Below are 144,179 nucleotides of genomic sequence, written 5' to 3'. Positions count from 1 at the left end.
CACCCAGGTATCTGGGGTTAGGGAGCAATCCTATGCCTGGGGATGTGGGGGTGAGGCCAGACCGGGTTCTAGATCCCCAGTGGCAGACAGGGAAGGGCAGGAAGCCAGGGATGGGGTCTGCCAGACTGTGCCTGGGTGTAATGGGGTTCCCCCAGAAGCCAGCGCCTGTGTGGGGGTGCTTGGTTTATCTTAGTGTTGGATGAAACAAATAGTCCCGTTCATTCACTCACTCATTTTTAGTCTAAATATAAGGTCAATATAACAGTAAAAAAGGAGATCCACTCTATAAAAATAGGTTTCTGAATTTTAGGTGGAAGTTTTTATGGACCAAGAACTTGCTGAAAGAGAGTTAGGTGTGCAAATGTATGCATATATATTTGTGTATATATAAATTCTTAAACTATCTACTATATATATCAGCCGTTTCCCCCAGGTGATGTTTTAAATTGGACTCACTGTGCATTTATATTTCAGTATGTTTGTGTGCTTACATTTTGGAAGAAGAGAAATTGCTGCACACTGCCTGAGCCCTACATGAGATGGGAACATTTTCTCCCACGTAAGACCGAGTCCAACTGCTCCATCCCAAGACATTTTCAAATTACTCTGATATAGTTTCCATATTACTATTTCCCCCAGCTGCAGAACAACAGGTAAGCGTTGGGTGGTGACAGAATGGAGCTGCTCAGAGTCTGAAAGCACCTCAGTTTAATCGGAATGACATTGCTTTTATAACATCTCGACATCCAGCACTTGCTGTCACGTGGCTTAGAGATCCCTGGTGTCTGGGGACTGTGAAACCTGAACTATGAACCATGGAAGGAAAATCATTGCCCAGAATATGATAGACCAAGGGTGCTTGGTTCTCCAGATGGCATTATGGTGCTGAATATCATCTCACAAGAGAGCCATTGCATCACTGACGGCCAGAGGTGCTAGATTCCGAAGGGAGAGTTGAATCTCGGGAATTTTAATTATCTTTAGAACTCATTTCTATACAGTTGCACCTCAGAAGTCAAACGCTTTGCGAGTCAAACATTTTGGCTCCCGAACGCCACAAACCCAGAAGTCAGTGTTCCGATTTGCAAACGTTCTTTGGAACCTGAACGTCTGATGGGGCTTCCACGGCTTCCAATTGGCTGCAGGAGCTTCCTGCAGCCAATCAGAAGCTGCACTTTGGCTTCCGAACATTTTGGAAGTCAAATGGACTTCCAGAACGGATTCCATTTGACTTCCAAGGTACGACTGTACTTTGTTCCTCTTTACTCATCCCTCTCATTAATGGGATGGTGGTTTTTTATTCACTAACATCATGTAAAAATCTTACCAGAAGTGACAACAGAAACATATGCAAATACTCCAGACTTCAGTCTGGAATTATAATGTGCTAGTGTGCAATGTTTTGATCTGAGATGTTTTACTTCTAAAATCTTCATTTTTATTTTGATAGATTTACAAAATATTTTGTTTGAGGTTGGAGGAAAAGTAGACATTCAGAGAATTTGGAGATGGAGAACATCAAACCGTGCTGAAACTGCATGTCCAGATCAAGAAATAATTGCTATATTATCAAAGTTCCTTTTAACAAACTGGTAGTATTAAAAATTAGCAAGGTACAGAAAGTCAGTCTCCTCCATTAACCAGCTCCAGTGCTTTTATGACTTCCCATACCCACAGAGACGATTGAAGGCAAAAGGTTTAATCCATTTTCTGCTAGATTTTTCAATTTCCCTTTTGATTGAGCAACACTCATTTTAACTGTGATGCTGTGGAGCAGGTGATGCTGTGGAGCTGGTTATCAGTTTACTTTTGTGATTTCAATGACCAATGCAATCTCTGGATAAACATAACCACTACGCTAGTTCTTTGCATCATTGCAACTGTTTTGAGTCCCTAGGTGACTCACTCAAATCTATTTCTAGTTGGGAGGCCGGGAAAACCAGATGAGGAAAATGCCTACTGTTCTTGGTCAAATCCAGGACATATTTAAATAGGATCAGCTGAAATTACTCACCTCACTTTGTATTTGTTTTCATGTTAAAAAGCACCTTCCATTGTCAGCTATTTTGGGCACTTGTTTCTAACACACTCATAGTCTTCTGAAGTTGCACAAGGCCCATGCTTTTCTTTTTGCCCTCACAGTGCTCATTCTCATTGATCCATGCAGTGATTTATCCCTTTGGTGCCAGTGATGTGTCAGCAGCAGGATGGGGCGGCAGTGGCGGGGGGGGGGGGCGTGTTTCAAGATTTGACATTTGCAAGTTGTTTACCAAAGAAGAAGAAAATTCTTCTCCTGCCTAAAACTAATGGTGATCTAGACTCCTGGGACCAGATGCCCTCCAATGCATGAACAAGCTGTGGTATCTGAAGAAGTGTGCATGCACATGAAAGCTTATACACAGAACAAACTTAATTGGTTTCTAAGGTGTTACTGGACAATTTCTTATTTATTTTGACTGTGTCAGACCAATACGGCTACATACCTGAAGTTGTGGCCAGTATTGGTATGCTTAGATTGTTTTGAAGATTGTTTTGAAGCTGAGCAACCACAATGGGACAAACCTTCTAAAAAACATCTCTTTCCACGTGTCCAAAGGCTTATTCACACTTCCTCTTGAACTGCTTCTTCTTTAGTGCTCAGTCAGAGCAAACGGCAGTTTGAGTTTTTCCAGATTGCTCTTGGCTTCCATTTAGAGCTAAAGAACAGGTTTTCCCCAGGCTAGGAAAGGAGCAGGCCAAGGGGGAAAGGATGGGGACTAGCAGAGTTAGTTTGGCCTTCCTCTCTCTGGCTCTGGCTCGGCCTCCTGCTTGGGCTCCCTGCCTTCATCCCTCCCAGTGCCAATGGGCACCAGCCTCCAGTGCTGATGGGGAGAGCAGAAGAACAGAGCACATCTGGTGCTGGCAGCAAAGGAGGTAACTGATGACAGGAGAAAGACTATCACCTTTTAATTCCATGGATTTTTGCCAAGCCTTTCTCTTTTTTTCTTTAAAACATAAAGTAGCTCCACTGTATTATCCCTGCATTGTGATCTTTTGTCATCATTTCTGAGACTTCTTATAGTAATTTCAGTAAGCAGTATTCCTGTGATCACTGAGAGCTGTTTTCAGCATGGCTGAAAATAATAACATTTTCCCTGGTTAATTTTGAGAACAGTACATGTGAAAAGGATCTAGGAGTCTTGGTTGACCACAAACTTGACATGAGCCAACAGTGTGACGCAGCAGCTAAAAAAGCCAATGCAATTCTGGGCTGCATCAATAGGAGTATAGCATCTAGATCAAGGGAAGTAATAGTGCCACTGTATTCTGCTCTGGTCAGACCTCACCTGGAGTACTGTGTCCAGTTCTGGGCACCACAGTTCAAGAAGGACACTGACAAACTGGAACGTGTCCAGAGGAGGGCAACCAAAATGGTCAAAGGCCTGGAAACAATGCCTTATGAGGAACGGCTAAGGGAGCTGGGCATGTTTAGCCTGGAGAAGAGGAGGTTAAGGGGTGATATGATAGCCATGTTCAAATATATAAAAGGATGTCACATAGAGGAGGGAGAAAGGTTGTTTTCTGCTGCTCCAGAGAAGCGGACACGGAGCAATGGTTCCAAACTACAAGAAAGAAGATTCCACCTAAACATTAGGAAGAACTTCCTGACAGCTGTTCGACAGTGGAATTTGCTGCCAAGGAGTGTGGTGGAGTCTCCTTCTTTGGAGGTCTTTAAACAGAGGCTTGACAACCATATGTCAGGAGTGCTCTGATGGTGTTTCCTGCTTGGCAGGGGGTTGGACTCGATGGCCCTTGTGGTCTCTTCCAACTCTATGATTCTATGATTCTAATTTTGAAACAGACAACAAGGCTTTACTCTGCGGATTTTCTTGTATGTTTTCTCAGTCTTAGGGGTAGGGAATATTTTATGTTTGTTATTTGTTTTCCTAAGTCTTCCAAGCATTGTTAGATAGTTTGTCTAATAATAAAGAAATATTTTACATAAGAAGAGCCTGCAGGATCAGGCCAATGGCCCATCTAGTACAGCATCCTGTTCTCACAGAAGCCAACCAGATGGCTATAGGAACTTCAGAAGCAGGATCCAAGCACAAGAGCACACTGCCCCACCTGTGGTTTTCAGCAACTGGTCTTGAGAAGCATGCTGTTTATGACTGTGGAGACAGAACATAGCTATTGTGGCTAGTCGCCATTGATAACTTTATTCTCCATGAATTTGTCTAATTCAGGGCAGACAAAAGAGAGGATTTCTTCGTATAGCACACTTGCTCCTACAGGGAGCAGTGATGGCCACCAACTTGGAGGGCTTTCAAAGAGGATTAGACACATTCACAGAGGAGGTTATCAATGGCTATTAGGCTCTGTGATGGTCCTCTGCTGCCACCTTCATATGTGCTTCTGAATACCAGCTGCTGGAAACTGCAGGAGGGGAGAGTGCTGCTGTGGTCTGTTCCTGTTTGTGAGTTCCCATTGGGTGATCTTGGGGGCCAGACAACTCCTGATGCTGAGGCTCCTCCCCCCCCTTGATTTACGGTATCCCTAAAGGACTGAGGACTTTTGGCATGTCAAGAAGTCAATGTCCACTTTTGTACAAACAGGTTTTTGCTTGTGATGGAAAACACTGAAGCAGGTTCCAGGTGGCCATGGAATCCAAATGAGGGTGTGTTGATTTCATGTAGGTAGTGAATGAAAAATTGAAACTAATAGGCATCATTTGTTTCATACGTTACTAGTAAAGAAATCAATGTCAGAGTAACAAATGATTTCAGAATATCATGTATTCTTTCATTTTCATTTAGTCAGCTTTGATTTCACTTATTATCTAGAATATGTAAGATGAAAGGATGGGTTGGGGGACCGTTTCAGTTATATCTATTTTATGTCTAAGACTTTGACACCAATTACTGCTCACAAAGTGGGAAACAAAAGAAAATCAATGGGATTTTTCAGGCCCTAGGGACTAGGGAGGTGTTTTTGAAAAGCTGTAAAGCTGCAATGTTTGTCTAACCATCTATGAGGGGTTTTTGTTTGGTTGTTTGGTTGTGTTGCATTGTGTTGCCTTGGGCAATATAAAGCAACTAACAAATTTAATAAATAATAGTAATAATAACCAAGCTTTGGGAAGCTTTGTAGCCCAATGTAAGGCAGAAACAAATCCTATTAGAGTTCATTCTCCATCCCTGTTTCCCTTGACTTATTTATCTTATGGTGGGATTTTGGAGAGTAAAAGATTTCTTCTCAAAATGTCATGGACTAGTTGGAGGCAGAGGAGTGGTGGGAGGCACCAGCTGGGGAACTCCCAGGGGAAGAAGGCTCAGAGCCCAGGGATAGGTAGTAGGACAACAATGAGTGGTCAGAGGGACAGGAGGGAGCTGACTGGGAGAAGGAGATGTCAGAAGCTGAAGAGATAAGAGGACTTAGTAAGCATGAGGACTCTGTGGCGGAGAGAAGGTCAGAAACAGAGTCAGAAGCTGAAAGCAGGAAAGGAGGGGAGGCCAAGAAGCAGAGATGGGTGTGGATGGTGAAGAGGCATGGGGTTTCCCCCTCCTGCAGTGACCAGCTCCCCACCCCACGCCATCTCCCAGATCACAAAGAGGTATGAAGTGTTAAGTATAATTGTTTTAATTCACACTGAAATGTATTGCTGATAGAATTTAACTGGAAGATTCCACTGGAGCTAAATTAAGAGCGAAAAGTGCTCTCTGCACTGCCTTGATGGGTTGATAAATAACTGTTGTTGTTTTCAGGTAGCTCTGACATGGTGTTCTAACCTTACATCACATGAGAGGTATTGAATTGCAAATTTGCCATCTGGGAAGGGTAATGGCTGAGTTCTTTATTCTCAGACACTGGTAGCGGAAGGTTGTAACTGACTCTCCAGGAGCTGCATTTCCTAAGCCAGGATGCAGGCTGGAAGGCAGGCAGTAGGGAGAGACAGGCCTCTGCTTCTAGGTCAGTGGAAGTTATTTCATACTTTGTAAGATGCTGAGTCTACGTCTTGGACTGGTACAAGTCTTATGGAATGGTATCATTTGATGTTTAAGTTCTGTTTTGAAGAAAGTAAAGTTCTGAACAATCTAATAGGTCTGGATGATGCTTCATTTCAAAATAAGTCAGTTTTTATGCATCCAGTTGTTTCAAACTGCGCAATATTAATATCTGCAATATAAAGAGGGCAGAGAAATGACAGACAAGATGAAGAAGCCTCAGAGTGCTTGAGAAGGAACTGGGAGGAGAGGGGACCTTCAGTCCTCGCATCGGCCTCATAGGGGCAAGTTGCACCAGGATGAGTTGCTGTTCTCACTAGGCCTGGCCTCCTGGGCTGCCTTGTTTCCTTGAATAAAGAGTCAGCATCACTGAAACCATGTGAGTTATGGCTGACCTGATTCTGGCACCTGCCCTGTCACAAATGGGTGCTCAGGGCACATTGCAACAGTTTAATTGTCTGGGGCATCTAGGAGGAAGAGCAGACCACGAAATAAGCCTCCATTACGTAAAAGTGTCAGAAGAAGCAGGCAAGAAAACACCAGGCACCTGCTCCACTCAGACTGTCCTTCTCACCGCCTCCCCTTGCCAACTTGCCACGCAGGGATTCTGTGATGACATGTGGCCGATGCAGGCCAACAAATGGGCCCAGCACCTTCATAGCCCAGTGCCTTCTAATTATGTGGATATGGGGAATAAGGTTTGATTCTTATCAGCTTAAAAAGTAGATGTGGAGCCCTGACAAATCCTAAATCTAACCTAAATCTTTTAAGGAATGTGTGACGCAGGAAGAGAGCCGACTGGAACAAAACATACCAAGCCAAAAATGTTCATGGGAAAAGAAATAGCCAAGTACAGTGGTACCTCGGGTTAAGTACTTAATTCGTTCCGGAGGTCCGTTCTTAACCTGAAACTGTGCTTAACCTGAAGCACCAGCTAATGGGGCCTCCTGCTGCTGCTGTGCCACCGGAACACGGTTTCTGTTGTCATCCTGAAGCATCCTCTTAACCCGAGGTACTATTTCTGGGTTAGCGGAGTCTGTAACCTGAAGCGTATGTAACCTGAAGTGTATGTAACCCGAGGTGCCACTGTAATAATAATAATAATAATAATAATAATAATAATAATACATATTTGATTAATCCCTGTACACAGTGTACCTATGTATTTATTTGCTGTAATAAAATAAGTTTTCAGCAGTACCTTTTTTTTTTTAAAGAAACCCTGTGATGTTATTCTGGGATTATAGCAAAACTTTTGCCTTTAATTCAACTGTCCATTTTTGTCTTCCACATCTGGGTGAAGTACTGTATGGACTATCATTAGGGTTTCATATGCCATCATAATCTTTCTGTATGTGCTGCGTGGTCTTGAGGAGACATCAAACAATGTATTCTAGCTAGGTGATCAGGAAGTATCTTTTCTCCTCTTTGAGAGGATAAAAATAACATAGATAAAAGGAGCATCTTCTTTAGAAGGCAGAATTCAAGTAATTTCAGGTGGAAGTCCAAAAAAAAAAGAAAAGTGTATTGTTGAAATGATGAATCACCTCAGAAGCATAATCTATTTATCTGCATGTTTTGTGATTCCTTTGAAGCCTTGTATCTTAGGAAATAATATATATTAGAGTCCTTTGAAATAAGCTCACTTTTCCTTTGTGATCATTTTACTGATTCTCTCTTCCTAGCAGACACATATTGCCTCCCCTCCCCCACTTTATACCTGTAGCTCTACTTTGACTGTGTATAACACGGGATAAACTTCTGTGCGGTAAGGGTGACCTAGTTTTCAGGGCCAAACTAGACAGCATGTTGTGATCCATTGAGTGGATCTCCTAAGGTCTTTAGCGCTATTTTTCTATGAGTTATGTGAAAGGGGCATCCAGGGATTATGAGGAGCAGGAGCTGCACAGCTCACCCCAAGCATCGGACTTCAGGCACCAGACATCTCAGGGTGGAGGCAGAAGCATCTCTGATTCCAGGGACAGGGTGACCATCACAGCCCCACTCTCAGCAATCACACAGTGCCCCCCCACCTTCCCAAAAAGCTTAAGTTATACCATCATGGCTGATTTTTTTCTAATAAACAGAGCAAAGAAAGGAAGTGAGGAATGATAATTTAAGGAAAGAAGAGGGTTAACATTATGTCTGAACCATTTCCTGATCAAAATAGACCCTAGTGACTGCTAATAGCCTCACAGTATATATCTATATTGTATTATATTTTACCGCAAGTGATTAATGGTGGTGGGGATTTTGTTTCAGAAAAAGATGCAACGATTGGTCCTCTTACTCTAAGCATCACAGTCCTGATCCAGTCAGATCTTCCACGTGGCTGAACTGTTCATGTGAACAGTTGTACAGACAAAGGCTTGCATGCAGTCAGAGTTCCAGAAAACCCAAAAACTTTTGCCTGTAGTGCGTACGTACAAAGGCTCTACTCACCATTTGCACGTTCCTCTGTGCATGAGTAATAGCTTCTGAACAGGGCTGTTGCACTAGCCACTCATCGATCTCCACATAGTATCTAATTTTTGTCCTTAATAAATAGTAAATCTGTATGAGGGGCACTACTCTTGACCTGCTGATGGATATTTCAGATGTCTGAATGACTATCTCTTAAAAAAATAAAAATCCCTCCACACTGCTGTCACATGGAAGATGGAACAAGCTTGTTTTCTCCTACTCTGGAGGGTAGAATTCAAACCCGTGGTTTTAAGTTGCAAGAAAGGAGATTCTGACTAAACATACAAAAAATAAATAAATCTCACAGTAAAAGCTGTTTGACAGTGGAATGGACTCCCTCGAAAGGTATGGAGTCTCTTTCATGGGAGTTTTTAACACAGAGGTTGGATGGCCATCTGTCGGGAATGCTTTAGCTGAGATTCCTGCATTGCAGAGGGTTAGACTAGAGGACCCTTGGGGTCCCTTCCAACTCTACAATTCTCTAATTCTATGAATCCTGCAGATCAGAGAATCAAACCTTACTTTATGTGATGATATGGTTTGCAAAAACAGTTCCAAACATCCTTCTTTTAGGGAAACCAAATACATTAAATGTAGACTTCAACATACTGGCATATAAACATATGCCATATGTGCCTTAATAAACAATAAACAAAACCATGTGAAACTTCTACTACTCCTATTAATTCTTTCAGATATTTAAGTAAGTAATGAAAGAGGGCTGTATTCAAAGCAGTGTTTACTCACAGTCCCAGGATTTTCAGTTGTGCGACAGGAACTCCCTCTGAGCATCTGCTAAATCTGTCCCAGGGGTTTCCCCAATCCTCTGGAGGGCATGGGATGCACACAGGGGGAGGTGTGTATGTGTGTGAGTGTGCATGAAATGTTGGTTGTGTGAAAACCTTGCCCTTTCATGACATTTCAGCTGGATACTGCCTAGTGTGTTGGTCAGCACAAAGCCTCACTAAGACTTATTACTTCAACATGCTTCTTATTTGTATTTCATAGAACCATAGAAACAGAGTTGCAAAGTTGGAAGGGTTGGTGATCCCGTTGGTCATCTAGTCCAACCCCCTGCAGTGCAATTAGATCATACATGACAGATGGTCATCCAACCTCTGCTTAAAAACCTCCAAGGAAACCTGATCTGGACACTCGGCTTCTGTTGATGCAGCCTAGAATAGCATTAGCTTTTTTTTTTGCTGCTGCATCACACTGTGGACTCATATTAAGCTTATGGTCTACTAAGACCCCTAGACCCTTTTCACAACTGGCAAGCTGGGGTCTCCCATCTTCTCTTTGTGCAGCTGGTTATTCTTGCCTAAGTGTAGAACCTGACATTTGTTCCTGTGGAAATTCATTTTGCTGGTTTGGGCCCAGTTCTCCAATCTTATAATCACTGGTCTTGTGTTTGTTTTCTGCAAGGACAAACACATATGTTAGACTTGTAGCATGAACATTTATTCATTTCCTTTGACCACATGTACTCCATGCATTTGGAAACATCTTTGAGCAGACTATTTATTTATTTATTTGAAACATTGGTATCCTACCTTTGTATCTTGCTGCACATTCTCGTCTTAATGAGAAATTTTGCTCCTGTTAATTTAGTAGTAGTTAGATAGATCACTATAGTCCTGTAGAGGCATGAGGTTACTCAAACAATACCAGAGGCAATTGTTGCACCCTAGAAAAACTTTCAGAAGTTGAGCCTATCCATTGCATGTCATGGAATAAATCTGAAGATCTTATGATGTTCTGAAAGGTGTTACCTGTCCACGCTCTTATATGTGTGTCCCTGGGGGGCAACACTTTTATATCCGACATTACTAATTCTTATTGAATAGCTTGTTTCTGCTAACTTATTTATGTGATTTACCATTTACTTCTGAAAACCTTCCTCTCTGGGATTTCCTTGAACTGAAATTTCAGAGGAACATATTTATTGGGCTGATTAAAGACCTATCCTTGCAACCTTCTGAGAGCTGATGGAGCCGGTTGGCATCCCTGTGGCAAATTTCACACCTCCCAGGCAGATCATCTAGGAGAATTTACTGCATGAGTTGGGACCATTGATGTGGATTGAAGGTACTGAGACTCACTGTTTGAAGTCCCCAGCATAGGAAATAAATTTTACCAAACAATTCATCCAGTGAGTGGGAGTAAGAACTATAGGGATGCTAACTGCCATAGTGAATCTAATGCCTCACTCAGCACTTCAGATGTTTTGTTGGCATCCACCTGTCTCGAAAGACAAAGAGGTGCACCTGCAGGGGCAAAGTCCAACTGCTGGAGAATCACAGCAACTGCTCTGGCTGCAGAGACCGATAACACAGGTCTCTGCTGCCTCCCATACTGTTTTTGCTGTGTTAGCAGCACCAAAATGACCTCCCCAGGGTACAAGCCTGGGCAGTGCATATGGAAGGCCTGGGCTGCCCAGATGACAATACCTCTTGGCCTCACTGAGGTGGCCCAAAGGAAAGCAGAGCAAGACGTTTGGCACCAGTTTGGCTGCAGGAGTTGCCGGAAGGAGGCATAAAAGGTATCATCCAACTATCTCAGCGACTCTGCTCTGGATTTGTGGAGGGTTTACTCCTCAGCCTTTTCTTCTCCTGAAGTGACAAGCTGGTTATATGCAAATTGGTAGGATTAGACCATGCCAAACTTCTGGGCACTCAGTACAGCATCAACATAGACTTGAGGGTTGGGGACTGGTTTGCCGTCACCTACAGAAATTCTGTCTTCCTCTCTAGGACTCCTGGGTGACCATCTTGAATGTGTTTGGGCTCTCAGGGCAAACTGTGCCTGTCAGAGCTGGCAGAGCTGGCCTCAGATTTGGTGTTGATATTTCACTAATGACGTGCCTAAATTTATCCCATTTTTTTTCTTCCATTCTCCATCAACTAATGAGGAAAGAAATTAAGTACAAATATTAGTTAAAGGGGGAGAAAACTTTGGTGAAATTCTCATGTGGGGGGGGGCTACAGGGTTTTTTCTTTCTAACTATCAGGCCATGCTCACCTTATTTATGAGGAGATTGAGAGTTTCATGAGTGTCCTTGGTTTCGTTCTTCAAATCTGCAGCCTTCCTAGATGCCTGTGCTTCAGGGAAAGCCAGGATAATAATAATAATTTATTTGTATCCTGCCATCCCCAGCTGAGGCCAGGCTCAGAGCAGCTAACATCATAAGTGGCTACCATCATAAGACCTAATAACTGTGGGATGTAATCCACTAAGCAGTCAAATACAACATTCCTTGTTTTGCTAGAGTGGGCATGCAAGGGAGTGTTTGGTCCAGCCAGCTGAAACTTCCTGTTCCTCCTGGGCTGGAGCATCCTTCCTTGCATGTGACTAGTGGGTGGGCATGACCTTTCTAGACCTGGTAAAATGGCAAGGAGTGCTGCCACTCTCTCTCTTTTCCATCTTCCTTTCGTCCTGCGAACTTCCTGATTCACCTGGACTGGAGGTTGTCTCCCATATGGGGTAAACCTGTTTGTACATGTTTGTAAGTTTCAGCCTAAAGCCTGCCTTCAGGGATCACACTGTGCTCTGCCTGATCATGAGTAAACTTTCTTTTTATTGCTTATGTGGTGTCTTTATTCTTTTAGGAGGGATTCAAGGGGTCTTACCAGGAAAATATTAGAAAATATCTCAATCTGAACAAGCTGGATTGAATTGCTTATTGTTTTAAGAAACTCACATGTGTTTGCAACCAGAGTTCTGCTGTGTAAGAAGGGGAATGCACTCTGCTAAGTGAAGAAACTTGCTAGCACAAATTAGGAAGGATATTAATAAACAATATATCCTCTCCTGCCACCCTGAACATTCCCACAATAACAACTATTTCCATGGGCCTTTTCCAGAACAAAAAAACGTGGTCAGCCAGGGAGGTTGCAGAGTGCTGGAAACAAAAACACAAGCCCCATCCCCAGACACCTTTCAGCTGTGAGGGAATCTCAAAACTTCACACAGAAATGTTGAAATGCCCTGAGAAGGGCAACCACCCCAAGCCAGATCTTTTGTGTGCCTCCTCCTGCCATTGCTAGCTACTGATATCAACAGCTATTTAAATTAGAGTCACAGATTGACTTGCCTGGAGGTAAGCACTGCAAAAATTGGAGAAGTGGTGAATTTCAAAGAATGTTTTGGTTCATGTGCTGTTACAGGGACAGCTGCTTTATGTAACTTCACCTTCAGATATGACCTTAATCAAGTTCTCACCCCCCACAACTGCCCCTGGACCGTTCATAAAATCTAGGCAGAGTTTACCCTTTGACATTTAGGAGCAGCCCTCCTGAAATTACAAATTCCCATGGCTTAATAGACTTCGGCTGTTCTGCAATAAATCAGCTCAGAAGTAGGCTGACTAGGATGGGGCCTCCTCTGCTCTTCCAGTCATCTTCAGTGGCTCTGTGTTTGGCTGCAGGCAATGAACTGCGGAGAGCATACACACCTCTCATCCTACCTGCAGTGCTGTCTTTACTAAGCCTCAAAGCAAACAGTTATCTGGCTCTTATTGTGTGCCCAGTCGCAGAGACCCCCGTCCTGGTGCACCTGAATCTAGAAGCGAAGGTGAAATGAATGGACACAACAACTGTCTGCGATTTGAAAGGCCACAACTTTATTGATTTCAGAAGTAGGTAAACTTTGGCATAGGCATTGGGAATGTATCCCTCTCAGCCCCTTGCTGGGGGTCTGAGGCATGACAGGGTCTATTTGGGAAGGTGGGTTTACACAGATGGCCCGCCCAAATGCTGACAGAAGCTCTATGGTCTGCTAGCCCTGCACAACTTACTCTTTAGACAGAGACTTCCCTCCAGACCACTCTAACAGGGTACCCTGTTGTTTCCACTGCAAGAGAAAAAGGGGTGAGAGGTGAGTCACCACTTCACCCGCACTCCGAAAGGATTCCACTCAAGGCCTAAATCATCAGAGTTGTGACAATTGCTACGGGGAGGCAAAACCTTCAGAGCAGGGAAAATTCCTTTCCGGCCCTGAATACGGCAACCGTCAAAAGACCACAGCAAAGCCCTCTAAGCTGAAAAGGAAAGGGCTAGAGCAATGAAAAATTGGCAAAGAAGGGGGGCAGTGAGGGTGATGCTCCCGGCCGACTGAGCTGCAGTGTGCAGCCTGCTTCAGCCAGGTCCGCTCCCCAAGTTATGCCCCCCAATTCTCTGCAGATTGGCTCAATTGAATAGTTGTGTTTGGCGGTAATCTGAGAGCCTCCACAATGGCGAAGGGGATGTGGCAACAGACCAAACATGGCACAGCACAGGAGGGCGATCAGGGAGGTACCAGGCTGGGCCATGACCACCGCTCACCACTCATATGTTAAGTGGCCAACCTTGACTAGCTGGAAAAAGAAAACTTGCAGCAATGTCATTCAGGGGGCTGTGGTCATGTGCCGTGTGCATGCTGTGTATACACACCACGGGGCATTCTGACATCACTTGCACATGCCACATGACATGCTGATGGCATGTGCACACAGCTGCCACCAAATTTTGAGGGGACCCAGCGTTGCTGAGATGCAGCGACGTATGTAATTTTAGTAACTGTCTGCCTATTCCATAGTTTCAGGTACCCATTTTAAATATCTAGCTGGGTTCTAACCAGAAGAGGTGCTCTTATTTGCCCCATTTTCAATAGACTCTATAGACTCCTGCCCAGAAGTGGGTCCCTTGGTTTAGCTAAGCAAGTATAACAAGTATAACAAGTATAACATTTGACATTTACAGATATAAAAGTCCTCTCCACATACTTCCTTCCACCCATGTTAGAGATGTGACTATATCTATTCTTGCTTTAAATAAGAACTTTTACATGCAGTTTATGAACTGTGTTTCCTCCAAAGTAATTATTCTGAAACCTGCAGAAGTTTCTGTCACTTTGAGCCTCTGGAAATGAAATCTTCTCCACCCAGAAGGGAGGGAATTTTCCTTTGCAAGAGGCATTTGATTTATATGAGAAGTACATGGGCAGGGATTAATTCAGTTTTCATCAAAAATTCATCAAAGGGGTGGCAACTCTACATAATCTTTTTCCTTACGATACAGATCTGTCCATTTCATTAGCATTTTTAAAAAAATTAAATGGTGGTTGCTTTCTATTTATGCTGCTCAAAGTCAAGACAGGCAAAATTTATACATCTCCACAGTAAGTGCTGAAAATTGCTTCCAGTCTGAATCAAGCAGGAGTCCTTGTTTCCATGCATACGCAATCTGAGTAACTGCATGTGATGAGATGCTCAGGGCCACTTGCCACATGATGATTTAATGACAAGAGAGTGTTCCTCCCATTGACTCTGACATGGCAAAAGATGTAGGATCTGACCAACTGACCAAAATAAGGGTGTATACACCATGGTTTTCATGAGACCATATAAAAAGTAAAAGTATGGTGCTAGATGAAGAATTGAAGAATTGAAGAAAGAAAGAAAGAAAGAAAGAAAGAAAGAAAGAAAGAAAGAACGTTTCTACTCTTTATGGCAATACACAGATGTAACCCTTGAGTCAAAGTCTTGGGGTCCTTCTTTTGCTCTGTTTTAATTTGAGCCCTTAGCCAGAAACCTCAATTTGGATGTCTGTGTATTCCCCACCCCATTAACAAGCAGCAACAATAGAATAAACGGGCCTGTGGGATGTAATCCACTAGAGCAATCAAATACAACATTCCTTGTTTTGCTAGAGTGGACATGCAAGGGGATGTTTGGTCCAGCCAGTTGAAACTTCCTGTTCCTCCTGGGCTGGAGCATCCTTCCTTGCATGTGACTAGTGGGTGTGCATGACCTTCCCAGACTTGGTAAAAGGCCAAAGCATGCTGCCCACTCTCTCTCTTTTCCATCTTCCTTTCGTCCTGTGAACTTCCTGATTCACCTGGACTGGACTGCTGGCTGCCAGCCAAGCAGTCCCCCAGGTTGTCTCCCATATGGGCTAAGCCTGTTTGTGGGATCACACTGTGCTCTGCCTGATCGTGAGTAAACTTTCTTTTTATTGCTTATGAAGAAGGTTGTGGTGTCTTTATTCTTTTAGGAGGGATTCAAGGAGTCTTACCAGGAAAATATTAGAACACATTTCAATTGTGACAAGCCAGATTGAATTGCTTATTGTCTTAAGAAACTCACACAAGTCTGCAACCAGAGTTTTGTTGTGCATGAGAAGTGGAATGTAAACTCTGCCACATAAGGAACTTGTTAGGGCAAGTTAGGAAGGGTATTAATAAACAATATATCCTCTCCTACCACCCTGAACATTCCCACACGGCCCGCGAAGAGAATTCCTTAGTTCAAAGCTCCCCCCCTTTCTCCCTGCACCTTTTGATCCCTGGCCATCCAGGGTCACGTTGATAAGGCAGCCAGCAGGTAGCAGTAGCAAAGGGTCTCCTATAAGTCATTTAGCCACCACCCACGAAGCCCAAAGGAACCTACGCAAAGCAATGGGGCTCCTGAGATTGAGCAATCGTTCTTCCTCTTGGGGACTCAGCAAGCAAGAAAGAGCCCAATAGTACCTGCTTAAACATGAGATGATGCACAACTCAGGAGGAGGAGGCAAGTCTGGCATTTATGATGATTAGACCTGCCCAGGACTGTCCCTTGCGACAACATGCTGGCTCTAGTCTTCTGCATGAATGCTAAAGATACAATCCATATTAAATTATATCTTTAGCATGAATTACATCTTTAGCATTTATACATAAGACTAGAGAAAATCTGCAAGTCTAATTATTTGATTATATTTGAACAACTACTATGCTATGTTTACTTTTGTTTTATCCTATGGGTAGGCAAACTAAGCTCCGGAGGCCATCTCCAGCCCAATCACCTTCTCAATCGGGCCCACGGACGGTCCAGGAATCAGCTTGTTTTTACATGAGTAGAATGTGTGCTTTTATTTAAAATGCATCTCTGGGTTATTTGTGGGGCATAGGAATTCATTCATTTTCCCCCTCCAAAACATAGTCTGGCCCCCCACAAGGTCTGAGGGACAGTGGACCGGCCCCCTGCTGAAAAATTTTGCTGACCCCTGGTTTAACCTCATGTTCAACTTTGCAGCTTTAAGATCAGTTCTGCAAAAAGCTGTGAGAATTCAGAGTTTATAATTTAAAACATAACTTACTAAAGATTGACATACCCCAAACCCTAATAATAATAATAATAATAATAATAATAACAACAACATTTTATTTATATCCCGCCCTCCCCAGCTGAAGCTGGGCTCAGAGCGGCTAACAACAATAAAAGTAACACAGCATTCTAAAATCAATTCATTTTAAAATCAATTCAAAATCAAATTAAATTGATGGCTACCATTGGGCTAGAGTTCTGTGAATATTACCAAAAGGAGGGGGTCAAACTATGCCTTGGCCAAAGGCCTGGTGGAACAGCTCTGCCTTGCAGGCCCTGCGGAAAGATGTCAAGTCCTACAGGGCCCTAGTCTCTTGTGACAGAGCGTTCCACCAGATCGGAGCCACAGCCAAAAAAGCCCTGGCTCTGGTTGATGCCAGCCTAACCTCTCTGTGGCCTGGGACCTCCAAGATGTTTTTGTTTGAAGACCGTAAGGTCCTCCGTGGGACATACCAGGAGAGGCGGTCCTGTAGGTACGAGGGTCCTAGGCCGTATAGGGCTTTAAAGATCAAAACCAGCACCTTAAACCTGACCCTGTACTCCACCAGGAGCCAGTGCAGCTGGTAAAGCACTGGATGAATGTGATCCCATGGCGAGGACCCCGTAAGGAGCCTCGCCGTGGCATTCTGCACTCGCTGGAGTTTCTGGGTCAGTCTCAAGGGCAGCCCCACGTACAGTGAGTTACAATAATCAACTCTGGAGGTGACCGTCGCATGGATCACTGTGGCTAGGTCAAGGCGAGAGAGGTAAGGAGCCAACTGCTTAGCTTGGCAGAGATGAAAAAATGCCGCCTTTGTTATAGCTGCAATCTGCGCCTCCATGGAAAGGGAGGTGTCGACGATTACACCCAAACTCTTAACGGACGGTGCTGGCACTAATTGCGCCCCCGCAAGAGATGGGAGTTGCCCCCTCCCCCAATCCCATATTGTCCCAACCCAGCCAAAGGACCTCTGTCTTCGAAGGATTTAACTTCAGCTTGCTCCCATGTAACCATCCAGCCACAGCTTCCAAACATCTGATCAGTGTGTCTGGGGCTGAGTCAGGATGGCCATCCAGCAACAGATAGAGTTGGGTATCATCAGCATACTGATGGCAGCCCTACCCAAAGCTGGGCGAGGAGGCGCATAAAAATGTTGAAAAGCATAGGGGAGAGTATCGCACCCACACACCAAGGAGTGCTGCGATGACAGTCCCCCCCCCCAATTGCCACCCTCTGTACCCGACCAGAGAGAAACGAGCGCAGCCATTGAAAGACTGTGCCTGGTTCCCCACGTCGGTGAGGTGGTGGTCCAGGAGTTCGTGATCAAACCATGTTGAAGGCTGCTGACAGGTCTAAAAGAATCAGCAGCCCCGCCCCGCTTCAATCCAGCTGCCTGCGGAGATCGTCTGTTAGCCATCTCGGTCCCATGACCAGAGCGGAAGCTGGATTGGAATGGATCCAGAGCAGATGTTTCATCGAGAAACCCACCAAGTTGTTCAGCAACCGCTCTCTCAGTCACCTTACCCAGGAATGGAAGATTTGAAACCAGGTGGTAATTGGATAGATCTAAAGGATCTAATGATGTTTTCTTTAAGAGCGGGTGCACCACTGCCTCCTTCAATTTCCCTGGGAATGTCCCAGTGCCTCAGCCTCAAGAGGAAGAGGCTGAGGTTTGAAAGATCAAGGGAAAGTGAGGGTGTGTTGTGGTGAACTGGCAGTAGCTGAGATACTGGAACATGCATACACGCTTCTTACACAAGATGTGTAAGAAAATTACACACTTTGTGGGGAAATACATTTAGAAATATGCATATGAGATAAAATACATATTTAAATATATATTTGTGGTAAAATACTATTTAAATATAAATTTTCAAATGGATTTTAAAAAAAGAATTCAGATTAATGTGGACATGGGATGGAAAAATAATTATGAATGAAACTGGCATAGAATGGAAGCAGATTACTATCCACATCTGTGCTACACCTGTTTTCCCAGCACAGAAGCTCTTTCACTCCACTCCCTGTCATTCTGAGACATATATTGCCCAGAAATAAACCAGAGCTTCCATATTTTTTTTATTTTTAGATTAAAGACACACTTTGCTCATACACTCAAAAAGGTACTTCATTTTCTAAAAATGAATGTGCTACCAAGAATTGCTATTTTTACTTCAATCCATACCCATGATAAGCGGGGCAGGATACTTCAGAGAATGGCAGAAAACAATATCTAAATTTATATGGCAGCGGAAGAAACCAAGAATAAAATATAAGTTACTGATAGACTCTAAATAAAGAGGTGGATTTTCCCTGCCAGATTTGAAGTTATATTATGAGGTGTCCTGCCTTTGCTGGCTGCGGGATTAGATTTTGCTAAAAAAACACATATTTATTAGATTTGGGAGGTCATGATAACAGGCTTGGGTGGCATGCATATTTGTGGCATGGTAAAAGAAAAGCACACAAAGGCCTCCTGAACCACTTGGTAAGAAAATCAATCTACGAGGTATGGGATAGATTCAAAAACCTACTAGAGCGCAGAACACCATGGTGGCTCTCTCCATTGGAAGCAATTTCAGTTAAAAAATGAAATATGAGAGGGGACTGGGCCACTTATAAAGATTTGTTAATAGAGGCAGAAGACCAACTAAAATTGAGAAGATTTGAAGATATAAGAGAATTATTAACAGATAGGTTACAGTATCATCAATTCAATAATGTTTTTAAGGTAGACAAAAAAAGGTTTTGATACAGTGAGGTCAAGGTTCGAAATAGATCTGTTGGAAAACAATGTGAAAGTGCTATCAAATGTACAAATTACTTTTGGTATAGCATACAAAAGACGAAAAAGTCAAGGCAGTGATGATACACTGGGCTAGAGATTTTGGATATAATATCCAACTTTCATCCTGGAAAAAATTATGGAAAGAGGAAATAAAATTTATTGCATGCTGTTTGTTGAAAGAAAACTATATGAAAATGATGTATCGTTGGTATCTAACACCAAGTAAAATTGCAAAAATGTACAAAACAAGTTCAAACCTGTGTTGGAAATGCAAAGGGATGGAAGGTACTTCTTACCATATGTGGTGGGCATGTTCAGTGGTAAAAGCTTTCTGGGAAATGATATAAATGAATTAAAGAAAATGTTTGAAAACACATTTGTTAAAATACCAGAAGCTTTTTTGTTTGGTACAACAGATGAAGAGATACCATAAGAGGATAAAAGACTTTTTTATGTATGCAAAGACAGCAGCAAGAATGCTACTAGCCCAGAGGAAGGAGAAGTACCAACAAGAGAAGAATGGCAGACAAAACTGATGGAGTATGCAGAGATGGTGAAATTGACAGGGAAGATCCAAAACCAGGAAGATCAAGTATTTTTAAAAGACTGGAGTAAATTTATAATTTATTTAAAAGACTACTGTAAACAGTTAAAATAATTGGCAGGGATGTAATGACACTTGCAATGTGAAACTATGGTAACTATGGATATATAACAGATGGATAATGGTAAAAGATGCAGAAAACTTTATCTTAAATATGGAACCTGTGGAGTGAGGGAAGGAGGTTTGAGGGTTCAAAAGAACCTTTTATTGTAAGGTTTGAAATGGTTGAATTTAAAATGTATAAAATTATGTAAAACTAATAAAAATGTTACATATAGCTTACATTCTATGTCTGACATAAGGTCAGTTTAGTGGAAGGACAGGTGTAAATAAAAATGAATAAAGTTAAATGGTGCACAATAAAACTGAGTGACATTTTCTAAATGTTTTTAGAAAACTACATTTTCTAAATCAGTTCCCAAAACCACGGGAAACATTGAAGTTTATGCGATGATGTAACACTGTAATATGTGTGTAATTAGATGGCTGACCATTAGAAGTTTTTGACTGTAACTTCTGGATGACCAAGATCAGACCTAATAAATAACTAGGTGTGCTTTTCCTGGAACTCTAGATTTCCCCATGCAGTTATATTTTAGAAAGGGCCCCTCTAACAATATTTCAAGTAGTCTAATCCCTGGAAAACTCTGTCACATCTTCTTACTGAGTGTGTCAATTGGTAGCTCTAGATGTGTGAAGAAAAGACTATTCATAATTACACAAAAGTGTATTTGATTGTAAAAAGGACTTTCTATACCCCAAAAGTAACTTTTGAAATGCTTTGAACGCCTGATACCTTCACATTTCTCAACTCTGGAATCCCTGTTTATGAAACTTCGTAGCAAAACCCATTTCACTTCCAAAAAGTATTTTCTTTTTCACAAAGTACCATCATGGGATAGAATCATCTCTCTGCTATAGTCTCTGACAAAACCGCAGTTGCACATAGAGTTTTGCTATAGTATAGCCAATCATTTCAGCAGAATTACTACTGAAAAGAGGGGGAGAGCAAAAAGCCACAAAATATGAAAAAGGCAGCCCATTTCAGAGTCTAAAAACAACACTGAATTTCCTGCTGTGTGTAATGTATAAGATCGCAACATACGCTAACACCGTTGCAGCTGAAACTACAAGCCTTCTATGCAGTTCCCCCCTCTTTAATTTTACGCGTTTTGCTGGAGAAATGTTAACAGCACCATGATGGGCTCTAAATGAAAGCACTACGTTATAGTGATATGTACTCGCAATAAGACCCAATACCAAAGCTCCATTGGCCTGTGATTCGCTGCTGTAATGGGAGCTTTCTCCTACTGGCAATAAAGGACAGTGCTCTGATGAATCATTGCTGTTTTAGCTTTCTAATTTGATCACAGCTTCATGCTATATAAGCCCTTTTAGGTTAGCTAGCTTGTAGGATCGAGAAACAGAAAGGATATTGATTATTGTACTGTGTTTTCAAAGTCAAAGGAATATTCATGGCGGTGCTTGAATCTTTAATCCTTCCTGAGACTAGAATTGTCACCCAAATCTCATTTTAAGTAAAATTTGAAGTGAATTTTGAGGTTCTTCCTCAGAAAACCCATCAGACAATTTTCTAAGCAAGCAAAAATAAATCCAGGAAGACTAGCAGAGCTTGTCAAGTCTAGCTGCAGTAGTCATTCTTCCTACAGTGAAAGTGAGAGGAAAACAGACTGCACAACTTAATACTGCAGGTTGGGGATGCCCTTTCTGAATACATTAAAATGTTTCTGCCCAGGGCTGGCCCAAGACATTTTGGCACTTGAGGCCACCCACAAAATGGCACACACACGTCCCCTCCAGGGAAGAAGGAGTGAGTGAAGATCTACACCAGGAACAAGGGGGGAATAAAGATCAACATCGGGATCGGCTGCCCCTGGGAATCCTGCTACCTGAGACGGTCACCTCAAAGCGCCAAGTGGGTGGGCCAGCCTTGGTTTCTGCATATAGAAAACCAGCACAAAAGGCTGGCCTAAAACTTACTTCCTCAGTATGCTAGTTTTCTGTCTGAAGGCCTTTTTGTACCTAAGTGTTTTCTCTTACCTGTAGCCTAGAATTGGTTCTGACTGCCACTTCCTCCCCTCTCCCCATCACATTCCCATATGTATCAGATTCGACCTGCTATCAAATGCAGTACTGTGAAGTCTGGACTCCTGATTTGTTTGTTTGTTTTTGTTTGGTTGGTTTACTTTAAATTACCCTTTTATTTTTGGAGATGTAAAGGAAAACATGGCTCTGGTCTTCTATTCAACATCTTAGTAAAATCAAACAAGCCTGTGTCCACCTTTTAGAGCCAATGTGTGAAAGGCATTAGACTGACTGACAAGAAACTTCCCTCCCTGTCAATTACACCAATAATTTTTCTCCAGTTGGCTATTTTATTTTTTTCTGGATTATATAAGAGGTCTGTCAAAGAGGCTCACAACCCTTAATGTAATGCCAGGGAGGTCCTGGGGTTGCAACCTACCAGAAGCAGCTTTATGCAGGGGACCTTTCTTTGTTGGAGAATGTTGCATGATTATATTAATACAAACCAGTAATAATCGGATTTGTTCTCATGGTTATGTGTACATAAATGAATGAAATGGAACTGCAGTGTAAGGTTTTCAAATTGAAAGAGAGAGCAAAGCCTATTGGAATTTCAGTTACTCTGCTAAAGAACGCTACTCGCTTTCTGCAACCAGCCCGGCTTACAATGGGGAACATAGCTCCCCAGTCCTCTTCATGTTTTTGTTCCCTTACCTGAGACAGGAGCAGATGGTGCTGCGTAGTCTCAGGTTAATCACTGTGTGAGAGACCTGGGCTGGATGCCAGCTCCTCTTCACAATCCACAGTGAGAACAAGAGAAGCTGAACCTTACATAAGATTCACAAGCCAAGTCTTTGCATTTTAAGCAGACATGTGTTAGGACATTGAAAATTTGCCTGTTATCAGAATTCGGACTAAGCTGCTCACATGGCAGCCTGCCATGTCTCTCTCCTCTGGTGGGCCTATCAGTTCCTACGGAATTTAAACTTGCATGAGGAACACAATGTCTCCCATTGTAAAGCAATTGTTCTAATCCTGTAACAAGTCTTCAGAGGAACTGACAGTATTCTTCGCCTCAGCTTCATTCTATTGTCTTAGGAAACTCTATTCACAAGTCCTGGGCAATGCAACACTCAGGATACCTGTTCTTCCATGTATCCACAGCTTCATTAGCCCCGTTGAGGCATTCTGAGAGCAGGTCTTGATGGGACAAATTTGACAGGTGGGCAGAGCCACTCATTTGACATCACTATGATGTCACATGATGCTGCACTTGGAAGCACCAAGTGATGAGACTTCATAGGACACCATGGTGCTGTCTGAAAGCCTTTTTGCAAAACAGCCCCATGCTGCTCTTTACACCTCCAAAAAGCAGAGATTCATACAGTGGCTCACGGTTGTTATAGATGCTTCTAAGTTCAGACCAAGACTTACTCAATATTCAGAAAGATTTTCTGATTTAACAATTTCCCACAATTTTTATTATGCACTTGCCTGTAAGATTTTCTGATTTAACAGTTTCCCACAATTTTTATTATGCACTTGTCTGTCAGCCAGTAAAATAATAAATACCTCAAGAATGCTAAACCATGAAAAAAGATGGCGTGAATTTGTCTACTAGATGCCATGAGTTCAATATGACAATATCTCATGCTATTTCTCCTTCACCCAAGAGACCACTTTTAAGTTTATTTAAAGTGAATATTCACACTTGCTGGCTGCCCTACAGTGTTTTGAGAAAAACACACATCCTGCTGACAGGGCCATGTTCACAACTCATTAGGTCCTAGACATGGAAGCCATGCGTGGGAGCCTTTCTTGGGAGCAGCTTCAGGATGTTTGCCTTGAATAAGAAACACCAGCCAAATTACGGGCTGCATTTACTGCAACATTTTGTGGTACTTACGACAGAAAATGCAACCCTATTTCCTCCTGTAACTTGTCGTAACTGGAATACATACAACAGTAAAATTATTTAAAAGGCAGGGAAACACATGCAGGTGGTAAGTTGCATGTCTGAATGAGCCAGTCTTTTTAAAAAAAAATAAAAAAATTTATTAACTGGCCAATCACATCAAATTAAATCAGATCACATAGATTCCAAATTACAAAGCCAAATTTTTAAATTTTGTTGGGGGAACCCATACTTCAAGATCCAAAGGGGGATTCAGATCATCTTCTTATTACTGCGTTAATATCCAAATCAGTCCCAATCAGTCCAAACAAAATTCATAATTCTATCCAGTCTTATCTTGGTGTTTCCACATCATATCTTGTTCATATAATTTCTATTTTTCCTTTACGATCTCTTCTGTTAGTCTCCTTAAGCCGATAAGCAAAATAATAATCCTGTGTGGATTTCCCATTCCTCCACTAAGTCCAGATGGTTTCCATATATCTCCTTCGTAGATAACATCACTCTTTCCATCATAAATTTGGCATTTTTCGCTCTTGAGTCCCACTGAGACGTATGTAAACAACTCTATTTCTCTCTTTCTCCTCCCAGACCCAAGAGCTCCAACAATGCCTCCCAAAATGGTGACGGCATTTTTAACTGCGTCATTCCAAAACTCTTAGCTTTCCAGCTTCGTCTTGAAACATTGCTTTGGTTCGAAAGTTTATCTCCACACAGCCTTAAATCCACAGCTTAAGTCCTTAGTTCCTGACTCATTTGGGGAGGGGATTCTTGTTAAATCACATAATGAAGGGCAGGTTGTTGTTTTTTCCCCTCCCCCCTCAAGTCATACCGTATCTTGACGTATCTTCTCATATTTTATTCTTGTCTTGTTATCAGAGATCTCTTCTGTCAGCAGTCTTTACTCCCCTTTTTCCTTGAAGCATGTGCAATTTATCTCGTCCAAATTGTTTCTTTTGAAGATGCTTGCAACTAGAAGCGCGAATCAGGGACGGTGTCGAGGAGTGCCGAAATCCCACAGGAGGGCTTTGTGCCTAGTGCCCCCACCCCCACAAATTCGGGGGTGGTATAGGGCACAGCAGGCAAGGGCCGTCCCCCCCACCATCCTGGGGGGGGGGTTAAGGAGGCTAATTACCCCCATCATAGCCTCCAAATTACCTCGTGTGGGTCGGAGAGATGTTATTGTCAGCCATCTTCCGATGCGCCACCTAGTGGCCCCCCTGAATGAGCCAATGTCATCTGTTGTCACCAGACCTCAGAGACAAGGCTTTTCAACACGGCCACTTCATACAATTTTCTGCTTCCAGGCATCAAGGGTGGAGAAATCAGATGAAAATGAACCAATGTTATTTTGCATGCTATAATATGGATTCAAATTAAAATTTAAATAGTAATGCTTGCTTCCCTCTGTTATTTCTCTTTGTTAAAACTTTTAAAACAAACCAACTCTCTATCCCCCATCTTTTCCTACTTTCCCACCATGCCCCACTCTCGGTGTCCTTCCCTTCTAGCTCCCATGCCATGGTCACTGCTGTTGTGCAATCCACTGTCTCTTTTGCTCTTCGACCTGGCCCTGACTTCATGCAAATCCAGGTTTGTGATTTGGCACTACAAATCCTTCAGTGGGGATTTGGGCGATAACAGCTTTACATTTGTTTATTTGTGGGGGGAAATAGTTGGTTATTACTATTATTATTTTGAAAATAGGAAACAGTGATGTTTCACCAATATCCCACTGGACTTGAAAATTTAAACTTATGAAAATTTGGCAAAGAACTAAGTAAATTTATATTGCTCACGTGTACAGAAAAAGCTCTTACAGTGCTGCAATGCACAAACTTGGTTATAAAGACAAATAGCCGTCAGACATTCTGAATTTGTCAGTGAAAGGGGTATCACACTGCTTGAGCTGGCCACACCCACTCATGTTGTGTGGAAAGATCTGAAGGGGAATTGTAAGCAGGTTCAGCTGGAAGAATTGCAACCAGTCAGCACCTGAAGACTAGACTGACCATTTGCTATAATGACCAAGTGAGACATCTGCAGCTAATGGACCTAACTTACTTAGTTGCAGAGGACATTTTGTTTACACGTAATATAACAGGCAGAAATCAGTATGCCACTTCACAATGGAAGGCGAACTACTTTTATTGGGGGGGTAAATAAATACAGTGGTACCTCTGGTTACGTACTTAATTCATTCCGGAGGTCCATTCTTAATCTGAAACTGTTCTTAACATGAGGTGTGCTTTCTCTAATGGGGCCTCCCGCTGCTGCCATGCCGCCACTGCACGATTTCTGTTCTCATCCTGAAGCAAAGTTCTTAACCAGAGGTACTATTTCTGGGTTAGCGGAGTCTGTAAACTGAAGCGTATGTAACCCAAGGTACCACTGTATCAGTAACTTTAAAGAGGAATCAGCTTCCCTGAAGGGGAATATTTGTAAACTGAGCAATCCTAGTCATATCTATACTAAAACCAGACATTTCAGAGCATGTTGTGTGTATTTTTATAAGAGGTCATGCCAGCTGTAGTCATTAATCCTGTATTCAGCCCTCAGCCGTGTCTTTGCTTCAGGGATCTGGGAAGGGATGCTTTGATGAACTCTTGAAGGACCATGCCTGAGGCCAGTTTCCATTTCTCAAGGACCAAGTGAATTCACATGACACTTAATCAGCACAGAGAAATTTCCGGTTGAACAAGGGGCCTTAGGCTAATTTTGTGATGTTTCCGCATACACAAAATAGATCAGGTGATGTCTTTATCCTACTGACCTATGCCTGAAAGCTTCCTTGTAAAGGATAAAGAAACTTAAAAAATGTACTCTGGGAGCTTATTCTTGTGTATAAGTTCAGAGTCACGTTGTTAATTTGCTCCATTTGCAGTGCTGGGAAGGTGGTACCTTCTCACACAGAGAGATGGTGAACTTCTAGCTAAATGGCAAACTCAATTGGTTTGGTCTGTGGACCCAAGATCACCTTTGAGCCTGCCCGCCTTCCTTAAGGCAAGGGGTGGGGGAGAACTTGATTTAATAGCAAACTTCCTATGAAAATTTAGCCCTCTCCAAAATAAACAAGGAAAAAAGGTAAAGGTAAAGGACCCCTGGATGGTTAAGTCCAATCAAAGGCGACTGTGGGCACTCATCTCATTTTCAGGCTGAGGGAGCCGGCATTTGTCCACAGACAACTTTGCGGGTCATGTGGCCAGCAAGACTAAACCGCTTCTGGCGCAACGGGACACCGTGACGGAAACCAGAGCACACAGAAATGCTGTTTACCTTCCAGCTTCAGCGGTACCTATTTATCTGCTTGCACTGGTGTGCTTTCAAATTATTAGGTTGGTAAGCCCCCCCTCCATATTATTACCATGCGTAATTATGTATTTAAAATATTTTTATCTCATCATACTACATACATTGGGATCATACGATATACATTGGGATAACTATATTATGGGAGTTCTAAGTGGTACCAGCACTCCCCCCCCCAAAAAAAATATGTTACTGTAACAACTTCACGGTGAGTACAGGCACCTTTTTCTCTTTTTAAAAAAACAAAAGCACTGACTATATTATTATGCACAAACTCCCTCTCAGACTTTTTCTCTCTCCTCCCCCCACTGGACCCACCCTCTACCTGTGCAGTTTTGAGGAAGAGGATGAGCTCAAAAACGTGAAAAGAAGGCATCTGGCTTGAAGTCCAAACAGGACCGGGGACACTTTTCTCCCCCCCCAAAAAGGACCATCACATTTTTCTAGGGATGAATGGCAACCGTACTCTGTGCACTTCTCAGCCACCATTTCATAAAGTTGTAGTAAATGAGAGACTGTTTTGTTTTATATTTTGCTCCAATTTTCAAGTGCATTTCATTGATTACTAATTGATTCAGAAACCACTTCGCAGTTGAACCCAGTGTCATTTTCCTAAGGAATCATGGTCACGAGGGAGCGTCTACACTCCTGTATACTTCTTTAAGGCCTCCTGTCAACAATAGTCCTTTTACGCTCCTGCCCTTGCCCAGGAGGACACAGAACCAGAAGTTGGGTTCTTTTTATGCACAGCTGTGTAACAAATTAATTTTTGGATTGCAGATATTCCTGAGGGCTTGCCATGCTTGTGGCAGGAGGACTTACCCTCCTGGCTTTTGTCACAAGGCGTTCTCTCGCCACAGGTGAATAGAAGCAGTGACATGCAGGCTGTTGACAAATCTGTCCTGTTTCCATCTGCCGTTGCTTTGCAGTGCCACCTTGCTGCTCTGCTGCTCTGGGCTTCAGTCACAGACCTGATCTCAGCAAAGCGTAACTTTCCCAGAGAAAATGTAATTTTAAGCCAGCTTGTTGATGGGAAGACACAGCAGGGAGGCTAAGCAAGGAATCCAAATGCAGGAGCAATGTTCCCCAGTATTCTTCTGTTTTCCTGGCTAGTTCAGGAGTCTGGTTACCAAATAAAAGCTCTCTGTGCTGGTGATGGTAATAAGGGTAATAAGGGTAGAGAACCCTTAAATATTTGCTATGAAGCAAAAAGAACAGCCTTGAATGTGTCTGGTTCAGACAACACTTTCCATCTCTTCCACACAGTGGTGCTGCCACATATGTGAGGCACCTGGGCAGGGGACCATCTGGAGGCCCCTCACACCAGCTTTGCTCCCTGCCCCACTGCCCTACCTGCAGTCACTCCAGGGTCCTGTGACACCTTCAAAACTAACATAAAGTTTTGCCCATGAAGAAGGCATGCCCAAAACAGTGACTCACAAAGAAACACAGGGAACCTGGAGGCCTAGGGGCTGCCAACTTGGACTGGGGAGAGCCAGGTTCAAATAAGCACTCACCCATGAGGCTCCCTTTGAGCCAAACTGATGATAGCATCCAACAGGATTGCATTTGAATAATGCCTGAGGAGGGCTATTGTCCGACCTCTGACAACAGCAGTTTTCTATATGTCAACAGTCAGCAAATAAATTACATGTATCAGGACACTGTTCCGGATTGTGTGTGTGTGTGTGTTTGTGTGTTTGTGTTGGGGGCATTACTTATTAAGAGCTTGCTGTGGCCATTTTCTTGTTTTAGCAACTATAGGCAATCCTCCATTTACGCACGTTCAATATGTGCGTCTAGGCGCATACACGCATCCCGCCAAATATGGGAGTGAATTTTGAAATTGCACCAAGACTGGTGTCATTTGAGGGCAATGTGCTGTGCACTACACAAATTAAATGAGAATGAAAACACACAGTAAACTGTGGCACAGACAAGCTCTTAGATAGAAGTGATCCTTTGTGTCCCAACAATCCTGAAGTACATTTGGATGTGTCCCGGCTGTGCCTCTGCTCTGGAACTCTGTCCCAAAGGAGGCAGGACTCTCGTCCCTCTTTTAACAGCCTCCAAGAAATCAAAACCTTGCTTTTTAAAACAGCTGTTTTTATTGTTTCATTGTAAACAGCTGTTTTATTACATTATTTTTAATCTGCTGAACAACTCATGCCATTGTTTTTACTATTTAACTTGCTAATGTTTTTTTAAAAAATTGATTGAAAAAAAATGTTGAACTACGTTTGTATTCTGTTAGCTGTCCTGAGTGTTTTATGCAGAAAGGTGAGGTATAAATGTTTGGAATTCAATACATACATACATTATTCGTGTTCCAAATAACTTGTGCAGGTGAAATGTTCTGGCCCCACTAAATGACACCCTCTTAACTGGCCCCATTGTGCCAAAGGACTGCAGTGACTGTCAATGCGTTGCAATTCAGCCCCCTTGCAATATGATTAATATGTGTTAAAGTGTGTGTCCAAAATCTTGTACTAATCTCTCTGTGTTTGGCCTCTGATCTCGAGTGTGTATAATCTGGCTCCACCTCTTGGAAGGGTGATGCAGATGACCAGTCCACCCCAGAATTAGAAAACTGACCCCATGGCCACCGAGATCTGCTCTCCCTTTAGGTCTTCCAGGGACTGACAAACAGCACCTTCCCATTTCATAAAAAGCATTTGTGGTGAATTGAGGAAAATTTCAATGGCATCATGATGGTTGTTACCTAAAAAGTGCTAGAATTTGGCATGGTTGGCAGCATTTATTAAAAAAAAAAAACAACTTCTACAGAGAAGAGAAATGATATACTGTTTTCACCTCTTTTGCCTTTTTGCTGCTTCATATGAGTGTGCAATATAATTTAACTTTCTGATTTTTTTTAAAAAGGCAACTGTTAAAATGCTAAGAATATTTATTGTTCTCATACATTGGCTATAAAAGTCCCAGTAACTTGAGGCAACTTACAGAATGAGAATAGAAAAACAGCAGCCAGAGACTTTCACTGAACTGAGCATCCACAGTACAGTTACCAGAGGCATCCCAAAGGCAGCTGGGGAGGGGGTCATTCCTAAGCCCACATAGCACAGAACTAGCACAGGGTTGTAAAGCAGTGGCAGACAAAAGGACTAGATGCAAAGGGAACCAGGACTCCTGCTTCTTTAAGGACATATTCGGCAGCTGCCAAAATGTCATGTAGGGGGCAGAAAAGCTGTCTCAGTTGAATTTTTTATTTTTCACAACTATTAGGGTCCAGGGGTGTATGGGTGTTAGAGGAGGGGTGGTACCTCTGGTGGGGGGCACATTGTGCTCCTTCTGGGGTAGTTTGTCCACCTTTAGTCCCCACCTGCACTCAGCCCCCACCTGTGACTCCTAGAAACTGTTAGCAGGCGACAGCAGCCGCTCTCCGGGAAATGGCTTCAACTGGCCAATTAAACTAGGTGAGGAGAGCTGATGGATCTCAAACCTTCTGTGAGTGAGGGACTTTCCCTGCTTGTGAAGACAGGCTCTGGCAGATTGAGCAGAAGAGACTAAGAGTGGGTCCAAAGGTCAAGAAGGCGGCTTCTGCACATGCTGCCAAGGGACATGAGGGGCAAATGAGGCTTGTCAACCTGAGAAGGGAATCCATCTAGGAGAAGGAAAATGCTGATCCTAAACTACCACTGCCTTGCAAGACATCTTTGGGAAAAGAAAAGGCTAAGGAGTAAGCCCAACACAAATCTGGAGTGCAATCCCTAAGAGGGTTGGATGGCACCTTGTACAACTCCTTCGGGCAACTCCTGCAGCCAAGCTGAAGCCAAACATCTTGCTCTCCTTCCTTTGGACCTCATCAGTGAGTCTGAGAGTGGACTCTTCTAGTCTGGGCACACGGCCCAGGCTTGCGCCCTGGGGAGGTCACTTGGGTGCTGCTAGCATAGCGGTTTCACTTCACCCCTGGAGGTGCACTCCAAACAGATGCCAACAACATTAGGGTCAAACTATTTGTGCAGTGAGAGGCAAATAAATTGTCCATTTGTTTCCCTTGCAGCTCTCCCAGATGAAAGGAATGCTCCTTTCAGGTCACTTGACTCCCCCAATCCTATCTATCAATTGAATTCATATCCCGCCTTGATTCCTGAAGGAGTCTCCACCCCAAGATGTTTTTCAACCAGCCAAAGAAAGATAGGAATTCCCAGTATCTTTTCCTCTAAGCGCAAGAAAGCAACTTGTTTAGAGGGTGGTTTTTATTGAAAAAACTCCACACGGGATAAAGGTTATGTGTCACTTCCCTTGACTGCTAAGGTTATATTACATTTTTTAAATGACAGGAGAAACATTATATACCTCCTGGGTATATGAAGAGGTGCACCATGGATACAGCTCACATACCCGTCATACTGTACGTGGCAACACCGCCTGCCCCCTTTGAGTCTGTATTGCCCCAAAGAGAAGCATTATGTGGCTCTTGCGCTGCATTTGACTTGGTGCAGACCTGCTCTTTTGGGAAAAGGTCAAACTGCCTCCCCCTCTTTCTATACATGCTTCTGATTCTGCAGTTCTGATTCTGATTTGCATTGACAACCAGAAACACAAAGGCAATGGATTCTAGTTATTATGGATCAATGTATCTGGAGTAAAAATTGATGTAACGCACCTCAGAATTACGTAAATCCAGGATGGCTTTCAGGAGCAGAGCCAATGACTTATTGTTTCCTGCTTTCACTGAGGCCTGATGGTGATTTTACTTTCTTGTGCTTTGTCCTTTAGATGTGGGGTGTATGGGGGATGTATGAAAATAAGTTCATCATTAGCATTAAAAGAAGAAGGAAGGGGTTGGCTACAGTAACAAACACGAGTAATTGATATTTTAAAAATACTGTTTTAGAAAGGCATCCGGAAAGATCAGAGCTTTTAAAGGATTTATTTAATCTGTGAAATATTACTTCCCTTCCAGTGTGCTAGAATGAATACTTGTCTCTGTTCAGTAAGACAGCTATAAGTATTTCACTGCTGGCAAAGATTTGTAAACTTTATTTACAAATCCCTCAGGAGGTGGTGGACTCTCTTTCCTTGGAGGTTTTTAAGCAGAGGTTGGAAGACCATCTGTCCTGGATGCTTTAGCTGAGATTCCTGCATTGCAGGGGTTGGACTAGATGGCCCCTGGATCCCTTCCAACTCTACAATTTTACAGTTCTATAATCCTATTGAGTGGAGCATGTACAAAATACAGCTCAGATACCCACATTCACCAAGGCTTATTGAGGATCATGCATATTGGCTGAGGAACATACAAAATGCAGCTGAGATGAGCATATTTGCCTAGGCTTGTTGGAGATTATGCATAGAGACTGGGAAATGTGCACATTTCATGAGTATGCATTCTGCATGAGGCCTGGAGAATGTGCACAATGGCTGGTTGTTATGCACATTAACCACTCAAATTAAATTACCTTTAACATGTATAAAAAGGTAAAGAGACCCCAGACCACTAGGTCCAGTCATGACTGATTCTGGGATTGCGGCCCTCATCTCACTTTACTGGCCGCGGGAGCCGTCGTACAGCTTCTGGGTCATGTGGCCACTTCTGGTGAACCAGAGCAGCACACGGAAACGCCGTTTAGCTTCCCACCAGAACAGTACCTATTTATCTACTTGCACTTGACATGCTTTCAAACTGCTAGGTTGGCAGGAGCAGGGACCGAGCAACGGGAGCTCACCCCGTTGTGGGGATTTGAACCACCGGCCTTCTGATCGGCAAGTCCTAAGCTCTGTGGTTTAACCCACAGCGCCACCCGCATCCCCAAACATGTATATGAATGTGTTATTATTATTACTTATTAAATTTGTATACCGCCCTTCACCCGAAGATCTCAGGGTGGTTCACAGCATAAAAATAAAAGTTAAAAACACAAATAAATGTAGAATGATGGTGGTGATTTTATGTCAATCCATATAAATGGGCACTTAAATTCAAACTTGACTGGTTTTCAGAGGTGTGTCTCAGAGATAATTACTTCCACCAGATGAATATTCATAGGATAGAAGTATTGCCTTGGGGACATTTGGCTATTTTAACACATAGCTAGTGTAATATATTCAACTGTTTCAGTCCTTTAGGAAGGAAAACTAGACTTATCCAAACTTCTGAGTCAACACCACCTCTCCCCTCCCCCTCCCCCCGCTCTAGAGATGAACAACTATGTTAAAAGAGAAGCATATAAAACAAGCATCCCAATTAAAGAAACTTAATCAAATGGACATCTCCAGTACTCACACAACAAATATGGGATTTATCTCTAGCTTGATAGGTAGACGTCTGTTAATTTCCTCTCTGTGCCACAATATTATGTAAATCGGTTGCTACAAAAATAATTATATTCTATGCAGGGAGTCTGGGGAATTATTATTTTTTTCTCAGCTATGGTGTGAATTTCATAACATGTAGCATATATTTTATTGCAAACCATTTTGCAGTTCATTTATTATGGGACCAACTTTTAAACGTTTGATATGGCGCTAACACAACATGTGGTTGTCTTGTTTCCTGGCATGTTCCATGCGGTATCCTTCTGCCCTGCATGTTTCATCCCAATTCTTTCTTGTGAGCTTCAGTGGAGCATTTTTGATTACTATCGGTTTGGACAACCCTGTCAAAGGCCAGTCAATGACAATGCATATCAGAACAGCCAGAAGTTTACAACATGTAATAAAAACTGAGCTAAAGACAAGCCAGCCATCCTCTTGTGGTCTGAGGAGGCCTCTAGGCAACCAGTGATTTGTAGGCTCCATTACATCCCAAATGTTCTTTGCATCTAGCCCTTGGCAGCGTGTCAAGGACAAGGCTTCATCCATCTTCAGAGATCACTCTTGAAATGTCATGCCCTCTGCTCCCTTCTAGTGACTCATTTTTTCCCCATGTTGTCAGGGCCTGTTGATGAAAACTGACGATGGTCAAGGCCCTGTGACAAGCGAAGCATCCCAATACATGGAGGAAATTATTTTGTGCAGTCGATACTCACAAAACTCTGTGTGGCTGATGGATGAGCCTCATGCTCAGCAAACAAATGCTCTTACCCCCAAAGAGTTAAAAAAGTAAAGCCAGGAAGACAACACCTACGCATCTGAGAGCACCATTTGCCAGTGCTGAAGTTAACATTCACCAGGTTCAATTTTCACCTCAAAGTAGTTGTTTGGGCAGCTGAAAGCCCTCCCCACAAAGACCTTAGTCCTCCCTTTTCACTGGCGGTTTGCCATGATTTGTGGTGAACATGTTCCCTTTTTGCTGCTGATTTGTCTGGCATTTCACCCTTTTTCATTCCTCTTCAAGCGACTCTTGTTTCCCTGACGGGACTCAAGGTGGCTTAAAAATGAAAACAAAAACTGCTAAAAAACCACAGAAAAATCAGTCATGAGATTATTTCCCCAGACTGGGCAACTGGCCACTCAACCAACTGTGGAGATATTATGGGAGGCTGGAACTGCCACCACTTGGGTAGCCATGTGCCTCAGTGCTGCCTCCACAGCAGCCTCTCGGCAAGAAGGAGACAAAGCTAGTTTCCTCCTGCCCTCATTCCCAATGTCAATCTTCATTGCCTCCTTGCTCCAGATGTATATCTTCACTCACCGCTCCTTCCCTGGTGAGGGATGAGGTGCCATTTTGTGGTTTGCCTCAGGTACCAAAATGTCTTGGGCTGGCCTTTAGGATCTTTTGGCTTGGTGAGGACTGGTGTTCCCAGACCTAGTAACAAAGATTGCTTTGCCACATTTTAGTTCTGGAATCATTTTGGTTTCCCCCTTTATTCTTTATGCTACCTTGTGCTGATTTCATGAGGTTTTGCTGGTCTTGTACTGCTGATATGCATCTGTATTGATTGTTTTAGTTGTGAATTGTGATTGACTTAACTTTTTAAAAAACTGTGAATTGCCCAAAGGTCTCTGTTGATTGGATGGTATATGAATGCCATAAATAAATAAATAAATAAATAAATAAATAAATAAATAAATGAGGCATGGAATGCCCTCTCCCCCCCCCAGATAGTTTTACTTGAATAAAGTTTCAAGTTTGTGTGATTAAGCTCCCTTTTTAATGTCCTACATATTGTCTATCTTACTTTTTTGTTCAAACATGCTCATGAAGTTCCCTGTCAGGAAGTCTGCACAGCAGAGTGAGTGCTGGACAGGATGCGACACACGGCTAATGGCGTCATTCAGCTTGGTAGCACACAAGTTGGCAAAAGTTTTCATTTGCAGAGACCTTATTTTCATTTTCAGGGACTGCCACACTCATTCAATTTATTGCATTAAAGAAAACCAGGTGAATGAAAGCATTCCATGCAACAGACAGTCATCTCACCTTACCTCATGGGCAAGCTAGTCCTGGGGCAGAGGCTGCAATCCTGTATGCCTTTATCCAAGAGTAAGCTCAGCTGAACAAAGTCAGACTTCCTTCTGAGGAGACATGGACAGGATTGCACTGGAAGTGGCATTTAAAGGTGGTGCACTGAGCATTTCTGGGAATGTATCCTGTTTTGTTTTTGTTTGTTTTTTAAAAAAGAATTTTTATTAAAGATTTTCATGGTTCAGAAAAAAATGTGCATTGTCTTTTTTCAAGTTGTATAGCCCTTTTTATATGTGATGTGAGACATTATACAGAATAAGGTGGGGAAGAAGAAGAGTGGGAGAGAGAAGGGGCAGAGGGGGTTGGGGTGGTGATATTTAGTCTGTTTGTGGGGTTTTATGCCAGTGTCACTTGAGTAGGTTCTCTATTTCATAAGTATATACGTCATACTGGAGTGAAGGTGTCCTCTTCTATTTATCCCTGTGTCCATTTCAATCTATTGGTTAATTTTTCTAATTTTCTGTTTCCCATACTATTTGATACCATTGGTCCATGTTTACTCCTGACAAGTGTCTGACTATGATGCTTCTGGCTGCTGATAGTAGGTGAGTTATAAGCTCTTTATAGTGTGTGGGGATGTTATTATCTTGGAAGATGTTCTGTAGGGCCTGTCCTGGGGTGACTTCTAGTACCTGTTTAGTTATTATGCTTATTTCCTGTAGGACTATTGTCCAGAAGGGTTGAATTTGGGGGCATTCCACCACATGTGGTGGTACGTGCCTGTGGAACTGCAGCCTCTCCAGCATTTCAGTGAGGTTCCTGGGCATATCAGCGCTAGTTTCCATGGTGTTAGATACCATCTGTAAGTGAATTTCAAAGTGAGTTCTTTTCTTTTGGCTGATATGGATTTAAAGGGAGGTTTAGACCACATTCTAATCCATTGGGTGGGGTTAATTTCATTGTTTTTGTCATCGTCCCATTGTATTTTGATTTTGTCAAGGGGGGTTGTGGGGTTTTGAAGCAGTATTTTGTAGATTGTGGACACCATTCTCTCGCCATGTCCCTTTGCCATTAGAAGATTTTCGAAGGTGGTCAATGGTCTAGTGGCTGCTGATTTTCCCATTGGATTATTTAAGAAGGCATGTAGCTGGTGGTGTGTTAGCCAGGGTATTTAGATGTCCCCTAGTTTGTCTTGTATTTCTTGTGTCGTTATGGGTTTGCTATTTTTGTAGAAGGCTTGCCAGGGTTTTGGCTACCCCTTCTTAATCTGCTCCTGCCAAGCTAGCAGTTCAAATAATAATAATAATAATAATAATAATAATAATAATAATAATAATAATAATAATAAATAATTTTAATTTATACCCCGCCCTCCCCACTCAGGGCGGCTAACCCCAAATATAAATTACAATAAAATGTAATAGAAAACAAAAACAGGAACAAACAAACAGTTAATTAAAATAAAGCTTAAAATGCAGCCTCATTTTAGTAGTAGCCCATAAATCAAGACCATAAAGGGAGGAAACATCAGATATTCACCCAAGCCAGCTATCTATGCTGGTCCTACATGGGCCAGAAAAAGGGCAAGGGAAAATGTATATACCAAATCCCATATAAGGGGTCAGAGTGAGTCTAAGCGAAGGCCAGGCGGAACAGCTCCATCTTGCAGGCCCTGCGGAAAGATGTCAAATCCTGCAGGACCCTAGTCTCTTGTGACAGAGCGTTCCACCAAGTTGGGGCCAGTACTGAAAAGGCCCCGGCCCTAGTTGCGACCAATCTAACCACCTTGTGACCTGGGACCTCCAAAATGTTGTCATTTGTGGACCTTAAGGTCCTCCGCAGGGCATAGCAGGAGAGGCAGTCCCGTAGGTACGTGGGTCCTAGGCCGCATAGGGCTTTAAAGGTCAAAACCAGCACCTTAAACCTGACCCTGTACCCCACCAGGAGCCAGTGCAGCTGGTAAATGTGATCCCGTGGCGAGGACCCCGTAAGGAGCCTTGCCGTGGCATTCTGACCCACTGGAGTTTCTGGGTCAGCTTCAAGGGCAGCCCCGCGTAGAGCGAGTTACAATAATCAAGCCAGGAAGTGACCATCACATGGATCACTGTGGCCAGATCATGGCAAGAAAGGTAAAGGACCAACTGCTTAATACAGCAGAAATGGCTGTGGCTGCAACCTGCACCTCCATAGAAAGCATCCCAGTGCAAGTAGATAAATAGGTACTGCTCCGGCGGGAAGGTAAACACCGTTTCTGTGCACTGCTCTGGTTTCAGTGTTCCGTTGCACCAGAAGCGGTTTAGTCCTGCTGGCCACATGTCCCAGAAAGCCATCTGTTGACAAATGCTAGCTCCCTCGGCCTGTAAAGTGAGATGAGTGCCACAACCCCAGAGTCGTCTGTGACTGGACTTAGCTGACAGCGGTCCTTTACCTTTTTCTTAATCTGCACTCAAAGTCTGCACAAAGCCATTTCCGACCTGGGAGGATAGGGGGTTGCGGGCAGAAATCCCTCCCACATCACGCTCGCGGGGGCTCTCCCTTGCCCCCGCGCGAACAGGGAATCCCCGGGCATGTCGACAGCCCGGCCCGCCAATCGGCGGACCGGGTGGGCGTGGCCTGGCCTATTTAAGGCCAGGCACGCTCGGGGACCGCCCTCTTTGCCCCCTTTTCCAGCTGAGCGGGTTTTTCCAGCCCACCCACCCTTAGGTTTAGCTAGACTTGACCTTGCTATGGACTTCGGTTGGTCGCCACATGGGGCCTGGTAGGAATTTTTTCCAATTCGGCCCACTTCGAGCCTTTTGGTTTTTCGCCTACCTCGTAGCAAATGTCACAACTTACTCGGATTGGCGGTTAGGCATTGGCAGGGGTCAATTGTTATGCAAATGAAGGGGGGAAGGAAGCGCCATCACCTTCCCCAGGAGGAAAGGGTAGTCCGGTAGAGGACTCCGGGGGGCGTTGCCTTGTCCGAAACCTAGGGAGGTAAGGGCCTCCGGCACGCCCCAGAGCGGTGACACCCGTGGGATCCTAGTTGGCGTACTTCAACAGGACCCCCACGGTTTGTGGACAACCCTTCCCGGTGCCCATGCCGGGTAGTCGTTAGGAGCCAATGCCTAAGGCCAATACCTTCCAATTCTGTAATCAATAAAGTTGTGGCCTTTTACGCCCATTAACCTTAAATACTGTGTCCTGTGTCTTCATTTCGCATGGGGGAGGAGTCTTGACACGCAACAACTATACACACACGCACACACACATAACCTGATCTCAGGATCTCAGAGACCCTATTGATCTATCTGCTGCCTCATGCCTGGAGACAAGATTCTGTTCTGACCATGCATCTGTGCATTTCAAGTATGGCAGGCGCATGAAAACAATGTGAAGAATCAATTGCACTAATGCAGGGCAGTGCACACAAGGCAATGGCTATTAAGCAGCCATTTCACTTTTAATATGTTTTTTAATCCTTTGTATAAAGATTGAATGCAGTGCAATAAAACATCACTAACAAAGGGGGATTTAAAATGTCTGGCTCTGAAGCGCCCTCTCCGATTGCATGGAGCCTGGACAGCCCTGTGGTTTTCTTCGGAGCTGAGGGCGATGAAACAATCGCTGAGACGGCTAGAGCGTCGGTGGCAGAAAACTCATTCCGAATCTGACCGGACACAGGTTAGAGCTCAACGTCGAGCCTACCAAGTGGCGATAGCGATGGCGATGAAGACTTTCTTCACCGCCTCTATTGCATCTGCAGAAAATAGTAGCAGGAGACTCTTTCAGGTGGTCCGCAATCTAACGGAACCACCTTTACCACCGGGGCCTTGTAAAGACCCCAAGATCTCCTGCAATGATTTTGCAAAGTTTTTTGCAGATAAAATCACTCATATTCGGAAGGAGCTAGACACCACCGTGGGAGCAGGGCTGGGGCGGGAGAGTGCTGGAGCCCTGTCTGGTCAAGTTGCATGGAATCAATTTCAATCCATTACCCCCGAAGATGTGGACAGGCTGCTTGGACGCGTGAAACCAACCACCTGTCTCCTTGATCCTTGCCCATCCTGGCTAATAAAAGCAAGCCGGGAAGGGCTGGGCGATGGGCTCTGCGGGGTGGTGAATGCTTCCCTCTGTGAGGGAACATTCCCAGATCCGCTGAAAGAGGTGGTCATTAAACCGCTTCTTAAAAAACCATCTTTAGACCCGGCCAGTATGGCCAACTATCGCCCAGTCTCAAATCTTCCATTCTTGGGCAAGGTGATTGAGCGAGTGGTTGCTGAACAACTCCAGGCACGCCTGGAGGATGTGGACCATTTGGATCCCTTCCAATCGGGATTCAGGCCTCATCATGGGACTGAAACTGCCTTGGTCGCGCTGGTTGATGATCTCCGGCGGGCTAGGGACAAAGGTGATAGCTGTTTCCTAGTTCTGCTGGATCTCTCAGCGGCCTTTGATACAATCGACCATAACATCCTTCTGGACCGTCTAGAGGGGCTGGGAGCTGGGGGCACTGTTATACAGTGGTTTCGCTCCTTCCTCCTGGGCCGTGTTCAGAAAGTGGTGGTGGGGGATGAGTGTTCAGACCCCTGGACCCTCACTTGTGGGGTGCCTCAGGGTCCCGTCCTCTCCACCATGCTTTTTAACATCTATATGAAGCCGCTGGAAGAGATCATCAGGGGGTTTGGACTGGGTGTCCATCAATATGCAGATGATACCCAGCTCTACCTCTCTTTCAAATCAGAACCAGTGAAGGCGGTGAACGTCCTGTGTGAGTGCCTGGAGGCAGTTGGAGGATGGATGGCGGCTAATGGATTGAGGTGGAATCCTGACAAGACAGAAGTACTGTTTTTGGGGGACAGGGGGCGGGCTGGTATGGAGGACTCCCTGGTCCTGAATGGGGTAACTGTGCCCCTGAAGGACCAGGTGCGCAGCCTGGGAGTCATTTTGGACTCACAGCTGTCCATGGAGGCGTAGGTCATTTCTGTATCCAGGGCAGCTGTCTACCAACTCCACCTGGTACGCAGGATGAGACTGTATTTGCCCGCACACTGTCTCGCCAGAGTGGTGCATGCTCTAGTTATCTCCCGCTTGGACTACTGCAATGCGCTCTACGTGGGGCTACCTTTGAAGGTGACCCGGAACCTACAATTAATCCAGAATGCGGCAGCTAGACTGGTGACTGGGGGCGGCCGCCGAGTCCACATAACACCGGTCTTGAAAGACCTACATTGGCTCCCAGTACATTTCCGAGCACAATTCAAAGTGTTGGTGTTGACCTTTAAAGCCCTAAACGGCCTCGGCCCAGTATACCTGAAGGAGCGTCTCCACCCCCATCGTTCTGCCCGGACGCTGAAATCCAGCGCAGAGGGCCTTCTGGCGGTTCCCTCATTGTGAGAAGCAAAGCTTCAGGGAGCCAGGCAGAGGGCCTTCTCGGTAGTGGCACCCACCCTGTGGAACGCCCTCCCATCAGATGTCAAAGCGATAAACAACTACCTGACATTCAGAAGACATCTTAAGGCAGGGAAGTTTTTAATGTGTGATTTTACTGTATTTTTTGTTTCTCTGGAAGCCGCCCAGAGTGGCTGGGGAAACCCAGCCAGATGGGCGGGGTACAAATAATAAATTATTATTATTATTATTATTATTATTATTATTATTATTATTATTATTATTATTATTGCTTCTGCTGCTCATGGTTGTTGTTGTTGTTTTTAAAAATTGAAACCTTAGTCATTGCCATCAATTAGAGTTTAGACATTAACAGCAGTGGCTGTATGCTAATACAGACAAGGCTCAGCCCTTTTTAATGAAAAGGTTGTTTTCTTTTTAGAATTCATCATTCAGCCTTTACATTTATTCCGGATGTGTGTATCTTACTGAATATTTCTGCACTCAGGGTAGAAAGCATAGACTGCTTTTCAAAATTGTATGTGGTACAGTCCATTTTAATGCTGCCTTGTCCAAAACCATCATCATCATCATTATCATCATCAACTTTGCTCTTAGCCACACTCCTGTAAGACCCAGATTCTACCCAGGGCCAGAAAGTTTCCTCAGGAACAATTGCATCAATGGCCCCATGAGTCTCACCATTCCATAGGGACCCCAGGGCCTCAACAAGATCAGTTGCTCTTCACTGCAAAATCCCCCAGAGCAGTCAGGAATCCATCCATCTCTTGGGGCAGAGCATCTTAACTGGTCCTCCAGCCTTGCAAGGGAGAAGCGTTGCTGCAACTTCAAACCTCACCAGGAAGTGGTCTGACCAGGCTCCACACACACCCACACCCCAGGCCATCCTCCTCCCCACATGGATTGAAGGCTCAAGCAAAGGTGTGTCCTGTTGGGTGTGTTGAATCAACTACCATTTGAGACAGGCCCATGGCTAGCAAGAAAACCAAGAACTTCCAAAAATAGTAGGGGGAGACTGCATAGAAAAATGCGTATAAGAGGAGAAATCCATAATCAAAAGTTGATGATTTTTTTAAAAAAAAATGCAAACAGGAAATGTGTGGAACTGAATTTAAGATTGGAATAGTGAGAAATAGAGAGAAATGAAATTGACAGATTATCCCAGGGAAAGCCCTCGTCACACAAACCCCTCTACACACACACACAGATACAGCCTCTGGCCCAAGGTGCCACCACAACTGAGAGCCACCACTGTTCTATCACAAGGATCCCAGAGAGGAGGAGGCTGGGCAGTCTGGTATTGGCCAAGGTCTAAGGACTTCCCATTCAATCTTATGGGGCAGAGTAAACCTGCTGCAATATGATACTACTAGGGCAGAATTACTGTATTTTTGACAGGGTCTCTTCCTCTCTCTCTCTCTCTCAACATTAATGTAAGGAATAAGTGAAAAGAAATTGCCTGTGGGGAAAAAGAGGCTGATGAGAGAATTTAGAAGCAATTTTTGAGGACGAATGGAACAGGGATTTCAGTCTTACTCTGACTGCATAGTCTGTGTGTATATATCCAAGTTTCACAAGAAGCAAATAAATTAGCAAAAAATGGGGCAGGGAGGGAGGTGGGGAGAAAGCAACTCAGTACGGCCCAGTCCAGGGATCATTCTAGTATTGTAAAAGCCATCATAGAAAAGGTAGGTTTTCCGCTTGCGCCTGAGACAGAACTGTATGTGTGGCAGCCAACCTTCCGGAGGGGAAGCATTATAGAGCTGGGATGGAGAAGAAGGTTAGTTGGGGGGTGATGGACCCCCAGCTTTCCTTAAAGTGGACATTACCAGTGGGGCCTCCCCCAGGCAGCTGCTTTGTCCAACAGAATAACACCACAGAAGATTAGGAAGGTCACTCATTCAATTATAAAATGAACCTGTAAAGCATAGTAATGATTACTTTTTTAAAAATGTTGTATACACAGTCTGCATTTGCAAACTGAAGATAAAGCCATATGTCAGCATTTGCCTTAATATGCCCCTCAAGGCAGTCTACCTAAGACATTACAAAACATTTCCAAATATACACCCACCCATTATATTTTCAGCAATTACCTGTGCACAGTAGTAGGTAGCTATTTATATAACTTGCCTTTTTCATGCTGAACATATTTTGGTATACAAATTAACGCTTATTGTGCTAGTTTTTAGAGGACTGTCTAGAGGGGTTGGGAGCTGGGGGCACTGTTATACAGTGGTTCTGCTCCTTCCTCCTGGGCCGTGTCCAGAAAGGGGGGGGGGTGAGTGTTCAGACCCCTGGGCTCTCACTTGTGGGGTGTCTCAGGGTTCCATCCTCTCCCCCATGCTTTTTAATAGCTATATGAAGCAACTGGGAAAGCAGCTGTTCATCAGTATGATGATACCCAGCTCTTCCTCTCTTTTAAATTGGAACCAGTGAAGGCAGTGAATGTCCTGTGTGAGTGTCTGGAGGTGGTTGGAGGATGGATTGAGGTTGAATCCTGACAAGACAGAAGTAATGTTTTTGGGGGACAGAAGGTGGGTGGATGTGGGGGACTCCCTGGTCCTGAATGGGGTAACTGTGCCCCTGAAGGACCAGGTATGCAGCCTGGGAGTCATTTTGGACTCACAGCTGTCCATGGAGGCACAAGCCAATTCTGCGTCCAGGGCAGCTGTTTATCAGCTCTCATTCTCTCTCATTCACTTTGCATGCCAGTACATAACTGAGGCACTGCTATTCCAGTCTAAGAAATATATCTTAATTATTGTTCACACTGTCCAAGCACCTGTTTCTGTGACCTTTGACTAATGCTTATGGAACCTGCCCAGTGGCTGAAGCTCATTGTGATGGCCTGGGAATCTGATTCAGAATCTCAACCTGAGGAGTCCCAGCCTGCACAGGAGTCCCCGCCTCCAGGGCCGGCTGAGCCGGGACAGGGGCTTGAATCTGAAGGGCTTGCACCTGTGCCGGATCCTCAGGAGCAGACACCAGATGTATCCATTCTGGCTCCGGAGGTGATTGAGGGCCCATTGCCTGCAGGTGCGCCTCTCCCAGCCCTGTCAGGGGAAGGTGAAGCTGCAGCTGCCCCTGGGTCCAATAACCCTCCAGCCTCTCCTGAGCTGCAGAGGCTCAGGGCAGAGAGGCGGAGGGAACTAAGTTCTCTGAGGAGGAGTGCTCGCCTTAAGGCCAGGAGAGGCGGGTCACCTGGGGGCCAGGACCGCCCCTGGCCTCAGGAAATAAAGGCCAGTCAGCCCAGTCCCAGGTTGCGGGAACAACGTCATTGGAAACCTGTTTCTGCCAGCACCCAGATCTGTTCTTCCAGAGTTCCCGACCATGCCCGGCTTCTTGCTTTGGACCCCGCTTTGCCCTTGCTGGACAGTCTCCAGACCCTCGACCCAGGACCGGACTCTGACCTCGCCTCACAGTAACCTCCCCCCGGGACCAGCACACTCATTGAAAATTGCTACCTCATTCCTGGCTGCTTGATGAATCTGTTCATCCTTTCTAAGGCTCAACAGTCATGAAGCAGGTGCAGAAAGAACAGCATAGTTCTCTTCACAACGCCACCCCCATCAACACTGCCACCTCTGCCCCAAGTCAACGTTTTCATCACTTTCCAAATCAAGGAGACTTTTCTGTTTGCAAAGGCTCTCCGTCTCCTGGCTGATTCCTTCATTGGTCTACTCCCTCCCACTATTTCCCAGTATGGGACACTCCCCCCGCTCAAAGCTTCCACATGCCCATAAGACCCACCGGCATTTTGTGTCCTTGGTATACCCCATTTTGTGGGAGATTTGCAGTGAAACTGAACAATGCTAGTTAGCATATGAAGGGGTTAAGGAGCACAGAGTTCTAATTGCTCAGTGTGGTCACGTCCCCTTGTCTCCTAAGAGGACGGAAGCCAAATATATAATAATGATATATAATGATTATATGCTTTTTATTAGTTTTCTTACCTAACAAACGCACATTGGAAATCAACAGAAATAACAAAATAATAACAACAGAAAAAAACACCCATCCATCCATAAATCCCTAAATTACAAAAGAACTTATGCCACCATGTTCTTAATTCCCAATTCTTAATTCCCAATAGACTTCCATCTTCCTCAAAGCAGGTCCATCTTATCTATTTGTTAAACTGCTTCTTTAATCATTTCATCATTTCTTCTGTTATCTGAATACTTATAATCCATATTGTAATTGCGAAAATTAATCAAAGCATGTCCAGGTTTTAATCTGAGGGCACTGTTTTTTAAAACATTTTTTCCAGCTGTTTCCTAGTTCTGCTGGATCTCTCAGCGGCCTTTGTTACAATCTTTTTTTTTAATTTTTAAAATAATATTTATTACTTTTCCAACAATTTAAACAAAACAAAATAAACAATACAATACAATACAAAAACACTACATAACATAACATAAAAACACTACATAACACTAACACATTAAACTAACAAAACAAAATAAAAACAATTTAAAACACACCATACAATTTCAATATCTTATCTTTCATTCACTTATTTCAGCGACCTCCTCACACCTCCCTTTTTGTATTCCACTTCTGTTAATTGTTTCAGCAATTCCTTTCCATCTTCCTCTGTTTTCTATCCTATAATTATCTTAACATTTCTAACCTTATTTTTTCCTTTAATACTCTAATAATCTATTTATACTTAGTTCCTTATAGCATTTCTACTAAAGCCATATAACTTCATTTCCACATTTTTCTAACATTCATTAATTTTACAGTATTTCTGTAAATAGTCTTTAAACTTTTTCCAGTCTTCTTCCACCGACTCTTCCCCTGGTCTCGGATTCTGCCAGTCATTTCCGCCAGTTCCATATAGTCCATCAACTTCATCTGCCATTCTTCCCGGGTGGGTAGATCTTGTGTCTTCCAATACTTCGCGATAAGTATTCTTGCTGCTGTTGTCAGCGGCGTAGCGTGGGTTGTCAGCACCCGGGGCAAGGCAAGTAATTTGCGCCCCCTAACCCGGGGCAAGGCAAGTAATTTGCGCCCCCTAACCCGGGGCAAGGCAAGTAATTTGTGCCCCCTAACCCGGGGCAAGGCAAGTAATTTGCGCCCCCTAACCTGCCGCCGCCGCCAGCTTCTTCTTGCTGCTGCCTGGTCTGGTCTGGTGTGGTTCTCTCCCGCGCTCAGCGCTGCGTTGGGCGACCGCTGCACTGTCCCTCCCCCAGATAGTCCCTCGCTCTCTCTCCGCACCGCACGCCTGGCACCCACCCCCTCCACAGTGGGCGGCGACCCAGCGGCTCGGATCGGATTTGCACAGCCAGCACTGCAGTGAGAGAGTGAGTGAGCCAGGTAGGGGCAGAGAGCTGCGAGTGCGAGCGCGCAGTGGCGTAGCGTAGGTTTTCTGAGCTTGCACAGAGTGCTTTTCCTCCCTATGGGCAGAGCCAGCTTGCTCCTAAATACCTGAGCTCTATAGTTAGAGACTCACCATTACCCCAGTTGGCTTGGCCGCCAATTTCTCTTACTATAGAATTTGGGGCTGGTGGTGGAGGAAATCATTATTCTTCCCCCTTGCTACCCCCCCCCCCAAAGCATAAGAGAAGGACTCCCAAAAAGGTGAAGCGGGACTTCACCCCAGGGTATCTCGGAAGCCCTCGAGGCAGCGACGCTTCCACCCCCTAGAAACAGCAGGGAGGGAGAGCGCTCTTGTGCCCCGGTCCTGCTTTGAGTGCTTCTCATTGATGCGTCTGCTTGGCCACTCTAGATGGGCCCTTGTGGCCTTGATCCAGTAGCCGGGTCCTTCTTTGGAAAGAGCGAGCGCCTCCTAAGCATGTGCAGAGTGCCTCCCTCCGCCCCCGCCACGCGGAGCTCAGCCTGCGCGTGGGCAGGCCCTTTTCGTCACGCGTGCTTGGCAATCCCCGGCACCTCTCCTCTCCTCTCTCTCTCCCTGGAGAAATGAAGCAGTGACCCGACAAAGAGTAGCGAAGGATGGGTGTGTTTCGTCCCTGATCCGGATGAGATCAAGGCGCCGGCAACGGGAAGGAGGCGGGGGAGAAGCAGGAGCAGGCCAGCCAGGGCTGCTCCAGACCCCCCCCCCCCGATCTCTCCCATCGCCGCTGGAGGGGTCATGGAGGCACTGAGCCCGGGAGGCGTGTAGCCAGCCAGGGCGCACCTACCCAACCTCGCCGCGCCCAGGCGCGCTGCACTCTCCAGCTTCCTCCCGGCCGGGCCAGCAGCTCCACCTCTTCCTTTGCCTCTTTGAGGCGCTTAATTCCCAGCAAGCGATTAGCAGGCTCGGATCAGATCATGCGGCAGGCGGCGCCTCCACCTCCTCCTCCTCCCGGCTTTGTTGCTGCTGCTGCGTGGCTCTTTTCCCTCCACCAATGGCGCTGCGCCTTGGAGAGGTTCCCGCTTCCTCGAGGGGGGCCGGCCAAACGAAGACGACGACCCCCCACCCCAACCAAGCCTCGATTGCTTGTCCCTTCCCTCTGGACTCGCGCCCCCCCCCCAGATGCTGCGGCCGGTGCGGCCGGCACCCCTGGCACCCCCCACGCTACGCCACTGGCTGTTGTTGCATACATAAAAAAAGTTCTATCCTTCTTTGACACCAATTGGCCGACCATGCCCAGGAGAAAGGCCTCTGGTTTCTTCAGGAAGGTATATTTAAATACCTTTTTCATTTCATTATAAATCATCTCCCAGGATATCTTAATCCTTGGGCATGTCCACCAATGGTGAAAGAATGTACCTTCAGTCTCATTACATTTCCAACATTTATTATCGGGCAAATGGTAAATTTTTGCAAGCTTGACTGGTGTCATGTACCACCTATAAATCATTTTCATTAAATTTTCTCTTAGGGCATTACATGCCGTAAATTTCATACCTGTGGTCCATAACTGTTCCCAGTCAGCCATCATTATGTTATGTCCAACATCTTGTGCCCATTTGATCATAGCTGATTTTACCGTTTCATCCTGAGTGTTCCATTTCAACAGCAAGTTATACATTCTTGACAAATTCTTAATTTTTGAATCTAACAATTCTGTTTCCAATTTTGATTTCTCCACCTGGAAGCCAACTTTTTTGTCCAAATTGTATGCCTCCATTATTTGATAATAATGGAGCCAATCTCGCACTTTATTTTTCAATTTTTCAAAGCTCTGCAGTTTTATTCTGTCTCCGTCTTGTTCCAAAATTTCCCAATATTTCGGCCATTTGGCCTCCATATTGAGTTTTTACTGTGCCTTCGCTTCCATTGGTGACAACCATCTTGGGGTTTTCTTTTCTAACAAATCCTTATATCTTATCCAAACATTAAACATTGACCACAAACTTGACATGAGCCAACAGTGTGACGCGGCAGCTAAAAAAGCCAATGCAATTCTGGGCTGCATCAATAGGAGTATAGCATCTAGATCAAGGGAAGTAATAGTGCCACTGTATTCTGCTCTGGTCAGACCTCACCTGGAGTACTGTATCCAGTTCTGGGCACCACAGTTCAAGAAGGACACTGACAAACTGGAACGTGTCCAGAGGAGGGCAACCAAAATGGTCAAAGGCCTGGAAACGATGCCTTACGAGGAATGGCTAAGGGAGCTGGGCATGTTTAGCCTGGAGAAGAGGAGGTTAAGGGGTGATATGATAGCCATGTTCAAATATATAAAAGGATGTCACATAGAGGAGGGAGAAAGGTTGTTTTCTGCTGCTCCAGAGAAGCGGACACGGAGCAATGGATCCAAACTACAAGAAAGAAGATTCCACCTAAACATTAGGAAGAACTTCCTGACAGTAAGAGCTGTTCGACAGTGGAATTTGCTGCCAAGGAGTGTGGTGGAGTCTCCTTCTTTGGAGGTCTTAAAGCAGAGGCTTGACAACCATATGTCAGGAGTGCTCTGATGGTGTTTCCTGCTTGTCAGGGGGTTGGACTCGATGGCCCTTGTGGTCTCTTCCAACTCTATGATTCTATGATTCTAAACAATGCTTTTCTAACAATATGATTTTTGAATGCTTTATCTGCCTTTACCTTATCGTACCACAGATATGCATGCCAACCAAATGCATTATTGAAACCTTCTAAATCCAGCACGTCAGTGTTTTCAAGAAGCAACCATTCTCTCAGCCAGCAAAAAGCAGCTGATTCATAATAAAGTTTAAGGTCTGGCAGGGCAAATCCACCTCTTTCTTTAGCATCAGTTAATATCTTAAATTTTATTCGAGGCTTCTTCCCCTGCCAAACAAATCAGGAAATATCTTTCTGCCACTTCTTGAAACAATCCATCTTATCCAAAATTTGCAATGTTTGAAACAAAAACAAGATCCTTGGCAACTCATTCATTTTTATCACAGCAATTCGGCCTAACAATGATAACTTCAAATTTGTCCATATTTCTAAATTCTTTTTCACTTCGATCCAACATTTTTCATAATTATCCTTAAATAAATTCATATTTTTGGCAGTCATGTTAACCCCTAAGTATTTCACTTTCTTTACCAATGTTAGTCCTGTCTCCTCCTGAAACTTCTCTCTCTCATTCACAGTTAGGTTTTTCTCTAAAACTTTAGTTTTCATCTTATTCAACTTAAAACCTGCTACCTGTCCAAATTCTTGAATCAATTCCAGTACCCTTTTAGTACTAGATTCTGGCTCCTGTAAAGTCAATACTAAGTCATCAGCAAATGCTTTCAGTTTGTACTGTTTAGCTCCCACTTGTATACCTTTAATCTCTTGGTCTTTTCTAATCATGTTTAACAAAACCTCAAGGACCGATATAATAATAATAATAATAATAATAATAATAATAATAATAATAATAATTTATTATTTATACCCCGCCCATCTGGCTGGGCCTCCCCAGCCACTCTGGGCGGCTTCCATAAAAACCAAAAATACAATAAAATATCACACGTTAAAAACTTCCCTGAACAGGGCTGCCTTTAGACGTCTTCTGAATGTCAGGTAGTTGTTTATCGCTTTGACATCTGCTGGAAGGGCGTTCCACAGGGCGGGCGCCACTACCGAGAAGGCCCTCTGCCTGGTTCCCTGTAGCTTTGCTTCTCGCAATGAGGGAACCGCTAGAAGGCCCTTGGCGCTGGACCTCAGCGTCCGGGCAGAATGATGGGGGTGGAGACGCTCCTTCAGGTATACTGGACCGAGGCCGTTTAGGGCTTTAAAGGTCAGCACCAACACTTTGAATTGTGCTCGGAAACGTACTGGGAGCCAATGTAGGTCTTTCAAGACTGGTGTTATATGGTCTCGGCGGCCGCCCCCAGTCACCAGTCTAGCTGCCGCATTCTGGATTAGTTGTAGTTTCCGAGTCACCTTCAAAGGTAGCCCCACGTAGAGTGCATTGCAGTAGTCCAAGCGGGAGATAACCAGAGCATGCACCACTCTGGCGAGACAGTCCGCAGGCAGATAGGGTCTCAGCCTACGTACCAGATGGAGCTGGTAAACAGCTGCCCTGGACACAGATTTGACCTGTGCCTCCATGGACAGCTGTGAGTCCAAAATGACTCCCAGGCTGCGCACCTGGTCCTTCAGGGGCACAGTTACCCCATTCAGGACCAGGGAATCCTCCACACCTGCCCGCCTCCTGTCCCCCAAAAACAGTACTTCTGTCTTGTCAGGATTCAACCTTAATCTGTTAGCCGCCATCCATCCTCCAACCGCTTCCAGACACTCACACAGGACCTTCACCGCCCTCACTGGTTCTGATTTAAAAGAGAGGTAGAGCTGGGTATCATCTGCATACTGATGAACACCCAGCCCAAACCTCCTGATGATCTCTCCCAGCGGCTGCATGTAAATGTTGAAAAGCATGGGGGAGAGGACAGAACCCTGAGACACCCCACAAGTGAGAGCCCAGGGGTCTGAACACTCATCCCCCCCACCACTTTCTGAACACGGCCCAGGAGGAAGGAGCGGAACCACTGTATGACAGTGCCTCCAGCTCCCAGCCCCTGAAGACGGTCCAGAAGGATGTTATGGTCGATGGTATCAAACGCCGCTGAGAGATCCAGCAGAACTAGGAAACAGCTCTCACCTTTGTCCCTAGCCCGCCGGAGATCATCAACCAGTGCGACCAAGGCAGTTTCAGTCCCATGATGAGGCCTGAATCCTGACTGGAAGGGATCCAAATGGTCCGCTTCTTCCAGGCGTGCCTGGAGTTGTTCGGCAACCGCTCGCTCAATCACCTTGCCCAAGAATGGAAGATTTGAGACGGGGCGATAGTTGGCCATCGTGGCCGCATCTAAAGATGGTTTTTTAAGAAGCGGTTTAATAACCGCCTCTTTCAGCGGGTCTGGGAAGGCTCCCTCACGGAGGGAAGCATTCACCACCCCACGAAGCCCATCGCCCAGTCCTTCCCGGCTAGCTTTTATAAGCCAGGATGGGCAAGGATCCAGGAGACAGGTGGTTGGTTTCACTCGTCCAAGCAGCCTATCCACATCCTCGGAGGTAACAGATTGGAATTGATCCCACTCAACTTGACTAGACAGAACTCTAGCACTCTCCCGCCCCGGCCCTGCTCCCACGGTGGAGTCTACTTCTTCCCGAATCTGAGCGATTTTATCTGCAAAAAACTTTGCAAAATCATTGCAGGAGAACATGTGGCCCGTACTGGGCCCCGATGTTGCAGGTGGTTCCGCTAAATTGTGAACCACCTGAAAAAGTCTCCTGCTGCTGTTTTCTGCAGATGCAATAGAGGCGGCGAAGAATTTCTTCTTCGCCATCGCTATCGCCACTTGGTAGGCTCGACCTTGAGCTCTAACCTGTGTCCGGTCAGATTCGGAATGAGTTATCCGCCACCGGCGCTCTAGCCGTCTCAACAATTGTTTCATTGCCTTCAGATCCATGGAAAACCACGGGGCTGTCCGGGCTCCATGCAATCGGAGATATAAAGAGCAATGGAGAAATTGGGCAGCCTTGTCGTGTCCCTTTCTCAATCTTAAACTCTTCTGTCACTACATTGTTCACAATTAATTTTGCCTTTTGTTCTGAATAAATTGCACCTATACCATTTTCAAAACCTTGACCTACCCCCATCCCCTGTAGATTCTTCTTCATAAAACTCCAAGAAATATTGTCAAAGGCTTTCTCTGCATCCACAAATATCAAAACTGCCTTAGTATTGATATTCACTTGTAGTTTTTCTAGAATATTAATTATATTCCTCATGTTATCAGACAAATGTCTGCCCGGGAGAAAGCCCGCTTGGTCTTTATGAATTTCTTCTACTAACAACTTTTTTAATCTTTTAGCCAGAATGTCTGCAAAGATTTTATAATCCACATTAAGCAGCGATATGGGGCAGTAATTTTTGAGCTGTGTCTTTTCAGTCTCTGTTTTCGGTATAAGTGTAATGTAAGCTTCCTTCCACGACTCTGGTGCCCTTCTCCCTTCCAATATTTCATTACAGACTTCCTTCAATGGTTGTATTATCCATTCTTTCAAAGATCTGTAATATCTTGAAGTCAAACCATCTGGTGCTGGAGATTTACCTAATTGCATGTTCTGGATGGCCCCTTCCACCTCTTGATCCGTTATTTTGTAATTCAACATTAGCTGTTTTTCCTGAGAGATTTTGTGTAGTCCATTTATTTTCAAAAATCGATCAATATCCATTTCTTTCTGCTTCTCCTGTGTATAAAGTTGTTTAAAGCACCTCTGAAAACACTTCCTAATCTCTATTGGGTTCTGTATATTCTTTCCTTCCACTTCCAAATTCGTGATGGTATTAAGTTTCTGTCTTTTTTTCATTTGCCAGGTCAACAGTTTTCCACACTTATTTGCCGATTCAAATGACTTTTGCCTCATCTGTTTAATCTTCCATTCTATTTCCTGATTCATTAACTTCATATATTGTACTTGATATAACTTTATCTCTTTCAGGATCTCCTGTGACTTTGGTTTTGCTCTCAGTTTCTTCTCTCCTTCCTTTATTTTCCCCAGGATCTTATCCTTTTTTTCATTCTGAATTCTCTTCTTAATTGCATTCTGTTGTATTAAGAATCCTCTCATAACTGCTTTACTTGCGCCCCAAATTACTCTTTTTTCCACTATAGTATTCATATTTATCTTGAAATAGTCTCTTAGAGTTTTTTGGGCCTCCTTGGTCACCTCTTCATTCCTAAACAAAGTATCGTTCATCCTCCATCTAAAGGAACCAATTGGCGTCAATTTCATTTTCATCTTCACAGCATTATGGTCAGAACAGGTTTTGGGGCAGATCTCCACTTTGCTGATCTTCGGAGCCATTCCCCTGGTTACCCAGATTTGGTCAATTCTTGTCCATGTCATTTTAGCCTCAGAGAAGAAAGTTCCCTCTCTTGCCAGAGGGTTCTTCATTCTCCAAATGTCAACTAAGTCCATATTTTCAGTCATGTCAAAAAAGGTTTTTGGTAGTCTACCATCTTTGGTGACTACCTGTCTCTGTGCTTTGTCCATATTTGTAGACACCACTCCATTCATGTCTCCAATCAAGATCATATTATAGTCCATATAATCCATCAGAGTCTCATGTAGCTTCTTAAAAAACTCCGATTTTCCTTCATTTGGTGCATAAATACCTACGATCAAAAATTTCTCTCCTTGTGACTGAATTTCAATTGCAACAAATCTTCCTTGGTCATCTTTAAATATGAATTTTGGTGATAGGCTCTGCTTTGCATAAAGAACCGCTCCTCTTTTTTTGACTTTATCTGATGAAATAAATTCTTGGCCCAGTCTTTTATTACTCAATATCTTCCTGTGTAGCCTTATCACATGTGTTTCTTGCAAACAAATCAAGTCCAAATGTTCTTTTTTCAATAAATGAAAGGCTCTCCGCCTTTTTTCTGGGGAATTTAGTCCATTAACATTCCAGCTTGAGACCTGCAACGACATCGTGTAATTACGCTGATTTTCCTTCAACTGCACCAAATGCTTGCTCCTCTTCTGTTGGTGGTGGTGATGAAACGTTCACTGGGAGATCCAATCCAAAAGATAATGCTGATATGTCCAATATTGCTCTGTCTGAACTTCTGAACTTCTGAAAGCGTAAATAAACTGGTTTGCCCCGGTTCTTGCAAATCTATTTTCATATATAGATAAGACAACTGAAATCCCTAAAGATTGGGGACTGGCTATAATTGTTCCTATATTTAAAAAGGGCAACCCCTCTGACCCAGCTAATTATAGACCAATTAGTCTTCTGAATGTGATCTGTAAACTTTATACAAAACATCTATGTTTAAAAATTATGTGAATGGTTAGATCATAATGACTTGCTAGAAATTGAACAAGCAGGGTTTACATCTGGACGTTCTACCATAGATCACTGCTTAGTGTTAGATTATTTTGTCTATAAGTATGTGAAACATTGGAAAAAGTCATTGTATGCGGCCTTTGTGGACCTAAAGGCAGCATTTGATTCTGTATCCAGGGGTAGGCTCTGGGCCAAATTGGCCAATATGGGTATTAACAGAAGGTTATTACTTCTGATGATTAAGCTTCATGAGAATAATACCCTCCAGATAAGACTCGCACAGGACGGCAGACTCTCTAGAGAAATCCCAGTCCAAAGGGGAGTTAGACAAGGATGCCTATTAGCCCCATTTTTATTTAACATCTATTTAACTCCCTGGTCACATGTTGCCGTGAAATCGAAACCCCCCCCCCCCCGTGTTCTCTAACGGCAGAAAAGTACCAGTTTTAATGTATGCGGATGACGCTGTTCTTCTCTCTCAAACCAAAGTGGGCCTGAAACGTGCCTTAGGAAAGTTTAGTGACCAATGTAACACTGAACTGTTAACAATTAACTTTGCCAAAACCAAAATTGTACATTTTAACCGCTCCTTCAGGAAAGATAATTGGAGCGTAAAGGGAAACGCCATTGAACAGACTAAGACCTTCCAATACTTAGGCATTACTTTCTCTTATAATGCCAAACTGTCAACACACCTGACCACATCAGCTATATCAGCAGGAAGAAGTGCAAATGCCATCCTTAGATTATTCAGAAGGAAAGGAGCTGGCTTCCTCCCGATGGCCCTAAAAGTTTTTCAGGCAAAATCTTTAGCCCAACTCCTGTATGGCTCTCAAATTAGCCCCTCTGCCAACCTTAAGACCCTTGAAACAGTACAATCAAAATTCTTAAGATCATTATTTGCTACCCCAAAGTGTACACCTAATGCAGTCTTAAGACAAGAGGCAGGACTGCCCAGAGTGGAATTAAAAGTCTGGGAGCAAGCAATCCTCTGGCTGAAAATCCATTACAATCCTAAGGGACTGTTACCTTGCTTCCTGGCCGCAGCTCCCTATCCTCCTTGGCTTATGCAAATAACTAATAAGATCAAACAAATTGGCCTAAACCCTGAAAATCTTTTTATTGAAACTCCGAACAAGGCAAAAGCAATTGTCACTCAGAGACTTTACGATGTCGAATTACAACAAGAAGTCGCCCTACTCCCGGAGACGTATAGATGCTTAAAAGCTTGGCCTGATTTTGCAGCTGCCCCTTACTTAACTAACATCACTAACGAAGCTTATAGATGGGCTTTCTCTAGAGCCCGCTTTGAGACAATGCCCTCAGCAGTGCTGTACGGCAAATTCACGCGGGTACCAATGCATGCGTGTCTCTGCCCCTGTATGTCTAATAAGGTAGAAACTGTCACACACATCCTTCTATTTTGCGAATTTTATAGTGAAGAACGAGTTCAACTTATTTTGCCGCTTTTATCAAAATTTATACCCCTACAACATTATTTGGAATCCTCCCCCGAAATTCTACGAAAATACCTTCTGGAAGATTCCTCAAGCTCAATATCATATGAGGTGGCCAAATTTTGCACTCTAGCAATCAGGAAGCGTAAATCTCTTCTGTTGAATGGCACACTGCAAAGTTCCCTTGTGTAATCTTTTTTTTCCCCCTTTCTGATGTTGTTGTTGATCTCTTTTTGTTTGATCTTGTGGTGTTTAGTGTTACTGGCTTTTGCCGCAATAAAACTTGAACTTGCTCTGTTTGGTGATTTTCTATCCGATGCTCTTTGCTCTAGTCCTCTGTCTGGTGATCTTCTATCTGATGCTCTTGGCTCTTCTCCAAGTCCCTTCTGCAGATCTTCTTCGTATTTATACAAAAACTTTAGTTTATCTTCTACTGATCTTATTTTTATTTTCCTTCCTTTGAAACTGAATCATAGAATCATAGAATCACAGAGTTGGAAGAGACCACAAGGGCCATCGAGTCCAACCCCCTGCCAAGCAGGAAACACCATCAGAGAACTCCTGACATATGGTTGTCAAGCCTCTGCTTAAAGACCTCCAAAGAAGGAGACTCCACCACACTCCTTGGCAGCAAATTCCACTGTCGAACAGCTCTTACTGTCAGGAAGTTCTTCCTAATGTTTAGGTGGAATCTTCTTTCTTGTAGTTTGGATCCATTGCTCCGTGTCCGCTTCTCTGGAGCAGCAGAAAACAACCTTTCTCCCTCCTCTATGTGACATCCTTTTATATATTTGAACATGGCTATCATATCACCCCTTAACCTCCTCTTCTCCAGGCTAAACATGCCCAGCTCCCTTAGCCGTTCCTCATAAGGCATCGTTTCCAGGCCTTTGACCATTTTGGTTGCCCTCCTCTGGACACGTTCCAGTTTGTCAGTGTCCTTCTTGAACTGTGGTGCCCAGAACTGGACACAGTACTCCAGGTGAGGTCTGACCAGAGCAGAATACAGTGGCACTATTACTTCCCTTGATCTAGATGCTATACTCCTATTGATGCAGCCCAGAATTGCATTGGCTTTTTAAGCTGTTGGCTCATGTCAAGTTTGTGGTCAACCAAGACTCCTAGATCCTTTTCACATGTACTGCTCTCAAGCCAGGTGTCACCCATCTTGTATTTGTGTCTCTCATTTTTTTTGCCCAAGTGCAATACTTTACATTTCTCCCTGTTAAAATTCATCTTGTTTGTTTTGGCCCAGTTCTCTAATCTGTCAAGGTCGTTTTGAAGTGTGATCCTGTCCTCTGGGGTGTTAGCCACCCCTCCCAGTTTGGTGTCATCTGCAGATTTGATCAGGATGCCCTTGAGTCCATCATCCAAGTCTTTGATAAAGATGTTGAATAAGACCGGGCCCAAGACAGAACCCTGTGGCACCCCACTAGTCACTCTACTCCAGGACGAAGAAGAATCATTGATGAGCACCCTTTGGGTTCTGTCAGTCAGCCAGTTACAAATCCACTGAGTGGTAGCATAGTCAAGACCGCATTTTACCAGCTTCTTTACAAGAATATCATGGGGCACCTTGTCAAATGCCTTGCTGAAATCAAGGTAGGCTACATCCACTGCGTTCCTTCATCTACCAGGCTTGTAATTCTGTCAAAAAACGAGATCAGGTTAGTCTGACATGACTTATTTTTCAGAAATCCATGCTGACTATTGGTGATCACAGCATTCCTTTCTAGGTGCTCACAGACTGTTTGCTTAATGATCTGCTCCAGAATCTTCCCTGGTATTGATGTCAGACTGACTGGGCGGTAATTATTTGGGTCCTCTCTTTTCCCCTTGTTGAAAATAGGGACAACATTTGCCCTCCTCCAGTCTGCCGGGACTTCGCCTGTTCTCCAGGAATTCTCAAAGATGACTGCCAGTGGTTCTGAGATCACATCTGCCAGTTCTTTTAATACTCTTGGATGCAGTTCATCTGGCCCTGGAGACTTGAATACATCTAGACTAGCCAAGTATTCTTGTACTATCTCCTTAGTTATTCTGGGCTGTGTTTCCTCTGCTGAATCATTTGCTCCAAATTCTTCAGGTCGGGCATTGTTTTCTTTATCGGAGAAGACTGAGGCAAAGAAGGCATTGAGGAGTTCAGCCCTTTCTGTGTCCCCTGTTTGCATTTCACCATCTTCTCCTCTGAGTGACCCCACTGTTTCTTTGTTCTTCTGCTTGGCAGGGGGTTGGACTTGATGGCCCTTGTGGTCTCTTCCAACTCTATGATTCTATGATTCTATGATTCCTTTTGCTACGAACATACCCATAAAAGCCTTTTTTGTTGCTTTTAACCTCTCTAGCAAGCCTGAGTTCATTCTGTGCTTTAGCTTTTCTGACTTTGTGTCTACACGTGCTGGCTATTTGTTTGAATTCCTCTTTGGTGGTTTCCCCCCTTTTCCATTTTTTGTACACATCCTTTTTAAATCTTAACTCAGTTAAAAGTTCTTTAGATAGCCACCCTGGCTTCTTTAGGCACCTTCCATGTTTCCGTCTCATTGGTATTGCCTGAAGTTGTGCTTTTACTATCTCCCTCTTAACAAACTCCCAGCCATCTTGAACTTCCTTTCCTTTTAGTATTACTGTCCATGGGATCTCACCCAGCACTTCCCTAAGTTTTATGAAGTCGGCTTTCTTAAAGTCAAGAAATTGAGTCCTAGTATGCTTGGCTGCTCCTTTCCGCTGTATAGTAAACTTCAGAAGAGCATGATCACTCGCGCCTAATGATCCTTCCACTTCTACCCCACTAACCAGGTCATCAACATTGGTTAGGACCAGATCTAAAATGGCTGTTCCTCTTGTTGCTTCTCCCACTTTCTGGACAATGAAGTTGTCTGCAAGGCCAGTGAGGAATCTGTTTGACCTTATGCTCTTGGCTGAGTTTGACATCCAACAAATATCCGGGTAATTGAAGTCCCCCATTACTACTATCTCCCTTCCTTTTGCATGCTTGGCCATCTGTTCCAGGAAGGCATCATCTATGTCCTCCGTTTGGCTTGGGGATCTATAGTAAACTCCCACAATGAGGTCACTGTTCTTCTTCTCTTCCTTAATTTTGACCCAAATGCTCTCACTTTGGCTTTGAGGTTCTAAATCTTGGATCTCTTCACAGGTATACACATCCCTGACATATAACGCCACTCCTCCTCCTTTCTTGTCTGGTCTGTTTCTCTGAAATAGATTGTATCCCTCCATTATTACATTCCAATCGTGGGACTTATCCCACCAGGTTTCAGTGATGCCTATTATGTCATATTGAGTTTGCTGTACCAAGAGCTCAAGCTCATCTCTTTTATTTCCCATGCTTTGCGCATTAGTGTACAGACATTGAAGTCCATTAATCATTCCCCCGTGTCTCTTATTTACGGATTTTTTCCTCCCACCACTAGGTCTGCGTGCTAGAAGGGAGAGAGAGAGAACAAAAAGGAAGGGAGAGAGAGAGAGAGAGGAGGAAGGGAGAGGTAGAAAGAGAGAAGGAAGGGAAAGCGAGAGAAAAAGAGAGAGAAAAGTAAGGGAGATAGATAGATAGATAGATAGATAGATAGATAGAGAGAGAGAGATGGAAGAGAGAGAGAGGGAGAGGGAGAGGTGGAAGTGAGAGTAAGAGAGAGAAAAGGAAGGAAGACAAGATCAGGTACAGTCATACCTCGGGTTGAAGTAGCTTCAGGTTAAGTATTTTCGGGTTGTGCTCCGCGGCGACCCGGATGTAACGGAGCGTGTTACTTCCGGTTTTCACCACTTGTGCATGCGCAGATGCTCAAAATGACATCACGTGCATACATGGAAATGGCAAAATGCGACTCACGCATGTGTTTACTTCAGGATGTGAACAGGGCTCCAGAACGGATCCCGTTCGTATCCAGAGGTACCACTGTAGTTTGGCATCAGTTTCCATAGGGGAATTTCATTTTTTTAAAAAAAATAATATTTATTAAAGTTTCAAGAAAGTTACAAAAATAAGAAAAGAAAAGAAAAAAGAAAAAAAGGAACAAAAAATACAAAATACAGAAAAGTAAAAACAATTAAAAACAAGTCAATCTTTCCATGTCTTGTCTTTCATTTACTTGTTTCCCTGACCTCCTCACACCTCCCTTTTCATTTAGTTATTTCAGCAAATCCTTTCCATTTTTGCTTTTATCTTAATAATTTATCTTAATATATTGTAACTTTACATTCTCACCTGTTAACAATCCATTTTCACATACTCCTTTGTAACATTACTGCTAAAACCACATAACTTCATTCCAGCATCCTTCTAACATTCCTTAATTTTACAATATTTCTGTAAATAGTCTTTAAATTTCTTCCAATCTTCTTCTACCGACTCTTCTCCCTAGTCTCGGATTCTGCCAGTCATTTCCGCCAGTTCCATATAGTCCATCACCTTCATCTGCCATTCTTCCAGGGTGGGTAGATCTTGTGTCTTCCAATATTTTGCGATGAGTATTCTTGCTGCTGTTGTGGCATACATAAAAAAAGTTCTATCCTTCTTTGACACCAATTGGCCGACCATGCCCAGCAGAAAGGCCTCTGGTTTCTTCTGAAAGGTATATTTAAATACCTTTTTAATTTTATTATAGATCATCTCCCAGAAAGCCTTAATCCTTGGGCACGTCCACCAAAGGTGAAAGAATGTACCTTCAGTCTCTTTACATTTCCAGCATTTATTATCAGGCAAATGATATATTTTTGGAAGCTTGACTGGTGTCATGTACCACCTGTATATCATTTTCATAATATTCTCTCTTAAGGCATTACATGCCGTGAACTTCATACCTGTAGTCCATAACTGTTCCCAGTCAGCCAGCATAATGTTGTGTCCCACATCTTGTGCCCATTTAATCATAGCAGATTTCACCGTTTCATCCTGAGTGTACCATTTCAACAGCAAGTTATACATTCTTGACAGAATCTTAGTTTTGGGATCTAACAGTTCTGTTTCCAATTTTGATTTTTCCACCTGGAAGCCAATTTTCTTGTCCAAATTGTATGCCTCCATTATTTGATAATAATGAAGCCAATCTCGCACTTTATTTCTTAATTTTTCAAAGCTCTGCAATTTTAATTTGTCTCCCTCTTGTTCTAAAATTTCCCAATATTTCGGCCATTTGGCCATAGGGGAATTTCATAAGCATCCTAAATTTCACAAACAGTACCTTCCGTGCATAAGATTATCCAGAAAAGGCTTTCTTGTTTCACTTTATGTCTGTTTGTAAACCAAAATAGGTTGTAACCCAAGGCGGGCTTTCGCCAATGGGGCCTACCAAAAAAATTTGTTCGTAATAATAATAAAAAAGGGCTGTAATCCAAAAAAAGTTCACAAACCGGGACACACACTTCTGTGTTTGACATGTTTGTAATCCAAAATGTATGCAAACCAGACTGTTCGCAAACCAATGTACCAGTGTAATGTATTTTTGTGGTTTTTTATATTGTAAACTGCCCTTTGATCCTCAGAAGGATAGTATAGACATTTAATCCTGCTGCTTTCTCCACAACCCCATCCAGAACTCTAGATTCTGTGAATGCTTAACATGTGGAGATGAAGGAGGATTATACCTGTTGGCTTCCAAATTTAGATTGGCTCTGTAGCTGGGGATCCTTTACTTGGACATGCAAATTTATCTCTGCTTGATCAGGCAGGCAGCTTTCTTCCAGGGAGAATTGCATTAAGAGAGAGAGCACGCACGCGGACGTGGACGTGCCCAAAGATTAAGGCTTTCTGGGGGAATGATCTATAATGAAATGAAAAAGGTATTTAAATATACCTTTCTGAAGAAACCAGAGGCCTTTCTCCTGGGCATGGTCGGCCAATTGGTGCCAAAGAAGGATAGAACTTTCTTTATGTATGCTACAACAGCAGCAAGAATACTCATCGCAAAGTATTGGAAGACACAAGATTTACCCACCCTGGAAGAATGGCAGATGAAAGTGATAGACTATATGGAACTGGCGGAAATGACTGGCAGAATCCGAGACCAGGGAGAAGAGTCGGTGGAAGAAGATTGGAAGAAATTTAAAGACTATTTGCAGAAACATTGTAAAATTAATGAATGTTAAAATGATGTTGGATTGAAATTATGCGGCCTTAGCAACAAGGTTAACAAGAATATGTAAAAAATAGATTGATATTGGATGAAAATATAAAGTTATAAAATGTTGAGATATAGAATTAAGATAAAAAGAAAGAGGGTAAGGATTTGCTGAATTAATCATGTGAACGGGAATACAAAAAAGGGAGGTGTGAGGAGGTCGGGGAAATAAGTAAACAAAATTTAAGATATGAAAAGATTGATTTGTTTTTAACTATTTTCTATTTATTTTTTCTGTACTTTGTATTTTTTCTTTCTTTTTTTCTTTTTTCTTTTTTATTATGTAACTTTTTTCTTTTTGTAAAACCTTAATAAAAATTTTATTAAAAAAAAAAGAGACAGTCATGAGTCTCTGAAGAGCTATGAGGAAGCCATGCTGTTGGAGATGCAACATGGCTGGGCAGATGGCTCCAGGACCAGGCAGCTTGAGCTGCCCATTACTCATCAAATGACTTTGTGGATGACTCTGCTGCATTGGAAGCCTTCTGCTCGCAGATGAGTTTACAGAGTTTATAGAGCTTATTCACAAACAATGCCTGGATGTTTGGTTGGCCTCAAAACAACATTTGGCAAAGTAATAATAATAAAAAATCCTGTGCTATCATGATTCCCTCCCTCTGTAGTTACCAGAAGACCCTGGGGCCAGCAAGCTTATGCTGTGAATGTGGATTATTCTCTCTTCTCCACGATTTCTTACTATATAATGAGCACATTGGAGTGTTGCCATCCGATTCCTCTTTTCCTGCCTCTCATCAAGCAGGGCATTCTATCAGTTGGTGGCAGGGAAGGGCAAGCAAAACTGCTGTGGTTGGGAATGGGATGGTTTTTCTTTTCTTTTCTGGCTCTTCCATGCATGTTTCCCTGGAGGTGGGTGAGGTGAGGTGACCTCCTACTTCTCTCACCCTCTGCTGCTTTTCCCGGCCGACTCTGACACCTCCCAGGGCAAGGCCTAGCCTGAGTGGTGGTGGAAGAGAAGACCAAGATGATGTTGAAGCCCAGGAGGCGGTGGCAACCCTGTTCATCTCTTTCCTGCCTTCCCAGCCTTCCCATCTCTCCAAGTAAGAGCACTCTGTTAACATAAAGCCCCCTGTCCCCCCAAAACAGTACTTCTGTCTTGTCAGGATTCAACCTCAATCCATTAGCCGCCATCCATCCTCCAACCGCCTCCAGGCACTCACACAGGACCTTCATCGCCTTCACTGGTTCTGATCTGAAAGAGAGGTAGAGCTGGGTATCATCCGCATATTGATGTACACCCAGTCCAAACCCCCTGATGATATCTCCCAGCGGCTTCATATAGATGTTAAAAAGCATGGGGGAGAGGACGGAACCCTGAGGCACCCCACAAGTGAGAGCCCAGGGGTCTGAACACTCATCCCCCACCACCACCTTCTGAACATGGCCCAGGAGGAAGAAGCGAAACCACTGTATAACAGTGCCCCCAGCTCCCAGCCCCTCTAGACGGTCCAGAAGGATGTTATGGTCAATTGTATCAAAGGCCGACACTTCCGGGTTGGTGCCTCTGGCAATGGCGCAATTCCTCTGATCGGGAGGAATTTGCCCCGTGGGAATTTGTGTCTGGCCGCCACGGCGAAGGCGGAGACCCACAAAAAATCACAGGTGGGTGAAGCCTGTGAGCGTGGGATTCGGCGGGCACCTTTTGCGCCTCCCCTACTCGTGGGGAAACCCGGTTTCGGGGGTCTGGAGCGACGTGGGGTGAGCGGCGCGGTGCTTCAAATCGTCTGCTTCTTCCACGGAGCTAAGCCGCATAGCTGTTGCCGGAGAGCGCTGGCTTTTTCTTGTGGACAATTTGATTTCAAAGTAATTACCCGTGAGTAGAGCTGAAGCGGGAGAATTGGATTTTTAAACGTCTAATTTGGTATCGTAACGGGGAGGTTCAAAACAGGAAGTCCGCCTTCCCCTTTTGTAAATAGATTGAAGCAATGAGGCTGCAAGCTGAAGTCTTGGAAAGCCTATTGTAAAAGACCAAATTTCCATTGGTAAAGAACATTAAACCCCCCCTTGGAGGCAGGAGAAGAGGGGGGGAAGTTGTGGATTGAGTATGAGGAGAGAGCGAAGAGAGAAAAAATAACGCCGCTCTGACTCTGGAAACGGGCTGCTAGCAGGATTGATGTTTCTTGGAATGTTCATTGACAGCGTTTAGAACGTTCATTGACAGCTAGCTAAATAACAGAAATACATTGTTTCTACTGTCTCCGGTTGCTTTTAAAAGAAGTAAAAGTAACTGAAAATTGAAACTAACTTTGGATTGTTTGAAACTGTGTTTAAAAGAGGACATTATTGACTAATATTAATAGAAACTGTTTCCCCCTAGTGGAAGCCTTTGAAACTGGTTGCTTTACAAGAGCTGGGCTAGGGGAATTTCCAGCTGCAAGATAAAGAACTGTGAGACTCTGGGACTGACCTTGAATTTTCTGTGTTATGGCAAATGGAAAGGAAAAAACAGACCAGTCAACTGCTGGAAAAAAATTAAGGTCTGTGAGGACTTGGCAGGAATCCAGGAGAGGCTCAACATCAGGCCCCCCTGCCTCTTCTGCTGCTGCTTCTTTACCAGCTCACTCAAAATCAAGAGGAATGTCGACAGAAGAGGCCTTAGCAGTTGCATTAAATAAGATAAATGATTCACTGGAACAGCTTAAGAAAGTGGATGCTGCAACTACTAAAATTGATTTAAATACAGAAAGTATAAATAATCTGGGACAAAAGGTAAATACCAATACAGAAACTATTCAGAAATTGATACAGGAATCTACTCTGATATGGCAGATTGTGGAGGAAGCTAGGGAAAAAGCCGTTGCTGCTGAATGTAAAGTAACACAACTGGAGAAAGAGAGACTCCCAGCCCCACAGAGGCAACTTGATGAGCATAAGTTGACGCTTGCTATGATCGAACTTAAAGAAAAACAGACTAATCTGAGGATCAGAGCCCTACTGGAATTGGAGAAGGAAAGCTTGATAGACTTTCATACACAGGAAATTGCCAGCTTTTGGGACCTGGACTTGGGTCAAGAAGAGTATAGAATTGTGAGGGCCTTCAGACTTGGAAGAGGAGTGAAAAAAGAGAAGAATACAATAAGAGACTGCTTGATCACCCTTCGAACTAAAGAAGAGAGAGATAGAATATTGAGCTGGCATTACCAGAAGAACCTAGAAGTACAACAGTCAAGAGTGAAAATTTTTTAAGACGTCCCAAAATATCTTTTGGATCTTAGGCCTAACTACGGAGATTTGGTAGCCCTGCTGAGAAGGAATAAAATCATTTTCAGGTGGGAGTTTCCCCAAGGTCTATCCTTCAGTTTGATCGCACAGTTTGATCCATCTTTTAGATTTAGGGGAGCTAGTCTCAAACGTTTGTTGGGGGAGACCTAGGTTTTTTGTGGGGGATTTATTTGTCCTGTCTTCACGCTTTTTATGATGGAGGACCGCTGTAGTCACCCCCAACGACACGTTCTCAAGATGGAGGGTGAGGGAACAACTGCAGTCGCCTGCGGTTCCTGCACAATGTTTGCCATCTTGCCAAAGGTTGCAGGTAGATTTACCTGCAGCAATTGCATGTTGATTGCCCTCTTAAAAGACAAAGTCCAGCAATTGGAGGAATGTGTAGCTATGCTCCAAAGAATTAGAGAGCTGGAGCTCTTCTTGGAAGCAACAGAGCACACCGTCTCCACCAAGGAGGAGACAGGGGACTCCCCTGAGAAAGAGGCTAGATCACCAATACAGGAGCCAGATATATGGAGAAACGTGACTCAAAGAAGTAGGAGGCCCAGGGTTCGCTCTGATTGTTTAGAAATACACAATCGCTTTGAGGTCCTCTCCCCTAGCATGGAAGACGAAGAGCAGACTCCATTTGAGGATCTCTCCCTCATTACAGTCGATCAGGTATATGAAGACGAGCAGCAAAGTCAGTCCTCAGGGAATGTGCAGGCGACCTTGAAACGGACAGCTCACGGAAGAACCCCGACCAAACCTAAGAGGAGGCGTGTAGTGGTGATAGGGGATTCCCTACTGAGGGGAACAGAAGCAGTGATCTGTGGGCCTGACAAGATGTCTCGGGAAGTGTGCTGTCTCGCCGGGGCTAAGATCCAAGATGTAACTGAACGACTGCAAGGAATCATAAAACCCACTGACAATTACCCCTTCCTCTTGGTTCATGTGGGAACCAATGACACTGCAAGCAATAGCCTCCAGAAGATCAAAAGAGATTACGAGGCTCTGGGCAAGAAATTGAAGCAATTAAATGCACAAATTGTCATCTCATCTGTCCTCCCAGTTCAACGATGTGGCCCAGGGAGAGAGGGAAAAATAGTGGAAGTGAACAACTGGCTTCGCAAATGGTATAAACAGGAACGGTTTGGATTCTTAGATCACGGACTGCAGTTTCTTGAAGATGGACTTCTGGCAAGCGATGGGCTGCACCTCACAACAGTTGGGAGGAATGTTTTTGCCAAAAATCTCAGAAACCTCATCAGGAGGGCTTTAAACTGACTAATGTGGGGGAGGGAGACAGTACTCCTGAAGGTAGGAGTCTATCAATTGATGAAGATGATCATCCAAATGTCATAGACCGAATGGAGCAAACAGCATGCAGACCTAGTGGTGGGATGAAAAAATCCTTAAATAAGAGACACGGGGGAATGATTAATGGACTTCAATGTCTGTACACTAATGCGCAAAGCATGGGAAATAAACAAGATGAGCTTGAGCTCTTGGTACAGTAAACTAAATAAGAGATAATAGGCATCACTGAAACCTGGTGGGATAAGTCCCACGATTGGAATGTAATAATGGAGGGATACAATCTATTTCAGAGAAACAGACCAGACAAGAAAGGAGGAGGAGTGGCGTTATATGTCAGGGATGTGTATACCTGTGAAGAGATCCAAGATTTAGAACCTCAAAGCCAAAGTGAGAGCATTTGGGTCAAAATTAAGGGAGAGAAGAATAACAGTGACCTCATTGTGGGAGTTTACTATAGATCCCCAAGCCAAACGGAGGACAAAGATGATGCCTTCCTGGAACAGATGGCCAAGCATCCAAAAGGAAGGGAGATAGTAGTAATGGGGGACTTCAATTACCCGGATATTTGTTGGATATCAAACTCAGCCAAGAGCATAAGGTCAAACAGATTCCTCACTGGCCTTGCAGACAACTTCATTGTCCAGAAAGTGGGAGAAGCAACAAGAGGAACAGCCATTTTAGATCTGGTCCTAACCAATGTTGATGACCAGGTTAGTGGGGTAGAAGTGGAAGGATCATTAGGCGCGAGTGATCATGCTCTTCTGAAGTTTACTATACAGCGGAAAGGAGCAGCCAAGCATACTAGGACTCAATTTCTTGACTTTAAGAAAGCCGACTTCATAAAACTTAGGGAAGTGCTGGGTGAGATCCCATGGACAGTAATACTAAAAGGAAAGGGAGTTCATGATGGCTGGGAGTGTGTTAAGAGGGAGATAGTAAAAGCACAACTTCAGGCAATACCAATGAGACGGAAACATGGAAGGTGCCTAAAGAAGCCAGGGTGGCTATCTAAAGAACTTTTAACTGAGTTAAGATTAAAAAAGGATGTGTACAAAAAATGGAAAAGGGGGGAAACCACCAAAGAGGAATTCAAACAAATAGCCAGCACGTGTAGACACAAAGTCAGAAAAGCTAAAGCACAGAATGAACTCAGGCTTGCTAGAGAGGTTAAAAGCAACAAAAAAGGCTTTTATGGGTATGTTCGTAGCAAAAGGAAGAACAAAGAAACAGTGGGGTCACTCAGAGGAGAAGATGGTGAAATGCAAACAGGGGACACAGAAAGGGCTGAACTCCTCAATGCCTTCTTTGCCTCAGTCTTCTCCGATAAAGAAAACAATGCCCGACCTGAAGAATTTGGAGCAAATGATTCAGCAGAGGAAACACAGCCCAGAATAACTAAGGAGATAGTACAAGAATACTTGGCTAGTCTAGATGTATTCAAGTCTCCTGGGCCAGATGAACTGCATCCAAGAGTATTAAAAGAACTGGCAGATGTGATCTCAGAACCACTGGCAGTCATCTTTGAGAATTCCTGGAGAACAGGCGAAGTCCCGGCAGACTGGAGGAGGGCAAATGTTGTCCCTATTTTCAAAAAGGGGAAAAGAGAGGATCCAAATAATTACCGCCCAGTCAGTCTGACATCAATACCAGGGAAGATTCTGGAGCAGATCATTAAGCAAACAGTCTGTGAGCACCTAGAAAGGAATGCTGTGATCACCAATAGTCAGCATGGATTTCTGAAAAATAAGTCATGTCAGACTAACCTGATCTCGTTTTTTGACAGAATTACAAGCCTGGTAGATGAAGGAACGCAGTGGATGTAGCCTACCTTGATTTCAGCAAGGCATTTGACAAGGTGCCCCATGATATTCTTGTAAAGAAGCTGGTAAAATGCGGTCTTGACTATGCTACCACTCAGTGGATTTGTAACTGGCTGACTGACAGAACCCAAAGGGTGCTCATCAATGGTTCCTCTTCATCCTGGAGAAGAGTGACTAGTGGGGTGCCACAGGGTTCTGTCTTGGGCCCGGTCTTATTCAACATCTTTATCAACGACTTGGATGATGGACTCAAGGGCATCCTGATCAAATTTGCAGATGACACCAAACTGGGAGGGGTGGCTAACACCCCAGAGGACAGGATCACACTTCAAAATGACCTTGACAGATTAGAGAACTGGGCCAAAACAAACAAGATGAATTTTAACAGGGAGAAATGTAAAGTATTGCACTTGGGCAAAAAAAATGAGAGACACAAATACAAGATGGGTGACACCTGGCTTGACAGTAGTACATGTGAAAAGGATCTAGGAGTCTTGGTTGACCACAAACTTTACATGAGCCAACAGTGTGACGCGGCAGCTAAAAAAGCCAATGCAATTCTGGGCTGCATCAATAGGAGTATAGCATCTAGATCAAGGGAAGTAATAGTGCCACTGTATTCTGCTCTGGTCAGACCTCACCTGGAGTACTGTGTCCAGTTCTGGGCACCACAGTTCAAGAAGGACACTGACAAACTGGAACGTGTCCAGAGGAGGGCAACCAAAATGGTCAAAGGCCTGGAAACGATGCCTTATGAGGAACGGCTAAGGGAGCTGGGCATGTTTAGCCTGGAGAAGAGGAGGTTAAGGGGTGATATGATAGCCATGTTCAAATATATAAAAGGATGTCACATAGAGGAGAGAGAAAGGTTGTTTTCTGCTGCTCCAGAGAAGCGGACACGGAGCAATGGATCCAAACTACAAGAAAGAAGATTCCACCTAAACATTAGGAAGAACTTCCCGACAGTAAGAGCTGTTTGACAGTGGAATTTGCTGCCAAGGAGTGTGGTGGAGTCTCCTTCTTTGGAGGTCTTTAAGCAGAGGCTTGACAACCATATGTCAGGAGTTCTCTGATGGTGTTTCCTGCTTGGCAGGGGGTTGGACTCTATGGCCCTTGTGGTCTCTTCCAACTCTATGATTCTATGATTCTATTCTATGATTCTTCTTTCTTTCTCTCTCCCCTTCCTTCCTTCTCTCTCTCTCTCTCAACCCCTTCCTTCCTTCCTTCCTTCCTTCCTTCCTTCCTTCCTTCCTTCCTTCCTTCTATCTCTTTTTGCCTTTGTACCAAGATGACTGCCAGACCTCGTTTAGGTTTTTGAGCCATTTTATTGCATTGTTTTCGTCTGTGCCTTTTTCCCTTATAGGTTGCCGTGTGCAGCAGCACATATCCATGTTGGTTAAATCACAATGGGAATTGAATATTTATGCAATAATGTGGTCATCTCCTGATTCTTTCCTGCAATGTGATTTAATCAATGCGTGTGTGCACTGGTGCACATTGATAACTTATGAGGGGTGGGGTAGACCAGCTGGAAACAGCAGCAAATGTCTTTATATGAATCTCCAAATTAATTTTAGAACATTTCCAAGTTTGAGATACAGAGAGCAGACCACAGGCAGAAACAATTATGTGAAATGAAGCTGAGACATTTGCTCATCTCTTATCGATACCACAAATCTGGAATAAACATCCAAGCCAGATACTGGTATCACTGACCCTTGCTTGAACTTCAGGTCCATTGAGTTAGAGAGGTTTCAGTTTAATGTGGTGTAACAAAAACTGGAACCTGCTTCTGCTTTAAAGTTTTCAAACTGTGCTTTGTCTATACAGTATATGTTCATTGAGCTTTACTGCCAAGTTGGCAGGATTTTTGTTGCTGGACTCACTGAGGTTGTATTTACTGTTTACTGCTCCCAAAATAAAAGTGGCTACATCATTTCTATCCAAACAGGAATATCGCCAGCCATCATTTCTCTCCTTTGTGAAACCGCCTTAATGAAAATATCATTGTTGCCTGAACTGTGTGTATGCTGCAAATCACCAGAAGCACAGGAAGCAATGCAGAAAGTGGAATTGCTCTTCTTTTGCTTTAAAAGGAAAAAGCCAGTTGGGCCAAGGCAGCAGAGCAGAGTGGCAGCTGCAGCTGTGGGATTTGCTTCTGTGCCCACCCCTCCTGCTTCCAGCCAAGTTCAAGGGGAGCCCACTGAGGATGTCAGCAGCATCCTCGGAAGAGAGCAGATAGCCTTTGATACAGACTCTCCCCTGATGTTCTGGATTATGGCTTCATCAAGGTGTTAGCATTTTGGCAGCCGTATGTTAGCAGGTCCAGGAGGCTGCTGCGATCACATCGGGACTCTTTTTGTGTTTACTGTATTTTGACAGTTGCAAAGTACTGAGAAATGGACTTGTGTGCCTTATTTACAGATAAGAAGGGGGGGCTGCTTCTAATCAGTGCTGTTCTATCTTCTGATCCAAGCATCTTAGTAGGAACTGGAGCAGGCAGGGTTTATTACTAGTAAATCAATACAGTGTTTTTTTTCTTTGCCGTGCAACCCTTCGGGGAATCCATTCAGCATAATGATTATCATTATATAATTAAGTCTAGGTTCTCTTTTGCTATCTGCAGCTTTTGATCTTGTAAAACCAAGAATTGATTTTTCCTTTTTTAAAAAAAATCAATGTTGTGTTTCCACTGTGTGGCAGATATGCCACTTAACAATGGCTCTGGATGCTGGTCCTTGAATGTGGTTTGTGAACACAAGCAAGCTGCAGGGAGAAGCTGCTGGTAATTTTCAAGATCAGCACCTTGAGTCTAAAGAGCTATTTAGTTTCTCTGTCTTGGATGCAACCTAGCAACCTTCAGTGATGATGCACATTTCTCATTGATTCCCCCGCCCCCTCAGTGGAATTAACTGTCAAGTAGAAAGGTCTTCGCTTCTAATACTGGGTTTACTGCAGGATGAATAAACCAATCTAAGAAGTGTGAAAGTATTGGGGTGGCAGATAACTAGCCCTTAAGACTTCTTTTAAAGAGCCTTCCCATTTGCTAGTGATGTCATATAACATTTGACACTTTCAAGTGCTGCTGTATTATGAGTTGTTTAGCTCAGATCCAGGAATAGGCACACTGAGCCACATTTTGATTTTTGATCAGATACTCAAAAACAGATGTGGTAGGAGAGCAAAATGGATAGATTTGTCTCCAAGCTATTATACCTTTTTGAAATATCATAAGGATCTAAATCTGTTATGGCAAGTTGAAAACAAAAGTAAAGAATTGAATCTGTATGTTTCTGGACAATTTGTATATTTCATAAAGACACTGTGCCCTCAAAAACAGGGTATGCTTTGTCTTTGTTATTTCTGTTCTCACTTAGCAGCCATGATAATGAGTCTTTCACAATGCCAGTTTCACAATGCTAAATACTCTCTCTCTCAACAAAAAAAAGGTAACTGAAACAAGATGTGAAAAACGATTTCGTGAAAAGTTGTTATGTGTTTTAAGCCAAAGAAATTCTTCAGGGAAACAGATATCAAAAGACCAAAACAGATTTCATGCTAGTGTTCATTTGCCTCCTGAAAGAGAGTTGTTTTGGTTTTGGTTTGAAATGCATTGCTTTGCTGTTTTGCACAATTTTGGATTTCTTGCCTTCCTGTCTTGTATCTGTATTCTGTGGCCCATAAAATATAAATGCAGGAAACTTGCCAATAGTTGCTTGGCATCATATCACTTGCTATATACCGGGGGCCTCTGTACAGAAGTGGATTGCCTCATGGCTAGTGGATTGCAGCTAGCATGGAGAAGATCTTAAAACAAGGAATACAGCAGCTTAGCTTCACCTCCAGAAGCACACTCCATTGTCTCTTGAGACTGATGGATGCCAACCACCACAACAACTGTACCCACATGTTTGCCTCATCCATAGTCTTATTTAATTCACACAGACCCCCCCCCCCCCGATACAGGAAGTGACTCCTGCAGGGCTGTAGGTGGGCAGCTGAAGGCTCTCCAAATCTTTCTACTGGAATCAGACATACAGATCAAACTTATAGCTGAATTAAACTCATACAAACTGTAATGAATCTTATCATGGTCCCCCGCCCATCTTGTATTGTTTTGCCTTAGATATTATGGTTAAAATTGTTCTTGGGAAAGCATTCAAGCTGCTTTCAAGTAGGTTATTGTCTAGTCACTCATTTATCATCCTCATTACTCACCATGTGCTCACTCACTCAATTTCCAACCCATGGAGTTTATACTAATGTTCTCCATCTAACAAGTCACCCTGTAAGTCACAGTCTAACAACTTCATTATCTTGTGAACTGCACATGAATAATTCTAGGGGTAGGCTTGCTCCTTGTTTTAGAAATGGTGGGAAAATTCTGCAGATGCTTAGCATCATCTTTATTTATAGGAGGCCAGCATGTGGCAATCACGACAGGAGAGATTAACAGCCCTTCAACACTCCCATAATTTCTCTTTCAGAATTCTAAGCCATAGCTCCTCCGTGGATGTTCTTCAAACTTCCACTTAAGAAGCAATGCAAAGTGTTCCTAGGAGGTCCAGGAAGAATTTACAGCTAGATTCATCCTCGTTGTGCTTTCTTATATTTCATTAATAGTCAGTGTGTAAGACTACCTTTTCTTTCTTTCTTTGAATAACTTTTTATCGTGTAAACAAGGATGATAGGAATAATAAATGATACAAAGAAATAGACCAATTACTCTCATGTCATTTGTATATCACAAAAATAGCACCATAAATTTGCACCATAAATATATACAACATATCATTCATTATTAGTGGTCAGTGGTCTTGGTTGGTGAATGGGTTTAAGCAAAAACAAAAATAAGGGGAAAACAGGATAGAGCAGGGTTAGCAGATAACATCATCATCATCATCATCAACAACAACAACAACATTTTATTATTTATACCCCACCCATCTGACTGGGTTTCCCCAGCCACTCTGGGCGGCTCCAAACAGAACACTAAAAACAGAGTAAAACTTCAATCATTAAAAACTTCCTTAAAAACAGGGCTGCCTTTAGATGTCTCCTAAAAGTCAAATAGTTGTTTCCTTCCTTGACATCTGATGGGAGGGCATTCCACAGGGCGGGGGCCACTACCGAGGAGGCCCTCTGCCTGGTTCCCTGTAACCTCACTTCTTGCAATGAGGGAACAGACAGAAGGCCCTCCATTGCTGGACCTCAGTGTCCAGGCTGAATGATGGGGTGGAGATGCTCCTTCACGTATACTGGGCCAAGGCCGTTTAGGGCTTTAAAGGTCAACACCAACACTTTGAATTGTGCTTGGAAACGTACTGGGAACCAATGTAAATCCTTTAGAACCAGTGTTATATGGTTTTGGTGGCCACTCCCAGTCACCAGTCTAGCTGCCGCATTCTGGATTAGTTGCAGTTTCTGAGTCACCTTCAAAGGTAGCCCCACGTAGAGCGCGTTGCAGTAGTCCAAGCGGGAGATAACCAGAGCATGTACCACTCTGGTGAAACAGTTTGTGGGCAGGTAGGGTCTCAGCCTGTGTACCAGATGGAGCTCAGTTATGTACTGGCATGCAAAGTGAATGAGAGAGAATGAGAGCTGATAAACAGCTGCCCTGGATACAGAATTGGCTTGTGCCTCCATGGACAGCTGTAAGTCCAGAATGACTCCCAGGCTGCGCACCTGGTCCTTCAGGGGCACAGTTACCCCATTCAGGACCAGGGAGCCCCACACACCCACCTGCCTCCTGCCCCCCCCCCCAACAGTACTTCTGTCCTGTCAGGATTCAACCTCAATCTGTTAGCCACCATTCATCCTCCAACCGCCTCCAAGCACTCACACAGGACCTTCATCGCCTTCACTGGTTCTGATTTAAAAGACATGTAGAACTGGGTGTCATCCACATACTGATGAAAGCCCAGGCCAACCCCCGATGATCTCTTTCAGCAGCTTCATATAGATGTTAAAAAGCATGGGGGAGAGGACAGAACCCTGAGGCACCCCACAAGTGAAAGTCCAGGCAGGGGTCTGAACACTCATCCCCCCCCCCACTTTCTGGACATGGCCCAGGAGGAAGGAGCAGAACCACTGTATAACAGTGCCCCCAGCTCCCAACCACTCTAGATGGTCCAGAAGGCTGTTATGGTCGATGGTATCAAAAGCCACTGAGAGAAACAGCAGAACTAGGAAACAGCTTCCACCTTTGTCCCTAGCTTGCCAGAGATCATCGACGAGCATGACCGGCAGTTTCAGTCCCATGGTGAGTCCTGAATCCTGACTGGAAGGGATCCAAATGGTCCACATCCTCGAGGCGTGCTTGGAGTTGTTTAGCAACCACCCGCTCAAACACCTTGCCCAAGAATGGAAGATTTGACATAATGATGGGCAAATACACAAAAGTGTATTTCTTTATGCAACAACTGTGACTAGAGTAGTAATTGTCAAGTATTGGAAAAGAGATCAGATCCCAACTAAGGTAGAGTGGCAAAAGAAATTATGTGAATATGCTGAATTAGCCAAAATGACAGAAGCAATAAAAAACCACCCGAGCTCAAGGGTGAAAAATGAATGGGATTGTTTTAAAAATTACATGAGTAAACATGGTTCCCAAATCCAAACTTGGGTGTGCCTAAAGTAAATTTCACAAAATAAAAATCAACTGGAGGAGATATCGTATACGAAGAAAAGGTTGAAGGTACTGGAACACAGTACAAAGAAAAGGAAATAAAGAGAGAAGATGGAGCTGTTAAGAGGTAGAGGGAAGTTAAGCATTATAGAGTAATAGATGGATATGAGTATGTATAGAAAGAAAAATAGCTTATGTATGTAAATTGTAAAGAAAAAGGACGCTGTAAGATCTATAAATTTTTAAATTGCGATAAAAAATCATCATCAATCAATCTTTATTACGGTCCAGAGACCCAACAAATCATTACAAAGCAATACACAATTCATACAGCCTACCTCCAGGTAAAAAATAAATAAAGAAGAAGATAAGGCTAAGAAAGAAAGAAAAGAATGGAAGATTTGAGACTGGGCGATAGTTGGCCATATTGGCAGGGTCCAGATATTTTTTTTAAGAAACAGTTTAATGACCGCTTCTTTCAGTGGGTCTGGGAAGACTCCCTCACAGAGGGAAGCATTCACCACCTCACAGAGCCCATCACCCAGCCCTTCCCAGCTTGCTTTTATTAGCCGGGATGGGCAAGGATCAAGGAGACAGGTGGTTGGTTTCATTCACCAAGCAGCCTGTCCACATCCTCGGAGGTAACAGATTGGAATTGTTTTGATGCAAATTGACCAGACAGGACTCTAGCACTCTCCTGCCCCGTCTAGTGATGGCGTAGCTAGATGCCAAATCAGGAGCCCTTGTGGCTGTACTCATTAAGTATGAGTAATAGTCATTTTTCCTCTTATATTACCAATGAAACCATATAAAGGTATATTGGTGAATGTGGAAGGGAGGCGCAAAGTGAAGATAACAATTTATGCTTAAATTTAAATTTAGATCAATGAAATTAAGACAAATGCTGGAAAGAGTGATTGTTCATTTCTGGAATATTAGCATATATAATGAAATTTAACCACACCAGGGTAAACCCCTTGCAATTTAGGAATCTTCTGCCCAACATGAGACTCAGACTCATGACCCTGATTAAGAATCTCATGCGCTACTGACTGAGCTATCCCAGCTGGCTCTGGCTGAATAAACACAACATTTTTTTCTAGAATCATTGGAGAGCGAGTACTTGCTTTCATACATAATCCACACCCAAACTTCAAAAAGAGGAAGAAAAGCAAGACTATAACTATAAAACAGTGAGCTTGATGCCAAAACCTGGAAGGTCCTAGAACAGAGAATTCAACCATTAGTCTGTGAGCAGTTAGAAAAGGATGCTGTGATTACTAAGACGCAACATGGGTTTCTCAAAAACAAGTCATGCCAGACAAATCTCATTTCGTCCTTTGATAGAGTTACAAGCTTGTTGGATCAAGGGAATGCTGTGTACATAATGTATCTTGACTTCAGTAAGGCTTTTGACAAACAACCCACTTGACGTTTTTACAGAGAAGCTGGTAAAATGTGGGTTGGACAAGGTAACTGTTATGCAAATTTGTAGCTGGTTGACTGAAGGAACCCAAAGACTGCTCACTAACAGTTCCTATTCATCCTGGAAAAAAATAACAAGTGGGGTGCCGTGGGGTTCTGCCCTGGGCCCATTGTTGTTCAACATCTTTATAAGTGAGTTGGATAGAGGAATTGGGATGCTCATAAAATTTGCAGATGACACCAGACTGAGAGGAACAGCTAATGTTGCAGAAGTCAGAATCAGGATTCAAAATGACCTTAAGAGATTGGAGACCTGGGCCAAATGAATTTCAATAGGGACAAATGTCAGGTTCTGCACTTGGGCAGGAAGAACCAGATACACAAATACAGTGGTACCTCGGGTTAAGAACTTAATTCGTTCTGGAGGTCTGTTCTTAACCTGAAACTGTTCTTAACCTGAGGTACCACTTTAGCTAATGGGGCCTCCCGCTGCTGCCACGCGATTTCTGTTCTCATCCTGGGGCAAAGTTCTGACTTAACCCAAGGTACTATTTCTGGGTTAGCGGAGTCTGTAACCTGAAGCATCTGTAACCCGAGGTACCACTGTATAAGCCCCTCTGGAGAGTCTATGCAACAATATTCAGAGATGGAGGTTAATTGAGAGAGGAAGGAGGGAAGGAAGGAGGATAGACCATCCGGTGGTGGAATCTACACACAAAAAACGCTATGAAAATGCTTTAAAAAAAACAAAAACATTTTGAAAAAATATATATTGAATTTGCCATAGCTCACAATCGCAAATCTAGTGTCACATTTGTATATTGCACTTTTCAACACACTTAAAACATTTTATTTGCAGCTGTATAGCTGAGACCAGAGACTCTACAAAAATCTCCTTAACTTTTGTAAAGGCACTGTCACCCACCTGGGAATTCCAGCGCTCCTCCACCACCTGGGGCACAAGACAAACCTGGGATCTTCAGGTTGCTCTGGGGGTCTGGCAAGCCTACTAGAATCACATCCTTTCATCAGATCCCCCATAATTAGCTCACCAAATGGATCCCCCTCACTGAGGAATGCCTAATATGTTACTGAGGAACCATGGCGTTCCTTGAAACACAGTTTGTGAAGATCAGGAGGGTTGCTATGTCAGTCTGTCATAGCAAAAATGGCAGAGTCTGATCCACATTTCAAAGACTAACAAATTTATCATAGCATAAGCTTTCATGAGCCAGGGTGTCTACTTTGTGTTCTCAGTTGGAAAATTACCTGCACACGAACATAGACAAACAGGGGAAACACCATTACAACATGAATCCAGGAGCCCAGAAATGCAAGAGATAGTCATGTGACCACCTAAGCAAATCACAAATAAAAATGAAATCAAGGCCGAAAAAGTAAAGATCCAAATCAGAGAGTCTGTGACCCACAACAACTTTTAAAACAAATCACCAAAGAAGATGCACACAGATCTAATTAATCTAATGAAAGCAATACTGCAACACAAAAGGAGGAGCTTGTAGGTTCTGCACATGAAGCACACATTCAATATCAGTTTGGTTCTGTATACTATTGAAAAATGCATTATTGAGTGGAAAAAGCAAGGTGCCTTGGGGAAGTTATAAGTCATGTTCTGACAGGTAACATGTGTTTAATGCATCTATTTACTTTTTATTCATGAGGAATGACTAGTTTTTCTATTAATTGCCCAGATCTAGAGATCTGGCTCCCTCTTGGTCATATCCTCAACACAGTTCATCAAAATGCCATGTTATCACTATCCTTTTGAAAACAAATAAATGCTGTCTCATAAGTTTAAGGCATGAGACATTAATGGACTATTTGGATTACAATGTAATTTTGATGGGAGACATGAATGGAGTGGTCTCTACAAACATGGATAAAGCACAAAGACAGGTAGTCTCCAAGGATGGGAGACTACCAAAGACTTTTTTTGAAATGACAGATAATATGAACCTGATTGACATTTGGAGAACAAGGAACCCTCTTGAGAGGGAGGGAACTTTCTTTTCTGAAGCAAAAATGACCTGGACCAGAATTGACCAAATATGGGTAACTAGTGGGATGGCACCAAAGATAAAGAAAGTGGAAATCTGCCCAAAGACTTGCTCCGGCCATAATGCTGTAAAGATGGAGATGAACTTAACAACAGCTGGCTCCTTCAGATGGAGGATGAATGACTCCCTATTTAGAGATGAAGAGGTGTACAAAAAGGCCCAGAAAGCGGTGAAGGACTATTTTGAGATAAATCTGAGAACAGAGGTGGAGAAAAGAGTAATTTGGGACGCAAGTAAAGCCATTATGCGAGGATTTTTAATACAGCAGAATGCTATAAAAAGGAAGAGACAGAATGAGAAGAAGGATAAGATCTTGGAAAGGATAAAAGAAGGAGAAAAAAAACTGAGATCAAAGCCAAAGTCACATGAAATTTTGAGAGAAATTAAGTTTTATCAGAGGCAATATATGGAACTGATGAATCAGGAGATAGAATGGAAAATAAAACAAATGAGACAAAAGACATTTGAATCGGCAGACAAATGTGGGAAACTTCTGGCATGGCAATTGAAGAAGAGACAAAAACTGAATATGGTTACAAGCCTAGAAGTTGAAGGAAGGAACATTTATAAACCAAATGAGATTAGAAACTGTTTTCAGAGTTATTTCAGGAGACTTTATGCACAAGGGCCGGTGAATGAAAAAGAGATAGAAGAATTTCTTAAAAAATATGGATTACAAAAAATTTCTGAACAAAGTAAAGTGATTTTGAACCAGAAGATAACTGAGCAAGAAATAGAGGGAGCCATTCAAAATATGCAATTGGGAAAATCTCCAGGACCAGATGGACTGACTTCCAGATACTACAAAGCATTGAGAGAATGGTTGATACAACCGCTGAAGGAAGTCTGCAATGAAATTTTAGAGGGCAAGAAGGCACCTGAATCGTGGAAAGAAGCGTATATTACACTTATACCAAAATCTGAGACTGAGAAGAATCAGATCAAGAACTACCGCCCTATATCATTACTTAATGTGGATTACAAAATTTTTGCAGACATTTTGGCAAAAAGACTGAAGAGAGTTTTGGTGGGAGAGATTCATAAAGATCAGGCAGGCTTTCTTCCAGGAAGACACTTATCTGACAATGTGAGAAATATAATAGACATTATGGAGCTATTAGAAGCTAATATTAATACTAAGGCAGTATTAATATTTGTGGACGCGGAGAAAGCCTTTGACAATATCTCTTGGAGTTTTATGAAGAAGAATCTTGAAGGGATGGGGGTAGGCCAAGGTTTTGAGAATGGTATAGGTGCAATTTATTCTGAACAAAAAGCAAAATTAATTGTAAATAATGTGGTTACTGAAGAATTTGCTATTGAAAAAGGGACACGACAGGGGTGCCCAATGTCCCCATTACTTTTTATATCTGTCTTGGAGGTTTTATTAAATATGATCAGAGGGGACCAGCTGGTTAAAGGGATTCAGGTCGGAGCTAAACAATATAAACTGAGAGCCTTCGCAGATGACTTAGTACTAACTCTACAAGAGCCAGACACTAGTACAAAAAGAGTCTTAGAGCTAGTACAAGTATTTGGTCAAGTAGCAGGTTTTAAGCTGAATTAACAGAAAATGAAAGTATTGGAGAAAAATCTAACAGTTGCTGAAAGAGAGAGGTTTCATAGTGAAACTGGATTAATGGTAGCAAAGAAAGTGAAATACCTGGGGATTAATTTAACATCTAAGAATGTGAACTTATTTAAAGACAATTATGAGAAATGTTGGACAGAAGTTAAGAAAGATCTAAAGATATGGTCAAATTTGAGACTTTCCTTGTTAGGCCGAATTGCTGTTATTAAGATGAATGTTTTGCCAAGAATGTTGTTTTTGTTTCAAACACTGCAGATTGTGGACAAGATGGACTGTTTCAAGAGGTGGCAGAAAGACATATCTAGATTTGTCTGGCAGGGCAAAAAGCCCAGAATAAAATTTAAGATATTAACTGATGCAAAAGAAAGAGGGGGGTTTGCCCTGCCAGACTTAAAACTGTATTATGAATCAGCGGCTTTTTGCTGGCTGAAAAACTGGCTACTTCTTGAGAACACAGACATTTTGGATCTGGAAGGGTTTAACAATAGGTTTGGTTGGCATGCATATATATGGTATGACAAGGTAAAAATTCACAAAGGTTTCAAAAACCATATTGTTAGGAAAGCACTATATAATGTTTGGATTCGGTATAAAGATTTGTTGGAAAACAAAACCCCTAGGTGTTTGTCACCAATGGAAGCTAAGGAAGTGAAAAAACTCAATATGGAATCTAAATGGCCAAAATATTGGGAAATTATAGAACAAGAGGAGGGAAAAGTGAAACTACAGAGTTATGAGAAATTGAAGTCTAAAGTAAGAGACTGGCTTCATTATTACCAGATAAATGAAGTACTCAAACAGGACAGGAAAATTGGCTTTCAGGTGGAGAGATCAAAATTAGAAACAGAATTGTTGGAACCCAATACTAAGAATTTGTCAAGAATGTACAACTTGCTGTTGAAATGGAATACACAGGATGAGACGGTTAAATCAGCTATGATTAAATGGGCACAAGACATTGGTCATGACATCATGTTTGCTGACTGGGAACAGTTATGGACCACCGGTATAAAGTTTACGGCATGTAATGCCTTAAGAGAGAATATTATGAAAATGATTTATAGGTGGTACATGACCCCAGCCAAGCTTGCAAAAATCTATCATTTGCCCAATAATAAATGCTGGAAATGTAATGAAACTGAAGGTACTTTCTACCACCTTTGGTGGACGTGCCCAAGGATCAAGGTCTTCTGGGAAATGATCTATAATGAAATTAAGAAGGTACTTAAGTGTACCTTTCATAAGAAACCAGAGGCCTTTCTCCTGGGCATGGTAGGCCAATTGGTGTCAAGGAAAGATAGGACGTTCTTTATGTATGCTACAACAGCAGCAAGAGTTCTTTTAGCAAAGTATTGGAAGACACAAGAACTACCCACACTGGAAGAGTGGCAGACGAAGGTGATAGACTATATGGGACTGGCTGAGATGACTGGCAGAATCCGTGACCAAGGAAAAGAGACGGTGGAAGAAGATTGGAAGAAATTTAAAACTTATCTTAAGAACTGTTGTAAAATTAATGAGTGTTAAAATGTTATGGGTAATGTAAAACAGAATTGCAGTGACAAATAATTGGGTAAGAGAAAAAGGATTAAAGAAAGTGAATTATAAGTAATTGAAATTAGGGGTTGCTGGAAAAGTTTAAAACAGGGATGCAGAAAAGGGAGGTATGGGGAAGTCGTTGAAATAAGGTTTAAGAAAAAGAGGTTATGAAATTATACGTGTTTGTATGTTTGTTTGTTTGTGTATTGTCAGTTGTGTTGTGTTTTGATATATGTTGGAAAATTAATAAAAAAATTATTTTTTAAAAAAAAAGAAAAGAAAACAAATAAATGCTGGTCGTGTGTGTGTGTGTGTGTGTGTGTGTGAGAGAGAGAGAGAGAGAGAGAGAGAGAGAGAGAGTTTGAGGGACAACTCACTACTTCCCTTTTCCTTTTTCTAAAATTAATTTGAGGGATTATAATGCTAATCAGGTGTGGTTGCAAGTTCTTTCCATCCAAAAAAAAACCCTTCCCAAATAATTTTGGTTAAACTTTACATGACCTTTTAGGAGCAAAACTTAAAAAGTCAATCATTTTGCTGGAGGAAAAATTCTATGCGGTTCAGTTCAGATCAACATCAGAAATGTTATTTTTTTTCTCTTAATACCAAAAAAGGATATGTCTCATTCACACTAGAGCTGAACCAATACACTTTTCTCTCAAAGCACTGCAGGGGTGCTGCAGTGTATCATGTAGGATGCAATTTTGCCCCTATTTTGCCTTGTCCATCCTGAGCCACAGCGTGGGATGTTGAAGCTAACAAGAAGAGAAGAAGCAGAGTGGCATCTGCCATTAGGCATCCATTCTGTGCCACCTCAGGAGTACCTCAGCTCAAAACATCCCCATCTTGTCTGGAAAGATAGACTGGCAAGATCTAGCAAGATAGAACAAATACACTTATGTTTCTCTCCAAAGCCCTCTGTTCAAATGGACAAGGGGAATGACTTCACACTCTATAAACTAGCATGGGAAACCCCAAAATCACGAATGCTCCGTCTTCCTCCTGTTCCTAATCCAATTAAAGCATCACTGTAACCCTCTCCAGGCATTCAACCAAAGACTTGGGGGAATGGAGAGCAATGTGGCTCTGTGTGGCAGAGTGTGCCATGTGCTGGCCCTGCCCCAGCATCTCCACACCCCATGGCTCCATCCCCTGTGCTCCCAGCCATTGCTCAGAGTGGAAGGGATTCTCATCACAAGGTTCCCAATCTCTGGGGGTCCTCTAAACACACTCAGCTGAATCTGCTTAAAATCTGTGTTCCCTACATAGTTTCTGCTTTCATGATTTCAGCTCTATCCCTCAATTGGCTATGGCAGGTATCTTTAACCTTTTCAGACTCAGGAACCCCTTCTAACCAAAACATGCATTTATGGACCCATTTCTCAACCTTTTATCATATATTTGCATGGTGGCAGTGCTCCTGCTGTGACCCACCAATTGAAGACCGTTGAACTATGGAGAGCCCTGATATTTTGAGTGTTCTTTAAATTCCACCTAAAACCCAGGATCTCAACCTCCAATGAAGTAAGCAAAAATAAAAATAAAAATTCTTTTATGAATCTGGAAATAGCAATTCCAGGACCATCTTATTTTTTAAACCCATTGTTTTTATTACTATATTGGTTCTTCTAGAAGGTCTTTCAGTAGAGCAGCCTTGATGGGCTATGTTCAGTCTAGCTGGTATTTCAGCTGGGTGTTCACGGTTGTTCCTTTGAACTCCTGAACTCTAGGAGATTCCAGGGATAAACTCGGCCTAAGAGAGCATTGAATCCTGGTTTTGGGTGGCCTTATTCTGGACTCCCACTTCCACCCGGTAAAGCCATGCCACAGACAAGGAATACCTGTGTTTTGAACAGAGCATGAGGAAGGGAAAAGTCTCTTCCCTCCCACCAACACTCTCTTCCTCCAAATTTCCAGTTCCTACAGCAACTGTCCTCTCATTCTCCTGAAAGCCAAAACAGTCCCAGCACAGTCTCCTTGGCAGGGCAGGCACACCCTTTCCCCTCCCTTCTCTGGGACAACTTTCACAGTTAACCAGCAAAATGGCTATGTCTTATGCTTTCTCAATAAAACCTCAGCTTCTGGGATTTCCTTGACTTCTTTGCCTCCACTGCTCCCCCAGGCCCTTATATGCCTTGCATTTTTGACTTTAATTCCCACCCAGAGCTTAGAGAAGAATGCCTGGTAAGCAAGCATGGTACTTTTCATGCCTTCACTGTATATCCACAGCTGAAGATTTCTCAGCGAAACAGAAATGTGTGACATGACAAAGGTCAATGGACAATTGCTGTGATCACAAAAGAGCCTTTCTGGATCAGAGCAAAGGTTTGTCCAGCACAGCATTCTCTTTCCCCTTCACTCTTCCCAGCAGTGAACAGCCACATGGAACTGGACATTAACAAGCAAAGCTTCCCTTTTGTTTGTCCCCAGCATTCAATATTTAAAAGTCCACTGCCTCTAAACATGACACGTCCATCAGGCTGTCATGGCTCCACACAAACCAATCCAGTTTATAGCATCTCAGCCATTCTCTTGTTGTCAAGCTTGCAACACTCTGCCTATAGCATGCTGTTTGGTGGGGGGGGGGCAGGAATGACAACCTAGAGAGAGGGAAGAAAGGATGGAAGGAGGGAGGGAGGGAGGAAGATTATAATAAGATAGTGATGGATCAGAAAAAATGAGAAGTGACAGTGCAGGTTGTAAACACCTGCTGCTTCGTAACGCTAGCAACCAGCTCAAAGAAAGTCCTGACACAACTTAAGATCTGCCACAAGCTGAATGTGCTGATATGCGAATAGTTATGGACTTGCTTGTCACTGAATTTTGCCTCAAGTGAAATTTGAAGTAAATTTGGAGGTTGAGCAGAATTAAGTGGTAAAGCTTTTCCTAGAACCTTCAAACCTGCTCTCCCCATCTTGACTCCCAGAAGATCTATAAGGCCTAGGTACTCCACTAGCAACCGAAGAATTGAGACTGAAAGAGAAGATGAAGGCATAAGATGACAACAAATGCATAGATTGCCATGAGTCATTTGTGCTTTGGGTGTTTGGCTCCTGACAAATGGTCTCGTTCACTGCATTTTCCAATTTGCCACAAAATGAATGGAAACCCCTTGCAGGCTTATAGGGTTGGTGGACTGAGTTTTGCCTTTGCGGTTTCAGACTGAGCTCTGAATTGTCCTTCTGCAATCTAATGTCCAGTCCAAGAATGAAATACAAAGAAGCTTGCAACTTAAAATTAATGGCCTACATTTGCGCATTAGTGGTGGTAAGGATTTTCATAACTCACCGAAGGTTTTGCTGGGAAATGAACTGAAGACAAGGTTTCAGTTCATGATTTTTTGGCCAGCTGAGAATTATCCATCACATTCCATTTGATTACTTGAGGTCTGAAGTTGCTCAACAGGTTTTTTGATATATTATAAAATATAATATATAATTGATATATTATATACATAATTATATATAAGACAGTTGCCACTGTCTTATAGATGTGTAGCTATTATTGTATTAACAGTGTGAGACTAACTAACTTTAGGTCTGTGTCACTGCAAACAGTAAGGGTAAATTGCAAACAGTAAGGGTAAGTAGGAAAGTATGTAAAATGATGTCAAACCTTTGCTTAGAAATGAGCCCATATCCAATTAGCTTTAACAAGGACTTGCTCATATTATGAGCAACGGCAATATGTACTGAGCTCAAATGAGCAAAGGCAATTTCATGAAGAGCTTCATCAGAACCAAAAAGAGGGCTTCTTGTGTTTCAGTTATTTTTAATCATTGTGAGATTGGCAGTCTGGCTAGTATTGGAAGCATGGGCTGTGTTCTAATGGGTTTCATTTGCCCTCCGTGATGCCACCACACTACGTCTAAATTAGGGATTTTTTATAGGAAAAAGGGTGCCAGAACTCACTGCCTCTGTTGCCAACCCAGATGACGACACCACCACCATTTGAAACCAAAACTATGTGGCAAGATGTTGCACTTGCTCTGCCCAACCACGCTCAGGCCGCTTTGACCACCATCCTGTGCATCTCACCATTTGGGGACTTCCTTTGCTGGGTGAGCGGACAGAGCAGAACCAAAAAAAGGTGCCAGAACTTCTGTTTCTTGGGAGTCCCCCTCCCCATGGAGCAGATTTTATGGGGAAATGGCAGGCTATGGAGGAAAGAGAAAAGGAAGAACATGACCTTTCCCCCTTTCTCTCCATGGCAGCATCTATTTAACGGAGCCCTGCTATCTGCAAGTTTGGATGCAGTCCAGGGTGTCTAATGGAAGACCATCCGCTTCTGCCTATTTTTATATCTCTGTGTGTGATGCGACATATATTTTAGGGAGTAAACAAGAAGTGCTCAATCTTGGAAATTTTGTCAGGTAAATTTTTCTGTTGCTGCCATGCAGAACTATGACAAAAATACTGTGACAAAGTCAATAAGGATTTTTATTTGGGAGCCAGGTTTTCCTGATCTCCACTATACATTTTTTAATCAACTTTTTAGAAATGTATATAGTACATTGCTATGTGAAATCTGTTATAATAACACTGTCATTTGGTTATTTTAGAGGAGTGTAAATACCAGTTCATACTAATACATAAATTATTGTTCAGTCTCAAAAACCTGTTCCTAAGCAACTCAGTTTCATCCACAGGTATAACTGGCTTTCCCCCCAAAGGTCTCTAGGGATATCTGAAACCTTAATAAAATCCTCGGCTTATAAAAATGACGGTTGTCTTTAATACAAATTTCAGTTAACAGGATAAAAAATATGCATTGTAAGTTTATGGAGTTCAATAATTTTCTTTCTTTTTCAGCGCGATGGCTTTTGCCATCATGAGGTGTACTTTTCTTTTATGAGTTTGGGTTCAACTCAGCACAATAAGTTGGTCTTATTCATTAGATGACAGAAGACCATTCACTGCTGGTTGTCCAGTAAAAGCAAAGCACTGTCCAATGGCTGCCATAACAGTTTGCTGTAGGGCAAAAAAAGGTAGGAAATTAGAGTCTAACTTAAGATTGATGGCATTAGCAACTGCCTTAGAAGTAGGCAGTTGCAAAAGTTATGAATATCTGCTATGACTATGGCATTAAATCTAACCAGCTCTATCCCTAGGCTATTCTCTAGTAAATTAGCATTGGTAATAATAATTTCGTAGGAACCAGCACTTAATTATGCATATCACCCCAGTTCAATTTCCTTAAATGAAAATACATGTACCTCTAATTAGAAATCTACTAAACCCTGTTCTTGGGCTTTAAGCTGAATGATTCTGACCCCCCCCCCCCCGTCTCTCTCTTTCTTCAGCAACCTGATATAATTATATTGGGTTTTTATTTTATTTTAGTGGAGGAAAAACTACATGCTACCTTTCAAGCACTTTGAAAAGGGACCAGGATATTCCTCTTAGCAAAATAAAATAGTGGTGGGTGGAAAAGGAGGGTTAGCTCACTGCTCATTGTAGCAAAGGCTACTCCTGGTGGACATGAAATTTCAATCATAGTAAATAACTGATATTTCCTTCATTACCGCCTTATAATTAAAGTTCAATGTTGAGAATTAAGATATGTCTTCAAGCTCTTAATTAATCAGGGGAAAGAAGCTCACAGGATTTTAAAATTCTAATAAATAAAACAGTATGCCTTTTACAACATTTCTAAGACTTGTGACCTAATTCAAACTCTTGTACAAAATAGCAGAGATTTGGAGGAAGTGGGGATTGACTGTTCTTTCCTGGTGCTTAATTTTTAGAGAAGCAAATGTTATTCCTCTGTTGAGCTGTTCTCTCAAAGAAGTATCAGGGGCCGTTCCAGGGTCTTTGGCTGCTCCAAAAGGAGTCGGTTCTTGTGCCTCCAGTCATTTCAAACTGCACAATATCTGCAACAGGAGAAGGGAATGAAGTCTCATTAGGGACTCAAGTTGCAGGGCTGCAATAGTGATGGGACTGGAATCAGTAGGAAGCAGCCCTAGAAATGAAATGCAGCTATGGGGAAGAAGCGGATTAGGAATGCCCTGGTGAAAAACATGTGTCTTCTATGTGTATAAAGATAAAGGAAATCATTAATAGTGAAAGTATTTTTATCTTTGTTATGGGTTGAAGCTAAACAAATAAAATAATTGCTACAACATTAATAGCATGCTGATTTAATATGGAGTTTCCCTTCAAGTTGTCTTTTAAGATAGCTGGGAGTAACAGGAAGCTGAAGGGAGTCTGCTGATAAACAGAGATGAGAAGGAGCAATGGAGAACTGCTGCACAGTTGTGGTTCACTTTTGCTGCGGTTGCTACTGCAGATTTCAGGATAACATGCTTGTGATTTACTTATCCCTTCATTCTTGGACACAACAAATGGCAAAATAAAAGATAAGAAAAAACAACCTGGACAGGCAGCCAGATTATGTTTGGGTTAAAATAAGGACGGAAGCTTGAATGTTAAGCGTAGGAAGAACCCTCATAGAAACAAAATACAGTGGTACTTCAGGTTACAGACACTTCCGGTTACAGACTCCGCTAACCCAGAAATAGTACCTCTGGTTAAGAACTTTGCTTCAGGATGAGAACAGAAATCGCACGGTGGCAGCGCTGCGGCAGCGGGAGGCCCCATTAGCTAAAGTGGTGCTTCAGGTTAAGAACAGTTTCAGGTTAAGAATGGACCTCCGGAACGCATTAAGTTCTTAACCCGAGGTACCACTGTAAAAGGAAGCTCGGGGGGGGGGGAGGACTTTTCCCTCACAGGAAATCCAGGAGTAGGATGTATGACCATTGCCCAGTTCCCAGCACTACCAAATACACTTTAACCACCATTCTATCATTTGGAAATGTCCAGTGGGAAGTGTCTATGTACATGGGGCATCTCCTAGAAGATGGCGGCGCGCATAGACGCTGCGGCTTAGTGCTCTCCCTTAGCGTTTTGTTTTGTTTTTATTATTTTTACTTGGTCCGAGTATGTCTGACCGGGCAAGAAAGATTTACAGCAGGCAGGAACTTCTGAAGGTCGGATTACAGTGTGAACAAGCTGTAAGAGCTGATTATTTTCGCCTAGATAACGTTCCGGTGGGAGTAGCCAGGCCGCCGGGCTCTCCATGGATTACTATGCCTCCAGGGAGGAGGCGAAGGCGGCGTAGAGACAGGAGGCAAAGGCGGGGTTGTCGGGCTGGCGTCCTGGTAAGATTACAGAGGAGTCCATCTAAACCACCACTCCCCAGCATATTTCTTGCCAATGTGAGATCTCTTGCCAACAAGATGGATGAATTGAGGTTGCAGGCAGCAAAGAACAGCCTTGTAAAAGATTGCTGCGTTTTATTTGTCATTGAGACATGGCTTCAACCGTCCATACCAGACACAGCTATTCAGTTGGAAGGCTGGGTGGTACATCGTCATGACCGAGGCATGGACTTCGGAAAAACTAGAGGAGGGGGGCTGTGCGTATATGTGAACAAATGCTGGTCCAATAATTCTAAGACTGTGGGCAGTCACTGTTCACCGGATTTGGAATATGTGGCTGTTAAATGTAGACCAGCCTATCTCCCTAGGGAGTTTACAGCTGTTATGTTAACTGGTGTGTACGTGCCACCAGATGCCAATGCCAACTTGGCTTTGGGACGCCTGCAGAGCCTTATCAGCAGCCAGCAAGACAAGTATCCTGAAGCTGTGCACATCATTGCGGGAGACTTCAACCATGTAGAACTTAAAACAGTGCTCCCAACGCTCTATCAGCATGTGAAATGTCCCACAAGAGGGGACAAGACACTAGATAAAGTTTATTCGAATGTAAATCACGGCTATAGGGCTTTACAGCTGCCACACTTGGGCCAGTCCGACCATATGTCTTTGTTCCTGGTACCAGCATATATCCCACTCAGGAAACGGGCTCCCACAATATTAAAATCTGTTAAAATCTGGCCTGAAGGTGCTATTCACCAGCTGCAGGACTGTTTTGAGAGAACTAATTGGGATATCTTCGATCGTTCAGACCTGGAGGAGCACACGGCGGCAGTTCTGTGCTATATCAATCACTGCACAGACACTGTCACAGTAAACAAATCCATCCGGTTTTATCCCAATCAGAAACCCTGGATGAATAGAGAGGTCCAGGGCCTGTTGCGGGAAAGGAACAGGGCTTTCAGGTCAGGCGAGGTGCAGCTTTACAGTGTGGCAAGAGCAAACTTGAAGAGGGGTATTCGACAGGCAAAACGGGATTATAGGCTGAGGATTGAGGATAATTTAAGGAGCAACAACACAAGACAGATGTGGCAGGGGATTCAGCACATTACCAACTACAAACCTAACCTTGGTGCTGTCGACGGTGACCCTTTGCTGGCGGAGGAGCTTAACCTCTTCTTTGCTCGCTTCGAGAAGGAGCCACCTGAGACGCCGGTATTACAGCCACCAGCCCTTAGGGGCCCCTCATTCACGGTAGAGGAGCATGAGGTGAGAAAGGTATTGAGGATGGTGAATCCGAGGAAGGCGGCTGGACCTGATGGCATCACTGGAAAGGTGTTGAAGGGCTGTGCGGATCAGCTGGCGAGGGTCTTTACTAAGATCTTCAACAAGTCCTTACACCAGTCTATTGTCCCACCCTGCCTGAAGTCGTCAACTATTGTCCCTCTGCCCAAAAAATCCACAATCAGTAGTTTGAACGACTACAGACCAGTTGCACTGACTCCAATCATCATGAAGTGTTTTGAGAAACTGGTGCGCCGTCATATTATTTCCTGTCTTCCATCAACTTTTGACAACTACCAGTTTGCATACAGGGCAAATAGATCCACAGAGGACGCTATCACCACCACTCTCCATGCTGCTCTGTCCCATCTGGAGCAGCCGGGGAGTTATGTGAGGCTGCTGTTTGTGGATTTTAGCTCAGCTTTTAACACTATTCTCCCCCATAGACTGGTGTCCAAGCTAGAGGCGATTGGACTCTCCAACTCCACCTGTCTCTGGGTTTTGGATTTTTTGTCAGAACGTTCTCAGAGGGTTAGAGTAGGGTCACATATGTCCACAGCCCTTAGCCTTAACACCGGCTCACCACAGGGTTGTGTGTTGAGTCCCCTGCTCTATGCTCTCTATACGTATGACTGTACAGCCATCTATTCCAGCAACAAAATCATCAAGTTTGCTGATGACACTACGGTGGTAGGGCTCATTTCAGGAGGGGATGAGTCCGCCTATCGGGACGAGGTGGAGCGGCTCTGTGTTTGGTGTGGAGAGAACAATCTGGCTCTTAATACGGCTAAGACCAAGGAATTAGTGGTGGATTACAGGAAAAAAAAGGCGGACATTCAGCCCTTGCATATCAATGGGGAACGGGTGGAGAGGGTGGCGGAATTCAGGTTTTTGGGAGTAACTATCGATCAGGGCATGACTTGGAGCGCAAATACCACTGCTCTGGTGAAGAAGGCCCAGCAGAGAATTTATTTCCTCAGACTTTTAAAGAAGAACAATCTGAGTGAGAGACTGCTGGTGTCCTTCTACCGAGGCTCCATAGAGAGCATTCTTACATACTGTATTTGTGCTTGGTTCTCCAGTTGTACAGCTAGGGAGAGGAAGGTGCTCCAGAAGGTCATAACCACAGCACAAAGGATTATTGGTCAACCTCTCCCATCCTTGGAAGAATTGTACGGTTCCCGTTGTCTTAGGAAAGCAAACAACATCCTGCAGGATTCATCTCACCCGGGATACAGTCTGTTTGCACTACTGCCGTCTGGCAGGAGATATAGAAACATCAAGTCAAGGACAAATAGACTGAAAAACAGTTTCTACCCGAGAGCTGTGGCCCTTTTGAATGCTGTAACTCGATAGTGTGATTTGGGAGATTGATGGGTGTGGGTGTGGGTGTGGCTGGAATGTGGTTTGTGGGTTGTTGTTGTTGTTTTGCTTTTGTTGTTTTTAAGGGATGGCATCCAATTTCGTTGCACTTGTGCAATGTTGCACGTGTGTAATGACAATAAAGAATCTATCTATCTATCTATCTATCTATCTATATCAGGTCCATCAACAGTCTTGTGACAGTTCATCAATATCTGTGTTGGCGGCATCAGAACTCAAGATGGTGGTGTCAGCAATCACTCACTATAAATTCTTGTGAGGTCTCTGCAGTTCAGTCTGCATGGTATGTTCCAAGGGGCTCATCTACAGAGGGCAAATGCAGAAAGCGCTGTCCATCTTCAGCATCTGAGCATCCGAGCATCCTAAGCCATTAGACTGAAAGCTGGAACTTGAAAGCAGAGTATATGTGGGAAGCAAATTTAGGACTCTTATTAAGTCTGTGGATGGGTGAGCTGTCCCTTCAGTAAGATGAATGTGCAATATGCAATATTCATAGTATGACTGGTTACTCAACTGTTGTTAATTTGCAAACCATGCAGTTGCATGAGGGTTATTAACATTTTAAGATCTCTCCTTGGAATGAGCCAGGGGTCTGCCTTATCACAACAGCTAGAATCATAGAATCATAGAATCATAGAATCATAGAGTTGGAAGAGACCACAAGGGCCATCGAGTCCAACCCCCTGCCAAGCAGGAAACACCATCAGAGCACTCCTGACATATGGTTGTCAAGCCTCTGCTTAAAGACCTCCAAAGAAGGAGACTCCACCACACTCCTTGGCAGCAAATTCCACTGTCGAACAGCTCTTACTGTCAGGAAGTTCTTCCTAATGTTTAGGTGGAATCTTCTTTCTTGTAGTTTGGATCCATTGCTCCGTGTCCGCTTCTCCGGAGCAGCAGAAAACAACCTTTCTCCCTCCTCTATGTGACATCCTTTTATATATTTGAACATGGCTATCATATCACCCCTTAACCTCCTCTTCTCCAGGCTAAACATGCCCAGCTCCCTTAGCCGTTCCTCATAAGGCATCGTTTCCAGGCCTTTGACCATTTTGGTTGCCCTCCTCTGGACACGTTCCAGTTTGTCAATGTCCTTCTTGAACTGTGGTGCCCAGAACTGGACACAGTACTCCAGGTGAGGTCTGACCAGAGCAGAATACAGTGGCACTATTACTTCCCTTGATCTAGATGCTATACTCCTATTGATGCAGCCCAGAATTGCATTGGCTTTTTTAGCTGCCGCGTCACACTGTTGGCTCATGTCAAGTTTGTGGTCAACCAAGACTCCTAGATCCTTTTCACATGTAGTGCTCTCAAGCCAGGTGTCACCCATCTTGTATTTGTGCCTCTCATTTTTTTTGCCCAAGTGCAATACTTTACATTTCTCCCTGTTAAAATTCATCTTGTTTGTTTTGGCCCAGTTCTCTAATCTGTTAAGGTCGTTTTGAAGTGTGATCCTGTCCTCTGGGGTGTTAGCCACCCCTCCCAGTTTGGTGTCATCTGCAAATTTGATCAGGATGCCCTTGAGTCCATCATCCAAGTCGTTGATAAAGATGTTGAATAAGACCGGGCCCAAGACAGAACCCTGTGGCACCCCACTAGTCACTCTTCTCCAGGATGAAGAGGAACCATTGATGAGCACCCTTTGGGTTCGGTCAGTCAGCCAGTTACAAATCCACTGAGTGGTAGCATAGTCAAGACCGCATTTTACCAGCTTCTTTACAAGAATATCATGGGGCACCTTGTCAAATGCCTTGCTGAAATCAAGGTAGGCTACATCCACTGCGTTCCCTTCATCTACCAGGCTTGTAATTCTGTCAAAAAACGAGATCAGGTTAGTCTGACATGACTTATTTTTCAGAAATCCATGCTGACTATTGGTGATCACAGCATTCCTTTCTAGGTGCTCACAGACTGTTTGCTTAATGATCTGCTCCAGAATCTTCCCTGGTATTGATGTCAGACTGACTGGGCGGTAATTATTTGGGTCCTCTCTTTTCCCCTTTTTGAAAATAGGGACAACATTTGCCCTCCTCCAGTCTGCCGGGACTTCGCCTGTTCTCCAGGAATTCTCAAAGATGACTGCCAGTGGTTCTGAAATCACATCTGCCAGTTCTTTTAATACTCTTGGATGCAGTTCATCTGGCCCTGGAGACTTGAATACATCTAGACTAGCCAAGTATTCTTGTACTATCTCCTTAGTTATTCTGGGCTGTGTTTCCTCTGCTGAATCATTTGCTCCAAATTCTTCAGGTCGGGCATTGTTTTCTTTATCGGAGAAGACTGAGGCAAAGAAGGCATTGAGGAGTTCAGCCCTTTCTGTGTCCCCTGTTTGCATTTCACCATCTTCTCCTCTGAGTGACCCCACTGTTTCTTTGTTCTTCCTTTTGCTACGAACATACCCATAAAAGCCTTTTTTGTTGCTTTTAACCTCTCTAGCAAGCCTGAGTTCATTCTGTGCTTTAGCTTTTCTGACTTTGTGTCTACACGTGCTGGCTATTTGTTTGAATTCCTCTTTGGTGGTTTCCCCCCTTTTCCATTTTTTGTACACATCCTTTTTTAATCTTAACTCAGTTAAAAGTTCTTTAGATAGCCACCCTGGCTTCTTTAGGCACCTTCCATGTTTCTGTCTCATTGGTATTGCCTGAAGTTGTGCTTTTACTATCTCCCTCTTAACAAACTCCCAGCCATCATGAACTCCCTTTCCTTTTAGTATTAGTGTCCATGGGATCTCACCAAGCACTTCCCTAAGTTTTATGAAGTCGGCTTTCTTAAAGTCGAGAAATTGAGTCCTAGTATGCTTGGCTGCTCCTTTCCGCTGTATAGTAAACTTCAGAAGAGCATGATCACTCGCGCCTAATGATCCTTCCACTTCTACCCCACTAACCAGGTCATCAACATTGGTTAGGACCAGATCTAAAATGGCTGTTCCTCTTGTTGCTTCTCCCACTTTCTGGACAATGAAGTTGTCTGCAAGGCCAGTGAGGAATCTGTTTGACCTTATGCTCTTGGCTGAGTTTGACATCCAACAAATATCCGGGTAATTGAAGTCCCCCATTACTACTATCTCCCTTCCTTTTGCATGCTTGGCCATCTGTTCCAGGAAGGCATCATCTATGTCCTCCGTTTGGCTTGGGGATCTATAGTAAACTCCCACAATGAGGTCACTGTTATTCTTCTCTCCCTTAATTTTGACCCAAATGCTCTCACTTTGGCTTTGAGGTTCTAAATCTTGGATCTCTTCACAGGTATACACATCCCTGACATATAACGCCACTCCTCCTCCTTTCTTGTCTGGTCTGTTTCTCTGAAATAGATTGTATCCCTCCATTATTACATTCCAATCGTGGGACTTATCCCACCAGGTTTCAGTGATTCCTATTATGTCATATTTAGTTTGCTGTACCAAGAGCTCAAGCTCATCTTGTTTATTTCCCATACTTTGCGCATTAGTGTACAGACATTGAAGTCCATTAATCATTCCCCCGTGTCTCTTATTTAAGGATTTTTTCCTCCCACCACTAGGTCTGCGTGCTGTTTGCTCCATTCGGTCTATGACATTTGGATGATCATCTTCATCAATTGATAGACTCCTACCTTCAGGAGCACTGTCTCCCTCCCCCACATTAGTCAGTTTAAAGCCCTCCTGATGAGGTTTCTGAGATTTTTTGCAAAAACATTCCTCCCAACCGTTGTGAGGTGCAGCCCATCGCTTGCCAGAAGTCCATCTTCAAGAAACTGCATTCCGTGATCTAAGAATCCAAACCGTTCCTGTTTACACCATTTGCGAAGCCAGTTGTTCACTTCCACTATTTTTCCCTCTCTCCCTGGGCCACGTCGTTCAACTGGGAGGACAGATGAGATGACAATTTGTGCATTTAATTGCTTCAGTTTCCTGCCCAGAGCCTCGTAATCTCTTTTGATCTTCTGGAGGCTATTGCTTGCAGTGTCATTGGTTCCCACATGAACCAAGAGGAAGGGGTATTTGTCAGTGGGTTTTATGATTCCTTGCAGTCGTTCAGATACCTGCTGGCATTCCAGTTCAGAACAAACCAGTGAAGGGGGGGCGGTTTTTGTTTTGTTTTGTTCTTGTTTTATTATGTGTTTTGTGTTTTTATCTTGTATTTTTATGCTGTGAACTGCCCTGAGATCTGCTTATGAAGGATGGTGTACAAATTTAATAAATAAATAATAATAAATAATAAACATTGTGTGTATGTGTGTGTGTGTTACAGTAAGTGATTTCTACCGTAAGTGACTTTATTCTGCACCGTTAAATGGATTCTCAGCTGCCTGCGAGAATCTTGTACTCCAGATAGCATTTTTATTAATGATAGCTTTATATTTTGGCCCCTTATTAGCACCCCCTATAACCCTCTGTCTAATAAACATTGAAAATTATGATGACTTCTAAGAATTATCAACCATTTCTGGTACAATTTGTATGTTACCTTTCCTCTGAGGACAGTCTATGCTGTGTATAGAGAGCTATCTCATTCTGTCCTCACAATGCTGTATGGAAGATAAATGGAGATATAACAAGTGGCCCAAAGTCATGTTTCATGGCAAGGTGGGGATTTGAAACTACAAGCAGACGTATCATCTGATGAGAATCCTGGCTGTAGCTGCCATCATACAAAATGTAGGTATAGCCCTCGTGGCACATATTGACTTTTATTTATTTAATTTCATAAAATTTATATACCACTTGATTTTTTAAAAGCAAGCAAGCAAACAAGCAAGCAAGCAAGCAAACAAACAAACAAACAAACAAACCCCAAATCAGTTTTATAGCCCCTGCATAACAAGCATAACTTTGGTCTCCCCAGTAATCTTTCAGCCCAGCTCAAATGGGGAAGAGCGTAAACTTTAGAGCTTTCTGCCACTTTTTAGCCCTCCTGACTCATCCCCCATGAACCTCAAAAGTAACACTACATTGCAATGGTCAGCAAAAGCTGTCAAGAGGCTGCTAATACTCGTCACACCCTAACTTGTACCAAATGAGACTTCGTCCTTTTTAATTCTCTTCTACTTCCCTAAAAATTGTGCTGACCAGCAAAATAAGCTAGAAAAACTCCCAAACTCCCGGACATCACCCCCTTGCCCTGGTAACCAAGTTGTAACTGCTGGCTTTGTGAGATGAGATAAGGAAAGAGAAGACAACAGCGCATTGCCATAGGGATTTCTGGTGCTAAATGCTGGTGGCCAATAGGATCATAAGAAAGTCTAACTGATGTACTTGAAATGGACAAACCTGTGTGACACCTGCCGTTTAACGTGTACAGGATTTGGAACTGGATTTCCCCATGCCTTCCTACTGCAGTCTGAGTAAACCTTTTATTTTTCCACCACTGGTGGGATAATTATTTGTAATAAATTTATAATACAGTGGTACCTTGAGTTATAGATGCTTCAGGTTGCAGACACTTCAGGTTACAGACTCCGCTAATCCAGAAATAGTACCTCGGGTTAAGATCTTTGCTTCAGGATGAGAACAGAAATTGCATGATGGTGGCACGGTGGCAGCGGGAGGCCCCATTAGCTAAAGTGGTACTTCAAAAACAGTTTCAGGTTAAGAATGGACCTCCAGATGAATTAAGTTCTTAACCCGACGTACCACTGTATAAGCACAATATAAGCACAATCCAACCCAGATTAAGCCATTTTAAGTCCCATTCCTTCAGTTAAAGAATTTGAATACTTTTGTGTGTGTTGGGTTGAGGTCAATGAGATGTAAAAGTGCTTATATTTTGCTGGTTGAACTCGTCTGTATGTGTTTCCCTTATGTGTATAGGGGGAAATGCATAGGGAATTCTGATACACACACAAAAAAAAGTTAAAGCACATACTTCACAAACCACATAGTTCGGCTTTTATAGTAATGAACCATAAATGTTTTCCACTTAGAAAGAGGAATGGTTTTTTTGCTAATATTCAAGCCAAAATTGTAATTTATCTACTGTTCTGTGCTTTCCTAGGTATACTTACTTATGTGTAAGCTTTTCTACTTAGGATTTTCTATACATGGAAATAAGTCATACAGACAGTGGGGCTGACTTTTTAGGATCATACTGTACAAATACTGTTTCTCTCCCCCCAATCCACTCATATTTTTTCTTCTGCTTTGCTGCTGTGGCTCCATTATCACAAATGAATTATAATAAGCGACACTAAATATGCACAGTTCACAGATACTGCAATTTACCTGCAGCAAATAAAGAATGAACGTATTTGTCCAACTCAAATTACATCATTTTAAATTCAAAAGTAACTTCTCATAAGCAGGCCTAATAAATAAATTTGCAGTTTTGAATCTAATTAAACCTGGACAATCGAATTTGCCTTCCATGGGAATTGTATGGGTATAGATTGAAACAGAACTGCTGGAGACTGTGAACAGTAGTATCACCAGACAAATTGTGATAAGTCAATGTCACTGTTCCCTATATTGCAGAGGATGCTTGTCTTAATTTCCCAGAATCCTTCTCCAACCTTTGGGAGGTGGCACTAGTGGGGCAGGCAGAGAAACAGCTTGGATTTAATTTTCAGTTTGTATTAGGAGAGAAAAGGCTGTGAGCATATATGTACTGGGAAATAAGCTTGCTTCTTATATTTTGTATTTTTTTGTATTTTTTGTATTTTCATGGAGTGGTTCCTTATTTAGCAATACTAAAGAGTTCCTTTGGTTGAAAAAACACAGGAGACTTGCGGCATAAGGCATTGCCTTTGGTAATTTCGCATTGGTATCTGAGACTTTTAGGAGAAAAAGTAGAAAACACTACAATAATGGAAGTTCAGGGCTGGTAAATCGTTCCTTCTCCCATTGAAATCAATGGGATTTATAAATAGTGTGACATCAAATAGGTTGACTGAGCTGTGAATTGCAAACTGTGATTTCTACAAGGATTTCACAATTCTTATTATTTTCTTGTTTTTGAGTGTTACAAGATTGAAATAACTGATTGCTTCCTTTAACGTATAATTAGGAATAAGAGGAAAATTTGATCCATCTCTCAAATGTGTTCACAGGTAATAGCAAAGAGAGCAAACACACACACACACACACACACACACACACACACACACACATTAACATAATGTGTTTTGGGGATGAGATGGACTTGTCACACTCTCTGCTTTCTGCCCCTCATCCAGTGTGTTGTGAGCTTAGCAAGGATGCTAAACATGCTGAAAGAAATTTCTGTTATTGGGTGCAAAGATAAACCTTTAGAATCCAGAGAGCTCATTCAGTAAGGATACTGTCTGGTGTTCCTTTCATTATGCACATCCAAAAATAGGCATCAGAAAGACCCCTCTCTTGTTATAAGCGGATGACACAGCCATTCTCTCCCACTCTAGACCTGGCTTGAAATACCAACTGAGGAAGTTTTCAGATTATTGTTCTGTTAATGGTTTATACATCAATTATGAAAAATCAAAAATTTTATTCTTCGAAAAAAGATTCTCCCCGAGTAAATGAGTACTGGATGGCCACAATCTAGAGCAGCCCGAATGCTTCCGGTACCACTCAAAATCCTGGAATTGCCACAGGCAGACTGCATACCAAAAGGCGGAGATAAGCAAACTTGCTATACTTCGATTCTTCTTTACAAGGGGTGGACATTATGTTCCATCAGTCATAAGGGTTTTTAATACAAAATCTGTCTGCCAACTTCTCTATGCTTCAAACATCTGGTTGTTGTTTCGTCGTTTAGTCGTGTCCGACTCTTTGTGACCCCATGGACCAGAGCACGCCAGGCACTTCTGTCTTCCACTGCCTCCCGCAGTTTGGCCAAACTCATGTTGATAGCTTCAATAACGCTGTCCAACTATCTCGTCCTCTGTCGTCCCCTTCTCCTTGTGCCCTCCATCTTTCCCAACATCAGGGTCTTTTCCAGGGAGTCTTCTCTTCTCATGAGGTGGCCAAAATATTGGAGCCTCAGCTTCAGGATCTGTCCTTCCAGTGAACACTCAGGGCTGATTTCCTTCAGAATGGATAGGTTTGATCTTTTTGCAGACCATGCGACTCTCAAGAGTCTCCTCCAGCACCATAATTCAAAAGCATCAATTCTTCGGCGATCAGCCTTCTTTATGGTCCAGCTCTCACTTCCATACATCACTACTGGGAAAACCATAGCTTTAACTATACGGTTCTTTGTAGGGGAGGTGATTTCTCTGCTTTTTAAGATGCTGACTAGGTTTGTCATTGCTTTTCTCCCAAGAAGCAGGTGTTTGTGACTGCTGTCACCATCTGCAGTGATCATGGAGCCCAAGAAAGTAAAATCTCTCACTGCTTCCATTTCTTCCCCTTCTATTTGCCAGGAGATGATGGGCCCAGTGGCCATGATCTTCGTTTTTTTGATGTTGAGCATATTTTGCACTCTCTTAAATTCCTCATCACCTTCTGCCATCAAGGTTGTGTCATCTGCATATCTGAGGTTGTTGATATTTCTTCCAGCAATCTTAATTCCAGCTTGGGATTCATCCAGCCCAGCCTTTCGCATGATGAATTCTGCATATAAGTTAAATAAGCAGGGAGACAATATACAGCCTTGTCGTATTCCTTTCCCAATTTTGAACCAATCAGTTGTTCCATATCCAATTCTAACTGGAGCTTCTTGTCCCACATAGAGATTTTTCAGGAGACAGATGAGGTGCTCAGGCACTCCCATTTCTTTAAGAACTTGCCATAGTTTGCTGTGGTCGACACAGTCAAAGGCTTTTGCATAGTCAATGAAGGAGAACTAGATGAAGCAGAAGTCTTTCTGGAACTCTCTAATTTTCTCCATAATCCAGCGCATGTTTGCAATCTGGTTCCTCTGCCCCTTCGAAATCCAGCTTGCACTTCTGGGAGTTCTCGGTCCACATACTGCTTAAGTCTGCCTTGTAGAATTTTAAGCATAACCTTGCTAGCGTGTGAAATGAGTGCAATTGTGCGGTAGTTGGAGCATTCTTTGGCACTTCCCTTCTTTGGGATTGGGATGTAGACTGATCTTCTCCAATCCTCTGGCCACTACTGAGTTTTCCAAATTTGCTGGCATATTGAGCGTAGCACCTTAACAGCATCATCTTTTAAAATTTTAAATAGTTCAGCTGGAATATCATCACTTCCACTGGCCTTGTTATTAGCAGTGCTTTCTAAGGCCCATTTGACTTCACTCTCCAGGATGTCTGGCTCAAGGTTAGCAACCACACTACCTGGGGTATACAAGACATCCATTTCTTTCTGGTATAGTTCCTCTGTGTATTCTTGCCACCTCTTCTGCTTCTGTTAGGTCCTTTCCACTTTTGTCTTTTATTATGGAAATCTTTGTACAAAATGTTCCTTTCATATCTACAATTTTCTTGAACAGATCTCTGGTTTTTCCCATTCTATTGTTTTCCTCTATTTCTTTGCATTGCTCGTTTAAGAAGGCCTTCTTGTCTCTCCTTGTTATTTTTTGGAAATCTGCATTCAATTTCCTGTATCTTTCACTATCTCCCTCGCATTTTGCTTGCCTCCTCTCCCCCGCTATTTGTAAGGCCTCGTTGGACAGCCACTTTGCTTTCTTGCACTTCCTTTTCATTGGGATGGTTTTAGTTGCTGCCTCTTGTATAATGTTACGAGCCTCCATCCATAGTTCTTCAGGCACTCTGTCCACCAAATCTAAATCCTTAAACCTGTTCCTCACTTCCACTGTGTATTCACTGTGTATTTAAAATTTTAAAAAGATAAGCTTGAATTTTGCTATAAGAAGCTGATGATCTGAAACACAGTCAGCTCCAGGTCTTGTTTTTTGCTGACTTTATAGAGCTTCTCCATCTTTGGCTGCAGAGACTATAATCAATCTGATTTTGATGCTGCCCATCTGGTGTTGTCCATGAGTAGAGTCGTCTCTTGTGTTGTTGGAAAAGAGTGTTTGTGATGACCAGCTTGTTCTCTTGGCAGAACTCTATTAGCCTTTGCCCTGCTTCGTTTTGAACTCCAAGGCCAAACTTGCCAGTTGTTCCTTTTATCTCTTGACTCCCTACTTTAGCATTCCAATCCCCTATAATGAGAAGAACATCCTTCTTTGGTGTCATTTCTAGAAGGTGTTGTAAGTCTTCATAGAATTTGTCAATCTCAGTTTCTTCAGCACCAGTAGTTGGTGCATAAACTTGGATTACTGTGATGTTAAAAGGTCTGCCTTGGATTCGTATCGAGATCATTCTATCATTTTTGAGATTGCATCCCAGTATAGCTTTCGCCACTATTTGTTGACTATGAGGGCCACTCCATTTCTTTTACGGGATTCTTACCCACAGTCGCAAATATGATGGTCATCCAAACTGAATTCGCCCATTCCCGTCCATTTTAATTCACTGATGCCCAGGATGTCAATATTTATTCTTGCCATCTCATTTTTGACCACATCCAACTTACCGTGGTTCATGGTTCTTTCATTCTAGATTCCTATGCAATATTTTTCTTTACAGCACTGGACTTTCCTTTCGCTTCCAGGCATATCCGCAACTGAGCGACCTCGGCTTTGGCCCAACCGCTTTATCAGCTCTGAATCTACTTGTACTTGTCCTGTGCTCTTCCTCAGTAGCATGTTGGACGCGTTCCGACCTGAGAGGCTCATCTTCCAGTGTCATAACTTTTATATGCCTGTTGTCTTTGTCCATGGAGTTTTCTTGGCAGGGATACTGGAGTGGCTTGCCGGTTCCTGCTCCAGGTGGATCACGTTTGGTCAAAACTCTCCACTATGACCTGTCCATCTTGGGTGGCCCTGCACGGCATAGCTCATAGCTTCTCTGAGTTATTCAAGCCCCTTCGCCACAGCAAGGCAGTGATCCATGAGGGGGCAAGCATCTGGTGCAATGGCTTATTTCCGTTTGATGGGTTCCAGGCAAAGTTTATCTGGTCCTTACTACAGGTCCCAAATTGTGTCCCAAATCCAATCTTTTTTCTGGAAACAGGTGAATGCCCACTTTCCACCAAAGCTTGGTGGGCTGCCTTGAAATACTGGCTTAAGATCTCAGTATTTGGCCTGGGGAAGGGATTACTTGTACATCTAACAAACAAGGAGTTTATCAGTCCATGGCTGAAAACTATGGCCAGAAAAGACACCTCGATTGGAATGTCACCATCCCTTTTGTATCAACTGGGCTACGATACTGCCCTTGTATCCCTGAGGCAAAGGCATTGGGACATCTCACATAGTGATCCAGATCCAGATCTAATGCAATCTGTGGCCTGATTGCAGCTGGAATCCAATACAGGCATGACTTTCAGTTAGCCTCATATCTTAGGAATTTGTCCGGGCCCACCTATCGGCGTTTATTTACCAAAGCTGGATTAAATGTATTTCCATTGGAAGTTCTAAATGGTAGAGTGAGAGGCAATCCCTATCAGAATAGGCTTTGTTTATGTTCTCAGGATGTCAAATGCATGAACCCTATCCTACTGCATTGTAGGCAGTACGAGCAAGCAACTGATCAAACCCTTACTAGCAAATTTGCTGGGAAAATGTGAAGCCTCCCATATTAACTGCCTTCTGGAGGATAGGTCAAATGATATTACACTGACCGTGCAAAGTTTCTTTCAGAGGTCGCAAGAAACAAAGACCATCGTGCTCTATACATAACAAAATGACTACCTCAGTCTCTTTCGGCTTTTGTTTGGTTGTCTTACCTGTCTCTCGTTTTGAAACTGTTTTGTGGGTCTATGGACCACAATAAAGATATATTATGCACATAATATTCTAAAAAGCAGCAAACACAAGATGATCCATGCTAGGACAAGGCTGTACAGATTGCCATCAAAGGCCATCGAAAGTGAAAGTGAGCCAACTTGCTTTGCCAGTTGCTGCCATGCTTCGCACAATCCCAATCTATCATTGTGCAGTGGCTTTAGCACCTCTTATTGTATAAACCTGTCAAAGAATTATAACATGAAAACAACACAATATGCCCGGGCTGCAAAACAGTTATTGGAAGAGTCCATTTAGTTTCATACTTTTCTTTTCTGCACCAACTGCCTGACTCCTTAAGAAAAAAAATATGACAGGAGTTTTATTATTTACAAGAAATATCACTAAAGGGTAGTACAAAGCAATATTATATATTGTCTTTTTTTTAAAAAAAATAATTTTTTATTAAAGGTTTTTATAATAATAGCAAACATATAACAAATACATAAACAGACAAAAACAAAAACAAAACAAAAAACATGTACCATTTCATATCTTAATTTCTTATACCTTTCTTCCCCGACTTCCTCATGCCTCCCTTTTCTGTATTCCAAATTCTTATCAATTACTCAGCAAATCTTCCCTTATTTTAATTTAAATTTAATCTAATCTTCCTTATTCTCCTTGTCTTAACCCTTGCTAATAGTAACCGTTTACTTTCCAGTCCAACATCATTCTAACTTTCATTAATTTTGTAGTATTTCTTTAAATAGTCCTTGAACTTTTTCCATTCTTCTTGCGCTGCTTCTCTTCCCTGGTTTCGGATTCTGCTCGTCATTTCTGCCAGGCCCATGTAGTCTATCACCTTCATCTGCCATTCTTCCAGTGTGGGTAGTTCTTGTGTCTTCCAGTACTTCGCAATAAGTATTCTAGCTGCTGTTGTAGCGTACAAAAAGAAAGTTATGTCCGTCTTTAACACCCCCTGTCCGACAATACCCAAGAGAAAGGCCTCTGGTTTCTTAGGGAAAGTATATTTAAATACCTTTTTAAGTTCATTATAGATCATTTCCCAGAATGCCTTAATCTTCGGGCACGTCCACCAAAGGTGAAAGAATGTACCTTCCTTTTCTTTACATTTCCAACATTTATTATCAGGCAAATGGTAAATCTTTGCAAGCTTGACTGGGGTTATGTACCACCTATATATCATTTTCATAATGTTTTCTCTTAGAGCATTGCATGCCGTAAATTTCATCCCGGTGGTCCACAACTTTTCCCAATCAGCAAACAAAATATTATGACCAATGTCCTGAGCCCATTTAATCATAGCTGATTTAACCGTTTCATCTTGTGTATTCCATTTCAGCAGCAAGTTGTACATTTTTGACAAATTCTTAGTACTGGGTTCTAACAATTCTGTCTCCAATTTTGATTTTTCCACCTGGAAGCCAATTTTACTGTCGCAATATTATATATTGTCTATGCCAATGAAGAGAGGTGAGGCTAAAACAACAGAAAGCTGAAAATATTGTTTAAAATTATTCTTGAGGCACACCATTCAGGCCACGATCCCCTTGGCCTATTGTATCTGCATCTTTTTGCAGGTACTCACTTATTTTCAATGTTTGGTTTTGATTTGATTTATTGTATTTCTATGCCACTTATTCAAATTAAAGTGGCTTACAAACAACAAATAATAATAATGTTAAGTTGTGGGTGAACATATCAGACAACACAGCAATTGTTCAAACAGCTCTTGTTTATTCACAGGCCAGAACAGAACTGAACTGAAGGGTTCAGCCAGCCTGCTTATATAGAGCTCCACTCGAACGCAACAGCAACCATTTTCTGTAACTATTCAATCACTGAACGTCACTTTCAATCCCTTATTTGCATATGTGGATCTGAGTGAAAACTATCTACAGTATCCCCCTGCTGGCCCAGGGTGAGAACTTCAGTAAATAACAAATAACATAATAGAACATCACAAATATAGCATTTGTTGTTTAGTCGTTTAGTCGTGTCCGACTCTTCGTGAACCCATGGACCAGAGCACGCCAGGCACCTCTGTCCTCCACCGCCTCCCGCAGTTTAGTCAGACTCATGTCTGTAGCTTCGAAGACACTATCCAACCATCTCATCCTCTGTCGTCCCCTTCTCCTTGTGCCCTCCATCTTTCCCAACATCAGGGTCTTTTCCAGGGAGTCTTCTCTTCTCATGAGGTGGCCGAAGTATTGGAGCCTCAGCTTCACGATCTGTCCTTCCAGTGAGCACTCAGGGCTGATTTCCTTAAGGATGGATAGGTTTGATCTTCTTGCAGTCCATGGGACTCTCAAGAGTCTCCTCCAGCACCATAATTCAAAAGCATCAATTCTTCGACGATCAGCCTTCTTTATGGTCCAGCTCTCACTTCCATACATCACTACTGGGAAAACCATAGCTTTTACTATACGGACCTTTGTTGGCAAGGTGATGTCTCTACTTTTTAAGATGCTGTCTAGGTTGGTCATTGCTTTCCTCCCAAGAAGCAGGCGTCTCTTAATTTCGTGGCTGCTGTCACCATCTGCAGTGATCATGGAACCCAAGAAAGTAAAATCTCTCACTGCCTCCATTTCTTCTCCTTCTATTTGCCAGGAGGTGATGGGACCAGTGGCCATGATCTTCGTTTTTTTGATGTTGAGCTTCAGACCATATTTTGCGCTCTCCTCTTTTACCCTCAATAAAAGGTTCTTTAATTCCTCCTCACTTTCTGCCATCAAGGTTGTGTCATCTGCATATCTGAGGTTGTTGATATTTCTTCCGGCAATCTTTATTCCAGTTTGGGATACATCCAGCCCAGCCTTTCGCATGATGAATTCTGCATATAAGTTAAATAACCAGGGAGACAATATACAGCCTTGTCGTACTCCTTTCCCAGTTTTGAACCAATCAGTTGTTCCATATCCAGTTCTAACTGTAGCTTCTTGTCCCACATAGAGATTTCTCAGGAGACAGATGAGGTGATCAGGCACGCCCATTTCTTTAAGAACTTGCCATAGTTTGCTGTGGTCAACACAGTCAAAGGCTTTTGCATAGTCAATGAAGCAGAAGTAGATGTCTTTCTGGAACTCTCTGGCTTTCTCCATAATCCAAATCATACAAAATAATTAACATATCATCAATAAAACAACTGCAATCTATAAAACACTATTAACAAAATAGTAACTAAAAGGTAAGCTAAACATCACAATTACAGCAAAAATCATATTATAGCATTAAGAAATCAATAGCAAATCAAGCTGCTGTAAAAATTATTTTTTAAAAAATTCCATTGTTGCAAATGTAAAGAACATGAAGGGGCAATTTACCCTGCTTGGTAGACATGTAAAAAAAGCCAAAAAGTATTGAATACAAATGCACACACTGATACAGAAAATCTTGAAGATTAACTTTCAAATGAAACCAGAGTTCTTCCTGTTGGGACTTATGGATATACACTTAGAAAGACTATTGAACTTCGCTTCAGTATTTGATTATGGTGGCAAGACTTTTATATGCACAAAGATGGAAAGACTCATCATTACCAACAATGGAGGTGTGGTTTTTAAATTAATGGACTTAGCTGAGATGTTTAATCAGAGAAAAGTCATTGTTAACTTTTACTAAAGATTGGAAACTTTTATTGACTTTTTGCATGAAAAAGAAATAATGGCTTTGAGGATTGAAGATAATGGTGTTATACTGGAGTGGATTAAATTCAGAGTTCTGGGTTCCACACCCGGAGGGCCAAAGGTTCCACATCTCTGATTTACACTCAGTGACATCAGTGCCCCTGTATGTGGAATATACCAGAAAGAAAATCCCTGTCCTAAGAGATCTTACCATTTCACAAAGAGGGTTTATTCCCATGTAAAAGAGCAGCACCAGGTGAGCATTTTTTGTTGTTAAATAATTTTATTAATTTTCAGTTACAAAAGTCCCCTATACCCCATATTATACCCATACCAAAAAGTAATAGCATTTCAAATACATATCAATCACATAGCCAATTATAAAATTCATGTGGCCTCCCATGTGCTGTACTTCAAGGTCTACCGATTCCCTTTAATTCTGCGTCCAGATAATAGCTCAAATGAAGTACAATCCACTCTTGATAAAATCCCTTATACCACAGCTACAACGATTGACTTCAATTTGTATCAACACATTTTGTATTTTATAAGTTCGCTAATGAAGTTCTCCTTTCTTCTTCCTGTGTGAGGCATTAATTTTAATCAATTGTTCCTTTATGTCTTTATCAAATATGATGTCCATCTTAATTAATCCTGGTCTCCATTGTGTCTTATGGCATTAGATAAGATAAACTTTATTCGCATTGGCCGATGGCCATGGCAACATAAAGCAAGCAATATATACAAATAAAAAGACAGCAATGGGTAAAAAAGGATATCAAATGACCAAGATTATCGTTCAGATAGTGGCCCGTAATCTCATTGCACCCTTGATAAACCTAGCAACCTTTGCTGCTGTCTGATCATTTTGATATGATAAAAGAAAGAACAGTGTGGCCTCAGATGGGCGGCCTGGGATGGTAAGTAAGAGTGGGGTAATGATCTCATTCCTCAGATCTTTATAAAGGGGACAGGACAGGAGAATATGAGCCACTGTTTCCAGACTGCCATCTCCACAGGGGCAGAATCGTTTCTCAGTTGGAATCTTTTGGTATCTGCCCTCAAGTACGGCAGAGGGCATCACATCCAATCTGGCCAGTGTGAAGGCACATCTGTATTTTGGGATAGTTAATTTATACAAATATGGTGCCAGGGAATCAAACTGAGAAGGGGGGGGGAGGCATACCAAGGACAGAATTTCTTTATAATGGCCAGATTTTTCTGTTGCTCTAAGTCCTTCAGACGCTGTCCAATTAGCCTTTTTGCTTTAATCATAGAATCATAGAATCATAGAGTTGGAAGAGACCACAAGGGCCATCGAGTCCAACCCCCTGCCAAGCAGGAAACACCATCAGAGCACTCCTGACATATGGTTGTCAAGCCTCTGCTTAAAGACCTCCAAAGAAGGAGACTCCACCACACTCCTTGGCAGCAAATCCCACTGTCAAACAGCTCTTACTGTCGGGAAGTTCTTCCTAATGTTTAGGTGGAATCTTCTTTCTTGTAGTTTGGATCCATTGCTCCGTGTCCGCTTCTCTGGAGCAGCAGAAAACAACCTTTCTCCCTCCTCTATGTGACATCCTTTTATATATTTGAACATGGCTATCATATCACCCCTTAACCTCCTCTTCTCCAGGCTAAACATGCCCAGCTCCCTTAGCCGTTCCTCATAAGGCATCGTTTCCAGGCCTTTGACCATTTTGGTTGCCCTCCTCTGGACACGTTCCAGTTTGTCAGTGTCCTTCTTGAACTGTGGTGCCCAGAACTGGACACAGTACTCCAGGTGAGGTCTGACCAGAGCAGAATACAGTGGCACTATTACTTCCCTTGATCTAGATGCTATACTCCTATTGATGCAGCCCAGAATTGCATTGGCTTTTTTAGCTGCCGCGTCACACTGTTGGCTCATGTAAAGTTTGTGGTCAACCAAGACTCCTAGATCCTTTTCACATGTACTACTGTCAAGCCAGGTGTCACCCATCTTGTATTTGTGTCTCTCATTTTTTTTGCCCAAGTGCAATACTTTACATTTCTCCCTGTTAAAATTCATCTTGTTTGTTTTGGCCCAGTTCTCTAATCTGTCAAGGTCATTTTGAAGTGTGATCCTGTCCTCTGGGGTGTTAGCCACCCCTCCCAGTTTGGTGTCATCTGCAAATTTGATCAGGATGCCCTTGAGTCCATCATCCAAGTCGTTGATAAAGATGTTGAATAAGACCGGGCCCAAGACAGAACCCTGTGGCACCCCACTAGTCACTCTTCTCCAGGATGAAGAGGAACCATTGATGAGCACCCTTTGGGTTCGGTCAATCAGCCAGTTACAAATCCACTGAGTGGTAGCATAGTCAAGACCGCATTTTACCAGCTTCTTTACAAGAATATCATGGGGCACCTTGTCAAATGCCTTGCTGAAATCAAGGTAGGCTACATCCACTGCGTTCCTTCATCTACCAGGCTTGTAATTCTGTCAAAAAACGAGATCAGGTTAGTCTGACATGACTTATTTTTCAGAAATCCATGCTGACTATTGGTGATCACAGCATTCCTTTCTAGGTGCTCACAGACTGTTTGCTTAATGATCTGCTCCAGAATCTTCCCTGGTATTGATGTCAGACTGACTGGGCGGTAATTATTTGGGTCCTCTCTTTTCCCCTTTTTGAAAATAGGGACAACATTTGCCCTCCTCCAGTCTGCCGGGACTTCGCCTGTTCTCCAGGAATTCTCAAAGATGACTGCCAGTGGTTCTGAGATCACATCTGCCAGTTCTTTTAATACTCTTGGATGCAGTTCATCTGGCCCAGGAGACTGGAATACATCTAGACTAGCCAAGTATTCTTGTACTATCTCCTTAGTTATTCTGGGCTGTGTTTCCTCTGCTGAATCATTTGCTCCAAATTCTTCAGGTCGGGCATTGTTTTCTTTATCGGAGAAGACTGAGGCAAAGAAGGCATTGAGGAGTTCAGCCCTTTCTGTGTCCCCTGTTTGCATTTCACCATCTTCTCCTCTGAGTGACCCCACTGTTTCTTTGTTCTTCCTTTTGCTACGAACATACCCATAAAAGCCTTTTTTGTTGCTTTTAACCTCTCTAGCAAGCCTGAGTTCATTCTGTGCTTTAGCTTTTCTGACTTTGTGTCTACACGTGCTGGCTATTTGTTTGAATTCCTCTTTGGTGGTTTCCCCCCTTTTCCATTTTTTGTACACATCCTTTTTTAATCTTAACTCAGTTAAAAGTTCTTTAGATAGCCACCCTGGCTTCTTTAGGCACCTTCCATGTTTCCGTCTCATTGGTATTGCCTGAAGTTGTGCTTTTACTATCTCCCTCTTAACACACTCCCAGCCATCATGAACTCCCTTTCCTTTTAGTATTACTGTCCATGGGATCTCACCCAGCACTTCCCTAAGTTTTATGAAGTCGGCTTTCTTAAAGTCAAGAAATTGAGTCCTAGTATGCTTGGCTGCTCCTTTCCGCTGTATAGTAAACTTCAGAAGAGCATGATCACTCGCGCCTAATGATCCTTCCACTTCTACCCCACTAACCTGGTCATCAACATTGGTTAGGACCAGATCTAAAATGGCTGTTCCTCTTGTTGCTTCTCCCACTTTCTGGACAATGAAGTTGTCTGCAAGGCCAGTGAGGAATCTGTTTGACCTTATGCTCTTGGCTGAGTTTGATATCCAACAAATATCCGGGTAATTGAAGTCCCCCATTACTACTATCTCCCTTCCTTTTGGATGCTTGGCCATCTGTTCCAGGAAGGCATCATCTTTGTCCTCCGTTTGGCTTGGGGATCTATAGTAAACTCCCACAATGAGGTCACTGTTATTCTTCTCTCCCTTAATTTTGACCCAAATGCTCTCACTTTGGCTTTGAGGTTCTAAATCTTGGATCTCTTCACAGGTATACACATCCCTGACATATAACGCCACTCCTCCTCCTTTCTTGTCTGGTCTGTTTCTCTGAAATAGATTGTATCCCTCCATTATTACATTCCAATCGTGGGACTTATCCCACCAGGTTTTAGTGATGCCTATTATCTCTTATTTAGTTTACTGTACCAAGAGCTCAAGCTCATCTTGTTTATTTCCCATGCTTTGCGCATTAGTGTACAGACATTGAAGTCCATTAATCATTCCCCCGTGTCTCTTATTTAAGGATTTTTTCATCCCACCACTAGGTCTGCATGCTGTTTGCTCCATTCGGTCTATGACATTTGGATGATCATCTTCATCAATTGATAGACTCCTACCTTCAGGAGTACTGTCTCCCTCCCCCACATTAGTCAGTTTAAAGCCCTCCTGATGAGGTTTCTGAGATTTTTGGCAAAAACATTGCTCCCAACCGTAGTGAGGTGCAGCCCATCGCTTGCCAGAAGACCATCTTCAAGACACTGCAGTCCGTGATCTAAGAATCCAAACCGTTCCTGTTTACACCATCTGCGAAGCCAGCTGTTCACTTCCACTATTTTTCCCTCTCTCCCTGGGCCACGTCGTTCAACTGGGAGGACAGATGAGATGACAATTTGTGCATTTAATTGCTTCAATTTCCTGCCCAGAGCCTCGTAGTCTCTTTTGATCTTCTGGAGGCTATTGCTTGCAGTGTCATTGGTTCCCACATGAACCAAGAGGAAGGGGTATTTGTCGGTGGGTTTTATGATTCCTTGCAGTCGTTCAGTTACATCTTGGATCTTAGCCCCGGGGAGACAGCACACTTCCCGAGACATCTTGTCAGGCCCACAGATCACTGCTTCTGTTCCCCTCAATAGGGAATCCCCTATCACCACTACACGCCTCCTCTTAGGTTTGGTCGGGGTTCTTCTGTGAGCTGTCCGTTCCAAGGTCACCTGCACATTCCCTGAGGACTGACTTTGCTGCTCATCTTCATATACCTGATCGACTGTAATGAGGGAGAGATCCTCAAATGGAGTCTGCTCTTCATCTTCCATGCTAGGGGAGAGGACCTCAAAGCGATTGTGTATTTCTAAACAATCAGAGCGAACCCTGGGCCTCCTACTTCTTTGAGTCACGTTTCTCCATATATCTGGCTCCTGTATTGGTGATCTAGCCTCTTTCTCAGGGGAGTCCCCTGTCTCCTCCTTGGTGGAGACGGTGTGCTCTGTTGCTTCCAAGAAGAGCTCCAGCACAGAAGAAATGGAAGTAGAGCTAATGGTTATAGGAAGGGATTTTGTCCAAGGAATGTGAAACCAAATCTGTACAAAATGAGATGGCCAGCTAGTCTGGAGAAAAAGAGAAAGAGGTATCGAAATCTGCAGCTGAGGGCAAATAGGGTCCTCCCTTAAAGAGGACACGTATTGTGGTGAGACCTGGAAAACTGACACCCAGTGTTGTGGGTGGGTACAATTGGTCAGCCACAACACCGCATTGGTAGGTCCCTCGAAGTTGGGTACAATCTGGTCAATGGGACACAGTCCAAACAGTTTGAGGGACCTTTTAAAGCTCATGCACATGACCCTTTGGACACGTGCATTCAGAACACCCGCCCACCTCTCCCTGCTTTTAGGGCTTTGCGCTTGACTTTGCTATGCGGTCGTGTGTCATCTGTAATTGGGACAGGGGCACAGCAGGAATTTCCCCCACTTGGCTGATTGGCTGTTGCCTTTTGGGTTTCGCCTGCCGCGTAGCAAATCGTCACAACTTGTAAGGTTGCAGATAGGCTCTGGTTCAGGTGATATGGATGGGAGAATGCTCTTGCCATCCCTATGTGAAGGCTATTCTGTTAAAGGAATCCAGGGACTCAATGGTTTGGTCAACCCCTGAGAGGGGGTTGTGCCCATGCCTGAGTCCAGGGGGACATTTGGGTGGTGGAGATAGCCCATTTCCGGCTTTCCGCTTCTCCAGGTGTTCACCCTTGGCTGACCTATGCTGGAACCCTGGGTCAGCGCTACCTGCATGGCAGGGAGCTAGTCAACCCAGAGCCTATGCAACCAGTCACTTTCTGTAATCAATAAAGTTGTGGCCTAAATTCTGCCAAAAACCAAAACCAAAATTTGAGTCATGTGTGAATTTATTTAAGTGGGGGGGGTTCTGGGTCTGAACATGCAAAATTGTACCAAGTTCACATATGTCTGTTTTTTGCAAAGTAATTCCCCTGCTTAAACCACTGTTTCCCAACTGATACAGTCCTCCAGCAAGCTTGGGATGTATAGGCCTTGTGCTTTTGAGAACTGGACCACATTTCCTAAAAGCCCCAAACCCTATTAAGAAGTCTTCCTGAGTACGGATCTGGTGAGGAGCCGTTGCCTCAGACCCTTTCACAATATTCAGATAGGAAGAGAGAGCAAGCAAGGGGGATGCTTTCAAGAGACCAAGATCTGAAATATTGATTCAGTCATATTAATTGAATTTTTGCCTCAAGAAGTGATTACAAAAATGTTGCTCCAATATTAATTTGTATCTGCTTTGGATAAGATTAACATTAATTTCTTTGCCAGTCCCCATTACGCCTTTATTATTCATTAGCATCTCTTGTTGCAAGTGTAAGAGACCTTGATGAAGCATGTTTATTCATAGACTAACCTTTTTAAATAATTCCAACAGCTCTCTAACAGAAACCTTCCTGGCATGCTGAATATCTCGGCTTTGTTTCATTATTCACTCCTTGCGCTCTGTCCTCCATTTGAGATGCGGAACATGAATCATCCTTCTTTCCCCATTGCTCTTTTCTTCCTCCCGAAATGTCCTCTGCAGTCTGATCCCAAAGGAGGCTGTGCATTGCAAGCAAGAATAATCGTCTCTAGTATAATATACACATATCTAATTTCTACCTATGTTGGGATGCAATTATTGATTCACACCAAGATTTTCATCCTATCTGGTGCTGTGTTTTAGTTCATTGCTGCCTTGCTTTTTATTTGAATATTTGGTAGTAGCCTCTCTGATAGATGCTGTGGAGGTGACATTTTATCTCTTCACGGTGCATTTAAACTTGTGAGCTCATTTTGCAAGCAAACAATGGACAGTGAAGAAATGAGCTTAATAAATGATTCTCTTGCTACCACAGGTTCTGTATCTAAACACTGGGTCCTATATCTACCCACTGACACATTTCATTTGTGTTAAATGCGCATCTTTCTGAAATAGTGGATTGAAACATTATTTCTATTATACTTTAATGTTTTCACAAAAACATTTTGTCCGTGTTTAGATATAAAACCTATTAGCTGATATCATAAGAGAACCATTCACAAATGCCTTTTTTGATAAATTTTGTTAAAAATGCACGTTAAAACTATGCAATCCAGCATGAGAGTCTCCTGCACAAACCCAATTGAAACGAATAGAACCACCACAAGGGCAAGATAATGCTTTCACACAATCCCCACTTGAGACTTTGTTCTGAATTGTATCATGGATTTCCTGCCAGATGAGTTAGGAAAATTAAGCCTTAATACACTGGCCTTTTCCTTTTACCCAAGAGGATTGTTTTCCTGCATGCCAAACAAAGCAAAAGCAGTGTTGGTGTGTCATTGCTCATGAACTGCAGCTCACAGCCTCCCTCCCGATCTGTATCCCATTCCAATCTAACAGCCTGTAGATGCACCTGCCTTTAGCATTTCAACTGACAGGTGAAGAATGATAATAGATTGTTAGTCAAGGGCTGAAAGGTGCAACTGGCTGAGGGAACTGTGCCAGAGTTATCAATATTAGTATTCATTAGGGAGTGATTGATTCCTATCACTTGAAACTGCCTCCTATAAAATCATGTTGGTAACATTTCAAAGGAGAGCAGGCATTTTTATTAAATATGAGAATGATCTATGGCAATAAAGCAGTATTAATCCTCGGCTACGCACCTGAAACTATAATTTTCAAATTTTTGCCTTGCCTTCTTCTCTCTTGCTCTGCCAAAGCACATGTCAGTTCTTAGGCTTTGCCCTCACCAAGAAATATCTTAGGTCAGTGTCTGGAGTCCAGCAAACACAAAGTGTGCTTTGCTCCTTGTTCCCACCCTGTATCAAGGGCTGCTTTTGTGCATGCAATGGAAGTTTGCTTGTGTCCTCAAAATCACTTCTGTGGGATTAGGAGTTTACAGGTGTATGCATAGGCCTTTTTCATACTCAGACAGAATGTGTGGCTGTCAGGGGGCAAATTCCTCTCTACCTCCACACATTCCATCTATCAGTTTCCTTTCTTAAGAGACCAATGAATATAATAAAGAAATAAATATTATGTGAGCGAAGAGCCTTCGACCTTTGCTTAATCTGTTTGTTAAACCACTAAATGCTTTTGGAGAATTGGTTGCATTGTGAAAGCAAACAGTGAGGGGGATATTCTCTCCCTCTCTCAGTTGAACATGCAGCTCTCACTGTCTCAAAGTGCTCAGATTTATATTCGTAATCCCTATTAATGCTACTATAAATTCTGGCTTTGACTACAAGCCTCCCACAGTCTTCAGAACACATACACTTTTCTTCCCACTGTCTTTGCCTTCCATGACAGCCAACAAAGATAGATAAAAATGCAAAGCAGTTTTACCCCCATTTGCACAGAAAACCAATCTTTTCAAAAATATAAGTGAACAGACAGGAAACAAAAGCACATGGCTTATCAAATGAATTATGCCAGCCTCTTTGGCTTTATTGTAGTTATTAATATAGCAATGCATCCAATATACAGATCTAATAAAAATATTAAATCTGTTGGCTTCTGATTGCTAAAATTATATAACATGCCATTCATTTTCTTTTTATTGTATATATTCTTTATTGACAATCCCATGAGAATGCATAAAGTTAGTGCATCAGCAGCAGAAGTGCTTCAAGCAAATAATTAATAATGCCAGATGCAGAGCAGCATTAATGGTTATGTTATGCTCAGTGTTACCTTGATATATCACCAGATTTGTTTTGCAGTGCCCGTTTTTAGCCTGAGCGGTGAAGCAATTAGATGACCTTTGAGCATGTGCAGAGTGCCATTCCCTGACCAAGAAGCAGTAAACATCTCCATCTTCAGGCATATATGTACACACAGATTACTTGCATTAAACTCACCAAGGACAGACGACAACGACATCCATGTCAGAAGGGTTCTCTTCAGGGATATTGTTCACGGTGTATTCAAACCTCAATTATAGTGAGAATAACATAAAAAGAGCCTGGCTGGATCAGACCAAAGGCTTGTCTAGCTGAGCATCCCAATCTCACAGTGACCACCCAGATGTCTGTGGAAAGACGGCAAACACAACCGGAGGACCATCAGCCTCCGACTCTTCAGTTCCTGCTCATGCACAGTCACACAGTGGGAGTAAGCAGGAACTTCAAAGCTAGTGATTCCTGTTAGTGCTATTGTTTATAGAAGAGAAATAAAATTACATAGGACCATCTTTTTCCTGGGCTCCTTTCGATCCCTATATGCCTTATTCTTATGGAGGAGGAGTGCTGTTGATCAATTGCAAAGAAAGCAGCACATCCTTTGCAGAGACACAGCCTGGCTTCACTGTGCCTGATGCCTTGGGAAACAGCTGCTCATCAGAGTCTGTGGACAATGGCAGGGGCACATTTAGGTGAGCATGACCAATTTGGCCGCACTGGGCACCAAGCCGAGAGGGCGCTGCAGGGACCCCCCCACAACAATGACTTAGAACAGAAAGTAAGAGGCAGAGGAACATGGTGTCACTGAAATTTGAAAGCCCAACATCTGACACTGGCCAGGGTCTAACTCTGTATAAAGCAGTTTCATGTGTTCAAATATGCTCTCTGCAATTGTGCTTCCTATGCTCCATAACCCTTGTAATAAATACACTCTGTGCTACAGTAGGGAGAGTCCGCCTTGCCTGCATTTGTGCCCTTTTCATCTTCCTTGATTCTGCTCCTTCTATGAAGCTTCATGGGTCTTCATCCGTGCTGGCATCTCCCCCATCCTGAACCTGGGTCACCTTTTCAAATTGCAGCCTCCTTTCCCTCAGTCTCTCTGGCATCACCACTCAGACTTGAGCCAGTTCTCATTGTTTGGATGAGCTGCATCTCTGGGGCGCTGAGAAGGGCCTCCTAACTTCACAACGTTGCCAACCTCCCCCAACTTGCAAAAGCCAGAATCTAAACCACCTGTACAATGCAAAAAAGATTAAGATTAAGCCAGTAAGTCAGTTATATATAGGGAAACTTCCTTAACATGTATAAAGCTAAGATGCTGAGCTTCCTGGTTCCACAGGACTCCATGAGGCTTTCTTCTTAGAAACTGTGTCTGGAACTGCTCTGTCATTTCATAGGGTTACCGTATTTCAAAAAGTAAAACTTTGGTTCAGCAAAGTTGCTGTTTCCACAGCTTTTTCCATCACATTGCCATGCATCCTCCTATACCATTTTTACACCCAAAAACTAGGACATGCCAGGAATAGCAGGAGTCATAGCAGGAGTCATGGATTCTCAGTGCAAAATCAGAGACTCCATCCATACCTTTCTATGCTAAATTATTATTTGTATTTTGACTAACTATGCTGTCAGGTGGGCACTTTCTGCCCCCCCCCCAAGGCCTGCTTCCATGTCATTTCTCTCCAAAGTGTATGCCCAAGTTATTGAATTTTGCAAATAAAGAAAATGCAGACAGACCTTTGAAGCGGTGGGATGGAGCGGTTGGTAGTAGTTCTAACTTCCTGTTTAGTACATATGAAGTTGCCAGATCTACTTTTTATCCCCTTCTGTTGAGGCAATTGCACAGGCATGTTGTCAATCAAGTTTATGATATGATGAAACAGACATTAATCAAGATGTGCTTCAGTTAAACTGTTAAGCTACTCTATATATCTGCAGCAATTAATGCCCTTGATTAATGTACATTAATCAAGCAATTAATGTACACTCATCCAAGGCAAAGGATGAATTAAAAATACTTTAAAAATGTATACATATACTAAGTGCTTTTTAAAAAAGAAAAAGAAAAAAGGTATTGGCACTCACCATGTAGTTGCTACAGTAAGTGCCACACTTTTCACACACTTTTTTTGTGTGGGGGGGGAAGGTGCTGGTGCTGCATACCCTTTCGTACCCCCAGAAAGCAGCACTGAGAAAAAAGCACTATTCCACCCACAACCCCTGGCTTCTCCTTTAATTTCCACTTTTACAGTGTCTGATAGAAATTATTTTAGCATTTCATTTAATCTTGGGGAAAGTGATGGTTCACACATCTGGTCCAGATAATCTTCTAAAGTGTTTGCTTATGTAAATTAAAAGTGAGATTTATATCTGCTGTAAATCGGTGCAATTTGTTTGTGCTCACAGCTGAGGCTAACAAAGGTTGCATTTTCAAATCTGTATAATTCAATTTCCACTTTACCTCTAATTCATGTCATATTAGCATATAGAGGGTACAGGCTGAACTGCCACCTTATTCAAAGATTTAGCTATGCCTATTCCTTTTGACATAGACCTGCACCTGAGTATGTTCAGTGAAAAATATCACAAGCAGATGAGAAGCACATACGTCCATCCAGGTGACCTCATGGATTCTGGTTTTGGTGAAAGAACGGAGATGTGAAAGAGGAAGATTAGAGTGTGCCATTGCCCATGCAAGGACATGGGCCAGAATTTAAGGTGACGGGACAGAGGTTGAGCGAGATTTTTGCAGTGCTATGCAAGAAGAAGTGTCATGATCTGGGCATCGATAATGTCCATGCAAACAGAAATATCAAATCAGTGTCACACACATATATTTCAAGCTCTGTCAGTTCTGGCATCCTCTTTTACTATTTGTCTAGAATCAAAACACGGCAAATGCTCAGGTGGCAGATAACGGGGGGGGGGGGGGAGGCAACAGCGCCCTTGGGGTCTCCCCATCACTTTCACCCAAGTCAGCTGCTCCTCCACCAGCCCCAGCACAGCTGCTGATCTGAATGGGAGAAAGGCAGAGATTGGGCAAGTCACTGGATGCTTAGGAGGGGGCTGCTGCTGTGTTTGTACAGATTAAAACCCAACTGAAACTTTCAGCAGCAAGCAGGATGTGTGGATAGGTGAGAGGTGACTTTGCCATAACAGAAGCTAAATGTTAGCTTTCTCCAGCTATCTGATGTCCTTCTTTTAATGCAAATCAGAGCTAAATTCCGATTACCTGTGATCTAACACTTCAGCATTGTTGTTTGTATGAGGCTTTTCCCAGAGGCAGCTGGCTTAACTTACTTGGCTTAATTGAAAAGCTCAGCCTTGGCATTTGAGTAATTGGAAATATTTTGTTTCACCAAATATTAAATCCCTCAGTTGAAGAGCAGGATGCAGGACATTTGTTTGTTTGTTTTTTTAGTTTGGACATCTGAACAGCAGCAGATGCTAAGTTGTTTTTGCATCTTCTACATATTTTCAGCAGTTTGAGTTTCAATGCAGTGTTGAATTTTATGACCCTTACATGTAGAATGTTAAGGACTGTTTAAAGCCTTGAGTGTCTGAGCAGTTATTTCTAAATTTGCTTAATATGCATAGAAATCATCATAAGCAAGTTTTAGTATCCTGTTTTTGGTGGTTCTTGTGTAACTGCACACTTACTGCTTGATCTGATGAACTAAGAGAGCCAAGGGATCAGGAAAAAGGGGCATATTTATGCAATTCCTCCAGCAGCATAGAATTATACCAGCCACTGGGCACCTCCAAAGACCGAACAATTTTTCTCCTCAGGGTGCTTTGTAAATGTATTCATGGATAATTAACATTCCCAGTTGGGCCAGATTTCTGTAGGATAGGACCAGACCAACTTTGAAAGGCTCCGCTGGATAGCTCTGAGAGGGAGTATCAGAGAAGAACCTCATCCTCATTGCCACAGAATGATGAACTCTTGCTCATTTTCAGTCAGACCCAGGGAGACTTTTAAGCTACTTGTGCTTCAGTGTAAATTGCATGGAGAATATTTGCATGCCGAAATCTAAATATGCTGAGCTGGAGATAATAGTATTGCCACGGAGTGCTGAGAGAGATGGGGGAAGGCAGGAGAGAAGCAGGTAGCATCTAATTGTCTGGCATGCCTATTTCATGCAACTGGCAGAGCAGAAATGGATTTGAAAAGATGGATTTGCAGAACATTTCTGCATGACTGTGCAGCTTTCAATAAAAACTCTATTCATCTGGAACTTGAAGATCTATAAGTTCAAGTGAGGATCACCATAAAAGAGGTGACCCGTACCAATACTCAGATTGTCTCTCTTCATCTCTATTAGCGGATGCAGGCCCTCCAGCACAAAGGGCATTTCTGGAGTGGCCACGACCCACATCAGAAATAGTCGAAGAAGGACCTCGCTTCATACAAGAGCCATGTTCTGGACTATTTCATTGGAATCAGCACTATCTAGTAAAATTAAGGAAAACTTTAGATCATTTAGTTATAAAGCCTTGACAGTAGAAAATGACAAGCTTTGGATTACCTCATGTGAGCAAGTGTATCTCCATGTGGGAAAGAATGAGTTGTGTGTACACTTTGCTTCACAACACCATCAAGAATGCACATCATGCATGGCTATTGTGAGGGAAACCTGCACAAGACTGGTGCAGAAACTTGGCTGGTTTGGCTGCTCACAAGCTGCATAGGCCAATGGCAGAGGACTTCTGTTCCATCGCTAAGTAAAAGTGATTCTTTCAGCCACTTCCAACCACTTTGTATAAGCCAATAAAGCTTCAATTGCCTCTGGGTGCAGGAGCAATTTGGGCAGAAGCATCTGATAAGCAAGAGGAAAACTTCAGAACATTGTAAAGCTCTTGCCTTGCAGGCTGCATGGACTCAGCCCACAGCATTACTACCAGAGGAAAATCAGACTCCTGAAAGATTTATTGGCTGGGTGCAAAATCTCAATTTGATTGTCTTCCCAGCTACTATCAGGGCATTTGAACCCTTTCCCACCAGGTTTAAGAATCTCATTTTTAATGTTCTAATATGGAGATTTGGGGAGAGATACTTCTTCCTACACTTTGCATTATATAACATTCTATTGTTACTACAAACATTTCAGATTATTTCACTCAATGGATGAGTTAATGTAGTGCAACAAATTTTTCCATAAAGTTAACTATGAAGTAGGCTGGCCATATGTACACCCTCACAATGATACATCCCCCTATTCTAGCTTTAGAAATTGCTTAATTTCATGCTCCTCAGATGCTTTAGATGCCAATTTTGGATCATTACTTTGGGACAGAGGGATTTCTGTTTTCAGGTTGCATAAAAGATAAATGAGATGGCCATGGCATGCCAACATTAATGGAATAAATATGCATTTGATTGTCTGCTTATGTGATGCCATGAGAGATCTTCCTGTACATGTGTCATTTATATGACTATGGAAGCACAAGTAATTCCATATGTTGGGTATGTTTAGCCTGGAAAGCTGAGAAGAAATATGATAGCTTCAAATAGTTAAAGGACTGCTACATGGAGGATGGAGCAAGCTTGTTTTCTCCTGCTCTGGAGGCTCACCAGATGCAGCACACAGAAACGCCGTTTACCTTCCCACCAGTAAGCGGTCCCTATTTATCTACTTGCACCTAGGGGTGCTTTCGAACTGCTAGGTTGGCAGGCGCTGGGACCGAGCAACAGGAGCACACCCCGCCGCGGGGATTCGAACTGCCGACCTTTCGATCGGCAAGCCCTAGGCGCTGAGGCTTTTACCCACAGTGCCACCTGCGTCCCTTTGATAGGCTTGCCATATTTCAAAAAGTAAAATTCCTGACACCCCCAAAGTTGTTGAGGAAACAACCAAAATTGTTGAGCTCAGAATTCTTTTCCCAGCAGATGTGGAACATTTCAACCCGACCCCAGAGTGAGATCCCAGCATTCTGCAGAAAGAATAGGAATGGCAAGTTCACCTTTCCTTCACACAGACAGGAAGCAGAGCTAGGTGGTAGGTGATCATGCACCCCTGGCAGAACCATCCAGATGATGCCCCCTAGCCATGGACAAATTAGCTCTTCTTTCTGCCTCTCCTCCAACCCCCGCCCCCATTCAATGTTTGGTTGTTTTTGTTTTGTTTTGTTTTTAAAAAAGGAAAAAAATGGGGGGGCAGAAAACTGGGGGAAAGGAAAGAAAAACGGGTTGCCATACATCCTGGAAATTCCTGACATCTCTTAGATTTTTTTTTTTTAATCTCCCCAGACACCATTTTAGGTGTCCGATTTCCTGGCATGTCCAGAATTTTCCAGACATATGGCAAGCCTATTTCTGATAGTAAGCGCCTTTTGACCCTTGGGAGGCTGTACATTCTCCTTCCTTGGAGGTTTTTAGGCAGAGGTTGGATGGCCATCTGTCATGGATGATTAAGGTGAGATTCCTGCATTGCAGGGGTTGGACTGGATGACCTTCAGGGTCCCTTTCTACTCTAATAGTCTATATTTCTATACCTATATTGCAAGAAGCAGAAAGTAACAACTATGGAGTTGTTGATCTAAAGATTTACACGATAGATCACACAACGCATATTTCGTATGCCAGGGAGGTGTATATTTCCAAAAGGATAAATGAGACTCCCTTTCTGTGCATCACCACTCTAATCTGGCAATGCTGCTATTCATTTCCAGTGCCCTTGACACAGGCATGCTCAGTAACAAAAGTTTTTATGTGCAAAATCAATTTCAGAATAAGGCCCATTGATTTCAGTTTATACAACATGCAAATGCTTCCTATTGGGAAGAATGTATACGAAGTAGCTCTTTAGTTACGTTTATTTTCAACTTTTCTTATAAAATTAAAACACATTAAAAGCTATCACATTCACAAGCTTAGAGTGAAGACTTGTTATAGTAACTGGAGCTGATGTTTTCCTCCAAGTGACATAAAAACCAGCTCTGTTTTGTTCCCTGTAAAGTGCTTTTTCAGTTCTTTCCAGAACTCTCTTAAAAAGGGGAATTACTTTTGTATGTTAAAGAATGCTGGTGTGCATTTGTGTGTATTGTGGAAGACAATGGAGCCATAAAAATGGCTACAGTTCAGCAGGGGCTATAACACTGGAAAAGAGGTGAGAAATATAAAGAAACATTGTGAAGGGAACCATAAGGGATTGCTAACAATTTCAGGTTGCAGCAGTGCTGCAGCTTTGTCATAAAATGCCTATCTGGCAAATCTGCAGTGGGTACATTTTAAAATAAGTACATTTTCTTACTTTTTGCAGAAAACACAGATGTTTTCTGATGTGGCGAAACAGTTAAGAGATTGTGCTCAAAATAACCAGATCATCGGCAAAGGCTTTTACTTTATATTCGTTCCGACCTACTGATACCCCTTTAATTAAATTATTTTGTCTAATCGTATTTAACAAAACCTCCAGGACCATTATAAATAACAATGGCGAGAGCGGACAGCCCTGCCTTGTTCCTTTAGATATTTTTATATCTTCTGTAACCACATTGTTAACTATCAATTTGGCTTTCTGTTCTGTATATATTGCCTTGATTCCATTAAAAAAGTCTTTCCCCACTTCCATATATTCTAGATTCTTCAGCATAAAGTCCCATACAATGTTATCAAAAGCTTTTTCCGCATCCACAAACATCAATATCGCTTGTTTCTCATTGCTGGCAGACAGATATTCCAAAATATTAATTATGTTCCTTACATTATCTTTCATTTGTCTGCCTGGCAGAAAACCTGCTTGGTCTTTATGGATAATATTTTTCAAAATCTTTTTCAATCTCTTCGCCAAAATTCCTGCAAATATTTTATAGTCTGTATTCAATAAAGAAATAGGTCTGTAGTTTTTAACTTGAGTCAAATCAGAGTCTTGTTTCGGAATCAAAGTAATGAATGCTTCCTTCCATGTTTCTGGGATTTCTCTTGCTTTTAAAATATTATTCATAACTTCTTTCAATGGAGATAACAAGACATTCCTCATTTCTTTGTAATATCCTGAAGTAAATCCGTCTGGTCCCGGGGCTTTACCTCGCTTCAATTCTTTTATCACCTCCTTAATCTCCTCCACTTCTATTGGGGAATTCAGCTGGTCTCTTTGTTCTGTCGGGATCTTCTGCACCTTTTTATCTTGTAAAAATTTATCTATTTTCTTTAAGTTATTTCTCTCTTTATTTTTATATAGATGGAAGAACCACTAAAATAATGGTGAAGAACATGGAGTATAAAAAGATAGAAACATTGCAACAACAGACAGAGATAGAGGTGGTAAAGAAAGTAAAATATTTAGGAATTTGGTTGACTCCTAAAAATATTAACCTGTTCCAGAATAACTATGTTCAGATATGGAAAGGAATTAAGAAAGACCTGGGGGTGTGGGGTAGAATGAAACTGTCCTTTTGGGGCAGAATATCTACGATAAAGATGAATGTGCTCCCAAAGATGTTATTCTTATTCCAGACTATCCCTGTTATTAAGGGGGTAGGGATTTTTAAAGATTGGCAAAGAATGATTTCAAGGTATATCTGGCAGGGCAAGAAGCCAAGAATAAAATATAAATTATTGACAGATGCGAAGGAAAGGGGAGGCTTCGCCCTGCCAGATATGAAATTATATTACGAAGCAGCATGTCTTTGCTGGCTAAAAGAGTGGATTAAATTAGAAAACACGGAATTATTGGATTTAGAAGGTTTTGATAACAGATTTGGGTGGCACGCTTACTTATGGGCGGACAAGAAGAAAGTCCATAAAGGATTTGGGAACCACATTTTCAGGAGTTCTTTAATAGAAGTATGGGACAGGTACAAAAACCTCCTGGAACCAAGAGTCCCTCACTGGTTATCTCTGTTAGAGGTTATGAGTGTGAAGAAAATTAACATGCGAGGGAAATGGGCCACATATGGAGAATTATTAACTAAAGAAGGAGGAAAATGGAAATTAAAACCATACGAAGAGGTTAAAGATTATGTGTATGATTGGTTGCATCACTTTCAGGTAAATGAAATGTTAAAAAAAGATATAAAGGAAAGTGGATATGCAGAAAAAGACTCAAAGTTCCGAACGGAGATAATAGATAATGACTATAAAACTCTGTCAAAAATGTATAAGACATTGTTAGAATGGAATACGAAAGATGAAGAGGTTAAATCGGTAATGATACAGTGGGCCAAAGATTTTGGATATAATATTCAATTTGAAGAATGGGAAAAATTATGGAAGGAAAGTTTAAAGTTTACTGCATGTATGGGGTTGAAGGAGAATGTAATGAAAATGTTTTATAGATGGTATATCACCCCGGTAAAATTGGCAAAAATGTACAAAACATGTAACAAATGTTGGAAATGCAAAGAAAAAGAGGGAACATTCTACCATATGTGGTGGGAATGTAAGAAAGTAAAAAGCTTCTGGGAAGCAATATATAATGAACTGAAAAAGATGTTAAAATACACTTTTGTTAAGAAACCAGAAGCCTTCCTTTTAGGGATTACAGGAAAAGATATAAGAAGAAAAGACTGTAAACTTTTCCAGTATGCAGTTACGGCAGCAAGGATTCTTCTGGCCCAGAAATGGAAACAAGAGGAAATACCGACGATTCAAGAATGGAGAATGAAATTGACTGACTATGCGGAACTGGACAAATTGACTGGGAAAATAAGATATGTTCGAAACCAAAAGTTCATCGAAGATTGGGGAAAATTTGTTGATTATCTGAAAAATGTATGTGAGGTGCAAACAACGCTAGTGGGGTTCCAAGAAGCACTGTAAAAATTTTAAAAGGTATTGCTGAAAGTAAATAGAAAAAGGAGGGAAGACAAATGGCAATGCAATTAAAGAAATGCGTATTAAAGGGTAAAAATGGATGATTTTCAGGGAAGTTGAAGGAAGTCCAAAATTTGAATTTTGTTAAAATCTGGTAAAATTTGGATAAATTGTATGAATGTATGGAAAACTAATAAAAATTTATTTTTTTAAAAAAGAGATTGTGCTCAAAATAAGGGAGTCCTTCTTTGGAATCTCACTTCTGCCAAGAGGAAAGCTGCTCACTCTCTCCGGTTCCACCTCACAGCTGCAATATGAGATGAATGAAACTCGCCTACCTAATAAGATTGTTATAAGGAAGTCAAATACTGTAAGTAGCAGTAATAGGATGCCAGGCTTTGAAATAAAAGTGTTTATTTTTTCCAACTTAGAAAGGAATGAGTACTTTGCTCTTCCTCTCATTTGCAAGTTTTCCATTTTCTGAAGCTTGCAGAAGGCAGGGAGGGAAGCACCTGTCATCATCCGAGAGTCTTCCTTACCATAAAACAATAGATACTGTTGAAGGCTGCATGCCAATTGAAACAGTGCAGATGCTGATGGGATCTAATAAATCAAGTCTTTGGTAAGCAGCCTTTTGTAAGTAATAAATCAAAGGTAGGCAGCCCATTCTTACAGCAGACCTGTAGCCTCCTGTCTCTGTAATCATGGCAGGATTAGTACCTTTGCTTTGCCACAGGTGAGTTCTTGGTTTTTGTCAGCAGCGCCTGCTGTGAATCAAATGAAGCTATTATTTTCACCCAACAGTATCAAGCTATGTTGATAAAGCAACAAGCACAGAGCCCATTCTGCAACGTGGGTTGTTTGTCCTGCACTGTGATATTTCTCTTGTTAGGGTTGTCTTTCCTTTGGCCACGTATGCTTCCCACATATTTAAATAAAAATGCTGAGTATTAAGCAACACTCATCATTGGCACATAAGCTTATTAACTAAAGAGTAATTAGAATGTCACTGAAGGATTACAGGAAAGCACACAAGCGGGTGTCACAAATGTTTACTTCTGCACACCACATTGTTTGCTCACAGATAATAGCTCGCCTCAAAGCAAACAATTTCCTCTTCAGCATTATAGGCAGGACAGGGTGGAGGACCAGCTTCACCAATTAGTCCATATTTGAATATTGAAGAGCCATGTTCAAAAGGAGACTTTGTAGCCAGAATGTATTGCAGGTCATAAACTTGTTGTGTTTGAGCATAGCACCCAAGAGCCCTACACCTGCCAGAGAGAGATTCCTCTGGAATCTTGACGGCTTGGGTGTCTGAATCCTTCACAAAGGCCAAATACTGTTAATTTTTTTTATACCACCTGTATCCCCGCCCCCCATGGTCTTCTAAAACTTAGATCAGCAGCTTAGGTGAAACAGCAATCCCGTGAGGTAGTTTAGACCACAAAGGAACCGATTATCACCTTAAGACACCTCTGTCTGTGAAGTTCAGAATCTTTGGGAGGTGTCCTGTCCTATAGGAAGGGTCAACCCCCCTGGAAATGTTTGAATTGAAGGGTGACATAGAAATGTTACATAGATGTCCTGGTGTAGCAACAAAACTGCCAGCACATTTGCAAAGCTAAGCAGGGTCTGGTCTGGTTTCAAACTGGATGCGTGTTCTGATTCTTGCCTTGCAGGGGCTTGGCCCTGGCAGCCTTCAAGATCCCTTCCAACTCTACAGTTGGAACTCCCAGGCCTCAGCATGGTCAGCTGCAAAGAGCCTCCCATGTGGTGGGGTCCTCTCATGGGCCTCTGAATGGCCTCTGGGAGAAGCAGGGTGTTGCACTCGAGGAATTTTTCATCTGATCCAGCAGGGATCTTCTGATGTTCTTGTTAGACTAATCAAAGGCAATGCTCTCCTTTACATGGTTAGCAGTCATCCTGACCCCACAATCATATAGCATTACAAATAATTTCACATAACAGCTTTCTTTCTGTGTTTTGAAGGGGGAAATTTTTAAAGCCAATTTACTAACTTCTTTATAGTCTGAGGTGATGTAATGAGGGTTTAATCCTCAAAAGGAAAGTGCCCATTGTCTTTCTCATACATACTTATTCTCTTTTATTTTACTGCTAGTAACATAACCAAATCAAGTCTTAATTGTAACTACTTCGCTTGTGCAAAACAGATCAATCCGTTCCATCAAGAATGTCAGCCGGCAAAGCAGTCAAGTCTAATTGATTCTGCAGGCTGCACAAGGGCCATTATAGCATTTTCCGTAAGAGAGTCTGAATCAATACAACAAGCCCCTCCTGAAAAATGTGTGTCCAGCCGGCAAGATCACTTGATTCCGTTGTCATCATAGGAGCTTCCAGGAGCTGGCTTACCATGAGGAATACCTAGTGGGGGGGGGGAATAGGAGAGAAAGGACACGATCCAGTCGTCGAGGCCACTGAATATTAGTCCAGGGTTCTGAGGCACAGTGGCGTAGCATGGGGGGTGCAGGGGGGGCCAGCCGCACCGGGCGCAACATATAGGGGTTGGGGTTAGGGGGCGCAAATCCACGGGATAGGGGCGCAAATCCACGGGTTTGGGGGCGCAAATTACTTGCCTTGCCCCGGGTGCTGACAACCCACGCTACGCCACTGCTGAGGCATGGCAGGCAGAAAAAGCAGAAAAAGCAAGGAGCTATTTGCCCATTTGCATGGTTCCCCCTCCTTGCCCCACTGAGATAAACTTTGTGCACAGCGTGATTTTGGTGGCCAGTGAAGAATCGAGTTCCACATGTACACTTCAATCTGTTTTTAGAGATCAGGAAATATCTGGCTGAAAACAACCAGCGGGTGGCTGGTGATATATGTCTGTGATAGAGCTCCACATCCCACTAACCTGTTGCATAAAGCTTTGCTTCTGGCTAAGGGTGCTATTCTTAAGATTGCAATCACCTTTATCATGCTTAAGCAACCTTAACATATCAACCTTTCAGCTGCTATTGCTATAAGTATGACAGAGTGCTTTCAAAAAACCAACAAAATAAATCTCTGTATAAAAAAAAATAGATGTCAAGGAGACATTCAGGCTTAACTTCCCTGATGTGCTAGTTTTCTAGATGCATGATTTTTTAAAAAAAATCTGGCAGATAGGTTAGGATAAGGTCTAAAAGAAAGGGAGTGGAACTGAGAGTGAGGAAAGCAGAATAAAATAAAGCATAGAAAAGTGGTACATGAAGAATCTCTGTAGGGAAGAGCACTTTAAAGATCAAATCAGTGTAAATAAGTTATAAGAATAAATATTATCTTCAACTTTCTCATTCCAAAAGCTTATGAATAAATCCCAGTGCTCTATAAACTTATTCTCTTGTTGATTTCTGACTCCTTTTAATATATATTACTACTTGCCCTGGGTAGCAGCAGGCATGCAATGTTCATGGCAATTGAATGGAAAACACAGAAATTACAGGCATCGAAAAAGGAACTGGAGGTTCCATTGCCACAGGAAATTTAAACTAATGAAACAGGAAGAATGAAGAATGTCTGATATAATAATGTCTGAATTAATAATCAAAGAAATACAACATGAACCAATGAATGAGGTTGTCCATAATGACAATGAATGGAACAATGAAACAAAATACATTTATTGCACACATCCACTCCCAGGTTCATGCAGATTTTGAAGGGGTCCCTTCTGTAATAATCCTGTGCTCCTCACATCATAGGTGTTCTTTGGACATCGGGATATATAGCAATCTCCAGTTCTGTAAATGTGATCATTTTAGTATGACCAGGTTCTTTATTCACCCCACAATTCAGGCCAGATGACCTGTTTGCAGAAGTCCCTTCTGCTTAGTTATGCCAAACGCAGCCCACCCCCAATTTGTGGTGGCTCAGCAGGAGCTCAGGGCATCTTGTCTTTGCTGCCTGCATGGGATTGTCCACATGGGGGCAGGGGGACTGTCCAGGGGCTGGCAGGCTAGAGCTCACAGTTACTTGACTGCATTTGACTTAGTGGGTCACCATTTGTGCAGACGATGAAGAAATCATTGAACAGATTACATTGTGGACAAATACTACTGTATGGTCCAAAACTTGCTTTTGCACTATATAATTTTAGTAAACTTTTTCAAAACTTATTCAGGTTTTCTCCTCTCTCATTCTTGCACAGATTCTATCTGCACATATCGGCAATAGAATTGCTTCCTATGGGACAGCTTTGATTAAACTCTGACTTAAAGATCCATATTTTAAATCAGAAATCCTTTAGTGACTTGCATGATCAAGGTATTAATATTTTGACCAAAATTATTAACTCCCAAGCAGCTTAAACAGCACTTCTGCCAAGACCAAATGTGCTCTGGTGAAGTGATTCAATCATTATAGCAATGGATCTGAAAATCTTTGTGGGCTGGGAGTGCAGGAAGGTTAGCTCAAAGTAAACCATGAGCCCCAATTTCAGCTGACATCTGATCACTGACACACCCTACAGTGGCATCTTATGGAGTCCGAGGTAGGCAAATCAAGCCAAGGAAAGAGATAATGGAGCCAGTTTTGCTGGGGGAGCCAAGCCTTTTCATTTCAAAATGCTGTGATGATATGATCTATTATCACCAAGCATGGTGAATGGGGCTTTCTGTTCCAATACAGCAGGTCTGTATTTTTCCTTTAAACTGTTTTTTATTTCTCTGCTCTTTTCAGCTTCTGTAAATACCAACACTGCATAAAAACTGGAAGCTTCAACAGAGCAAAGTGTAACTCTGGTTCCTCGAGTGATGTCAGTGCAGACATAATTATCATCTTTAACTGAGATAGAATTTTAGATTAAAAGATTTAAGAAAAGGTATTCAAAGCATCCTGCCTGTGCATTTCACAGTAGCATGGTTAGCCTTGAGAAAGACAGATATTTTGCACCAGGCCCACTTTGAGTCCCACCTTCCAGTGGTGTGTAATCCCTGGAAGAGTGAATAATGTGACACACACACACCTGCAAAAATAGATTAGCTTCCTCTGCTTTGCCCCTTTCTTCTCTGATTCTGATGTGGTATCTATGCTCTGTTATTTAGAAATAACCAAATATTGCCACAGTTTTTCGAGGGATAATATGTTGAAGAGGCACCCATGGATAATTTTAATGCGATTCCACATGGTTCATTTCGGGCTTCCTCTGTGTGGGACTGAACAGCCTTGCAGTGCGTGGCCCAAAACTGACCTGCAGATGGGGTGGAATTGCATCCACGTCTTGGATCCCATGGAGACCCACAGGAGAAAGCTGTCCCCTGGGCCCTTAAAAGGTGGGGAGGCTTTATAAGGCTTCACCCTTCAGCGTTTGGGGGCATTTTGCTGTGCAAGCTTCTCTCCTGTCCACCCTCAGATTAGAGCCTTCACTGGGCAATCTGGCTGAGAGGGCCAGAAAGAAATCTTTTCTCTCAGCCTGATTGGCCCTTGCTTGGGAGTTTTCACCCTTCCCCTCTGTGAAACATATGGCTTTCCTCTGTTAGGCAAAATAACATTTTGTATATTCAAGGGTGGAAATGGCACTGGGCAGGATCAACACAGAAAGGGGGAGCTCACAAGGGACTTGAAGGGCCTCTGCCTGGCTGGAATCCTCATCTGGGGCGCCAATGAGACCTTGCAAGCTTGGCCTGCACCATGGCAAGGTTCAACCCTGGCCAACTTCCACAGAAGGGATTTGGTGTGGTCCTACCCCAGCAGATCCCAGAATATAATTATTAATGAATCTGAAATCAAATAATTAATATTTTAATGAGTATAATAAATGAATTTTTCACAATCTGCAAAATAATTGTTAATAGTCTTTCAGATCTCTTAGTCATCACTTTCATCGCTGTCACTACTGTATGCGTCCTCTTCTTCACTTTCTAAGCCTTCTTCATTTACCACATCAAGGTACTCAGGGCACATAGGTCCTTCAGACCACTGAGTTTTGTAATTCCCATCACATCAATACCACCCATGTTTCACCGGATCAATTCCATGGTATGGGTTTTGCTGGTTAGCTTTCTTCCATATTAGTGCAACAGCATTGCTTCTTTTTAACTTTTCACAAATAGCAGCTCTTGATGGGGGAAGAAGTGTGGCATCAATGCATTGAATCTTCTGTAAAGGTTGTCGCTCCAGTCTCGGAGCACATTCTATTTTGAACAAACTATATCTTGCTTCAGATAGGTAGCCGTGTTGGTCTGCCATAGTCAAAACAAATTTTTTTTTTCCTTCCAGTAGCACCTTAAAGACCAACTAAGTTAGTTCTTGGTATGAGCTTTCGTGTGCATGCACACTTCTTCAGATACTTCTTCTGAAGAAGTGTGCATGCACACGAAAGCTCATACCAAGAACTAACTTAGTTGGTCTTTAAGGTGCTACTGGAAGGAAAAAAATTTTTTGTTATATCTTGCTTGTGTGACTGATGTGCAAACAGACTGTCCATACAGGGAACACACGTATTGCTCAGCACCAGTAAATAACTCCCTTGTGAGTTCCACTTCCTCTCCTACACTTGCAAAAATATTCATATGTGCTGTACTATTGCACATTATCCTGAAAGGTTTAATCTTTCCTTGTCTAGCAAAAGCTGCAGTAAAGTCCAATCTAGTAAATGCATGGAAGCCGGGTAGTGTCATATCCAAATCGTTACCAAGTTCTTCTGTAATATTGGTAACATCTACAAAATGTCTTGTGTTATTTGTCACTAATCCACTTTCCATCCACACATTACAGTTCTGGAAGTGCCTTTGATGGTACACCAGCAAAACAAGAATGTCCGTGTCATTGGCTCGAACCACAATTTTTCTTTTTGAATTTTTCTTTTTGAGTTGCTGAGCCAAGTATTCGATATGGGAAATTATGTGCGTATCAGCTTCCTGATGATGACACTTAAGTTCAGGAATTTGTATGCAGTTCTGTCTTTTGTATTGATATCATGTATCTTCAATAGCAACAGAAAGTGTTCTTTCACCCGGAAACTTTATGTACTTATCCTTTTCCCATTCATTGCAAAAGAAAGCAACAAGAGAGGACTTAAATGAATTGCTCTGCAAGACTTCTTGAGGTTGTTTTTGGTTTTGGTTTTTAAGTTTTCTGTTCTGGTCCTGTCACTATTATGTTGCCCAATAATGCTGGCCCATAGCGATTGTCATGTTCAGTATCTTTTACGCTAGGAGTTACGTAGGTATTGCAAATCAGGTGAAACTCTTGGGTGGATGTGCTGCAAATGTTTTCTAGTAGTTTGTATGCTACATCTCCATAAGTTGTAGGAAACTTCATGCTATGTACCATAAACATTGCATCATATATAACAGGGCATGGATTTTCTTTACTTGAGTTTTGATACTCTTCTAATTTATGCATAAGTTTTATTGGTTTTATTCAGAGATCCTCCAATTTGGCCCAAAGACAGGGGAACTGGTGTAAATGGAAATTCAATCACTTTTCCAATGTCCCATTGATGAACTGCTGCAAGATAAAGGAGTCTTCTAAAGAGATCTTGTGTGCATTTAATAGCCTCAAACTTTGACTCTTGGTAGGTTTTGAGCTAAAATGCTTGCACAGTTTTTAACAATGTTTTTTGTTATTGGTTTCTCCATAATTTTAGGATCCACTGCATACAAACCTTTAAACATTTCAAATGCAGATTGTCCTTTTTCATAAGTTTGTATTAATCCATCGGCCAGCTGACCCATAATAGCTTGTCCAGTACATTATGAGAGGAGTATTTGGCTCAATGTCATTAAAAGGATTCATAAAATTGTCCATTTTACTCATGATTTCAAGAACATCCTTGTTGTCTCTGTTTATCCTAGGGACTTGAAGTTCTGCTTTTGTATCTTTAACATTTAATAATCCACTTAACTCCATCAAATGAGTCACAGTTTTGCTTCTGATATACCTTCTTTTCATCCATCTTGCTTTGGTGGAATCGGAATTAGCAAATGCTATGATGCCACCAAACCTTGATGCAGCGTCTTTATTTACTGTTTGTTCTAATGCCATGTCCACAGGGACATGAGAAAAAGAGCGGCTTGAGTGCTTGATACATAATCCTCCGTTAGAAAGAGCTCTTTTTGCCACTGGACATATCTCTTCGATGTTAAGAAGGTTTAGGAGGTATACAGTCATCCAACAAACATAGTTGGGTCTGTTACAGGCAAAGAAAATGGGACACATTTTTTCTAAGGCCTGTGTATACATGTCAACATTGCAGGTTCTGTATGCTCTGCAGGAAAAACTGTAAATTCCATGAAATCTATATACTTTTGGAATAATTGTGCTGTTTTACCATGCAAGCCTTTTCTTGTTTTATCTATGAAAATCTTATATTCAGCTTACAACTGCATTAGGTCAGGCTCAATCAAAATTTATAATAGTCAAATATAATAGTCTAAGCTAAGTGTTTCAGTAAATGAATACATTTTACTCATTTGTTTTGTGCTCATTTTTTAGTTACACTGAATGACGTGTGGGTTAAAAATACATTTCTGGAGTTCTAAACTAAAAAACAGTAAAAGCTTACATGTTATGTAAACTATTGATATAACAAGCTTTTTATTATTAAATTATCTTGATTTTTTTTAAAAAATTAAGCCTCTACGACAGATCATTGATAAGTTACAACTGTTTCAATGCCTTGAAGTAAAAATGACATGGTGGCCATATTGATTATGTCATATTTCATACCCCCACCACTGATATTTACTAAGACTGCCATATTTTGTTTGTATAGGTAGTAGACTTTCAAAAAAGCAACACCACGGCACTTTTGCCATTCAAGGGTAAATAAAATCTGGTCTAGCTCTTGGACTAATGAGACATGTAACTGATCCACTATTGTTGGCCCTTCACCAAATGGCTGAATGAAGAAAAGGGGTGTACTCTTGCATACTTGTCAACTGCCCTGGAAAAAGTGGGACATCCCATTTCCCCCCAAAAGGCTACAGTGGCCATTTTGGGTGTCTAGTTCTTGCATGATTTCAGGCCGAGATCTCAGCCTCCCCCCCCCCCAAGTACGCTTTTCTGGGTCCACAAACTTGTGTGAGTCACGTAACTTGTGCAGGATTTCAGACTTAGATGATAGTGCCCTGGATTTGGGCTGCACTGTGTTGGAGAGTATGCTGTTGCAGTAGGCAGGTGCAGAATACTGTGTTGTTGTTTTAAGAACTGCACTGGCATATTTATTTTAACAAATATATTCCTGCCAACCAAAGTGGAAGCCCTTGCCAGCAATTTTTTGTTGAGAGGAGGGAGGTGTTTGAGTTCAAAAATGCCTTGGTTGGCAAGCGTCTGGGCCTCACACCTAGCTGGAATGTTTGCTGAAATAATGGGACCTTCAGAAAGGATTTGTAAGTATTAGTATTAGTATTTCTAGTCACCAAAAGGTGAAGACATGCCCTAATTTTATCATTAGTAACAGAGCCATAGAAATTGTGTATTCAGGTAGGTAGCCGTGTTGGTCTGACACAGTCGAAATAAATTAAAAAATTAAAAAAATGTCCAGTAGCACCTTAGAGACCAAGTAAGTTTGTTCTGGGTATCAGCTTTTGTGTGCATGCACACTTCTTCAGATAGAAATTGTGTGATCTTTTTACAATTCTCAGGCTTCCCACAGTCAGAAACCTTAAAGCTGTCTCTCCTTCTCTGCCTGTCTGTGCCTCTCTCTCTCTCTTTTTCCCCTCTCTCTCTCTGATCACAAATATACAAGATATTTACATTTCTCTATGGTTTAATCAATTCCATAATACACCGTAGCTTGTTGCAAGTGGTTAGAGGTTAATAGCAGTCATCTGAAAACATTTTTATGTGAGGATCTTCCCTGGGGAGCCTAGAGGCTTCCTTGAATTTCACTGTTATTTGTTCTTAAGAAACGGGTTAAAAACATTCATTTCTCCCAGATCCATTCCAAAATAAGTCTGGCAAACAGTGTACCTGACTGTGCGCCACAGAGAATTAAATATAGGGAATCATAAATACTTTTAAAGTTTGTATGCGTGACTCACGCTCTGATGGCAAAAATCATTTCACCTCTTTGAAAAGGCTCTCATGGGAATAGAAGAATAGAGAGCTCAAATGACTTACTGTCTGGCATGTACCTTTGCTGATGACAAACAGAACTAGAACTGACAACACAAAACACATTTTGTGAGCTAAAATAAGCCCCATTTCCTATGTTTTTCTCTCATCTTATTGAGAACCACAGCCCTCATTTTCAAAATTAGATGTGCAGCATCGTACATTTGATATTATTAGTACAATTATTGAAGACTCAAAATACTCTTTTAATATGGAGTGGTGAAGTTCAGAGGCAGTGGGACTGAGAAATCTCTATTTGCACTTATATTTCCCTGGAACTCAGTATATGTGTAGCAGGAGCCCCACAGAGCCCCAGCCTTTCACAGGGGAAACATTCACTTGGAACCCTGGGGAAGAAAGTATCTGGAGGGGTGTTTTGTTGATGGAAAAAATAGCATCTTCCCCCTGGCTGCTTCCCCATGCAAATCATCCCCTCTCAAAACTTAGGCGCCTCTTTAAAAATAGTGCCATATCTGCAGCCACATTCACATGATAAATTTAATGTACGATGGTACCACTTTAGACTGTCATGGCTTGCCCCAAAGGACCCCTGGGTAGTTTGCTAAGAGTGCTGAGAGTTGTTAGGAGAACCCTCTTCTCTCAAAGCTACAATTTCCAGAATGGTTTGGCTCTCAATCCCTCTGTGCTTGCTGCCAGAGTTAGGCCTGCTCCAGAGGGTGCAGCTGAGGCCTGGCCAGCAGGCAGGAGCATGTTTTATCAGATTCCATTCCTTCATCAACTCTGGCACAATTGCCGACTGTCGTCTATGTGGGGTTGCCTTTGGGAAGCTGCAACTAGTCCAAGGGCTGCAGCAGAATGGCCTACATTTAGGAGAACGGCATTTCCCAGGGCTCATGGAGCCTGAGAGGTGCAGCAGGGATCCAGCACATCAGGATGGGGGGGGGGAAGCCCCTTATTCTCTCTTTCGGTCACTGCTTCTCCCATGGTTGCCACCCACATGGGTAATGCTGGATATAGGAGAGGAGGATGTCTGGGAAGTGGGAGGCATGTCTCCCCGGTGAGTGCCTGAGGGCCCTGCTCTTGCCACTTGCCATCTGGCCGGGGGCGGGGCCTGAAGCCTCAAAAGGACTGCTCTGCTGCCCAGGAGGACTCCCCTGTGAGTGCCTGAGGGCCCTGCTCTTGCCACTTACCATCTGGCCTGGGGCGGGGCCTGAAGCCTCACAAGGACTGCTCCTGCCACTTACTATCTGGCCCAGGTGGGGCCTCACAGGGACGGTTGTTGCCACTGATGCTGCTACTGCCCAGGAGGACCCGGCAGCCATCGATGAGATCGCACCGAAGCGCCCTCTGCGACCCCACAGAAACCAGGCTCCCTGGTTTACCGAGGAGCTCCGGAAAATGAAGCAGGACCTCAGACGGCTAGAGCGAGTATGGCGGGGTGCCCGTGACGGAGCCTCAAGAACATCTTATAGGGCTTTTATGAAAACCTACGAGATGGCGGTGAAGGCTGCTAAGAAGTCCTACTTCTCGGCCTCCGTTGCCTCCGCTAGCTCTCGCCCGGCGCAATTATTTAGTATAATTAGGTCTTTAACGTCCCTTGAAGGACAGCCAAATTTAAATAACAATCTGACACACAGCTGTGAGGCATTTGCGAGCTTTTTTGCGGAGAAGGTCTTGTTGCTCCGCCATGACATCCCTGCCAATTTGGATACAATAAAGGAACTGGAGGCCCCTCGACTGTCCTCGGGTCCAGTATTGGACCACTTCGACCGGATATCCCCAGCCGATGTGGACAGACTCCTCCGAGCTGGAAAGCCCACCACCTGTCCTCTCGACCCGTGCCCGTCTTGGCTGATTAGAGCGTGTCCAGACGAGGTGCGGGCCCTCCTGGGGGATATCATCAATTTGCCCCTTGGCACGGGGACATTCCCAGGGGAACTAAAGGAGGCAGTGGTGCGCCCGCTCTTAAAGAAAACATCATTAGATCCTTTAGATCTATCCAATTACCGCCCGGTTTCGAATCTTCCATTCCTGGGTAAGGTGATTGAGAGAGCGGTTGCTGAACAGCTTGGTGGGTTTCTGGATGAAACATCGGCTCTGGATCCATTCCAGTCTGGCTTCCGCGCTGGTCATGGGACCGAGACGGCTCTGGTTGCCCTAACAGATGATCTTCGTAGACAGCTGGATCGAGGCGGGTCGGGGCTGCTGATTCTTCTAGATCGATCAGCAGCTTTCGACATGGTTGATCACGAACTTCTGGACCACCGCTTTGCCGACGTGGGGATCCAGGGCACAGTCCTTCAATGGCTGCGCTCATTTCTCTCTGGTCAGGGACAGAGGGTGGCGCTTGGGGGGGAATTGTCATCGCGCCACTCCTTGGTGTGTGGAGTACCTCAGGGTGCAATACTCTCCCTGATGCTTTTCAACATCTTTATGCGCCCCCTTGCCCAGCTTGTCCAGAGTTTTGGGCTGGGTTGCCATCAGTATGCCGATGACACCCAACTCTATCTGTTGATGGATGGCCAGACACACTGACCAGATGTTTGGAAGCTGTGGCTGGATGGTTACGTGGGAGCCGGTTGAAGCTAAATCCTTCAAAGACAGAGGTCCTGTGGCTGGGACGGGACGATATGGGATTGGGGGGGGGCAACTCCCATCTCTTGCGGGGGCGCAATTAGTGCCAGCACCGTCCGTTAAGAGTTTGGGTGTAATCTTCCACACCTCCCTTTCCATGGAGGCGCAGATTGCAGCTATAACAAAGGCGGAATTTTTCCATCTCCGCCAAGCTAAGCAGTTGGCTCCTTACCTCTCTCGCCCTGACCTAGCCACTGTGATCCACGCGACGGTCACCTCCAGACTGGATTATTGTAACTCGCTCTACATTGGGCTGCCCTTGAGACTGACCCAGAAACTCCAGCGGGTGCAGAATGCTGCAGCGAGACTCCTTACGGGGTCTTCGCTGCGAGATCACATTCACCCGGTGCTATACCAGCTGCACTGGCTCCCGGTGGAGTACAGGATCAGGTTTAAGGTGCTGGTTTTAACCTTTAAAGACCTATACGGCCTAGGACCCTCGTACCTATGGGACTGCCTCTCCTGGTATGCCCCACAGAGAAACTTACGGTCTTCAAATAAAAACATCTTGAAGGTCCCAGGCCACAGAGAAGTTAGGCTGGCCTCAACTAGAGCCAGGGCTTTTTCGGCTGTGGCTCCGACCTGGTGGAACACTCTGTCACAAGAGACTAGGGCCCTGCGGGACTTGACATCTTTCCGCAGGGCCTGCAAGACAGAGCTGTTCCGCCAGGCCTTTGGCCAGTGGCTTGAATTTAACTAATTTTATAATGAATGATTTTGGAGTGTTGTTTGTGCTGTACTTTTGTACTGTTTTATTGTTGTTAGCTGCCCTGAGCCCGGCTTCAGCTGGGGAGGGCGGGATATAAATAAAATTTATTATTATTATTATTTGGGGATCTGGAAGTCTTCTTTGGCTTGCATTTTAAAGTGGATCTTTTCTAGTTTGAAACTGGTATTGAAGAGTGCCCAGCGTCACTTCCAAGCCTGCCTTGGGAGACATTCACCAGCAAAAACAGTCCCATCACTTGTGGATATTGGTTTCCTTTCCACAAAAACCTTTTGACCACAAAACTGATCATTCCCCTATGGATTTATTTAGACTCACATCATTAACATTTGGTTACCAATATCACCTCTCAGTTCTGTTTGACTCTCTGGGGAATATGCAGCTTTAGAAAACAATGGAAAAGGAGATTGCTTCTGCATTTTGGAACCCTAAGATTTCACAACATGAGATTACTTCCAAAGGGTTTCAGAAGTTGCTGTATCAAACACCCTAGAAATGGATCCTGTTGATAATTCTTTCCAAGGGCAAAAATCCTCCCAGAGCATTTCAAGTCCCCCCTGCCCTGAATCCATATTTTCCGAATAAGCTCCAAAGTGGCATGTATTGATTTAAAAAAATGCTATTTGGAATTATATGTCCTTGTGGGTGTAGGTGTGGGGGTGTATGAACACACACACACACCTCTAAGTCTCCCCTTTATGTATGGCCCACTAGTCTGCCGGACATTGACAGGCAACTGGTGGCAGCAAAGCCACCTGCCAAACTGGCTTCCTGCAACTTGCTTGACTTGGGTAAAAAAAAAAAAGAAGTAGACACAAGAGAAATATTCCCAGAACAGTGGAGACAATTGTCTTCCTCTGCCATTTTGCCTGAGCAACAATAAAATTTTGCTACAGGTTAAGTTCGGTTTTATCTCAGGGCACGTTTTGTAGGACGGTAACCATCGTGTGCGCAGGGTTGACCTACAGCCATGGAATTACAAAGCCAGAAAAATCCCGATGACCACAGGCCCAGAAAAAAACACAGATGAATGGGAAGAAGAGGCCTGTGATCTGAGTCAAGGCAATGCTGGGATATGGTCATATCAACACCCTATGTTTAAGCCATGGATTCATAGAATCATAGAATCATAGAATCATAGAGTTGGAAGAGACCACAAGGGCCATCGAGTCCAACCCCCTGCCAAGCAGGAAACACCATCACAGCACTCCTGACATATGGTTGTCAAGCCTCTGCTTAAAGACCTCCAAAGAAGGAGACTCCACCACACTCCTTGGCAGCAAATTCCACTGTCGAACAGCTCTTACTGTCAGGAAGTTCTTCCTAATGTTTAGGTGGAATCTTCTTTCTTGTAGTTTGGATCCATTGCTCCGTGTCTGCTTCTCTGGAGCAGCAGAAAACAACCTTTCTCCCTCCTCTATGTGACATCCTTTTATATATTTGAACATGGCTATCATATCACCCCTTAACCTCCTCTTCTCCAGGCTAAACATGCCCAGCTCCCTTAGCCGTTCCTCATAAGGCATCGTTTCCAGGCCTTTGACCATTTTGGTTGCCTTCCTCTGGACACGTTCCAGTTTGTCAGTGTCCTTCTTGAACTGTGGTGCCCAGAACTGGACACAGTATTCCAGGTGAGGTCTGACCAGAGCAGAATACAGTGGCACTATTACTTCCCTTGATCTAGATGCTATACTCCTATTGATGCAGCCCAGAATTGCATTGGCTTTTTTAGCTGCCGCGTCACACTGTTGGCTCATGTCAAGTTTGTGGTCAACCAAGATTCCTAGATGCTTTTCACATGTACTGCTCTCAAGCCAGGTGTCACCCATCTTGATTCCCCCAGAGAATTATGGGAACTGTAGTTTTAAAAGGAACTGTAGCTCTGTGAGGGGTAAACTGCAGTTGCCAAGATTCGTTGGGAGAAGCCACATGCTTTGAATGTGCCGCACATGAATGGTGCCTGCTAGGCTCACTGAGAAGATTGAATCAGCTCACAGAATGCAGCTTGACAGAGGGAGGGAACTGCAGCTTGACAGAGGAAGCCAAAATTGAAATGGCTGCCGAGGGTTTGCCACAGTCTTCGTTTTGACCTCCTAGAAAATTCAGGAACACAGGTTGGCTGCAAGCAATTGTTTTCTCAATATTTTTATTGCCTGTTGGCTCTTTTTCTTTTTTTGTAAATTTTTTTATTTGTTTTTTTCACAATTAATTTCCACAGTTAGCTACAAAAGTCAAATCCCCCCCCATCCCCATTCACAAACACATTTCAAAACCTTATCTTTGAGGTTCTTTAAACCTCATTCTTTAAACCCTCCATTCCCTCTTCTAGTTCCTTATATTAACAAAATTCTTCTGCATTTCCATAAACATACTTCATCCATTCTTCTTCTTCTAATTTTATCCAAATTTTGCTGATTGCAAATGTGCAGTCAAAGCCTACCAATGTATCAATTTAGTTATATTATTTTACACATGTACAATAATTATTTCCCTTTTGTTTTCCCAACTTTGGCATATTTAAATTTCACTGGAAGGTGGCTATCAGTTAAATCAGATTTAAAATCCTGCTCACCTTCCTCACAATCTCCTCTTACTCTCAGAGGCTGTGATTTCTGCCTCATTTCAGCCACCAAGGCATTCCCACATATTTCCTGCCTACCCCCCCCCATGCCATCCATATCTGCCCTGAGTTTCTCCTGGTGTTTCTTTTTTCCGAATTGTTCCTCCAGCTGTTCCTCCAGCCCTTGCATCGGGGCCTGCACTGCTTCTGTTTTCTTTATCACTGGTTCTATCTTAATACTCAATTTTGTCACCATTTCAATATTTTTGTCCATTCGGGCTATAAGTTTATATGCCGTCTTATCCAAATTTTCCTTTTTCCCTAATCAACTTATCTTTCAATTAATAAAAAAGTTCCACCCATTCACCATAAGGATTATCCCCTGTGTCCTGTACAGAAGTCCTTCTATCCGAACTTGGGGTTGGTTGCTTTTTAATTGCCATATTCAATAAGTTACTATTAACGCAATCCAAAATGGTCCGAACAGAGTGAAAATATCCAATACTCCTTCTGCTCGATTCACTCTGCCCTTGTCAGATTTCTCTTTCCCTTGTTCTCAAAACAACTTTTCCAGCTGTGTCTTATCATTTTGTCAAGGCCACCAAGTAGCACTTTCCCAAAGAACACAATCTTTGGTACTTTTCCACTCCCTCCAGCCTGATTGCCCGTTACACATATACAATTTGAAATAAAATCCAGATTTCAAATTAACATTCAAATTAAACCAATATCTACTTTAAAAAGAAAACAAAAACCATTTGTCCACGCAAATTCACAATTTAATAATTTAATAATTCAGAGGCTAGTAAAAGACTCTCACTGATCCAGTTCTTTAAAAATGTCTTGAAGTAAAATAAAGAGTTACAAACAGTGGAATATCATTATAATTCCTCTTTTCTGGCAAAGTCCAAACGCCCTTCTTTCCTTCCCACAACCAGGGAGAGATTTACCAGGCTTCCAGCTCCAAAAAGGCAGTGTCGGGATTCTCAGATGTTGTCCGATTCCTGGCACTGCCTTCCCTGTCAATGTGCAGCCTCTTTGGCCACTTCCAAGCTTTAAACTTCCAGTTTGTCTTTTAAAAAGAAACTTTAGGGACAAGTTCAGTCTTCTTTAAATCACTCCAACCAAAATGTGCCTTGCAAAGCCCACAGATGCTTCCATACACTCACCCAACAGAGTACTTCAATAATCTTGTTTCAAGTTTTCTCTGCTGGGCTCAAATTCACTTTCAGCTTTAGTTCAAGGTCATCTCCACAATTCTTCATTGTAAATAAAAGGTAGTAAAGAATGGGTTTCAGTTGCTTTTAATCCAACTTTCCCATTGACAGACATATATCTAATAGAGTCAAGTAAAACTAAGAACATACTCACATGCAAATTGTTTCCATGCAGTGATAATTACCCAGAAGATAGGGATGGACTTCCTTTTTACTCCTCCATCTAGTGCCGAATTCAGCCTAATTAGATCCAATAATTAATCTTCTTTACATTTCCATTGGCTTAAATGTAGTTTTCAGAAGATCTCTGCTTCAGGGAGGAGATTGAGGCTTCACTCCCGTGGAGTTGCGACACTGCCATGTCTGCAGGCTTAGTCACTGGCTCCCCCCCACACTCCCCATTCCTTTCGGAACAGGGGTTTGAGGGTCGCGGGAGAGCCCTTTTGCGGACTGCTGGACCGCTCAATGTGGGAATGTTCAGGGAGGCAGGAGAGGATATATTGTTTAATAATATCCTTCCTAACTTGCACTAGCAAGTTCTATAACTTAGCAGAGTTTTAACATTTCCCTTTTAAACGCACAGCAGGTCGCTGGTTGCAAGCTTTTTTAAGCTTCTCAATATAGATTCCTGGTAAGATCCCTTATTTCCCTCTTAAAAGAATAAACACTCCACAATCTTATTCAAGGTATATAAAAGTAGTTTACTCACAGCAGCAGCAGCAGCTCACAGTTGGATCCCTGAAGGCAGACTTAGTTACAGATGTGAGTCTTGTTAGAAAAACGTTCTTGGGGAGATGGCGACCCCCCCTCCCAGGACCTCTGAGCGTCTCCCGGTAGGCACGTCTCTGGAATGGCATGTCCTTTCATCTCCAGACTGCCTTTCTGCAACACTTTTCATATGAAAAGTGCACACAAGTCTTCTAGCATCATACAGCAAGAAGAAAGAAACATTCATAGATCTAAACTTCATTTTATTTACATTCTATACAGACAATCCATAATCACGTCTGTGTTCTCCAGTCTCTGGAAGAACAACTGTTGCATACTGCAAAAGTGAAAGTACAGTACAAAAACACGCTCAGACGGAAGAGATAAGACAGTTTTCCATTCCCACACTCTTCTGAGACATCTCATGTGATTTATACTAATCACACTAGTAGTTTCGGTTACATAAAATCCCAACAAGTCTTTCCCATAAGGAGATAGTCTCTTTGTCCTCTGTTGGCTGATGATCAGACTGGCACTCCTTTTCTCCATTCGCTTGAGACCGGAAGTCCCCTGTTGCCTCTTTTCATCTTTATAGAAATCTATAAAGATGCAGTAGATGTCTTACAAAGCACATTTTCCTCCTTTTGTCATCAATGTAATATGATTTCACAAACGTAGCTCCTAATTATTTTAGTATATTATATGCTACCTTTCCAAGGTGAAACCATTATGTTGCACTTTTTACAAAAAAATATTGTTTTAACACTGGGCAGCAGTGAAACCAGCATCACAGCCTGGTCTTATAGCATTCCCCATTTCACATGGTTTCCTTTTTAGTGTTTTCTTGAAATAATGTGTCATCTCCAAATGAATGGAGAGAGCATTAAGTGAAAGTTAATTGAATTCTTTCAAAACATCCCTAATGAACCCTTATCTTCATTTACCAAACAATTAATATTAACTTCTCTTTAGAAGATATGATTCACATGGGGCATCAAGGCACTGACTGTCAAAGTATCTCTCCATATATATATTTTAAAATGTTTTATGAATCTGAAAATACATTTCTCCTGCCCCTGTTAACAGTACATTAGTATTTTCCATTGTAGAAGCTGAGATAACGGTAATAGATTGTGAGCCCTCCATAACTGTAAAACAGAGCAGTTTCAAATATCTCACATTTCAAATACTGATGGATTACAGAGCTGAAATGCCTGCTTCCTGATTAAATTAAATGACCGGACTCTGTTTTGTCAGGAG

This window comes from Podarcis filfolensis, assembly GCF_964270895.1.
Source record: "Podarcis filfolensis genome assembly, chromosome: 4".
NCBI classification, from domain to species: domain Eukaryota; kingdom Metazoa; phylum Chordata; class Lepidosauria; order Squamata; family Lacertidae; genus Podarcis; species Podarcis filfolensis.
This window is presented reverse-complemented; position numbering follows the sequence as displayed.